At 35.0% G+C, this 113,966-nt stretch overlaps 2 protein-coding genes and 1 long non-coding RNA gene across 6 annotated transcripts; 1 reads left to right on the top strand and 2 right to left on the bottom strand.

Moving 5' to 3' along the window:
* Positions 1 to 3,728: 3,728 nt before the first annotated feature.
* On the bottom strand, positions 3,729 to 14,503 carry LOC138696504 (E3 ubiquitin-protein ligase UHRF1-like). The gene has a single exon (XM_069821550.1). The coding sequence runs from the start codon at positions 14,430 to 14,432 to the stop codon at positions 11,973 to 11,975; it is 2,460 nt and encodes an 819-aa protein (XP_069677651.1). The 5' UTR covers positions 14,433 to 14,503; the 3' UTR covers positions 3,729 to 11,972.
* Positions 14,504 to 14,646: 143 nt separating this feature from the next.
* LOC138696503 (uncharacterized) lies at positions 14,647 to 21,980 on the top strand. Of its 3 annotated transcripts, none has more exons than XR_011331397.1 (3): positions 14,647 to 14,751; positions 17,271 to 17,539; positions 21,096 to 21,980. It is a non-coding gene; the product is annotated as an uncharacterized lncRNA (long non-coding RNA). The 3 variants fall into 3 exon arrangements; XR_011331399.1 differs by lacking the exon at positions 14,647 to 14,751 and adding an exon at positions 14,862 to 15,231; XR_011331398.1 differs by lacking the exon at positions 14,647 to 14,751 and adding an exon at positions 14,865 to 15,092.
* Acn (apoptotic chromatin condensation inducer acinus) lies at positions 21,507 to 62,933 on the bottom strand. 2 transcript variants are annotated; one of them, XR_011331396.1, is made up of 14 exons: positions 62,784 to 62,933; positions 58,314 to 58,735; positions 54,505 to 54,677; positions 45,779 to 47,116; positions 41,115 to 41,220; positions 38,185 to 38,215; positions 37,860 to 37,972; positions 33,796 to 34,027; positions 30,597 to 30,817; positions 27,878 to 28,219; positions 25,749 to 25,908; positions 25,418 to 25,530; positions 22,910 to 23,293; positions 21,507 to 22,354 (listed from the first exon to the last, which is right to left on the bottom strand). XR_011331396.1 is itself a non-coding variant. In XM_069821548.1 (13 exons), the coding sequence occupies exons 2-13, from the start codon at positions 58,713 to 58,715 to the stop codon at positions 23,114 to 23,116; spliced, it is 3,411 nt and encodes a 1,136-aa protein (XP_069677649.1). In that variant the 5' UTR covers positions 58,716 to 58,735; positions 62,784 to 62,933; the 3' UTR covers positions 22,621 to 23,113. The 2 variants fall into 2 exon arrangements, 1 of the variants encoding a protein (XP_069677649.1); XM_069821548.1 differs by lacking the exon at positions 21,507 to 22,354 and having other exon boundaries at positions 22,621 to 23,293.
* Between the last annotated feature and the right edge of the window lie 51,033 nt (positions 62,934 to 113,966).

Genomic DNA, 113,966 nt, shown 5'->3' with positions numbered 1-113,966 from the left:
ATAAACTGTAATGGGAAGAAAAGATCTAGAAGAATTTGATGCTAATGCATTGCGATACTGATGAAGATGACAACTCCCTTTATATACATTCATTCATAGTTATACATTCATTCATAGTTATCTGCGCCCAAAGAGCAGATTCTTCACTGCAAATCCGGCATTCTCCAACTTTCCTCAATCTCTGCATATGATCCATATATCTTAATGTTACCATATCATCTTTTGCCAAATTCTGAACTTTATAAACAGTACACAATATTTATACAGGAATACATACAGAACACTAAGTTATTGTAAACTATTTATTGCAACAGTTCAAAGAGTACATCAACTCCACCTTAACAATGCTAAATATGTTTGAGAAAAATATTAAGAATACTGTGCATACAATAGTTTAACAGCTTCTTTTTTGTATCTTCTAAAGCATAATAATTGGAGCACTGTACACAAATTATAACTGCAAAAGGGAGTAAGTCAGAAAATACCTCTTCTTTAAAGACAAAAGCTATCCAAGTTATTTTAATTTAGTTTTGCTGATAAAGTACCACATTATTGGAAAGAGATTTATAAATAATGATCAGTCTGGTTTTTTAACTTTGTAACAATTGTAGGTTCAGCTCTTAATTCAAAGACACCAGTTCTTCCTGTAACATCTACAACAAATTAGTATTGTGGCAGATTTTGTCTGTAAATACCAGTTCATCAATATTTTCCATATAACTGTATTACCTCAACTAGAGAACTGCCTGTGTAATTTAAATAAAATTTTATAATATCTTTTATTATCACCATTAAATCGAGAAAAATTCGTTCTGGCACCGGGAATCGAACCCGGGACCTCTCAGCTCTGCGCGATGAGAGGTCCCGGGTTCAATTCCTGGTGCCGGAACGAATTTTTCTAGATTTAATGGTGATAATACACACTGACTACTTCATAGTAGTCGTGTTAATATTCAATGAGGATGGCGAGACCTCATATAATGAATATTTGATGTATATTTTTTATAGTTTTAACTCGTGAACAGAAGGAAACTAAATTAATTAAATTATGTAATTCATTTACACAGGTAGAACTGCATTCAGATAAATGCTAACAGTTATGTACCTACAAATAAGTTATCAGCTGTTAGAAGTGGTGTGATTTCAGTATAAAAATATTCTACCTATACAGAGAGGCAAAAGGCCAGACACTGCAAATAAGAAATCTTCCACAGTTCAACACTGATAGAACGATTTACATTTAATACAATTTGAGTCACAATACTTCCTAACTCAATAGCAGTAATAGCTCTGTTGTGTATGAACTTTTTACACCGACGTCACAAATAGTGCAACTTCTAACATTTCCTATATTCTGCTTTAGTAAATTTTAGGAAAATATGAGATTTGATGAAAGTTAAGCTGTCAAATAGCTTTTACATTTCCTAACAATATTGCTGAGGAAATATTTCCAACATTTCAGAACTCGCTACAGATTTATTTTACAGACATAAGATGCAATAACCACATAGACATCATCTTTCGTCCCACGACAGTGTATTTGTGATACTGCCATCACCAATCCAAGTGTCTCCACCTACAAGTAGCATTCCAAAGCTTTGTATCACTTTACCATCTTAGATATAGCTTATAGTGCACCATGTGAAGTTATCAAAATTGCACTATGGGGAAATGGGAGTATTCTACCACATGCTCAATTCAACTCAGCACCAAGATTTGAACCCAGCTTGACATCGAAACTCAATACCCTACTCATATGGCCAACAAACTTCACAGTTATATTTAGAATGGCAACATAACGAGTTAATTTGTTCTGTTATTTCAAGGTCAGCCTGAAGTCTGACTTAACTGTGTACGTAGACTGTCCATCTGAAGATGATTGGCTTGTGGTTTTAATACAAGAGAGTCACTTCAGCTATTAATATTACACTGAATATGTAAGCAGCAAAGAATTTTTTTTTAAATGCCATAGTTATTTCCTTCCACAAATATAAATTTGGTGGAAGTTATGGAGAATTAGTTTCACACTTGCTTCTAGCAAAAAAAAAAAAAAAAAAAAAAAAAAAAAAACCGAGATTTCATCAGATCTAAAGGGCAGGAGAGTACAGAATATGTCAAACAACTACAATGCCAAAGACAAAGTGACATCAAAACAATTTCACTGAAATTTCTTATCACTTCAATTTGTAGTACCATAGATTTAAAACTGTATGAGCAATAACTGACACTAAATTACCCAAAGTAATACTGTATATATTTATAAGCTAGATTTCAGAATATAACCTCATTGCTAGTAACTATGCTGTTCCGATGCAGTCATAATGCTAAAATAAACAATTGGTAGTAGTTTCCTTGCACAAAAAACGGAATATGGTGTATTTTAAGAAAATAAATTCTATAGAAAAGTGTTTTCATAAAGGAATATTTTCCCAGGACCAAAAATACAGCAGGTATTACTATGAGATCATTTGCATGATCCTTCACATTCCATTATTATTTCTTGTAAATATTTTGCTATTACAATTTTCATCGGTTCTAATTTTTAAACTGTTGCACCTGCTTATTATTAATGCACCATGGCCCCAGGTTTTTCTTCTTCTTGATTTCGGCACAGCATGACAATCACCAATGCAGGTTGATTTATTGAAGTTGTATTCTGAAGTCGCTCCCATTTATGGAACACATTATAATGTAGAGCATATATATTTATCATTAAAATAAAGATGAGTATAAAAATATAGATATTGAAATTCCTATTAAATGTTACATTACTGTTTTTTTTTCAACTGAATTTAACTATAATGTTCCAATAATTTTTATTAAATCTTACGTTATTTTTTTAATTGAATTTAAATATAATGTTTCAATAACTTTATTATTTTTATTCAGTTCATTCTACAAATTATTTCCAAACAAATGAAATAGGAATTTTAATATAGGCTATAATCCACTGTTGGTACATGACAATGTATGTCACAAAACACGATAATAAAATACAGGATATGTATATTTCCTGTTATAAATACATTACATGACAGTATGCTACAACATTTGTTATAAACAGCTATTTCCTCCTCTTTTGTTATGTACACTTCCAACCAACCATACAAACGATACCACTCACTAAAAGATGTAACATAAGACTGATGCGTAAGTTCCTAGTGTTTTTGTTTCCTATGAAAATAAGTCCTTCATAAGAAATTTATTTGGAATTTGTCATTGTAATGTCATAGTATTGTATTACTGAATACTTTTTTAATTTTAAACTACGTTTGTGTTAATAATTATTATGGGCTAAACAAAATGGAGTTTCAAGTAGAAAAAAAAAATTTCCAATACAACCTTTTGCTCAAACATTACCGCATAAAGGCAGTGGAGACCATTAGCATAGCACCATTTGTGCCGTTTACAAGGAGAATGCTATCAGAAAAAGTATGGCACAAATATGTTTTCTTGTTTCAAATAGGGCCATTTTGACAAGAACAATAATTCTCCACATTCAGGAAGACAGACTTTGATGAAGACCATTTAAGTGCTTTAATTCAGGATTATCCACATCCATCAAATCGGAAGTTGGCCAATATGATGAAATATGACCAATCAATAATTGTACGACATTTGTATTCCATGGGCAAAGTTAAAAAAATGGGATGTATGGGCAGTGTGCATTATGAGCAAAAGCAACAAAAAATCAATGTGTTATTAAATTTGTGCTTTCTTGCTTGCTCGTCATCATTTTGCTTGTCAACAACACCGATAATTTTTCTCCCAGACCGTTGCTAGTGTTAAACTAATGTGCAGCTGGTGGGAGAAAGGTGTCATCTATTATGAACTGCATTTGAGGAATGTAACAAATCATTGCTGAGATTTATGGCCAACAACTCAGTTGCTAAGAGACCGCAATTCAAGAAGAAACAACAAGGAAGACTGCATCAAACAATTTTGCAGCATGGTAATGCCTGTCTGCATACTGCTGACATTACAAGAGCTCAGTCTGGAGGTTATTCCACGTTCACCCAATTATCTTGATCTTGCTTCATCAGATTTTGATATTTTCTGCTCTCTATCCAACAATTTCAGGAAATCTCCTTTAATAACGAAGCCAATCTTCAAAATTGGCTGATGATTTCAACTCCAAACCACCAGATTTATTCAGACGTGGAATAAAAAATTGCCAGAATGTTGGGAGTAAGTCATAAATAATTCATGAAAATATATTATTGATTCGTTTATGGGAAATAAATAATTCTCGGTAAATTTAAAGATACGATGGAAAGGTATGACGTCAGAAGGTAGTTATAATAGTTATATACCGACATGTTTTTTCATAATACAGATTTGGTTATATAGTATAGAGTTAATGCAATTAAATTAAGTGTATATAATATTTAGTACTCACCATTCTGTTTTATTCAACATTCACTCTGACTATTCAAGTATGGTAGTATAAGCTTTTGAACTTAATTTCTGCTTGTCGTATCTTGGGTACACTTTGGCGATGTCTTGTAAGAAACACATACTCGTACAGTAACTATGCTTAAGTTGTTAGTAAAGAAATGTCATGAAGGCAACAATATATAAGAACGATGTTCTGCGAAATTGAAAATTTACACTCTTCAAACCAAGTATTTTTTGACGATAGTTTGTGAGTTTTAACTTTCAATTAGTTTTCACAATGCACACAATTCTTTGGTTCTTCTGATGGAAGTTACATTCTCTACAAAACTGAACACTTTTTTCTACACTTTCTAGTGACGATATAATATGTATCCACGTTAAAGTCTGTCGTATATTTTCTCGAAAATTGGAGGGGTGGGGAGGGGTGGAGAGAGGGAAAATAATTTTAATTAAGTACTTATATTTCGGTAGTAGTGACATCATACCTTTCCATCGTATCTTTAAAATTACCTAATTCTCTATTTAATTAAAACCACTATGAATTTATGCATCAACCTAATAGATTCAACTAAAATATTAAATAGACAAAGACCTGAACATAACAGTATGAGTTATTAGAAGAAGATAATAAACTAAGGCAATATTTACCTAACAAATTTCTACTTAAAGTTATAATTCTGGATTTGGATAAGTCTCAAAATATCACTCATATTACTATTCTTAAAATAAACAGAAGTCATCCTACAAAACAAAACAAAACAAAACAAAAATAAAGAGGGTATAAAGAATCTCTACTATAGAATATTATTAAGTTTTATACGAATAAATAATCGACAAAATTTAGAATAACAATAACTGGAAAATAAATGTTAATGTAATAGCCTATAAAAGGTAGAAGGAACAATCTTTTGCTGTCAGATCAATGTCACAAAAAAGCAAATGGGAAGAAGGGAGGTAAAATGTGTCACATATGAGTCATGATGATACATGAGAGTAGGAAATCAAAGTTCCGATCACTGCCATCGTGATCTAGATCACGATGGCAGTGGTTCCGATGCTTTTATGACTAGAAGATGGGTGGTGCCAACATCATTTCCTAACTAATTTATTCTTGGAAACCATTTTACTTATTTAACGGGCAGTAAGGCAGTCAAAAGTGTCATTAGAGAAGATACAGCAAGAGAAAAATTCCAGCTATGATAATATCAAGCTGTTTCAATCAGTAATTAACCAGTCATTCATTCAACAGAATGAAATAACTTGGTTCCCTCCATTATATTTAATTTTAACATGCGTGTATAAACAAAATACAAATGAAATGTTTAAGTTCAGCTATTATCAACACTTCCTCTATATTGCTAAACTGAGAGCACATAAGTGAATGGCAACAATTTGAAAGTTCACTGTATAGTACACATTTTATTAAAAAAAACTTGAATTAAATAAAATATTGAGTGGCTCAGTGCCAGACTTGCCCAACCCACAAAATTTTGAAATCTCTGACCTCTACACCAAGTGACTGTAAATTATCATGGCAGTGATGTGCGACATAGTTGCCTAAGCAACAAACAAACAAATATGGCATATGAAGAGTCAGACCTGGAGTCCATTCATAACATGTTTGAAGATAACAGTAATGATGACAAAGATTATCAACCCAATATTTTTGTAATAAGTATATTTTAATGGATGATTTATTTTTAATTGTATTTTTGCAAAGTTTATATAATGTGATGCTTAGGGAAGTTTGTCTCTTACATTTTTTCAAAACCCATAAGAAATGCAGAGGGTTAGGCCCTATTTTGGTGAATATTTTCGTTTATATTTTCAATAATTCAGTTAATATTTTATAATGTAAGCAAGTTTAGCTCCATTTGCACGTGTATGAAACATAATTAAAGGTAGTATTTTACGAAATTAAATATATTAGAATCCCTTGATGAGGTTGGTTAGGCAAGCTTAGTACTAAGTACGAATAATTGTTGTTGTCTGGCTAAAAATTTATAGCTTATGTCACCACATGTACCATTTTACTTTGTCATTTTAGATGACTATGGAGTTCGGAATGGCATGACTTCTAAATCATATCAACAATTTTCTCCCACAGACAATCATCTTACACTCTATAGTGATAGCTGTGGAGGGCAGAATTGTAATATTAAAACAGCTCTCTTCTTATCTTACGCATTGCAAAACCATTCAACCCTTGAAGTGATCAATAAAAAATTTTTCATTCCTGGTCACAGTTTGATATCTGTGACATAGACTTTGGAGTCATCGAGAGGTCTAAACGCTATCACTAAGAAGTATATGTTCCTGAAAAGTGGGAAAAAGTAATAGCTGATGTGAAGAAAAGAAATCCAAAATTCCAGGTCCATCGTATGACTAGCGAACTATTCTATAGTTGAGATACTTTAGCAAATGAAATAACAAACAGAAAGATATAAAAAAATAAACAAAAAGTGGAATGGCTCAAGATTCGATGGTTACAGTTTTGGAAAGATGAACCCAATAAACTTTTCTACAAAACAAACAGTGTGTCTGATTGCATAGATTTTGATGTAGTCGATAGAGCATGGAAAGGGATCCAAGGGTGCCCATCAAGAAACTTTTCTCAGAAATTGAATCTCCTGTATCCCAGAGGTTGGCCAATCACAAAAGAGAAGAAGAGAGATTTAATGTCACTACTCAAATATATCCCTCCAATTTACCATCATTATTACCGAAGTTTGAAAGTGGAAGGAGAAGGTTTCAACAATCCAGACATGAAAGCAACCGAAGGGGATAATGAATAAAGAGTTCCATATTTTTCTTTGTGTTCCAAAGAATTAAAGTTTGTACTTTGTTAATTAGTCCAATAAATCGGTCATCATACCTTTGACCTGCATTGATTGTAATGTCGTATACTTTTGAACCTAACTTGCATATCCGACTTATTTGGGTTTGAAACTTTTTTTATGAGGGCCAAACTTACCTAAACATTGCCTATGCCACACGTATGGGCTTGAAATATAATTTGTTCTAGGGCTAAACTTGTCTATCATTTGTTTTACAGTTAACACATTTCTGGGTTAATGATATTTCTCAACTTACTTTTTTTACATGGGCTAGATACATATTAGATTACGGTAAAAGAGAAATAATTTTCATTTGACATCTGATTATTTTAAAAAATGACGTTCAAATTTAGACTTGAATATCTCTTTTCAGTGTAATTGTGGTCTAGGCAAGTCTGGCACTGAGCCACTCAATTTAGAATTGATTTGGAGGCCGATTATTAAACCCTGGTTGGGACGGTCATCAAGTATCTATTTCAATCAATAGCTAGTCACCCAAGTCATTCTACTGACTGGAATAACTTGGTGCCTATCATTGCAACAAGAAGCATTTATACAAAACGCAGATGAAAGTTTTAATTCAACTATTTTAACACTTTCTCTCTACTGTCAAATTGAAACCACATGATATTCATATGAATGACAATATTTACTGTATATATTATATTTAATTAGATCTGAAGTAACTTGCAGCTAATACTGTAAAAATATTTGTAAGGAAATGCTTCATATACATAGAAGTTCCTAATGTTAGTACTTACTCTTAAATACCTGAATTCTATACATTCCAATATGCAAATACATCAATAAACATAACAGGCTGCAAAGATTACACAAATGCAGTACCAGAATACAATTAATTAATATTCACTCCACATTACAATCATTTTATATATGAATGAAAACATCTCAATCCTTCAATACAGGCAAATAAATGCCTCAGAAAATTGACCACTTACGCATCTATTCCTTTCACTATAAAACCTTGCAATGCAATGTCAAATTGTAGGCTTAATTTTTAACAAATACCAACATACCATCAAAATAAACAAATGCTAATTATTTCACCAGTAGTATCTAGAAAAATGAAACGAAGTGGGAAAGTAAAATGTTAGGAGTGGAAATAACAGCAAACAAAAGACTGTAATAATCTCCACACCTTCTAATATAGCGCACTGGCTCTTTAGCAGTACTTTAAGAAAAACTTCTACAGGATACTTTTTAGTTGTTTCATAAAGAACACAATTTTTGTTAAAGACAGCATCACAATAAAGTCTTCTCTGCCACTTATAATTCACAATCACCTCACCTCATCCATATCATTAAAAAAGCAACAGGAAATATCTGCATCACACAACATTGCCTGTAACAAATTCCTATGCACAAATAATTGGATCCAATCTAGAAACTGCCATTCATGATGGTGTATATTTCCCCTAACGACTTTTATTAAATGCACCCAACTGAAACAAGATTAAAAGAAATGTGATTTTCTAGATACCTACGTTTAAAGAGAATAATAAACCTATTTAGTGTTGGGTTTACTAATAAAATACTGCAGTGTCAGAAATAATAAGGCCAAATGAGACTCCTGTGATGGGAACCTAATGTATAGCCTTTGTGGACTGAAGAAAAAAATGACTGGCGTGTGATTTTTTTAACCGTTAAAAAATATTAATTGTTCACTTCCATGGAATGAAATTTTTGGGAAGGAGGGCACTATGACCTTGATCTATTGTGCTAACCCTTAAACTAAACGACATTTCATACATAATAAACCTATTTAGTGTTGGGTTTACTAATAAAATACTGCAGTGTCAGAAATAATAAGGCCAAATGAGACTCCTGTGATGGGAACCTAATGTATAGCCTTTGTGGACTGAAGAAAAAAATGACTGGCGTGTGATTTTTTTAACCGTTAAAAAATATTAATTGTTCACTTCCATGGAATGAAATTTTTGGGAAGGAGGGCACTATGACCTTGATCTATTGTGCTAACCCTTAAACTAAACGACATTTCATACTAGTTGAGAGGATGCAAAAGCATTTCTTTCCCCTTCTACTTGCCTTGAGTTCGTCAGTAACAGGGTGGTAGCTGTTACCTCTTATACCTGCACCTCCCAAGTTGTACACACAAGAAAATAAAATCTTAAATAAAGTACATAAATGAATATAAAATACAGTGACACAGACGTTTACATGGTTGAGTATATTTTAGTGTCATTCTTAAATATTTTCAAGTAATATATATAGTAAGGAATGTTAGTTTGTATTATAAAGTCGGGGGGGGGGGGGTGACAGTGCAGATTGTCCCGTTATATGTGTCGTAGAGTAGCAACTAGCGGTGGAGAAAACATTTATGTTCTGCTGTCAGTAGCTTTTTAATGTGCTAGTAGATATAAAGAGCAATAAAATGAAATATACACGCTTAGTATAGACTTTAGAAATATAGATTATCACTAAACATTTTCAATAATATAATTTTTCACTAGGTTGAAAGTCAATTAGTCGAACATTAGTAAGATAGACAGTAGCATCTTCCCCTTCACTGATGGTTGAGAGAGTGAGTAGAGGGGAAGGCCTATCAACCAAACTGAAATGAGGATTAAGCATATTCCCAAACCCACACCGGCTGACTACACTAAGGCTTGCTGTGTACCCGGGTTTCGACCAAGCCACTCCACTCACCCCTAGGCCAGCCCCTTCAATGCACCACCAGCCGACATTTGGGGAATATGATGAAATGATGACTAAATGGAGAAACGTCGATGGAATGATGTAGATGTCTCACATGGAGAAATGGCAGAACCCCAAGAAAAAACCCCCAACTGCAACATTATACGTTACAAGTGTCATTATGAATTTTTCATCCCGAACCTGACCAAAACTCCAACCTGGATCGCCTTCATGACAGGATGAAGATCTGACCACTCAGCCACCACAGGGCATTTGTGCAGTACCATTTCTGGTATTTTAAGTTTCCAAAACTGTTAAGATTTTAGGAATCACTGCAGCTAAAGTACTTGGAACTCTTCTAAGGCATTACTAATTAACATTTTCAGTTCTTATATTTAATTTTGACAAATTCTAAATATGTTTCATTACTATATAATTAACATACACATGTTGCATAAGTAGTAAATGAGCTGGGCATTCAATGATTCTGGAACATTATGCAAAAACCTGTACATTCTGCAAATAAAACTCCAATTCTTTCCACTTATTTATGTAAATAAGTAATCCACATTCAGTTTCTAGATACAGAAAGTTTCAGCGAACATTGACTTATAATGTGCATTGGTAGATCAGTGGTAAGACTCCCAAGCTAATGTCTCTGTTTTCCTATGTGACCATTGGCTTCACCAGATGAAAACTTAGGTAGTACATATTAAATAACAGAATTTGGTACTCTTTTCATACAGTAGGTGCTGCATTTTCTTTGACATAACTCATCTTTTGTTGATACATAATTCATAACAAAACCTGTTTTGTGAAACTTATCCATTAAATTACCGTGTTTCTAAACGAAACTGAGCTGGAAATTTAAGTCTAAATTTTCCCCTTGTTTTGCTACACAATTGCTTATTCTTTATGTGTTTTGCATATGTATAGCCTACATATTAATGTAGTGAACCACTGCACAACACAGACAAAATAAACTGCGCTGAATCACAGCTGCCTTACAACTGGTTTGCGCAAGCTTATCAACACCAAGCTGCACATGTGTACCTGCTGGCAGAACAAGAAGCTTGGAGCTATGGCATATGCAATGATCTGTCACCCTACATACACTACATCAACATTCGCTGTGACTCTATGTATCGATTACAATTTTCTGAGTTTATCTGTTTTATTATTTGTCCATTACATCAATGCAATGGCTAGACAGAAGAAGAAGAAAAAAAATCACCATCGTCTGTCTTTCCCAAGCACTGTCTACAAACAGTATTCACTTTAAACTTTATAAAACAAACTATTTATGTTCATTCAAATAAATTAAAACTTTGGACAAAATTTCTCGACACTGATTAAAATCTGTCTACAAACAGTATTCATTTTAAACTTATAAAGCAAACTATTTCCTCAAATAAATTAAAATTTTGGACAAAATTTCTCGAAATTTGTGCAATACAAGGCATAAAGGAGCACATAAATTTGAGAAAAAATTTCATGACAAGACAGAGTATACCCCTGGAAATGTGAATTACTGTTACTGACTGACCAACAATCTTTCATGATATGAACTGAAAATCCGAGAACATGTACCAATTAATTGTTCCTTACTTTAAAACCTGTGCTAAATGTATTATTGTGACAACAAAACGTTATCGCACATATGCTTCAAGTCACTTTCGCATTTCACCAAGTTGTGACAAAACTTTTGGGTCATATGAACTTTAGACACGAAAATGAAAATTGTCATGATCTCATTGGAGAAAAGTATTGGAAGAAACACATTCAAATAAACTAGTACTTGATAGGAATTATGTATCTGATAGAAAATCTATGACTTATAGGAATTTGTTTTAGAAGTATTATATTAAAATAAAATATGGAAATTAACACAAACTATTTTCTGTAACTTGAATTAATTTTTCATAAAAAGAATTAGTTGACAGTTTATACATCATTTTATCAATTGTAAGTCAGTCAGGCCACAGAGAGAACACTTTGTATACAATGGAATGTTATGAGAAGTCAGTTTACAAATACGAACTTGGGTTTGAGACACAGTTATTATCGCCCACTGCCATAACCTGGGAAAAGCTTACACAGAATATTAGCCAGAGTCTGATTCACGGTTACGTTATACTTTTCCCCAAGTACATGTCGACAGCAAGGGCACGTGAAAACTTGTGCTGCAAACGAACGTTTCAGGCACTTTTTACACAAGTTGTGTTTGCAAACGGTGGTAACAGGATCGTGGACGAGCTCCTGGCAGCAGATGCACATGAAAGCTTCTGCAACTTTCTCTATGTACTTCTGCTTACCCTGCTTCAAGTACTGGTTGCACGATTCCCACAGTTTGGCGTTTTCTTCCTGCGATATCAGTGTTCTTAAATCACTGTCGAGCTTGAACTCAACGACTTTGACTCGTTTGTTGCTGGGGCTCAAGCTTGCTGAGTCTTTCAGTATATCCCGGGGTCTCTTCCTCTGTTCACTGCTTTGTTTCTTGGTTTCTTGTTTACTTACTAAGGACTTCCCAGATTTAATTTTTTTTTCATTAGCTTCGAGAAAGCCCTCTGGCACCAGAGGCTTTTCCAGGCCATGAAGTTTAATAAGCTTCTTCCCTTCGGCAGTCCAGGGGGCAGGATTGTCATCATCACGGCGAAGAAGGTACCTCCAAACGATAAATCCCGATTTTCCTTTTTCTGGATAGTATTTCACAACTTTGTAGATTCCATCATACCTGTTTCCAATGTCGGGTGCATATTTAGAATCTTTTGAGAGTTTATAATTCCTAACAACCCTTACAGGCTTACCACCTTTCCAGTTTTTCGCTTCGGCACCTTTAACATTAAGCTCTGCGTTACAGTTTAGTGCTAGGGCCTTGTTGAGGCGTGTCAATGTCTGATCGCAACTTTGATCTGCTGTTCGTTTGTTTCCGGATAAATCACGACCCCCTGAACCTGTGTAAAGGAATTCATCGCCATTGTCCACATCGTCTTCATATCCTCCACTAAGTACAATACTGTATGCCCCGTCCGATTCGCGACCGTGTATGCCCCCTACAGGAGGTCGATGTACTCCTGACTCTGAAACTTGGACCCTATACAACCAATTTGTCCCGACTTCTATTCCAGGAACAGGGCCATAATGATTGGGAGGCACTAAAGTACACTCTTTGGTTCGTCCTACACAAGCCATTCCTTTCCCCCAATCTCTTGTACATTTTGTACTCATACACGGCATTTTTTCCTTCCGCTTACTCTCCTTCAGCTTCTCCCCTGCCTTCACAATTTCATTTTCGTCATTCTTGCAATCAGGGCAATACCAATCGTCTATCTCTGGGATGGATTCCAATGGAGGATCCAGACACCTAATGTGGAATGCCTTATCACACTCATCGCAAAGTATCTGAAGAGCGGGATCGTTCTTGCCACCACAAACGTTACAGTTACATTCTTTACACTTCACATCAGGATCATCACGACAAACAGTACAATTAATAGGACCCTGACGCAAATTAGATACTGCTGTTTCCATCAACTTGTCATCTTCCACAGACCTACATGCAAGAGGCACTACTTTCTCAATTTTCAGCACATTATCACAAAATGCTATCTTACACTCATCTATAAGTATATCTCTTCCTGAATATAAACATGCTGTTATTTCTTTTTCCCTTCTTGACGAACGTATTCTTGTGATAAGAATATCATACCAATGTCCCCATGATTCTGGACTTTCAATATTATAATTCGCCATAACAATATCTCCAACGTTTAATTCACCAAACTTATATTTATATCTCGCTCTAGGGCGTACATTGTCTAAAATCACTTGTAATGGACGATCTTCTTCATAACCTTCAAACAATACTTCATACAATAGGCCTTCATCTTCCAGTGATGTTACAGTTTCATTCTTATAGTTTGCGCTAATTTTCTCTTTATCTTGCTCATTAGTGTATATCTTACTATTCTGTTCCATATCAGTGCCAGTTCTAGATTCTGAAACATCAACTGGAAGACTTTCACATTCTTTGAGGTTGGATGATGGTCTTTCACTAACACCGATATCTTCTGTAATGGTATCAGATGTTATATTCTTTTCTTCACGTGACACAATACCTACGATTTTACCCTCGAACCATGCACCGTCCAAACCTCTTGCATCAACTAAATCTCCTATTTTGTAGTACTTACTGGAACACTGGTGTTTCCTCACATTTCTTATACCAGGCCTTCCGGTTTTACTGCCAGAAGGTTTAGGTTCTGCGACTTCTAACGCCGATGTTGTATTATCTACATCAGGTTTAATCATCAGTTGAATAACATCATTCAACCTGATGTCATAATCGAATAACCTATAACCATCTTCTAGCTGCTTACCGCGATAGAAGAATCTTTGTTTATCTCTCTTCACACCCAATTTTTCTTCGACTACGCCTCTGAATTCCTCTACGCTAGTTAATTTAGACACAGAGAGGGTAATATTTGTTTTCCCGTCAATTGTTCGCACTTTCACATACATTTTTCCACAAATTTCACACAAACCTGTAAACTCAAAACGCCGTCACTGAAAGTCTTCGAACAATACAAAGATTTGGCGCGAAGAGAATGTAATGGCGGCTTACCAACGGAGGAGGAATGTGAAATATCCCACAAATTTTACAGCTACATAAAATTTCCCAGCCTGCAGTACCAACACCAACGAGTTAGATTCTCTTTTTAAAGCCCGGTTCAGACGGTGCGTGTTTCTGTGATGGATTCCAAGGTGGCTGCGCGGATGGGTCGCCTGCGTGGTCACTCACTGGTGGCTCCGTGGATGGCTAGCTTGCTGGATTTCGAGGGTAGGTTCCTTGCTGTTTTTCCTGCGTGCTTCTGTGCTGGTTCAGTGTTACCAAAATAATTGTTTTCCAACTAAATCTTTTTTTTTTTTATGTATTTCTTAGTTTCTAAGGATAGAATAATCAAATATAGAACTTTAGTTGTTTTAAACTTCTTGTTTAATTGCTTTGTTGCAACATTTACTATTGTTAATGTAGAATTTTAGTTGTTTTCCACTTATGGTTAGTTTCTTATTTATCATGAGTGTTATCTAGACTGTTCTGGGACCTTGGGAGCGAGAAAACAACAGTGTGGATTAACCTCGGGAAGGTTGCAGAAGCTACTATTTTAAGGGAAGAGGATGGTATTTTTGATGAAAAATTACTAAATTAAAAAAATATATATATTCTTTAAAATACTCTGTGATATGTGTGGATTGCCATTTTTAAACTTCCTGCATTATGGCTTTTTAAATCACTCGCCCACTTTTATTGTTGTTTCCGGTAAATTAAATTGTCAAAAAATTGTTTTTTTCTTTAAAATACTCTTTGATATGTGTGGAATACATTGCATAACATTTTGTGGGTATTTGTGCCCTTATCGGATGTTGAGACGTCATTTTTAAACTTCCTGCGCTATGGATTTTTAAACCACATGCCCGCTTTTATTGGTTTCCAGTAACTTAATTTTTTTGCTACATTGCCAGACAAAATGAATATAATTATTTATGAACTATTAAAGGTACATGCATGATATTTAGAACACACATTCTTTAGATTATTAGGAAACTTTTCTCTGTAACAGAATTTTGTTAATTGATTTCATTTAAAAAATACGTGCGTTTGTTTGTAAGAAAGGAAATCAGAAAATTGTTATTAAATTTTAATTGTTTATTTTACCAACGTAGGGACTAATATCAAAATTCTGTTACAGGCAGTTTGTAGAACATACTTTTGCAAATACATTGCAAAAACTGTTTGAATCTATCTTTAAAAACGGTTTAGATATATCGGTTTTAGTACAATCCTGCATTGGGTTATTTTTTTTATACTTTTATTTGGTTGAGTTGCCACAGCTATGAGCTCTCTACATACAAAAAATTAATAATTTACACCAGGCTTTAAATGCCATCAATCTGGGCCAGAATCGAACCCGCATACTCGGGTTATACCAACTGCGCTAGAGGCCGACTTCTATAAATGAACTCGTTGGTCAGAATATTGTTGCATTTGTTTTCTGACAATTCTTACCTACTTTGACAAGTACATTTAAGGATAACATTCGCCAAGAGATCAGTTCGATATCTCAAAGAGAACTAAAAGTAATGGGTAATTTCTTAAGATACGAGAAATGTATTGAAAACGAAGACAGTTCCAGCATCTCCTTTAGTGACATGGGTGAGTACATAACTTTTAAAGTGCATTAGAATTTATTAGGCAGTCACTCTAGCTTGCTAAATGTCGGGCTCTTGAATTGCTCAGCTGGCAGAAAGCGATAGTTTATCGGCCAAACAGGACTCCACCAAATTTCTCGTCATGAAGAGGTACTGTATGCAGAATTTAATTTATCACATCTCATCCCAGATAAGCTCCAGAGCTCACCATAGCCTATTTTTATTATTGTATATGATGAATTTTTTTAGTTGGTTATTTAACGACGCTATATCAACTACGAGGTTATTTAGCGTGATAGCAAGATGATATTTTGGCGAGATGAGGCCGAGGATTCGCCGTAGATTACCTGGCATTCACTTTAAGGTTGGGGAAAACCTCAGAAAAAACTCAACCAGGTAATCAGTCCACACCCAAGCGTAACTTCAGACCAGAACGTAAGCGCCTTAACCAACTGAGCCATGCCGGTGGCCAGATTATGAAATGATAGGGAGGTGGAGAGTATTGGTGGAATGAAAAAAAGAAATGGAAGTACCCCGAAAAAAAACCCTCTGCAATGTCTATTCACCACAAATTTCATCCCTACCTTACCAGGATCGAAACTAGGTCACATGGATGGAAGATCAGCATGCTAGTGCCGAGCCAGAGACGCAGTTTCAACTGAGATTTCTGAAGCAACATCGTTAACATGGAAAAACCGAACGTTTGGTTCTGGCAGCATCAAAGGCAGTCCTCGAAACAGCTGACCAGTGTAGATTCAATTCATGTGCTAGAGTTGCCAAATCCACATCATCACATCATAACTCAACATGGAAGTGGCCATCAGAACAATGCATCATCCATCACATGAAAGACTTTGCAGACGAGTATGCAATTTATCACAGAAGGCCCAAATGCAATGTCGTTTGCTAGAGAAAGAAAAAAATCCACATTTCCCCTTGGAGTTGGAAGACAATCTGCTACATTGTCAGTGTTACTGCAAATATGTGATTTGGCTGTTTTTAAGGGCATGCTAATGGAACAACCTATCAGAAATGCCTTGGACTTGGTTAATACCCCAACTGGCTGCAAATGGAGTTTAAGATCAGATATGGTTTAAACATGACAGTATACCAGCTTAGTTCTCACTGTGACTTTCTATATCTTTTCAGGAAGGTGGATGAGTCATCGATCTCTACCATCACCATTAAAATGGTCTCCACAATGTCTTGATTTGAACACACCAAGCAACAGCATGTGTGAAGCTACCAAAGAGATAATGGCTGCAAATCACTATGCAAATAATGATAAACTAAGAGTTGTTGTGAGAGCAGTTTTTGCAACCATAACACCAAGGATGTTATACAAAATGTTGCAAAGGAGCTGGAGATATCCAACTTCGTAGTGACAGTGATGGAGATCACATAGACATATTAGATCAGTAAGTATGTAGAGGTATAGTCATTTATGGCCAACCCTGTACAGGGAGAAATAGTCACCAAAGAATGTATATACTATACTTCTTATCCGTCAATATCTTTGAAAGAAACGGAAATGAGATGTCTAGTTCAAGGCGAAGGAGTATTGTGATGTTTTTTCAATAGATGATGTAGACGCTGATGTCCTTGAGGACAGTGAAGCAATGTGGTTGAAGTAAGGTTGTCGTTTTAACAATGGAAGATTGTGTTGAAATGGCACTTTAAGTTTGAAAACATTAGAGAAGTACAGCAACAATGGCAGAATGAATTGGGAACACAGCCACCAACATGCAGGGTTGCCAGACATCCTGCATTTCTCAGGATTGTCCTGGACAAAGTTATATTTGTCCCAGAATGTTAAAAAAGATTGGTAAAATACAATTCTTTGCTTATTTCTGTAAAATTATTTTTAAAATTCCTAATTCATTTTTTCAAGACTGTCCAACCTATGTTCAATGTCGTCAACATCTCCCATCAGGTTGTAACATGAGCTGCTGCTAGAAAGGCAAAAGGAGGATAGCAATGACAAAGGAAGCTTTTAATAGAAAGAGGCGCATCTTCTGTGGAATGTTATGATTTATTTAACAACGCTCGCAACTGCAGAGGTTATATCAGCGTCGCCGGCCGTGCCGGAATTTTGTCCCGCAGAGTTCTTTTACATGCCAGTAATTCTACTGACATGAGCCTGTCGCATTTAAGCACACTTAAATGCCATCGACCTGGCCCGGGATCAAACCCGCAACCCTGGGCATAGAAGGCCAGCGCTATACCAACTCGCCAACCAGGTCGACTCTTCTATGGACCTCTGGAAAAAGAACTAAGAGAGAGACTAGTGAAGTGCTTCGTGTGGAGTGTAGCATTTTATGAGGCAGAAACATGGACATTACGAAAAAAGTGAAGAGAAGTGACTAGAAGTGTTTGAAATGTGGATATGGAGAAGAATGGAGCATGTGGAATGTACAGACAAAATAAGAAATGAAGCTGTGTTGGAAAGAGTGGGTGAAGAAAGAATGATACTGCAACTGATCAGGAAGAGAAAAGGGAAATGGTTGAGATGAAACTGCCTACTGAAGGATGCATTGGAAGGAAGTGTGAACAGGAGAAAATTCGTGGCAGAAGAAGATATCAGATGATAGATGACATCAATATATTTTATGGATCATATGCGAAGACTAGAGGAAGGCAGAAAATAGGAAAGATTGGAGAAGTTTGGGTTTGCAGTGAAAGACCTGCTCTTGGGCAGAACACGTATTTATACAATATATAAAACATCATTAATGGAATTTAGAGTAATTTCAACAATCCTTTGATTTTCACAGCAACATCTATATATTTAAATTGAACTGTGGTGGAAAATTTCATGAAAACTATACATCCTGTGAGGTTGTGTGATGTCTCTATCGAAAGCTAATAATATTAATATTGCGGGAAAATCTAAATGGTTTGTAGTGAAGTTCATGAAAAGCTTTAAATTAAAAAAAAATATATGTACGTCCTTTGCAGTAAAGCGTATACTGTAGGACATTAATTGCAGTTCATTTCATAGTGTTGTGCAGAGGGCAGTGGTTCACATAATGTACTTTATCTTCATTTGAGTTATTAATGCAGCTTTTTGAGGTTTTTTTGAAGTTCATGAATAGTGTCAGTAATGTGGGGCTATATTTCAAACATCGTGTTTACTTAAAACGTTCACAAATGTAGTTATCGAAGCCTTCTGTACATGCGAGATGTTGACGTCACAACATCATGCTTTTCGAGACCTCGATACCGTAATAATGTTTTGTTCATCTTTCAACTGTCATGTATTTTTTTCGTGCTTCAATACAGTATGTGTGTTTTTTATCTGGCATTACTTAAAAAGTAATGGTGTTGTTACATTGTGAATTTAGTTCTTCTTTATTAGTTCATTATTATGAATGTAGCTGGTCGACCAAGAAAATGTGGTAGAACATTTAGAAATGTAATTGCATTAAGACCTAATAAATGACTATGTAGAAAACGATGTTTGTAACAATGTTTCAAGAAGTGAAATTATGCATGAAGACAGTATTATATATTACGATGTAAAAATTTAAAAAATATGCGCATCTATCGCAGCAAAAACGTTTACCATAGGACATCTTGCAGTTCATTTTGTAGTGTTGTGCAGAGGGCCGTGGTTCACGTAATGTACTTCATCTTCGAGTTATTAATAAAGCTGTGTTAGGTTTTTTGAAGGTTATGAATGATATCAGTAATGTGGGATTTTATGTATAGGAATTTTATTGTGGTTTTCAATCTCTATCAAGCAGCAGTTGCTGCTACAAGCCACTAGTAAAGCTTTAAAATACAGGTTTCTCAAAATGTTAAATTTTGAGTTGTTTCCTTTTTAAACTGGGATGACAAATTGTTACCATAGTAACCATGCTTTTGTATAAAACAAAATATGACGTATTGAATAATGACACTAAAGCAGGAACTAGGGGCTACAGACTAGGGAATAAAGACATTAAAATAATATGTTATGCTGATGATGTGATCCTTTTAGCAGATAACGAAGATAACCTACAGAGATTGCTATATAAATTTCAAATAACAGCAGAACGATTTAACATGGTGATATCAGAAAATAAAACAAAATCATAAACTATCTCAAGGCAGCCGCTCAGATGTAAATTTGCAGTATACGATAAACCCATAGAACAAGTAATGAGTTTCAGTTACTTAGGAACAAAAATAACAAGCAATAAAAATTTGGAAGAAGTAAAAGAACAGAATACTAAAGCAAACATAATATCAGGATATCTAAGAGATGTAATTTGGAAAAATAAATACATGAACATAGAAACTAAGATCAGAATATATAAAACGTTATAAGGCCAGTATTAACATATGCAACTGAAACTCAAGCAGAAACATAAAAAAAACTGCAAAAATGATTACAACAACAGAAATGAGGACATTACTAAGTATTGCTGGCGTTACGTTATACGACAGGCAGATGAACGATGAGATTAGGGAAAAATGTGGAGTGCAGGATGTGACAGAATGGATCAAGACTAGAAGAAAAGGATGGCGGGACCATGGATTAAGGATGACGGAAGACCGACTCCCGAAAATAGCAATGAAAGGAAAGGTGGACACCCCAAGACCTTTGGGACGACCCCCTAAACGGTGGAAGGAAAGTTAGACACCAACATCAGATTAAGAGAGCAAAGTTGGAAAATACAGGATTTATCCTAAAACACGAGGAAGAAGAGAAGAATAATGACACAAGGAAAAAAATACGCTCTCTCAAGACGACATTAAAAAAACTATTGGTGTCATATAAAAATGTTCTCCATGACATAGCTCGCACAACTGTTGCAAAAAGATTCGGTTTCCTTAAAAATATTTGTTTCTAAATACTGTACATAGTTCAATGTGCCTGAAGTTTTTGTCCAAAAATCCCCTCATTCAATTTTGACTGAAATTATGCATTACTTTTGAAAAACCCAATGTATAAAAATAAAGATACAGTGCCACTTTTTTTTTTTTCAGAGGATAAATCGAAAGAGAGCTGAGGAGTTGCTGAAAACGTATTTTCTAACAAGTCTTCATATCAAATTATTTTACAAATAAAAAAAAAAATATGAAAATTATTGCAGCTACTGATTCAACTTTGCATGATAAATGAAGATAATATAGGACTGGAACTAAGGTGTATTTACACTATAAGATTTTTAATTTATTCTTAAAAGATCGACAAAGAAGTATAACAATGTCATTTAGTCACATTAATTTGTACATATTACACACTGTATTTTATCAATCAGTTCATTCTTACACTCAATCTGCTAACTGATTATGATATGTACAAAGCAAACTGTTTTATCCATTTCATCAAATTAACAACAATGTATCTTAGTGTAAATACACCATCAGTCAGGGAACAAAGGAGTAAATAATACATTTATATTAATGTGATATTAATGTATGAATTTAAATTTACTTTTCTCGTATACTACTGCTATTGAGAAGTTGTAACAATATAATTGAAAAACACGTAAAGGATGCAAGCAGGTATATTGATCTTAAAATTTGTACCTAGAATTACTGCACTAAAAGCTGAACATTAACTTCTCTATTTTCATTGTGTTATTTTCTGCATCTGTAGCTACAAAACTGTGGTTGTAAAAGTACAAATAAAATGAGAAGTAGTAACATAGTTGTACTGAATTGTGTTCAAATCTACAGTTCCTCAAATTGATGTACAGTAACAAAATGACAGACTGATTGATTGATTTCTTGTACTTGTTATAAAAATTAAATTGCACACGATGTATTTTCTAATATGCACAAAGCCAACTGTTCATCAGATACATTTGGGTACGGATGTTACTCTTCTTTTCTTCTATGATGATTTGACAGTCTTTCAAGCAAATACTCGAAAATGTCCCCAAATGTTTCAGTTCTTCTCCCATTCGCGTAGATCTCACAATAATTCAGGCAAGCTAACAGCTGTATATAATAATCTAATAATCTTTCTGCTTCATGTTCTACACTTTCCACACACTTTCACAGTCATTTCTGACGAGGACACTAGATGACATTAGCGTTAAGGTGACAGAGTCCTCCACAATCACTACCCCAGTTCATGGATATTACTGACTTTCTTCAGAAAATGTAGAAGCCTTCTCAAATTTCTTGAATTTGTCGTTCCTTGGTAAGACGATCACTCATGTATTTTACCTCCCATGGTTTTGTTTCTTTCGTTCGATCCCCCCAAGCCCTGTGCAGTGGGCTGCCTGTTGTGCTGCCTGACGAGATAAAAATCATCTGTCATCATCAGAATTGAAAAAACTCAACTTTTCTGCTCTGCTGTACCTGGAAAGAAAAGCTTATCTCCTGCAATAAAAACTTGGAGAAGGATTCAAAAGGTCAGAGGAGGGCGGATTGGCCACAAAGGCCAACACACAATATTATTTAAGAATCATGCAATTGCTGTGTGTAAGTCAAGGAAGTAAGCATGCAGATTAGGTGTGTTATTAGGGAAAGAAAGGACTCTTATACCAAGCAATTTTAAAAAGTGAAGAACTAATTTCATCAAGTACCAAGAAGCAATGTGCAACTTTAAAGTAATAACTCTAATACGCGATTTCTAGGTTAACTCAATAACTTATTTTATGAATAAAATATTATAGATCAATCTAATTTAATAAAGTTGCAAACAAATTTAAATACTACCAAAATGGAAGCAATTTAAACAATTTTGAGACAATTTTTTCTTCTTTTTAAATAAAAACTAAAATAAAAAGAGAAAAATGACCAAACAGGTCATGCGAGATAAAAGTAAATTTGATATAAGAACCGACCATTTTGCTAAAACAGCCGAGCATGAGTTGACGTAACCGCCTCCTTGGCAGTTTTAATGCTGAACATGCCAAGGGGAAGGTATCGAGTTGCGAGACAGTCACGGTGGCGGTGGCCGCACCCTCTCTTCACCCTGCTGGATTGCAGGGACTTGCGTCATGCAACTCCACTCAAATTTCCAGTGAAGTGAACTTTTTGTCAAAGACTTATTTCTTCGGACTACCACTGGTAGTTCGTCGTCTTCTTTTATCTCTCTCCCCTGTCCGTCTCTGTTGGCGTTGCTGAGCTCTAACACGTTCACGCTCTCTCTCTGCTTTTCTCATCTCGGCCATTCTACGCTCATGTTCGGCCATGTGCCTACGCCTCATTTCCTCCTTCACAACAATCTGAAACATGACACATAGTTCCACTGGGTTAGAGTTACTCAAATTTAACAGTAACATGATATCCTTACAATTATTTGGTTTCTAATGCTTCCAGATATAGCTAACTAATCTTTGAACAGTGTACAGAAAATGTGGTATAAATTATTTAAACATCCACTGGTTCTCATTGTCTGAAAGTAATTAAATCAAGACTAAAACCAACAAGCCGTTTCTCCCATTATATTAGAGAGTGCATGACTGCCAGAAACATCTGGCCCCCACGTGGTTTCTGACATTGATGGATGGCACAGACAAGCAAAATTCATTCCTGCATTAATATAATGTTACCATGTCACAAGCACGCTAAAGCCATACATGGAAATAAGTATTTCCCTCTCATTCACACTTCATAAAGGCAGTGCAGACGCTGTTCCACAGTACAAAGCATCCCTACTTCCATCTCAGTCACTTTAACTCACCATGATCTGTAACACTCATCCCCATATCCTCACCATAACATTCCTAACTTCGACTTCCCAACATTCATTCTGGCTTGCTTTGCCTTTAGTTTCCCATGGAATCATCCCCCCCATGGTTGTTGATAGCAGACTATTCTTATCAATTCAAGAAATCTAAAATTTACCAAGGTAGTAAATTTTTATTGCTCACAGTTCTGTGCTCATGGCATTGTCCCTGAAAGCCTGTAGGATCTTGCAAATGGTTTCCACTTGGGCATCACCCTAGCTTTTGGCAAAATCTGATGCAATATTGTTGCTTAAGTCATTCTGTCATTTTGCAGCAATTGACAATTCAGCGGGTGCTCACTACACTCCCTTAGTCATAGGCCCGGTTTCTTCAACCTTTGAAAATTATAACAGTGTGTTATTCCATTTTAACTGTAAACTTAACAGTTGAAGCGTTTCTTCAACTACTGTTAGTACTAACATGCTGTTAAAACCTATGTTAATTTAGCTACCCAATTTCATGCAGTTAAATTATTTAACTCTCTGTTAGCATAGAAGTATCCACTATTGCTGGTGCGCTAGATGCTTAACTTTTATATTTTATTTAGAAAATGATATCCACGAATACATAAACAGAGGGGATGATTTCGTCATTTGACAGAACATACGTTCATACAGAGGTATAGGCTATTTTCTGCCAAGCCTCACTTTTCGCTTTCAACTTAGATTCGTTTGTTTATTCTCATTAATTGGTTTATACTGCGAAATAATTTCCAGCAGAAGGCTCCTCTCGAACGAAGAGAAATAGGTCCCATGATTTCTTTTTGTTCCAGTGTTTTCCATTTCACAACAGCAATACCAAAACGCTGCTCCACGCTACTGTGATACAGACGACGGAAAGAAGCAGAAATCAAACCTGAGAGAATAGAAAGACTTCTATCCTCTCTGAATCAAACAACAGAAACAAGCGAGAATCGCAATTGTCAGAGTTCAGAAAACAGAATTGAGCATATACTTGGTTATAGGTTATGGTTAAACTCTAGAATCTCTGGTCCTAACAGATAGTTAACAAACAGAATGTTAAAATGTGAAATGTAAAGTTGAAGAAACGCAATATTTTTAACAGCAAATCATACTTTTAACTTACAGTTAATTAACGCTATGTTAGATGCATTTTAACAAAGGTTGAACAAACTGGGCTATAGGCTGACTACCAGCAACTAATGCTTTCTGCATGTGCATTAATGTCCCCTATACATCTCCACCAAAGGACGTGCTTCATCTGTTTATGTGGTAAAAATTAATGTTCAATATTTTTTTAACACACTGCGTATGGCATAGTACAACTCCTAATACCTTGTGTTCAAAATGTTTAGGCCTATATTATTCATTGTACCCAAACGATCACCTGAAGATGACCAATTAAATGTTTGTGTTTTAAATTAGATCGCCATGAATTGATAGGTTGTTAACCTTCATATATATCTGATAAGTTGATGACCGAAATAACAATAAAATATATTGTAAATATTTATACAACTTATCTGAATGTAAAATAATAAAAATGACCTTAAAAAATCTCTATTCGCTGTTTAATTGACGAAGTTCGTGCCATTCCATTCTATTGGCTACAGCTCCCACTGACGTAAATTTGTGGGTGGTTTCAGTGCGACAAACTTACCTGTTCAGCAGTGAGAGGAAGCCAATAAATGCAGGGAGTTGATTTTGTCTTTCTGAACAAATCATCCAATAGTTTTGCAGGAGCGTCTTCTTCTTTCTTTTTTTGTTTTCGAGCTAGAATAAGAATCACATGTTTCAATACCTTGTATGATTAATCTAAGAGCAGCCAGTCGTGCATGCACACAATATCCCAGGAAAACATCAGTGTCCCACGAAAACTTGTCATAAATCTGTGTTTGTGCATTTGGTCTTACTTTATTAACATTATATAGTAAAACCTTAAATATTAAACAGTGAATGGGGAGTGACTGGACGTAAGTTTAAAGCATTACCAGGTATATCATGTGGCGATGGAGTTCTGCTATGATGAGCTTTTTCTCTCCGAGTTCTTTTCTCTCGATCTTTATTCTTCTCCTCATGTCTTGGTTCTCTTTCATTAGGAGACAACTGTCCTATTTTTCCTAAGTCCCATTCTCTAACACTTGCTGACATCTGAAATGTGAAAGAATAAAGAAAAAAGTGACAGGGGATTCATAGCATCCATATAATTGTGTGCAACGTTTTAATTGTTATATTTAGATCAGTAGTCATCAACTCGATGTCTTGTGATGTCATCTCAGCCTGCTCTGAAGCCTGCTGCGGTCATGTTTCGCTGCCGCGGGCATAACAGAGGCTTGCGATGGTGGCTTCTTTTGCGTGATAATAATTATTTCTCATAATGATCAAATTAAACTTAAAGTAATGTGAATGCCTAATACTGGTATTTATGTGTATGAAATCATTGGTTGATAAGTTAGGGATGAAATGAAAGCTGAATAAAACTAAATACTGTACTGCATTTAGATTTCTATTTTATCTTTTCATTTTGTTATTGCATTAATGGATCATTAGTAAAAATAATATTTCCTGATCTTCTGTAATGCTAATTTTACGGGATTTTTAGCCTCTTTATTGCGTACTAATTGCTCAATATTATGCACTATGATCTGGACATTGCATGAACTAAGGAATTTTGTAGATTGTAGTCAGATGAATTAACTACTTCTGTGGTGAGATTTAATTACTTTCATTAAAGAAAATAATATTCATATATGTATGTGGATCCGAACATGCACAATGCATGGTCTATGCTGATGAAGCCTGAGAAATCTGACTAATGGAAAATGTTAATAAAAATCACACAGACTTTTTCCTGCTTTTCTATATCACCTTCAATTCATTATCACACTATCAGTCTGTCATTTCTAGCTGAAGCTCAGCAGGAGCACCATCTACATCCACAGTAGATGGGTGTATGATAGAAATATGGAAAAATAACATAACAGTACTTGCGGAACAGTTCCAAAAAAAGAACTGTAGGTCGGAACACTTTGTTCCAAAATAACAGAAGGAGTTTCTGACAGACTGTTCTGCATAGGAACTGGAGTACTGTGTAACATACCATCAACCATTTTGTCTGGAACACTTCAGATACTCTCTCAGAGATCATAACAGTTCCGGCCTACGTGTTCTCCTTGGATATACATTAATTCCTTCACAGGTGAGTAAATATGTTGAAAGGAGCGCGAAATTTTTTACTACAATGAATTTGCAGGGCACGTTTCAATATTAAACAATCAATCTGATTGGCCAATCAGCTTCAGTTACATTGTTTGCTATTAATATAGCAACAAGAATGAAAAAAATCAAATTGTAAGATTGTGCCTATTATTATACATTAATATTATTATTATTATTATTATTATTATTGTTATTATTTCAGTCATTGTCTTATTATATCAAATGAAGGAAAAAATTATACAAATTTATACACAGTATTGTATTGTGCTATAAAATTTGTATATGGTAACATATCTGCCTTCTGAAGGATGCACTGGGAGAAATGGTGAATGGAAGATATAACAGATATAAGTCAATGATATTTATTTATAACAAGTGCAGCAAAGTGCACGGGTATGGCTAGTCATAATATAAACTGCATGCAGATTACTAAGTGATCTTTGCTCAATGCAAAGACTTTTATATGTGTAATACGTAACTTAATGTAAAATTTATAACCAAGTAATACACTTATGATTTGGTAGTAACACTAAACACAAATGAATACATCAGATACTACTGAAAAGAATCTATTTAATAGAAAAATAGTCCTGAGCAAATGTTTAAAGAATTTTCAATTTTCCTCAGTGATGGTAACATTGCATTCATGAGATTTCTAGTACAGTCAAGGACAGTAACTTTCTTTTTTGGACGGAAGAATGTGGTAGATGGAACACATACATCTTTCAGACAAGACACTTGTAATTATTTCTATCTTAAAAGATATTATATGAACTTCTACTGTTCTTAAAATGCCCTGTTTCAAGGCAGTAACAAAGAATTTACTACTAAGTGCATATCAATATGATCTATAGAATGTTCATAAGCAGCGTCTGAAATAGTGATGATGATTGCAGCATACCTTTACATTTCTATTTCTTTCGAGTGTCTCCATGGAAGGCATAACATGGTGAGGTCTCTCCTTGATTCGTGCTCGTTCTCTCTCCCGTTCTCTTTCACGCTCCCGCATCTCCTGTTCTCTCTCTTTCTCCCTGACTTGCTCAGCAACCCAACCTTCAACAGTCCGCTCCACCTTCAGTGGCTCAGTCTTTCTTGGAATCTGATCTTCCTCTGTGAGAGCCTGTGCTAAATCCATGTCTTCTTTCTTGCCGAAGTCCACACAAAGTTGTTTTGGGTTAGACACAGGCCAACGCACTCCATGAAGAGCATGTCTTGTCTCTCGAGCCTCAGTTTCTGTTTCGTACTACATAAAAACAAAAATAACAACTCATACTCTCTGAATAATGAAACTGGTAGACTACAATTGCAGTTTGTATTCAATTTATAACCATAAAATAAAGGTCTAGTCTACAATGTTAACAAAACAGGAATGTAATAGGAAGATCATAGCATGACTGCAGACAATGTTTGATCAATACCCCATGTCAAAACTACATACCAACACTGTGATGTCTTGCACACCACAATCCAAACACATGCCTGTTCCATCAACTATTTTTAAATATTTTTCTTGAAAACTGGGAATTAATTAGTTTCATTTAATTTATAGAACATAATTTCATTGAGAACTAGATCGATTTTGTGTGCTAAAATTGTGTTACACCTCTAAAATTACCATATATTTAATTTACGAACAACGGGGTAATAGCTAAATTGATGGAATAGTCTTCTGCTCTCTTGCCGAACATCTGCACTGGAAAACTTAACAAGTAGGGGTGGTACAGTTAAGGCTAAGATTTTATACTATTAAAACACGTACATTTTCTGCGATTATTTGAAGAAGTACACAAAATTTAACTGTCAGCAAAACAATAAAGACATTAGGTATGTATCTTAGGTTCTTGTTTGATTACAGTGTGAAGTTACTAATGGAAAAAGTGTGCTGTACATAATCCTAAATTTCTATTGTAAGAACTTTTTAACATTTTTAATAATGGAAAAAGTGTGCTTCACATAATCTTAATTTTGTATTATAGGCACTCCGTAACATTTAATAACGAAAACATGTGCTGCAAATAATCTTAAATTTGTATTATAAGCGCTTCTTAACATTTAATAACGATAACCACGCCTCTTAGGTCTGCTTGGACCATTACGGCAGCAGCAGTGTGCGGCACGGCAGCATATCACATGTTCTGAAAACATTATCCTATGCCATTGCAGGGGTCTTTACTGTTTATAATACTGGAGACTCTAATCGTGGTTACCACTACCACTATTATCTCTGATGGCGATTTCGGAAAATTTATGTACACACTAGGCCACTCTTTGTTCAGTCTGGACAACTGCTGAATTACCATAGACCAGCGTTTCTCAAAGTATGTTCCAGGGTTCCGTGAGTCCTATATTATTTTACATTTTATTTTATACTTTTTTTACTTGGTTATTTAACAACATTGTACCAACTACTAGGTTATTTTGCATCGATGGGATTGATGATAGGGAAATGGTATTTGCCAAGATGAGGCCAGGGATTCGCCATAGATTATCTGACATTCACCTTACAGTTGGGGAAAACCTAGGAAAAAATCCAACGAGGTAAATAGTCCAAGCGGGAATCGAACCCGCGCCTGAGCACAACTCTGGATTGGTAGGCAAGCGCCTTAGCCGACTGGGCTGCTCCGGTGGCTATTTTATATTTAGTGGTTACTATAAAAATATATAAATGTTACGAAAATATGAATCAATAATAACATGAAACCACTGATGATGATGATGATGATGATGATGATGATGATGATGATAATAATAATAATAATAATAATAATCCAAGAATATGCGTAATAATAATAATAATATGTTTAATGAACATCTAAAACGGAAAATAATACTTATCATTTTAATCACTAGATTCTCTGAGCATGTGTTCACTAAAACAAAATACCGAAAAGACAAAATGCTGAAGTATAGTAGAAATGAGACTACAACTTTCTGCCATAAAACCAGATTGCAAGCTTAAAAAGCAAATACATTCGTCCCACTGAACAAAATTATTGAGATACTAGCTTTGACTTGTCTGTTAATTATTAAAAACGAATAAAATATTACAAGGATTAAGCAGTTACACTTTAGATTAAAAGGGATTTCGCGGTGGAAAAAGTTTGAGAAACACTGCCATAGAGGAAAGAGTTTACAGATGTGTACACGTGACAACCGTAATCGCGATTAGGTTTATAATCTCGAGTAGAGACTGTAGTCTACCACTGGTATTAGTAATTAGTTACAGGAATTGATGAGAGGACATAATTTGTTTTGTGAGGGGATAGCCTATACATTCGCTTGTCCATGGCTAATCTTGCTCCATAGTTGTCGAAAGGAATCCTAAAGTGTCCGATGTGTTGAACGCAGGGTAATAGGCACATGCGGTACACAGGACCTCCCACTCTCCCTCTCTACATCTCGTCCCGCAAAGAAACAGCTCAGGAAGTGAGACATGGGCAGTACGTACTAGTGGTGTTAAGAAGGTTCTGCATTAATATAGGATTTCCAATGCTGTAAGGGTTCACCTCTCAGCACTACAATAAAAAATGACTTCCTGATCAAGATAGGTTTTTATAGTCTGTCATCTGTGGAACAGTATATTTCTCACATAATCATAAACTGTAATTAGTGAAACATACCTGAACATAGCATTTCGACTTGATCTTATCTATCCAGAATCCTCCCTCAACAATAGTGCCAGTGCGAGCTAAGAGCTCCTTCAGTTGGTTAACAGTAAAAGGACGCACTAAGTTAGAAATAAATAAAACATTTGAGGCCTTGTGTCTTGGAGGACTTGGAGAATTCTGCAGAGTCCTTGCATCATCTGACACAATAGATATCTTGCGAGTCACAGCTTTCCCTGAAATCAACACAATCATTTTTATTCACTGTTCTATTACAGCACTTTTGTTGTAATTTCTACACATTTTAATAGTATGAACGTATGTATATAATGGACTTGATATGTGATTAAGATAGCAATGGGTGATATACTGTTGTGTGGAAGGCAACTACCGTATTTATCTTTCTCAAGAAAAACTGCAAACATGGCATGATGAAGAAACTGCCTACTTAAGGATGCTCTGGAAGGAATGGTGAATGGAAAAAAAGTGCGGGGCAGAAGAAGATATCAGATGATGGACGACATTAACATATATGGATCATATGCAGAGATCAAAAGGAAGGCAGAAAATAGGGAAGACTGTAGAATGCTGGGTTTGCAGTGAAAGACCTGCCCTTGGGCAGAAAACTACGAATGAATGATTATATGATATATTATACAAACGTGGACAAATTATTAGCAAAATTTACGATTTTTTTGACATATTTTTACAAAATTTGACTTTTCAATTTAGACTACTGTTGACATTTTTATGATTATAGTACTCAGAAATATGTAAAAATGTCAACTGTAGTCTAAATTTGAAAGTCAAATTTTGCAAAATTATACCATAAAAATGATCAATTTTGCTAATAATTTGTCCATGTTTATAATAACTGGCATGCATTTGTGTATTATTTCACTTTAAAAAATGAGAGTTTCTCCCAGGTTTCTTGTATTTTCATCAACATTACAAATTTAATTCCATTAGTATTTTCAATTTCTTCCTACTCTTTTATTCATTTCATATTACTTCATAACATAAAAAAATGTTTTTAGGGTAATGTGTACAAGCTTCGTAGATGTTCAGTAGATAACCAGATAGTTTAATGCTTTTCTGTAAAAAGTGTTCATAACTGTGTTCCAGTGCCAGACAGATGTTCAATGGGCGATACCTAATGGCAGGTGTATCTTCCTGGTACTGGGCGAAAGACATCTTGCAGCAACACTCACTAGCATCCAAGGGAGAGTCATAATGATGTCAGTTGAGGCCACTCAAATTGCATCCTGCTAATGTTTGGAGTCAATTACCTGGTGACAACTCGAGACCTATCTGAGTCATCTCACTGTACTATCTCCAGGGCTAAAAGTCATCTATATGATATTCACTCCACAGGGGTTGAATGCATACAAATGGAAAATCTATATGCAGGACTTAGTTTGCCCTATGTGCACATGTGTAAGCACATGCATGCACACACACATACGAAAGTAAAGATATCCCTTTTATATCCATGAAGGTGCTTGGGATCCTGGAGATAAAGCTCCATGTTTACATGACCTTGACACTAGAATGCATGGTGTGGTAGGCACCATGCTCTAACCATATTTTTTCCCTAGGAATGACCTGATACTCAATTTTACAGAGGCTGAGTGATCCTAGGGCTGTTCTGGAAGTTTCAGCAATGAGAAAAATCCTGTCATACCACCCAGTACATAACCAGTTGCTCCACCAACTCTACCAGTAGCTATACACACATGTATGAAGTATAGAACTTTAATAAGTTTGACAGTTTTTTTTTTCGTTATCAGTAATAATACAGTATAATTTTGCGTGAATACAACTTCAATTTAGAGATTATGTTTATCCAGATGTTCTGAAATATTATATCCAATTCAATAAACTTTACGTCCACCGAGTTAGCTCTGTGGTAGCATGTCTGCCTCCAGACTAGCCGGCCCGGGTTCGATCCCTGGCAGGGTCAGAAATTTTCATGTAAAATTTCTACCTTGGAACTAGGAGAGATGGTGGTGCACAACTTCTAATCACTAGATTGTGGACCAATATGCCTGGGTTAAATCCCAAATCTCTCCGTAGTGCATATGTCACTGTTGATAGTGATTTAGCCGACAAATGGGGATGTTAAGCCTGGCTATTGGTGCTATTCCACAGGAGCAGGCTACGTGCCGGCACCAGGTTTCCTCTTCTTCCTTCCTCATCAACACCACCACTCATTCCATACACTACATTTAAACATACACTCACCCTAGAACAAGACATAACACTTCACATATACACATCATGTTCAGCGTAGCCTGCTGAAGTGGTGTGCAACTAGAAAATGGGTCACAGTCCTGCCATCTATCCGCAATATGCGGAACCCGAATTATGTAAAGTGAAGTGGGTAGGCATTGGATACATACATTCATTAAACTTTAAAATAGTATGTTGTGTGACACATAAGCAGTTGTAAACACAATAAAATTAAGAAAAGAAGAGAGGAGGAAAATGGCGTTGCACAATAATTTAGTGTTTACATGGGAGATCAGAACAGCATCAGTCACCATACTATCATGGTGTTAACTCCTTGTCAACAGCAGATTGAAATTCTAACACTGCGATATTTCTACATCTTCAAACTCTGGAACAAATTTTTGAAAATGTTGTAGTTCTACTTTAAATGATTATTTTTGAAACCTCAAGAAAGGCACCTTCCTAACATAACTACGTGATGATTCTTTTTTTATGATGAAAATACACAGTTTTTTTTTTTTCCAACATTTAGGTCTGTCATTGCTCCGGATGCACCGCAGCCTTAGGCCTATTGTGCTACCTATGTTTTATAATTTAATACCGATTCATCAGCCTTGTTACCTTGATTAAGATATACAGTCCAGATATAGAACTTGGTTCAAAATCTTTTGGCTCTAGAGAATCTTTCCCAAAGATAAGGTACCTTCTGCAAGCCAATGCACTGCAGGAGCAAATAATGTGCTGGGCTGTTTCAGTCTCCTTCCCACAGAATCTACCGTCTAGGTTACCTTGAAGTATGCCCATTAAATTAAGATGCTTTTTCACAGGTGCATGACTCATGAGAACAGCTGTAACTGTTCTCAGCTGAAATCTATTACATTGTAGTAATATTTCAGCTCTTTTGTTGCATGGTCTAACAATAAATTGTTTCCCATGCTTGATACCTGGTGTCTTAATCCAGGGACGAATGAAGTTACTTTACCTCGATGGTCATCTGTGACAGCTACACTTATTTTATGTGGCTCTGAAACTGTCATTGGTGCGACAGATTTTTTATCTGTTTCTTGATTATCTCTTTCCTTATTCCTTGACTTTTCCCTCTTGTCACTTTCATCTCTTTCTGGTTCATCTGATTCTCTTTCTCTTCTTTCTTCTTCTTCCTGAGATAACTGCACTTCACTAACTGGAACTGGTTTTGCTCCTGGAATCAGATTCTGTAACAAAAATAAATTCAACTTCAATAATATACAAACAAAACACAATGAAATGAACAATACAATTCAGATCACTAGGGCTAGATTTCTATGACCTAATAATTCTGGAAATATGTATGCAATTATACCCTAAAATTCCAAAATATAGCATAAAAACTTGGAAGTATGACGCAAAACAAATTAAATATTGTCCAAAATTACTTAGAAAATCTTTTTTATTCAACATTCAATAAAACTGTTCTTGTGAATATTAATTAGTCAAAGATTCATTGCCACTAAATTCAATAACTCACTTTCTAGTTACAGACAAACATATCGAGGTCTACCTCAGGGCACTGTCCTCAGCACAACTTTATTCAATATTTATATAAATGACTTACCCTCCCTATTAGAGGAATCAAACATGAAAACAGCACTATTTGCAGATGATATAGTTTTGTGGACTTCCGGATCTTACAGACATAGAGACAAAATTCAAATTTCTGCTCTTAAAGCTCTAAATCAACTACATGAATGGAATACATAAAATTTGATGACACTCAATTTAAGCAAAAGTAACTACCAAATATTTTCACTCGGTACAAGAGGGTGGAAGTGCATTATATAGCGAAATTTATAAACTTGTACTTGCTATTTGGGAAAAGGAAATTGTACCAGAACAATGGAAGGAATCCATAATTGTACCTATTTTTAAAAAGGGGGACAAAACCAACTGTGGTAACTTTCGAGGAATATCACTTTTGTTGACGTCGTACAAAATTTTGTCCAATATTCTTTTGAGGAGATTAACTCCGTACGTAGATGAAATTATTGGGGATCATCAGTGCGGTTTTCGGCGTAATAGATCGACTATTGATCAGATTTTTTGTATTCGGCAGATAATGGAGAAAAAATGGGAGTATAAGGGTACAGTACATCAGTTATTCATAGATTTCAAAAAGGCATATGACTCGGTTAAGAGGGAAGTATTATACGATATTCTTATTGAATTTGGTATTCCCAAGAAACTAGTTCGATTAATTAAAATGTGTCTCAGTGAAACATACAGCAGAGTCCGTATAGGCCATTTTCTATCTGATGCTTTTCCAATTCACTGCGGGCTAAAGCAGGGAGATGCACTATCACCTTTACTTTTTAACTTCGCTTTAGAATATGCCATTAGGAAAGTTCAGGATAACAGGCAGGGTTTGGAATTGAACGGGCTACATCAGCTTCTTGTCTATGCAGATGACGTGAATATGTTAGGAGAAAATACACAAACGGTTAGGGAAAACACGGAAATTTTACTTGAAGCAAGTAAAGCGATCGGTTTGGAAGTAAATCCCGAAAAGACAAAGTATATGATTATGTCTCGTGACGGGAATATTGTACGAAATGGAAATATAAATATTGGAGATTTATCCTTCGAAGAGGTGGAAAAATTCAAATATCTTGGAGCAACAGTAACAAATATAAATGACACTCGGGAGGAAATTAAACGCAGAATAAATATGGGAAATGCGTGTTATTATTCGGTTGAGAAGCTCTTATCATCCAGTCTGCTGTCCAAAAATCTGAAAGTTAGAATTTATAAAACAGTTATATTACCGGTTCTTCTATATGGCTGTGAAACTTGGACTCTCACTCTGAGAGAGGAACATAGGTTCAGGGTGTTTGAGAATAAGGTGCTTAGGAAAATATTTGGGGCTAAGCGGGATGAAGTTACAGGAGAATGGAGAAAGTTACACAACACAGAACTGCACGCATTGTATTATTCACCTGACATAATTAGGAACATTAAATCCAGACGTTTGAGATGGGCAGGGCATGTAGCACGTATGGGCGAATCCAGAAATGCATATAGAGTGTTAGTTGGGAGACCGGAGGGAAAAAGACCTTTAGGGAGGCCGAGACGTAGATGGGAGGATAATATTAAAATGGATTTGAGGGAGGTGGGGTATGATGATAGAGACTGGATTAATCTTGCACAGGATAGGGACCGCTGGCGGGCTTATGTGAGGGCGGCAATGAACCTTCGGGTTCCTTAAAAGCCATTTGTAAGTAAGTAAAAAAGAAAGAGAATTCAATATCCAATACAATGGCCAACACCTTCCTAGGACTTATGAATCCAAATATCTTGGAGTTATTTTCGATAGTAAGTTAACATGGAGCAACCATTTGAAATAGATTTCTGAAAAAGCTCGTAAAAGATTCTCCCTTCTAAAAAGACTAGCAGGAAAGAAATGGGGATGCTCTAGGAATACTCTGAACACTACATACAAAATGTTTATACAGCCAGTGCTGACATACTGCGGAGAAATTTTAATTACTTCATCTTTCATAAACGACATAGAATATGTTCAAAACCAAGCTCTCAGACTCATTACTGGTGGAATCAAAACAACTCCAATAGATTCTATGAGATTCCTCACTAATATTAACAGCATCAAAATGACAATAGAAGAAAAAGCACTGATTCAATATGAAAAACTTATCAGATTACCAGGAAACAATTGGCATTCATACAGTCCTCCCTGTAGATTGAAAACTCAAAAAAGTTTCATATCCATTGTTCAAGAATTAAAACAGAAAATCAATATCCCGAATTTAAAAGAAAACTTACAAATTAAACCAAACCCTTTAACTCTATTAAATATAGAATATAATCTAAATTTAACAGAAGAAATACTGAAATCAGAAGTAAACACTGAAATACTGAAACAATTGTCTTTAGAGACAATTAATATTAGGTACCCTCCACAAAACTGGCTTCATTTATACACCGACGGATCCTTGATCTCAGAGAACAAGGTGCCGGTGCAGGTGTTATGTGCTGTCTCTCCTCACTTTATAGATCTCTTGGATATGGAACAACAAGTTTTGATGGTGAAATCATTGCAATAAGTGAATGTCTCAGGAATCTTCTATGCCACATCAATAAATTTAGGAATGTAGTTATATTGTCAGACTCCAAAGCACCTATTCTATCAATTGTCTCTAAACACACACCTTCATCTCAAACAGCAGAAATAACTAAAATGCTCTCTCAATTAATATCACTCAATAAAAGAATTGTATTCCAATGGATACCATCCCACTGTGGAATCCTGGGAAATGAGAATGCGGATGCTTTAGCAAAGAAGGGCAGCACTGCTACTTACAGACCTGTTACTAAATCTACGTATTACTCTGTGAAAAGATTTATTAAATCTACATACTTAGACTTCAACAAACAAAATTTGACAACACAATCTCAAGGGAAAAAATGGAACTCTCTGCATCAAAATCCACAGTTAATTCCCGATTTACCACGAAAATCGTCTGTGTCTGCATTTAGATTGGCAACAGGCCATGATTGTTTGGCTAAACACCTGCATAGAATTGGAATATATCAGTCCCCTAACTGCCCATTGTGCAACTCAAACCAAGAAATGGATTCGGAACACCTCAAAATCTGTGCCTCAGTGGCTGGTCATGATAATATCTTTGAAAAATATTGGAGTGCAAGAGGTCAAATGACTTTATTGTCAAACGCCTGGCATTAGAAAACAACAACAACAACATATTAACTCCTTTAATGTAGACTTCGTGTGAATAGTATGGTTGTGAACCTTTCTTAGAATTTCCAAAAAGTATCAATATTTACTTTCTGTAAAGGATTCGATGACACTATCATCTAACAAGATTCTTAGGAAACTCAGATGCACTGTCTGGAGATGGACTGCTAGCTGATTTCCCGAACAGCAACCACAAGTGGAATCAGTATGCATGGCGTTAGTTAAAAAAATACACTTTGCATATACTGAATAATCCCCCCCCCCCCCCCCTGTAGTGATGGAAAACTAAGCCATACCTTCAAGGAGTCTGTCGAGATGGACAGCACAGGCTTTTTGCCTGGTCTGTTTGTTTTGCTTGCTCCCCATCTTCGCCTTCTTGTCACACTCTGAGACTGTTCCAGGCTCGAACCTAGAATTGTCACAAAGAAATTTTCTTGTCATATTTTATTTATAGACTTGTATCATTATTGTAAACACAACAATAAAATTGAGAGAAAGAAGGAAACAAGAAAATGTTGGTGCACAGTAATTTAGTGTTTAAGATGGACAATAAATTATTTCATCTACTTTCATATGATCAAAGTGTTACTTCATATTAAATAAATTTCAAATTGATTTTACCTGATTGTTCTGTGGATTTTCTAACATTTTCCTGAAACATAAGAGAAGACATTTTAAATACATTGAGTAAAGTACTTCTAAAATGACTGTTATTCCTCTCTAAACATTTCAGCACATATTGATTAATGTCAATAAATCTACTACACATTTTTATTTATATGGTACCAGATAAGAGAGGTAATTTAAGCGTCAAAATTATGAACTCTAACTATTGTTACAATTCTCGTAATTGAGACATTTTTATTAATGAGATATAAAGGTATTACTTAAAACATTTTTGAAGTGTAATAGGAATTAAAAATAATTTAGTGATGCTGAGATGACACAAATCTTCTAATTACATGTTTTATGCATCTTATAACAATTCAATTTTTTAAATTTATGTTGCAAATGATATTATCTTTTATGGTTTATTTTCGTGAATTATTATTTGTAAGACATACATACATACATATCTTATTACACATCCAAAGAAGAAAATGGAACTTGTGTTTTCTGGATTGCACAAGAAATATATTTTAATAATCCCAAAAGTAAGTTATTTGATTTCATTCATAAATTTTACAGCTTACATAAATGTATGTCATTCATTTTGCACAAATATGAAACAGTAAAACACTTCACTTCATTTATAGATATTACGGTTTAAGTACATAATTCTGCACAAATTATATTTACAGAAATGTGTACACAGTCAAATCTCGATACAACAATTTCCTGAGGCCTAATCCCCATTTCAGTTTGGTTGATAGTCCTTTCCCCTGTACTCACACTCTCTACCATCAATGAAGGGGAAGATGTTACTGTCCATCTCACTAATGTTTGACTAATTGACTTTCAACACAGTGACAAATTTTATTACTGAAAGTGTTTATCAGTATCTAAGTGTTTATATTTCATTTTATTGCTGTTTATATCAACTGGTACATTAAAAAGCTACTGACAGCAGAAGATAAATGTTTTCTACACAGCTAGTTGCTACTCTACAGCATACACCAGGGGACAATCTGCACTGTATCACTCCCCCCTGACTTCATAATAAAAACTAACATTCCTTAATTTAATTATTACTTGAAAATATTGTAAGAATAACATTAAAATATACTCAAACATGTAAAACATCTGTGTCACTGTATTTTATATTCACTAATGTACTTTATTTAATATTTTATTTTCTTGTGTGTACTGCTTGGGAGGGGGGGGCAGCTATAAGAGGTAACAGCTACTAGTCTGTCATTGACGGAAGGGGAAAGAAATGCCTTTGCATCCTCTCAACTGGTATGAAATTTTGTTTAGGAAAATAAAATTGTATTGCTATATCAAGGTCTTAATTGTATTGAGGGGTTATGAAATGTTGCCCATATTTATGTTCTGAAAGAGAATACAGCAAAAATAAGTATAAAAAAATAAACATACTATAAAATAATATTTACTCACCATTTGATGACCTTACTTGACATACAATAGTACATTATGCAACGAGCCTATAATGGTAGTAATTAAGACGCGAGTATGTTTATGAAACGAGCGCAAGCAAGTTTCATAATTTTCTTATGAGCATCTTAATTACCATTATAGACAAGTTTCATACGACTTTTTATGCTCGACCATATTTCTAACTTGAAATTATTCATAAGTATTCATGTTATTCTTATCTGACTGGGGAGCGGAACTGACCTAGTGCAATATCTCGTAAATTGTGAGATGTGCGCAGACGCGAAAGTATTGATTTTTTCCGAGGAACAAATGTCATTGACCTTGATATAATCTAGAGAGTAAAATGAACATTAATCTTGATATAACCTTGAAATTGATTTAGACATTGAAAAACGAGATGACAGATTGAATTTATTTGAATATTATTTACAATTAACGCTAATTATTATAGTAACAGAACATAACCTTCTGCGACAGTATTGGATTTCCAGCCTCCATGACGTTTTGCTAGTTGTCTTTCGATTGCATATCCGAGAATAATCTATACTTGCGCTTTCATATTGCTACAATGGTGTTTTATGATTGGTGGAACACCTGAACTTTAATGAATAGGTGTACTTTAATGAGGTCCATTAAAGGGCTGCTACCAGGTGCGTAAATTCATTTACATTCAGGCATTTTTTTTTTTAATTAGTAATTGTACTCTTGTCTTCTGGTTTGAAAATTTCAGCAATAAATGTGTTTCTTATGGTTTCGAGAACAATCAGATGGTCTCCTCTTGTAGTATACTAAACATTAAATCACTTTAAGGCAGCAATTTCAACGTCTTTTGCTGCTGCAAGTTTTGAACACTTATGTTCAGGATTAATTTTAGCTCATGAGTTTCTTTATGAATGCTGCAAGTGTTGACTGTGCAAACCCATACCTTTTAGCCACTTCAATCTCCTTCAATCCTCTATCTGAATCAATAAATGGAGATAATTTAATCTCCAAACTGATTTGTTTTCATATTACACCTGCTGCCATCATTTACAAGTAACACTCGAATGTGGAAAGCTCCAGACAGTCAGGAAGACAATAGTAAGAACCATGAAGACAAATCCTGTTAAGAGTCATGTGCCCTTGAAGCAGGTAGAGTTCTATTGTTATAAAATGAGTGTAGGAATAATTTAAAATATAATAATACAGTGAAAATACCATACCAATTGTACGAGTATTCAGACTTTTCTTTAGAATTAATCTCAGGAGAAGACCTCCTGCCACGTGTCCTTTAAGTCCTCAGAAAATGATATAAATTTCTCTCGGGAATACTAATGAATGCTTCTGTACTTTGATTATACACATCATTTTATGAGTATTGATTTCAACGTTATTATTGGAAGGGACAAGAGACTATCAAGCCGAAGTCAAATGAAAATATTTTAATTACTATAAACAATACTTCACACTGTGACTAATGTGGCTATGGAAATAGTGCCACACATTAAACATACCTTATCATCTTTGATATGTGAATGGGAATCATCTGTAGAGGACTCAACATTTTTTGAAGATCCCTCGTCTCTCTTTTCACCTGAATGAGAGTCACTTCGTCTTGAACTGCAAGCATAATATTACATATAATACAAATCTTTGCTGGTTGCCATTCACAAGAAATAGGAACATGTGTACCTCGATACTTGAAAGAGTAAGCTGGTGACAACAGGTAGAGAGATTTCATATTTTACTCTGAAATTTGCACAGGCAGAACAAAGGTGATTCTGTCCATTCTTTGTTAAAAAAAGTGAAGCGCCAATTAAAAAGTGGACTTATGTATAGCAGTAGAAACATTTATTTCTGTGATGAGAGCTGCGAGGAAGAGTGGAAACCATTTCATGTAAATGAGATGTGTTACGAAGATTTCTATGAAATGAAACAGCTGCAGAAGGACATAGGCCCAATTAATATGGGAATTATAAAGATATAAAAGTAATGAAGGATCACACAATTCACTTTTCCAAAAACTGTCAGATTTGAGTGCTAATTTTCAGGAAGCAATCGTCACCAAAAAGAAGAAGAAAACTTCTATCAATGATGTAATGTCAACTCCTGTATTTTCTGCAAAGCCAGGAATCTCTGACAGGGGAAAAAAAAAAAAAAAAAAAAAAAAAAAAAAAAAAAAAAAAAGAAAAAAAAAAGAAAAGAAAAGAAGCGATTTTAAAAACTTGATTAATAAGAAATACCTAATACTATAGAGAATTTTATATAAATTTGTAAATTGCAAGTAAATTGTTTATTTCAGTAGTAACATACTAAAAGTCATTTTAGGCAAGTAGAATTATGTGTGACCATGTGTTGTGGGTCCCTATCACCACAGCGTGGCGCGTCCTCAGGTTGTGGATAGAGGAGATGGCCTCCAGATATGGAGGGTAGCTGCGAATATATTGAATAAGCAGTCGTGGACAGCTGATAAGGGGTGGTCCTCCAGCTTGGGAGTTGGGCGAAGGATTAACAACCCATCACCATAGAAAACAGCTTGTTATGAATCCATGTATTATATTACCGGTTGTTCTGTATGGCTGTGAGACTTGGACTCTCACTTTGAGAGGGGAACAGAGATTAAGGATGTTTGAAAATAAGGTTCTTAGGAAAATATTTGGGGCTAAGAGGGATGAAGTTACAGGAGAATGGAGAAAGTTACACAACGCAGAACTGCACACGTATTCTTCACCTGACATAATTAGGAACATTAAATCCAGATGTTTGAGATGGGCAGGGCACGTATGGGTGAATCCAGAAATGCATATAGTGTGTTAGTTGGGAGACCGGAGGGGAAAAGACCTTTGGGGAGACCAAGATGCAGGTGGAAGGATAATATTAAAATGGATTTGAGGGAGGTGGGATATGATATTAGAGACTGGATTAATCTTGCACAGGATAGGGACCGATGGTGGGCTTATGTGAGGGTAGCAATGAACTTGCGGGTTCCTTAAAAGCCATTTGTAAGTAAGTAAGAATTATGTGTGAATTCTGTTCCTATAGTAGTCAGACTAATTGTTTTATACAGAAATAATATAAGGTAGGCTACTTTTCAGTGTTTGAGAGAATGATGGAAATGGTGTGTTATGCAGATATCACCTAAATTACTGAGTTATGGAATTAAGATTTATGAAAAGTTATTTCTGAAATAAAAGATTTAGTATACACTGACAAGTTTTAAACATTTTTGTACACAGTAATTTTGTATTTATAGAAATAAAATAACTCCTTATTTATATCCGTACCATGTTAACACAATTTATTTTTAGACAAAACTTGAAGAGAATCAATTTTATTTACTGACAACAAATCACATCTCAACACAATGCTTACGTCTGTGAGAAATTTCGCAGCAAAAGGGTCAGAAGCCTGAAAGACGTTTAGACTATAAGAAGGTGTAGAGGAAGCCACAACTATCAATTAAGCTATTCGTGTTTATTAACATATATCTGGGTGTCCAATCTAACAACTTATCCTAAGATGATAATGGGAAATACTTAATAACATTACAGCAGTTCAAAACATTTAAAAGATTCTCCTGAAAAATCACTAATTTAAAGTAGCGACAGTTACCACAAATAAGCGATTTATGTTTTATTTCAGAAATTAGAAATTTACATTACTATAAAATACTGATACTTGCTAAATCTACGTTACTTTCCATGCATTTTACAACATTATTAGGTCATTTTTGGGCCATCTTCATCATTCTAAAGTCATTTTATAGGCCATTTTTTATTAATTTTAGGTCATCAACAAACCCAAATTCGAAATGAGGTAGTGGAACAAGTAGACAACTTCAAATATTTGGGATGTACTATAAGTAGAAACATGATCTGCTATCAGAAAATCAAAAGGAGGATAGCAATGGCAAAAGAAGCTTTTTAAGGAACAACTTCTGCAGAACTCTGGAAGAAAATGTGAAGTGCTTTGTGTGTAGTGTAGCATTTTATAGGGAAAAATCATGGACATTACAATGAAGTGAAGAGAAATGACTAAAAGCATTTGAAATGTGGATATGGAGAGGAATGAAGCATATGAAATGGACAGACGGAATATGAAATGAAGTTGTGCTAGAAAGAGTGGGTGAAGAAAGAATAAAGGTATGGTCATATGTCACTACTTTTGCTGCACAACTTTTGTACTGCAGCTGCAAGAGTTGCGTGTTGTTTTGACACATAAACCAAAAGTAGTGCACTGCACGCTACTTTTCATGCTATGCAATCCAAGCGCTGCAAAAGTTGCAACTGGAGGTTGCGAGTCTGTTCACACACAAGGCGCTACTTTTGCAGCCGCAGTCCGGCTGCAGCTTTCCATCTCTGTGTTGATTCTTCAATATACATTTTGTGGTTATGTTCGAATTAGAGTTTCAGATTATGAAACTCATGCTATAGCTTACTTATCTATTATTTGCTTTTCTGTCCTAACTAGTATTCAGAAATTGGCATTATTTTTATTATAAAGCTATTAAAAAACGCTTTTATACTTAAATGATAACCAACAGCATACTCTCGTAATCAATGTTGGCAACCCTCCTATTTGAAACGTTACGGAAAATTAAAAAAATGAATTATATCGTCAGCAAATATACTCTGAGTGAGTTGTACATTTAGTAAGTTACAAATCATTATTTTTCATCACATCAAACATTAAAATATATCCAAACAATAAAAGTATCATTGGCAAATTTGGGTGGCAACACTGATCACAACTGCTGCAAAAGTTTCAACAAAACCGATATCAAAAATGTTGCTGCTGCAATTCTGAGAAGCTTAAAAATTGCGGGCAGCTGGTTCGACAGCTGCTACTTTTTGGGTTGCACCGTTGTTAACACGTCACAGTTGTGCAGTATTTTGTACTGCAGTGCTGCAGAAGTAGCGATGTGTGACCATACCTTAATACTGAAACTGAACAGGAAGAAAAAAATGACTGGGTCACTGACTAAGAAAAACTGCCTACTGAAGGATACATTGGAAGGAATGGTGAATAGGAGAAAAGTTCAGGGCAGAAGAAGACATCATTAAGATATATGGATCATATGTGGAGACTAAGAGGAAGGCAGAAAATATGGAATACTGGAGAATGCTGGGTTTGCTGTGTAGGACCTGCCCTTGGGCAGAAAACTATGAATGAAGGAACGTCTGGGCCCTGGTCATAACCATTATTGCAAACCTTAGATATTCAAAGATGTATGCACGAATTTTCCACATGCTTGCAAATCAAAAAAGTGCACCTCCATGAGGTTGAAGGGGAGAATTTGTTATTGAATATCGTTACTGGTGAAGAAACATGGGTGCACAGCTTTGAGCACGATCCCAAGAGGAAATCAATGGAATGGCACCACACAACATTGCTGAGAACATGATTCTTGTGGATTTCTTCGAGCAGAGCTGGAATAAACTCTGACTGCTACATCAAAACACTGCAGAAGCTTTGGTATCAAATTCATGGAATTTGTAAGACAGCAAATTTTACTGCACCAGCATATCTGCCCTTATTCAACAGTGGAAAAAGGATGGTGACTACAATGAGAAATGATTTGTCTTAAAGAGTGTTATGTCTCATCCAGTGTAAGTTTAATTGGTTTTTATTGTAAATAAATACGTATACGTGTGTGTGTGTGTGGGGAAGGGAGTGGTGAAGAGAGGCATCACTTTGTAATTAATTTCCCCAACAAAAGCATTTTCGGAGGTATTGTGTATATTATTTTATTTATCACTTTATCTCAGTTACGACAAAAAATTTAAAAGCTCGAGAGACATTTTTGAGTAAATTGCCATTTCATATTATTTTTCCAAATAAAGACCAATTCATTTTCTTAATAAAAAACGATTAGGGAATATGGTTCATATGCAATTTTACCAATTAAACTGACTTATTAAACTGAACATGAACAAAATCTATCAAATTTTTTGGTATCAAAAATGCTGAATATGTATATTTCTGCAAAAATCCCAAAACTGACTGTTTGCAGCATGGCAATTATCTTCTCTTTGCACCTTGTATAAAAAAAATTAAAGATAATTAAGGACACAAAGGGATGTTAAAGCTTGTACCAAGCTACATTTGGTACTACTGTGTAACACTGGTTGCATCTTACAGACTAAATAATTGTGCAATATTCAGTATATATACTTACAAAGACCTCCTAAGGGAAATTTTTTCTCTCCGATGCTGAGGGCTGCGTGATCTCCTATTAGAATGTCGACTTCCCTGCTTATCAGGACTACTACTTCTGTTGCCCTCTCTTTTCCTATGCTTGTCTGAACGTTCACTCTCCTGCCTGCTGTGGCGGTTGGAATCCCTGTCACTCCTACGATGTGACTGCTTTCCTGGACTAGTGCTGTAGCTACGACTACTGTTCGATTCTCTACTCTGCCTGCGTTTCTTGATATCTTCTCTCGATCTCTCTTCTGAAGAGTCCCGAGATGGAGACCTTTCTTCTACGAAAACACGTTTTACTATTTGTTTGTTTGATTTTTCATTAGAAGACTCCCTTACACTCTGATTGACCTGCGAACTTAAACCTTTAGAGCTAACACCCGACACATCTTGAGAGGCAGAATTCTCCTCTGATGAATCTTGTGTCTGTCCCTCCTCTAAAAAATTAATAACCTTTGTCCTGTTTGGAGAACTATTATCCACTCTCTCTGCATCAGGTGACTCTTCCTTTTGTACTTCTCGGGTCTCTTCTGACCCATCTTCACAGGAACTTGCTGATTTTCTTCTTACTGCAGATGTATTCAATTCTACTGACGTTTCTTTTTTCACATCACCTTCTTCAGGTGAGGTAATGACTGTCTTTTTAGCTTCCTCAAGGTCATCACCTGCTTTCTCTTTGTCATTTTCCACCATTTCTTCTTGGGCGCCCCTTTCATTTTCCTCTTCTTTTGGAGTGACTTCCACTTCTGAAATCTGTGCTATCATCTCTGTTCCTGACTGTTCTTCAGATGATATTTGCTGATTATCTTTTTCCTCTGAAACAACTTCCTTTACCTCCCCTGGCTGCATCTCGCACTTCTTTCTTTCTTCCTCAGTCTCTTCTTTCTTTTCTTCTGACGATTCCTTGGCTGTGCACTGCTCTTCAGATGACTCATCCTTCACTTGTGCTTGTTCCTCTGTCTCATCTTGCTTACCATTAGTGTCCTGATCATTTTGTTTTTCTTCAGACGGCACTGATTCAGGTGCTTCTCTCTCTCTAGATTCTTCCTGCACTGCTGTCTCCTCTACAGGTGAGGCCTGTGCACTGGACCTGCCTTCACAGGGACTCTGATGCGGTGCACTCTCTTCCAGTTCGCACTCTTTAACAGGTGACCTGGACTTTTCTTCATTTGGCGACTCACAGCTTCTTTTAGGTTCATCTATAGGATCTTCGCCTTTTTGCACTTCTGACACATCTAACTTTTTCTCTTCTTCAGGTTCTTCACATTCTTGGAGGTCAGCTTTGTCTTTGTGACTACTTGTTGATCTGCTCAACCTGCAAGTCCAACAATCAGTAAGTTAGAGCACACAAACACTATGTTGGCAGAAAGGATACACTACTATGGGGTAAAATCTAGCACTGTGTTGCCAGCAAGGATACACCATGTTGGGTTTAAGTATAGAATCCGGGTAACAACTTATGCTGTTTCTTGCACCAACCTGCGGCTGTGCATGATGGATGTGTGTATGTGCTCTCCTATTTTTGTTTTGTACAGGTTAGGTATGGTTTTCTCAAGCTAGTTTTAATTTATTTACGTGATTTTGGTCTGCCTCAGGCAAGTTTTAATTTCTTTAAGTTATTTCCATTTCCTTAGGTTGATTTTAATTTTAATCTCTGGCTGCAAAAGGGCATTTGTCGAATTTGTTGAATACAGGGGGGACAGCCATTAATCCTTCCCATTGAAGGCTTTAAGGAACCAACCTGGACAAATACCCAATGTCCCATCCCTACCTTCCCATGGTGCAGCTGTTAGTAAGCATAATTTTACAAGCTGAACTTAAGGGAGGGGCTACTCATCAATTAGCACTGGTCAGCTTGATGAGTTAATGACCGAATTTGGTATAATTTTCCTCTATCCAATACCTAATTCCCTCTTTACCCTTTCCTATCCAGTCCTCTGACTGAACTCTTAACTTTCTTCGATCCCAATGGTATTAGAGCATTCGAGGCCTAGGGGTTTATTTCACTTTCCTTCCTACCCTTTCTACTTTTCTGTTCCTAGTGCTGACCTGCTATGGCACTAAAATCGTCCTCCAGTGGCTTAAGGAGGGAAAGCTGGTGATCAAGAAGATCTCCCAACTAGGCCTAGTAGACCCGTCGACCAACAGCAGGTGTGATCCTCCAGACATTCTGGGGGTTGTGTGTGGATGAAGTAGCCGCCAAAACGTTAAAATATGGTGTTCACTTAAATCTGCTACAATTTGCTATTTAACCATTCCAATATGAAATCAGTACCATTAAGGTAAAATTATCCAGAAGTAAAATAGTCCCCAATCGGATCTCTGGGCAGGTACTACTTCAATGGTACATAATGTCAAGAAATGGATTTGGAACACCTCAAAATCGTGCTTCAGTGACTGACCATGACAATATCTTTGAAAAATATTGGAGTGCAAGAGATCAAATGATTTTATTGTCAAACGCTTGGCATTAGAAAACAACAACAACAATTTCAATCTCTGGCACTACTCACTTCTGATTACTTTCAGTTTCATTCTCCAATTCTACTTGCTCCCTGCTTCATTTGGTCTCTTCTGTCTGCATCGTATCAATCGTTCAAGATGTTACTCTGATTCTAAACTTTACCAATATTTATTATAGTATACCCATTCTACAAAGTTAAGGGTCCTGTCACTGGGAAATAGATAAATAGATACAGTAAATAAAAATAATGAAGTAAAATCCACAGCTTGCATTAGATTCTATTAGTAGCAAAACACAGTCCAATATCCATAAAAAGGACACTTTTAGATATAATGCCATCAAAAGGGTGGCATTAAAACAGTTGCAAGGGTCAACATGACATGCTTATTAAAGTCTGGTTTGAGTCCGCAGTGTCTTATATTGTAAACAAGCATAAAAATTAATACAATACCCTCAAGTCTGTAATCTAGATGAAAAATCTATAACAAATATTAGTAAATAAAAACTAGAACAAAAACCACGGGTAATATTAGAATAAAAGAACCAAATAAACCTTAACATCTTAAAACCAATAAAGCATCTGTATGGGCTATAGAATAAAAGGTCAAAATCTTACCTTAATTTATATACATACTATGCATAAACAAAGTCTCTCTGCAGTGATGCAAGTGGGGTATTTTGCCTAACAACTGGTATTAAGTTAGCAAGTTGGTACCACATTTCACTGGGGTTATTAGCACAGCCTTCAAACAGAAGGTTGAAGGTGACGATGGATAGGTTCCAGTTTAGTGTGAAATTATCTTCGTGACAAGTGGTTATTACTGGTGGTGACAATGGTGTCTACTGGAGAATGAGTGTTTTTAGTGGAACACATTTTCCACAAAGGTCATAAATTTACAAAAGTATAAAATTGAAATTTCAGGAACTTTTTCCTAATCCAATATGTCCAAACCAGCATATTATTTGGAATATAATAAAGAAATTTAGAGAAACTGGTTCAGTCGACAATGCTGCAAGAAGTGGTAAGTCCACAATTTTAGCTGAGAAAAAACTTGACGAAATTTCGGATGTGATACTGCATAATCCTACAAAATCCGTAAGAAATTATATCAAGACAAGTATGTCTTTGTGGAAAGAATGTAGGCCTGAGACTATAACGACAATACTTAACTTACACCTATATAAATTTACATTGGTTCATCAATTTTATTATAAAGAGTGTAATCATAAAAAGAGGCTACTATACTGCCAGTGGTTTCAGAAATTCATTGATCGACAAGTCATGATTCTTTAAACAATATTTTTCACTGATGAGACATGGTTTCATCTCTCTGTCTACATCGATCCTCAAAATTCACATATTTGGTTATCAGAGAATTAATTAATCAAGAAAATTCAGTTAAAAGTGTTTGGAAGAAAAGCACTTCCAGCATCTGTTGTGGCTGGTGAGTTTATATTACTTGTTAACTTATTAATCAGTTAATTTTAATTATCCGCAAGTCTGATACCAATAATTTCTAAACTGAAATTGTTTAGAATGGTCGTAGGAGTGTACAATCTATTAATTACTTAATTTTAATTATTCTCAAAATCTGATACCAATAATTTCTAAATTGCAATTATTCAGAGAATGGCCCAAGAAAAGTAGGCTACAATTTTGTTTGAAAGCAAGAGTCTGTGCTGCCAACTTACTGTAACAACAGTTGTCTGCTGCTCGCTTGCTGTGATCAGCTTCACTGCGAACAGTCTTTGTATATATAGATATACATATGAAGACTTTAAGTAAATAAGGATCTAAGTACCATATTGTTTTAAATTGTGTTTTTACTGGAATAACAACAAGACCTAACATTCTAAATGTGCTAAATGCCAATTTTTCAAATTTTATTTTATTTAATCTAAGGGAGCCATATGAGAATATCATACTAAATTGTCCTTGTCTTAGCTCAACTGTGACTCATGCATGCATTTCGCAGTGTATTTTTCATCAACATCTCAGAAAGTTGTTTTTGGCACTTAGCACATTTAGAATGTTAGGTCCTAAACTATGGAGGTTGCGAACAAAATGGTTATTTTTATCGAAAACAAAAAAATGATGTTACTATTTTTATTCTAACTCAGTCATTTCCACGAGAAACAGTATGGTAAAATCAGTATTTTCAATCAAAACCGGTTAATTCCATATCATACTAACGCCAATATTTTTGTTCCCTTTTTGTACCAAAAACGGATATTTCCAACACTTTTTATGTGTTGCAATTACCAATCCATTCAAAATCAGCCGTTTCCACTTCTATGTGCAAGAGTGATAACTTATATGAATGCGACATCTCTTGAAATCATTTCTCTTTGTTAATACTTACATTAGGGAAATCCTCATTTTTATATATCCTTGTTTTTTGAATCTAAGTTAAACGAATTCAGGACATCAAGCGTATGCCACTGTTACTGGAAATTTAAATTGCAAAGTAAAAGGAATGCAAAATTACAACTTTGAGTCATACAAAGAAAAGTTTTGGAGCCCTTAAAAAAAAGAGGAAAGAAGCCTAATGCTATAATTCTTAATGAGATGCCTTTACAGCACAAAATAAGCACTATGAGGAAAATCCAAGAATGATTTTCTATAAGAGTATAATAATCAGAGAAGGTGAAATTCAAGAAGAACATATTGTTACTGGTACCACTGTCGATTCAGACTTCGAATTTGATTGTCTGGAGCAAGATATAGGCCTCCATGTCTAGGGAGAAACAATATCCATATTTTTGTTTTTAAGTACTGTAGTGTGGATTCATATTCTTTAGCTAAGTTTACTGCTAATTCAAATGATTGTAAAAGTATTATAATATATTCATTTCTCCATTATACAGTAGAATAAAAGGGAAGCCACCGGCATAGCTCAGCTGGCTAAGGCACTCGCCAGGTGATCTGAGTTGCGCTTGGGCGTGGGTTCGACTCCCACAGGGCTGATTACCTGGTTGGGTTTTTCCCCAACCGTAAGACGAATGACAGATAATCGATGGCAAATCCTCGGCCTCATGTCACTAGCTCAAATCTCATTGATGCTAAATAACCTAGTAGTTGATACAGCATCGTTAAATAACCAAGTCAAAATAAATAAATAAGTAAATATATAAAAGTGAAGAATGTCTAGGGAAATAAGCTATATTTTTATTTTCATGCAATGTGCATTCACAGAGTTGAGCTAAATGTATTATTAATTAAAATTATTGTAAAAGTGTTATGGTATGGCTAATTATGTATTAAGTCACCATTTTCCCACAATATTTTCCTGTTATAGTGTAAAGGGACTCACAATATGCTAGTCACAAAAAAATTTTCAAAATTTCGTTCAAATATATACTAGTTGTTTCTTTTTAAAAGTAGTTTCCAATGATACCTTCAGTGATCTATTTTCTCATTTGAAATTTCGAAGTTGATTACAGGTACCCCTACTTCCGATTTGTTACAGGAAATGGTAACTACCACCAGTCGATTCTTTACATAGGTTTTGGTGATCAATTTTTTTATGAACAACCAGTATCATATAGTTTTCGAGAAAAAAGCCTGATACGGGTGGTCTGAAACATCCGGTATATGTACAGAGTGAGTTATAATTATGTACTATAAATTAATGCAGAGTATTCTATACATCAAAACAAACATATTTTGTCATATAAACGTGTAGCTGATACTGCATTGTTATCAAGATATGGCAACATTGCGTTATTTCAAAGCTAGTTACCAATTACTCATGGCTAAAATTGGAACTAACAGTTGGTGTTGTTTTGTGGTACTTGTACCTGGTGAATGGTCCACGGAATATTTGGGAGTGTAAGCCTATGTGCTCTGGTCCCCTATTGCTGGAAGATTGCCTAGCTGATGCTTACTGGATAATATAGTAGTTATTACCATGTAATGTTATATTTGTTACTCCATGGTACAGTTAATGTAGGTGAAGTGTATGTTTTATTGTTATAAATGTCAAATAGTTTTTTTTAACAAAAGCGAACATTTCTCTCATATTTCCAATCAAAACAGACATTTCCATCTCTAACAAAACCGGACATTTCCAAAAGATTTTTGTTTATAAAATGCACATAAAATAAAATCATAATTATTGACACCATTAGAACAGACGTAACATGTACAACACACAAAATTATCATTCACTTTGGGGATAAGTAAAGACTCGATACAGTTTTTTCTACTTCCTGGGGGGGGGGAGAAACTATTTTGAAAATGACGTTTTTGTTCGCAATCTCCACAATTTATGTAGGCTATCTAGTCCTATAATATAAATAATGATCAAGTCCAGACTTGTTCCTTTATCATTTTATTAGGTATTTACAAATAGAGGGATGTTTGTGTACCAATAACTAGAAAGTATATTATAACTAGGGGGCGGATATTGATGAAAAGTTACTTTATTATTTTTCACATTAGGACGATGTCTATTAATATAGAAATCATTTCTATGTAAATATCAACGTAAAAAAATAATTTCTTATATTGCATTTTTTGACGTTTTTGAACTAATAGGTTATTTTTATATACTTTATGCTCGACCATGCCGAAATGTAGTAATTATACACCTGGTAGCAGACCTTTAATGCATGTCATTAAAGTACACCTATTCATTAAAGGTCAGGTCTTTCAGCCAATGACGACTCAGGTTACAACTGTTCAGCCAATGACAGGTCAGCTTTCTACCGTTATAAAACCGCAAGTATCGATTATTCTCGGATATGCAATCGAAAGAGAATTAGCGAAAAGTCACGGAGGCTGGAAATCCAATACTGTCGCAGAAGGTTATGTTCTGTTACTATAATAATTAGCGTTAATTGTAAATAATATTCAAATAAATTCAATTTGTCATCTCGTTTTTCAATGTCTAATTTTATTTCAATGTTATCTCTGTAGGTTCTTATGGCCTAGCAAGGTCAATGTGGACATCTGTTCCTCGGAAAAAATCAATACTTTCGCGTCTGCGCACATCTCACAACATACAGAACATTGCTCCAGGTCAGATACAATAAAATTAATAATATCAAGTTAGAAATATGGTCGAGCATAAAAAGTCGTATGAAACTCGCCTATAATGGTAATTAAGAAGCTCGTATGAAAATTATGAAACTCGCTTGCGCTCGTTTCATAAATATCCATACTCACTTCTTAATTACCTTCATTATAGGCTCGTTGCATAATGTACTATTTCGGCATTTATTGGCCATTTTTAATGCTTTGAAGAACTTTTAGATCATTTGGAATGCATTTTACTCTCTTCTTTACCGATAGGTCTGTTAAATCATTTTATAACCAAATAGGTCAGTAGTAATTATTGCCTACTGGATAAGTGAATAACAGTGAAGTTTGAGTTTTGTAGTTTGGAATAGACTCTAAATACTCATTCCACTGAAGGCTTCACTTCACACAACGGAAGTAATATAAAATGCTTGACAAAGCTTAGTGTAAGTGAGGGCTTTGACCAGTACTGTTCTTTTGTCGGTACGAGGGTGTCTTTAGAATTTATGTTTGGAAGGGGGGAAACTTTCACCATGTCCTGGACAGAATGTGGTTCGGAAGGGATGTCTACTGTAGTAGACAGTATTTTTAACACAAAGATTGCAAGAATGCACGCTGCACTCACAAATTGTTTTGTCATTCACACTCCCTCATCTGGAAGATCTGGTAACAAAAGAAAAGCGCGGAAGGATGAGGAGAGAGAGAATGAAGACACTGACATGAATCACCCCTGATTGAAACACACTGTAAACCCTCATTAATATCTATAGTTTTCTCTTAAAACCTTAATTTTGTTGCATGTTCTTTTCCTTTATCTTAGCCAAATTCCAGGAAGTTGCCTCCTCTCTCCAAGATTTGCAGGGCAGTCATTGAAACAAGGTGACTAATTTTTAAGAAGTTGTGGTGCGAGTACGGTAAATAATATTTAAATGCCATTTTCTTTTAATTTTGTCATTTTTTCATTAGTTTAAAGGCATTCTAATGATCATTTTAAGTAGATTTTTAGGTCATCAACATCTGCCCCTTAATTATAACTCATTTTCACAAAGTTTGAACATGGCACTTAGAATTATTATTTACTTCAAGTCTGTACATCTGCAATTATACCATTAAACAAAGATAATGTATAAAGCTGCTACACATTTTGCTGAAACAAGGAAATGTAAACAGAAAATAAAGGACGTTAATATGAATTATAACTAAAACATCTCAATACCTTTTACGTCTGCGTGGACTTGGGTCAGTAGAACTTTCTGATGGCCTTACAATACATAATTTGATTCTCTGTATTTCACCACCACCACTACTACCACTATCATTGGAACTCTTCACCTGCCACACAGAACTCTTCCCATCCTTTTCTTTGTGCCTTGATTCAGAAGCATCCACCTGAAATGCATGAATAGTAGTGTGAGTAAATTACATTCAGCCTTCAAAAGTTATAAAAATGGCAGTTTGTTACTTGAAATGCTTTGAGTCAAACAGAGAACAAAAAAAAAAAATACGAGATACTGGAATCCTAAGGTAAAATAGAAATATCCCTCCTGCGAATAATGTAGATGAACAGAATAACTACACAAATTCAATGAACTATAAATAATCAAAGTACCTTGTCTAATCCCTGTTCACTATAAAAATATGTGTGTTGTGAAGATGAAACATATTTCCTTATTACGCGTTTTACTTCTTGATCATGCTGTGAATGTTATTCATTCAAAAGACACACATAAATGCAATCATTTACCATGTACTCAAATCAAAACAAAAACCATAGTTTTCTGAATAGCATATTAAAAGCATTTTCTGTAATATCAAAAAGCAATTTTTTATCCGACTTCATTTATTAAGTTGTATGCTTTAAATAGATATAGGCTATTAAACTAAATTCGCATAAAATAGCTCTTTGTAAATTTGCAATGACGTCTAATATTATTTTTCTATTCACATAAAAAAGTAATAATTAAAGTGGTATGTGGTATGCATAGTGGCTTATGAGATCCTTGCACTAATTTATGGTAAGTAAGCAACAGTATTGTCAAAGCAATCTATTAGAAGTTGAAAAACTATGTATTTTCACCGAGGGTGATAATTTCCACAGCGCATAAAATCTGTTTACTCTCATGTACTATACGTTATTTTATCCATTACTGGTATCTAAATTTAATTTTAAATTGTACGTTTTTTCTTTGTAATGTGTTGTTTGTGAAGACATTGTAAATGAATGAATGTATGGATTTTATGGTTGCTAATGTGTTGGTTGTCATGAACAAAGTTTTTAATTCACAGCAGTGAACTCTAAATAAAGCCATTGGTTGCTAAGGACAATAAAATAAAGGCCAGTTTAGATACCAGTCATGAATAAAAGTATTTTATAACTACTTACGACTTACATTATAACAAAGAGTGACGACAAATTCTTCTGTTTTCTACCTGCTTTCATAATTAATTGCAGTAATGGATATTTTTTCGAACTGATCTACAGAAAAACTGTTTTCAAGTAAGATTAAATCCTTTTATTTTTCTCACGAGTCAAAGTCAGGATAGGAGAGGAAATGTCAGTGGGAAGTGAAATAGGAAGAGGAGTATGACACGGATGCCCTTTATCACCTACCCTGCCAACATCTACTTGGAGGATTTAGTGAAGAACTATTTTCAGAATATGGGAGGGTTAATAGTAGAAGAAAGAAGAATAAAATGCATAAGATTTGCTTATGATCTGGTGTTGTTAGCAGAAGAGGAAATGATACTAAGGTGTATACTGCTGAAGCTAAAGGACAGTTGTGAGCAGTATGGGATGAAGATAAATGCAAACGAGACGAAGATCATGGTTATCGAAAAAATAAAGAAGGTAAACATGCGAATACGAAATGAGACAGCAGAACAAGTGTACCGTTTCAAATAATTAAGGTGTGACAGGAGCTGCTACCAGGAAGTCTAAAAGAAGACGGCAATAGCAAAGGAAGCTTTTAACAGAAAAAAAAACACCTGCTGCAGACCTCTGGAAAAAAGAACTAAGGAAGAGATTAGTGAAGTGGTTTGTATGGAGTGTGGCAATGTATGGGGCAGAAACATGAGCATTTCGACGAAGTGAAGAGAAATGACTGTAAAGATCTGAAATATAAAATATGAAGAAGAATGGAGCATGTGAAGAAAGAATATTGCTGAAACTGATCAGGAAGAGAAAAAGGAACCGGCTACGTCTCTGGCTAAGAAGTAACTGCCTATTGAAGGATGCACTGGAAGGAATGGTCAACAGGAAAAAAATTCTCGAAGCAGAAAAAGAAATCAGATAATAGGCAACTTTAAGGAATATGGATAGTATGTGGAGACTATGAGGAAGGTAGAAAAGAGGGAAAATTGGAGAATGCTGGGTTTGCAGTGAAAGACCTGCCCTTGAGCAGAAAACTATGGAGACAATTTTGTGTATACATTGTAAGAGAGAAAGTGTCAAACCTAAGCTACTAGTATGCTTAGAACCACAAGGCTGCACACTGGGTTTTCCTGGCCTTTTGTGTATTGTTAAGCACGGCAAAGGACACAATTCTGCTGATACTTTACATTGTCAATCTCAGTTAATCAGTTGTTTGAACCGTACTGAGAAATACATATTTTTAACCATGGATAGATGCAGAGTAGCAACTCACTCTCCTTGCTGAACCATATCTACTGAAGAAAAAGCTGTACTATTTGTGTATACACAAGTTTTGGGAGCATTTTCCGGAGACTACACAACCACCGAAACAGCATGTTTGCAATTATTTAATACGTGACAGAAAAAGGTTCCATTCTCACTAAGATTGTGAACCCAGAACTGATATACTTTAAATGACAAATAACGACTACATTATTGGGATATGAAATTCCCAAAACATTATTACTGGAGTTCTGAAGTAACTCATCAGCAGTTACATGAGTGCCCACTACATGAAATTAAAGTTGGGATGTGGTGTGTAATAACAACAAAAAGAATAAAATGTACTAATTTTTTACAATGAAACAACTGTTTCTGATTGCTACATTAATTTACAATCTTCAAACCAGTAACATGAAAAGACATGTGATTATTTCTTCATGCAGAAAAACACAACATGGTGAACAAATTGCAAGAAGTGTTTGGTGATCAGGTGATAGAAATTTGGCTTCCATGCCCCCAAGTTTGAAACCTTGCGATTTCTATTTGTGGAGGATGCTGAAAGACAAAGAGTAGGTACATCAACAATTTTTGCACAGAAGAATTGAAAGAAACCATTTGAATGGGTTATTTATGAAAGGGCCTAAGTCGCTAATTTTGTGAAAATGAGTTTGTAATGTAATACTGCTCTTTGGGTGTAGATACATTGATTTAGATATGAAGAGGACTAAGTTTCACATTCTAATGCTTAGTAGAATTTATGATACAATTTTTTTTTTTCAGCCTTAATTTAAAATTTCGGCTTGTAAGCAGTTTTTCTTAAATTGTTAACAATTTAGTATTCAAGACTTAGGCCCTTTCATAAATAACTCATTCATCTGTTACGGTCTTCATAATATCACACAATAAGAACTGGACCTAGTGTTAAGGGAAAAGGCCAGAATATATTTAGGTAGAGGGAGTGTTCGAGATTTGAAATCTTGTACAAATCAAGAAGTGAGATCTAGTAACTTATGTGAGCTGTGCAAGAGAAAAAAATGGCCGATCAGAAAGACAGTTTTGCATGTGAGAAACGAGGAATGGTGGTCGTTAATATTACACGAATCTACTGACATGGTAGTTCAGCTCAGGCTAAAACCTTATCTTTTTCCACCATAACCATTGCTAATATAGCCACAGTGCATAATAAGGTCACATGGCAAGTAATGCCTCCTCTAATGTAGACCACAAATATCCTCATATTTCCATTTCAGTACACCATGTAGGCCTAACTCATTCTGCATATGATAAGCATCAATGTTGTTCCATATAAGAAAATCTCAAGATCTGCTGATTTAATGAAAAGGTGTACCAAACAAAAATGACCACGAAAGAATTAAAGTATGAACACTCACTTTGTCTTCATCACCTTCCCAGAAAGATCGATCTTCCTTCCAATCGTCGTCGCCTGGTGACTCTGCTTCTATTTTTGATGCACCAGAACCCTCTGCCCCTTGCTTTTTGCTGGATCTTCTAACACGACTCATAGTCTTGGAATTTTCTTCAGAGTCCTTTTCCTTGGCATCTGTATCTAGGTTTGACTCTTCCTTACTTGCTTTCCCTCTCTCGTCTTCTGTATCCTCATGGCCACCCTTAACAGAAACTTCATTCTCTTCTGCTGATTCTTCGTGATCAGAAGGTGACGACGACCGTTTTCTCCGTCTGGAGTGTCTTCGGGATCGCCTAATCGCTTTCTCTAGCTTCTTATCTGGTGAAGTCTTTTCTTTATCTTTTGTCCTATCACCTTTTCTCCTCATTATCGAATGCCAGATTAATACTGCAAAACCAACACAAAGAGCAAGGGAAAACTGCTATATCACATTTTAACTATGATTCAAAATACATACAGTTCTATAGGTAAGTAATGTAAACTAGGTAATTGCCGGTAAAATTACAGTGTTCTGGGATTAACATTCCATGGGAAACTCCAAAGAGAACAGTCATACTGTTATAAAATATGAATACCGTTACTTAAAAGATGATGATGCATGAAAACGTTAGGCAATTCTTGCAGTCCCAAACATTATATTCTATGTCTATTACCTATTGTAGAGGACTCAAAGAGGACATTTCGAACAATATATGCATCCATTACCTAGTACCACCTATATTAACTGTTACTCTGAAATGTTTTCCATCTTCTGTGATTATTTTCCTTATGAGATTCGGTTCTTCTTTTTTATTTGTTTATTCTGTAATAAGTCTTTGAAAAAACTGGGTCATGGGTCAAGGTACCGTTTCTGTCAACTTCATTACTGTTATTATCAGGGTTTGAAGAAAAGCACTCTTCTGTTTGTTTGTGACGAGTGAAAAAAATTCTAATCTTTTTTTAAATTGCACTTCTATAGTTCGACCACGCTGAATAGTACAATTTCTACCTGACTGGTGAGTCAACATAACATTTTTAAAGCCCTGGTTACTATTAGGTTCGTTCCAACAACAGTAAGTAAATGTTCGTAACTATCATGAGCATGCGGACTACAGAAAAAGGTGTTCCAACACACTTCAAACCAGTTCAGAATTGGAAACATGTACTTCACATAAGAGAATTTAATAAACAAGGGTAGTCTACTTATTAATGTTCAACTATAGGCTACCAAAATTAAATATAAATTTAATTTTAAAAACGGTTTAACAACTGTCACATAAATTTTCATTCGACATGTTATGATCTGAAGGTAACTCAGCTGAGTCAAAAACGTTAAGCCATTTAATAAAATTATATAGTTAAGTTATTTTGTCTTTCACTTAAGATAAGCATAGACCTATTGTATTCAATTAATTTTATACCAAAATTAAGTTTCTACAAAAACAGACAAAAATATTTGAAATGGATACCTGTAGATTATAAAGAAATGAAAATGCAGACTTTTCGGCAAAGAAAGGAACCACAATTCAACAAGGACTTCATTCTGAGATTTCGTATTATTCAGCAAAATTAACAGCAAGAAAAAGTTATAAACGAATAAGTTAAAATTAATAAAAAAGTTAGTGAAAATTAAGTCTTCGCTCGAAATGTTAAATAATATAAATTTGATTCTTAATTCAGTGGCTATCTTCTCTGACTGTTTGTTACCACACCTTTTCAAAATTGGAATTTATACATAATCAAAATGTGTTCTCAACATAAAATCAGTTAAACTATGAACTTGCAGCACATAATAAACTGTAAGGCTATCGACATTTCAGAGAGAAGTGTTAACATAGCACATGTTTAGTGACATTAACAAACAAATGGAGAAAATCCAATGTTTTGAGCATCTCATTGGTAATTTGCCATAATACGTTCTCACACATGCCGCTTTTGTACTCACAATGGGATAAGCGAATGTGTGGGGTTTACATTACTCTTTCCTAAGAAATTACAATATAATTTTGTATCCTTTATTCCTTTTATCTTTATCCCCCTCATTCTCTCTACCTTTTCTCTCTCTCTTTCTTTGTCTAATGCATATCTTTCATGTTAATTTACCTTATGTGCAGCCACCTGGATTTGATTCAAGAATCTTTCAATTTATAGTCAGATGCTTTACCACTATGCTATGAAGTGATTTGGAAGATTCTCCTTAAAATATTTCACTTAATATTATTTGTTGTTTATAAATACACATCAAATAGATCACGCTAGGTTAAAGGCCATTTCATAGATCTAAGGTTAGTAGAAATTTCTTCGTATTAGCTATGTCTCAGTGTAATTCGGAATGTGATTTTCTATTTGTTGCGGGGGGGCATACGCCCGACAAAGCCCCCCCTCTTCGGGCTGTCGCCCCTAACTAGTGCATAAAAAATATAGAAAAGCATTAAAACTAATGAAATACACAAGGGCAACTAGTGGTATATGCAGTGAGGTTAAGTTAGTGGAGGAGAATTAATCTGTGATAGGTAAAATTTAAATTTATAAATCAAATTACTAATTTATTGATTTAATAAATAAACGTATGTTATAGATAATAAAATTATTATTGTCACATCTTACATTATTTAAGCCACTAATGAAAACTATCATTTAAATATTCCCTATAAATGCAATTCGTGAACATTATAACACCAAGTGAACTATTTAGGGAATTTGTGAACGATAAGTTGTGTATATCCAGTGTACGAAGTCACTGTTAAAAGCGAAGGGTCCACACCTGTGGAGTAACGGTCAGCGCGTCTGGCTGCGAAACCAGGTGGCCCGGGTTCGATTCCCAGTCGGGGCAAGTTACCTGATTGAGGTTTTTTCCGGGGTTTTCCCTCAACCCAATACGAGCAAATGCTGGGTAACTTTCGGTGCTGGATCCCGGACTCATTTCACCGGCATTATCACCTTCATATCATTCAGACGCTAAATAACCTAGATGTTGATACAGCGTCGTAAAATAACCCAATAAAAAAAAAAAAGCAAAGGAATATCGCACACACTTGCAAAAACACGTTGGAAAATTCAGACAGCGAACGCATATAAGGTGAGTACAAAACCGGTACATAGCTCAACGGCGTATTATGGTTAATTACCATTTCGTTAATTAATTCATATTCAATGAAAAAATGTTACATTTCTCTAAACCTTTGAGAGAAGTAAAACCATGGCTTAGTTTCAAAGTTAAGGTACGAATAATATCTTCTTAAATATCCATCTCTGAATTAAATTATTTCCAATTATAGAGAAACACGTTCCCGAAATGTCAACATATTACACACTACCGGTATCCCCAGACCACCACAATGTATTAGGCTATGAACAGATGAAAACACGCATGACTTGTTACTGTACATTTAATTCAACTTTTAAGTAGGAAAACCTCGTATTAAATAAAATACCTGAAGCCAACAAAAGAGATTATAAGTTCTTTAAGAAACACATTCAGAATGGCATGGCAAAGTTATGTCCTTGCAAATAGTAGCTATGACACATTACGAAAAATGAAATAAAATTTACAGCATAAAATGTGAAAAGGGTCGTTTAAGCAAACCTCGAGTGCTTCGCGCCAATTCATATAAGCCTACACAGAAATCAACGGTTACATTAAAGATTGACCCAATTTGTTGTAACGTAACTTACATTGTTGACATTATAAAGTAGCAAATATAAATTTATTTTAAAGCGACTTCCCTTTGCTCATTTATCTTTGATTAGTAATTTTATCTTGAGATTCCGTAGAAGGGAAGAGTAGTATCCGCGTTCTGAAAGTTATCCGAAGAGTGTTTGTAATCTGCATGAATCTGTGGCTACTACAGGACTAGCAGCGAAAATATCACTATAATGAGGTTAATTTCCATAAAAAATGCATCATATTTCCAAAAACCAGGTTAGGTTGTTTATTAACTATGGGGCTGAGAGAAATCTTAACAATAAAAGTAAAAATATTTAAATATATATAATCATTTCCATAACCTATAAATTATTCAATCCGAAAGTCCTAAAATTGAAAACACTGCACCATATAGGGCCTATAGCAAGGTTTTTATCTATCTTTTCCATTATTTAATGTTTTGAAAGCCGAGATTAAGATATGAAAGGCAAAAATTGATATTATTCACTGCCATCACTGCATTCCATAAGGGGTTCACTCCAAGCCTATATGCATTTCTATCTTCACATGAAATTAGTCTTACGAATAAAGATTAAAATGTGTTATTAAATCAAATATTAAAGTCTAATAATACACAGCTTTCACTAGACATACTTAATTATTAGAAAATCAGTGTTTATATTTTTCATGTATACACTATTCAATATAAATTTTAAACTATATTCTCTGTTTCATACTACAATTTAAATTAACGCCAAATAGGCTTCAGGAATAACAAAAATATATATAAGAAAAAATTAAACATTTTACCTTATATCTAACAAATATAGATCTCACTTTATTAAATAAGTGTATTTTACAAAGATGCACAAGACGACATATTTCCACTTTTTCAACGCGTTCCCAAATATTATAGAAATATTAGATATTCCTTCACCCTTGATTGACAATGTATAGCAACGATAGTGACTAGTGGTGAATATGGTAATTACAAAATATAGTAATCTCTGGTTTTAATCTGGAACTGAAACCAAAAATTTATAAACCATTGTACAGCATTCTTATTTCTCTGACGCGAAAATCGAGAGTGACATACATAAAGAATATAAAAACAATTATTTGAATAATTTATAGTTCCAATATTTGAGGCCGAATTCAAGGTCTTCACAGCATTCCCAAAGATTTTAGAAACGACCTTCATTACACCCAAAGACGTTGTAGTTATATATCTAGACACAATTGGCGCTGATGTCGTGTACAAATTTGAAACATCGCGCAAGTTCGCGCGACCCCATGTTTGGGAAGCACAAATCATTGTTTCGCAACGAGTTAGAAAGAAAATTTTGTTATGAAGTATAATGAACCAGGGCTATAGAAGCCCTGATAATGAACACTCAAGTGCAATGTAGTACCACAGTCTAGTATATACAGTCGCCAAGCTCAATGCGTAGTAAATATGCAAACATTAGATAGTTGCTCACCACTAGGATCGCTAATATCGCCTCATTACAAACAATGCAAAATAGTACCGTCACAGTCTATAGTTTCTAGCAGTGGCGGCTCCTGCATATTTCTCAAGAGGAGGAAAGAAGTTAACAGCTCAAAATGACACCTTCTTGAATTAAACATGCTACAAATTAGCCTACATGCATACATGTAAGACCAGGTAGTGTTAGGGTTGGCCTTCCCTTTTATATAGCAATAATCTGTTTTTGTAAATTGAGTTTCCTAAATTGTCCAAAATATAATATGTTTTCACTTCCATTCATTGTTGAATAATTGCGCAAATTAACAATTACAAGGAAATTCACAACCTCGCAGCATTTTTCATGCACACTACAGCATCACACGTGTTGGAAGAGACCAGCTACTAACACGTAATCGGAACCGTTTTACGGAAATGGGAATGGAAAACAATCTGTTAGGAGAGCGAGAAAACTGCACCCAACCACGTGGTCTGTCTTGCCACATGTACATTTTACAAGTTTAGTATCACATGCTTTTCAAGAATATCAGTTCTTGTAAAGTCATATTACCATTATTGTTCAAAGCTGCCGGTGGCCGATTAATTTTTTTATGTTAAAAATAATGTAGTTTGCAGTACCTTCAATTTTAAATATATTTGTACAAAACTGACAACTTGGCTGTTGTCCTGTCTAGTAGACAATGAATGGAAATGAATTTCAGAGGCCAAAAAGATATGCGATACTAACTTAGAACTACTTCCTCTTTGTTTTATATAAATCCAACTTCAACTTTCAGATATCCTCTTAAGTTTCAAATCATGAATATACCTTATATAAAGTGCAATGAATAATATATTTTGATTCATAATTAAAAAAAAAAGTTTATATGGTGTCTTTCATAGCTTTGCGTTAAAACTGTTTTTATTGTGTCTCCTCCTAGATGACTAGTCTGGTTCAATGCAGCATCGTTAGATGGCAGCGGTAGCGAGCTTGCTGCAAGACCAGTCGGTTTCTATTTCCCGCCCATGCGCTGATTCAGAGGAGGATCTCCTCCCTATCCGTTCATTTACTTGCTTTAAAACTCTGCTTCTTTCTCTGGCCGCTAGCGCGCTGTTGTCTATGTGTGTTAACTGCAGTAAAGGAGGAATGGATTGGCTTTCCTCTACAAAAACAATCTCGCAAATTTCTCACAGTTTTCTAGCAGCACATGATTGCGCGTCGTTTAAAACTCGATCAGCCGAGGTTTTCTTATAGCTGTGAACTTAAAAATTATCGAATCTTCCTCGAATTTCAAGGCATATATTGCATTTGGTATTTACTTTGAAAAGAAGAAAAATGTGAGGAGGACGTTCCTCCCTTCCCTCCCCCGAGGAACCGCCACTGGTTTCTAGCACCCTCAAAACTCAAGCTTCGTGACTGTATATAGTAGACTGTGGTGATACGCACAATGGATAGACGATTCCTTTTTTTTTTCTTATTACAATCATAGACTTGTAAATAACCGCTAGACCGCTCACTGGCGCTAGTGTTATGCTCCCAAATTGAACAGCCGACGAGCGGTCATTTGTTTGGTAAAGCTCGTGTGGTGCTTTTAATTACAGCATTGCACACGGATGTAAAGATAAAGAAGGAAGGAATGTTATATTTCACTGGTTAGTTAATTCATAATTTCTACGACGAATTATTCTCCATATTATGTTACAGAAGACGAACTATTGTACTTGCCATGTGACTTTTCATGCTTCAGGTTTCCTCTGAGTAAAGATTAACCGAAAGTGGATAGATGCAAACCGCAGAGATAACATCTACTCTACATTGAATCATTCAATGTGTTCAACTCATTTCGAAGATAGTAGTTACCTTTCAAACTACGTTATTACATATTGTTATTGTCCTTCATACACTCCATATCATTCATTTCCTTGAAACAGCTGTTGTTTCAGTGCATACATGAACAATTATTCACCGAATTTAAATATACCGAAACTGGATAAATTATAAAATGGTATTTTTTTTTAATGTAAATGATTGAAAGTAATTCTTGTGTTAGTTACGGATTAATGAAACTTTTTCTTCTGCTGTTGATGTTGTTGCTACTGCTACTACTGCTGCTGCTGATAATAATAATAATAATAATAATAATAATAATAATACTAATAATAATAATAACAATAATAATACCCTAACGCTTTTTGACTTCATACAGCAGTTTAACCTACAGACTGATTTAAAAAGTTGACTTAGTAATTTTTTTATTAACCGTGTTTATGAATATTCACATCCAGAGTTCCTATGGAAATGATGCAAGTCTGACAGCCAGGATGACCGGGTATACTTATTTAGGCGGGATTCTCCCAGTTTTCCTGTTGAATCCCGATTAAAGCGAGTCGGGATTGACAAAAATCCCGATTTTACAGATATTAGTTTAAAACATATTTAAATTATTTCTATTTCCCATTATCCGATATTTTTATTTATATATTAACTCACATGGTAACATTGCAAACATAGAGGTAACCGCGGATATTTAGTAAGTCTATAAAGTAGTCCAGTTGATTGCCGTAAGGCAACTAAACTCGCAAAATGATACTTCTAGTTCTACCTCATTATTCATTAATTCGTTTCGGTCTCTAGTCACTGCTGTCGCAATTAGTAAACATTGTGTATTTTAAGCAGTGGCGTTCGGTGACTTGAAATCTAGGGGGTAGCATATTTTCGGTGACAGTACTTTTATACTGTAAATTTTCATAAAATTGCTCAAGCACTACAACTATGCTAAGTGGTTGTCGAGTACCATGCAGTTTGATTAGTAAATATCTTAATTACTTTACTTTAACAAAATACTTTAACAAAATTAGACTTAGGCCTATATGACTCACCTATTTGAAGAGAAAATCCATTCTCCTATCCTTCCTGGATGCAAATTTGTCAATAACTCTTTGGGTTGAAATCAGGTATTTGCATAATAAGGTCTCGTTCCACAGAAAGCATGGCAAGAGCTGAAAGTCTTTCCTGCGTCATTGTGTTGCGCTGAAATGTTTTTATTCTCTTCAGAGTAGAGAAACTCCGTTCTGCCTCGGATGTGGTCATGGGAATAGCGAGTTTTACACTTTCACTAAATGCTTCATTTAAGTTATTCTCATTTATGAAGTCAAACATGGACAATGCACCCGTAATTTTCCTAAACTCTTCTCTTTCGTATATAGCAGTCAATTCGGTACGGAGTTTCTTTATATCCAAAAAGTTATAATTAGTGTATGCTGTTTGTAGATGATTTTCAGGAAAAGCAGTACTATATTATGAAAATCTATCAGGTAGAAATAGCATAGCTGCTGAAAGATGACCTTTGAATTCAAAACGGCTTTTAGCTTGTTGTACTATGATATCACAAATTTCTTTCACCTCCTGATTTTTTGTTTTCGAGTTATCTTCAATCCTCCTTTTTTCACTGTACTCTCCTGCACAAAAGAAACTTCCACACTATCCCGGATGCTAGAAACTACATGCTCAAATGCTTGGATTTGTTTATGGAGATATGATGGCTCGCAAATTCTTTTCTGAACCTGATCGAAAAGAATTTCAATATGAGGCATTATTCGATGGAAAAATGACAGCCAGAATACAAAATTTCCATTCCTGAGAATCTCTTCGAAACCACAGGCTTGTGAAATGGTAGAAGGGTTTGATATTGTATTTTCATCCTGAATTGCCCTCATACAGTCAATAAGATCATCTCGGTATTCATATACGGTATTCACACTCCTTGATTGAAAGTTCCATCTAGTTGGAACAGATCTTGGTAGTCGTTTTTTCACTACTTCATCTAAAACTGCTGTGCGCTGTGGAGAAGATGAGAAAAATGTACAGAGGCCCTGAAGGTTAGCAAAAAATATTTTCACATTGCGATTCGCTGATGCGGCATTTTGCATGATCAGATTAAGCTATTGCGCATAGCAATTAACATAAGCTGCGTCTGGATAAGTTTGTTTGACCAATGCTTGAACACCACGTAATGAGCCACCCATGACTGAAGCACCATCATATGTTTGAGCGATCAGTTTCCTGAGACAAGCTCCTAAATGACGATCAAGCTCGTGTGTTATGCTTTTAGCCAAAAATGGTGCATCATGACCAGTAGGAACAATGAAATCCCAGAATCTCTCAACAGGCTTGTTGTTGTGGATATATCTGTAAATAACCACCATCTGAAATTTGTTGGAGACATCTGTTGTTTCATCTGGAATAATAGCTAGAAAGTCCGCAGCTTTTATCTGCCGTGAAATCTCTTCGTGACAGACTTCTAGCATAAGCACCAAAAGCTCGTTTTGAATGGTTTTTGACGTCCCCTTGAAAACTGTTGAATTTTCTAGATGGAGCTTTAGAGAGTTGTCTAACTCAGCACTGAAATTTATGAGACCACGAAATACGCCTGGATTAGAAGACGAATCCGTTTCATCGTGACCTCTCAGTGCTAATTCAAAGGAACCACAAAATCTAATACAATTTGATGATGATGTTTAGCACGTATCTGTTATTGGTTACTTTCTGGTTGTGAAGTTCAATGTTTCTTCTATAGGCACCGTCCAACTGAGCAGCAATATTTACTTTTCCCATGAGGGTTAAACTAAGGACTTTTTTTACGTGGGTTGACGATGACTCATGTTTCTTAACCCTTTCATTTAAATGATGCACATCAATCATTCCTGTTTTATTCCAAACTTCTTCGCCACCAAATAACACACACGGAAAACAAAATAGAGCTTTCTTGACATCACAGCTGCACAACCAGTCATGTTTTTCGAACATATTAGCATTAAAAATTCTGTTGAAAGTCCTACCTTTCGTAGAAATTGTTTGCGAAAGCTTAATAACAGGTGTTGGTCTACCAAGGCTTTTTATTTCTATTTTCACCTCTAATGACCTAGATGAAAATTGTTGTGAGTGTAAACTACTAATGGAATTCATTTCTGTACACTAGCAATTACTTAGGCCTACTCTCTTATAATTAACACTTTTAACAAGACAAGAGAAACTCACACAACACCCGAAGCATAAAACGTGGTATAGCGTACCGTATAGCAATACGATCAAGGAGGCAGTGATTTCAAGGCGCGAAGCGATTGTGTATACACGTCATAATCTGTCTGCTAGCGAAAGCCACGCCTCCAGAGTCTCTCCCCGCACCTGCCCCTGTAGCACAAGAAGTCCATTAGCAGACAGAGTTAACAAGGCTAGTGCAGACGTACATACAAGTCCTCTACAGATAATAGGGGTATTTCTTATTATGTTTAAAAGAGTATGTAGGCATATTGGTAAGTCATCACTGATTATTATACGCATTATTTACTTATAAAATTTCTGGGGGTAGTGCTAACTTGCTACTCCCTTCTAGAGCCGCCACTGATTTTAAGTGCGTTGAGTGGCAAGAAAGACAGCGTTTTGATATATTTTACACTAATAGGCCTAACAGATACATACAATACAATTGCTGCATTTTATAGTCTAGTGAACTATGTTTAAACATGGATTCATCGTCAGATACTGACTCTGTTGCGGTACCGGTTCCGAAAAAAAAAAAAGTTGCAAAATTAATTTAATAGCAAGTGGTTAAAACATATTCGTGGTTAATAAAAGAAACAAATTATTACAATGCTCACTGTACTGTGTGTCCTTCGTATTTCAGTGTTTCTCACGAAGCCGAATAGGCCTATTAGCCTATAGTAAAAAGCACGCAAACACTACTTTACAGAAAACTGCTATAAATCTTATGATAGTTATGATAAAGTGTTGATAAGTCTAATGTCTTAAATTAGCTTCTGATGTCCCGATTATCTCGCAAAAAACATAGCAACTGTGCTGGCAGCAGAAACACGGTATTAAAGGTATCGCAAAGGCAGTATTGTTCCTTTAAACAAAAACATTTATCTTTCGGATACGCAATAAAGCACGTGTTAAAATAGCGGTTTCGTAATCCCGCGCGTTTTCGTCCAAACAAATGGCGACTTTCCGCTGCTTCAATTTGGGAACATATTTCTCGCCTCTCCACTACGCCGTGGTAGGGGCTCGATTACAACTGCTTGATATTGTCCCTGGTGTTGAAGAAACTGGTTCTCCTCTCGTTCTCCTTCTAAATCTGTGTTTGAAGAAAATTGAAAGACCGTCCACCATTAGCATAAGCGCCCAAAACAAAGTGGGCGTGGCGATAAGTAAGGTGAAGCTGTCGAAAGGTGGTTTCTTCTATCATGAGTAGGGACCGGATTTTTATCAGTGGCGTAGCTTGAAATTTTGAGCAGGGGAAGCTAACTCAAGTTGTCTTTCATGCAATATGAGAAAAACGTATTACAAAAATATAGTCTTGAAATAAATAGTAGTCAATGTCAAGTCAGCAGTCAAAGATTGGTTGGAATCTCGTAACACCAATAAGGCATGACCTCAAATGGTACATAGTAAAATATGATTTCACGGTTTACACATATCTCTAACAAAATAGACACGTATACGTATAACATTCGCTCACTCCCTGTCATACTTAGATAAATCACAATATTAACGGTCAATAGAATGATACAGTATTAGTATTATTACGTAAGTAAGCGTCTGTATTTTGAGCAGTGGCGGCTCATACATATTTAATGCATAGTGCCAAAATCAGTGGTATATCCAGGATACCCTAAGGGGGAGGGTAACTCTTTTTCCTACTATAAGCAATAATAATAATAATAATAATAATAATAATAATAATAATAATAATAATAATAATAATAATAATAATTAGAGACGAGAATTCCATGCAAATGCATGTTTTTATAGGAACATAGGACATACGTAGCTCATACTTAGTACTTATCCATTTCATTACTTTCCGGTTCCAAATATGTGTACTTTTCCCGTACATATTTGCATGTTTTCCACTTTTTAGGGATAAAAACATGCATAATGCATATTTAGGTAATTTTTAGCTTAATAACGCATATAATATACATTAAATTCAGTTTAAATGCATGTTTTAATGGTTTTGGTGGACACCTTAGTTTCTCGATTTTATGTCCCATATTTTAGCTTCAGAAATCAGGATTGAAAAAAAAAAAAAAAAAAAAGAAAGAAAAAACTAAATAACAGAAAAATTAAATAGAATGTTAAGATTTTCTCAATAAGGTGTTAGAGGACATTTCCCTGGACGGAAGTCCACTTTTACAACACTTTACCGACGACCCTCTATACACTGCGTGTCATAAATTTATTACGATGGATATTTTGAGAATAGTAAGTAGAGAGGAAATATAGAGGGTTCAAGGAAATTGCCGAAAAATAATTTAGGTCAAAAGCATCCTCTTTCAGGGAGGTTGTAAATTCTCTTTCTTTTCTAGTACTAGTAGCAATTTAGATTCTTCTAAAATTGGAATCACCGTAAAACTGTGTTTGCAGTGTGTGAATGTCGTAAGTTGTTAATGTGCTTGTTTATTCTGTTTGCGCGTGTTAATGTGGTTCTAATATGTTTCCAATTTAAAGATTCCAAAAGTGTACTCTTTGCACAGTGGATTACTGTAAAGGAAAAGATTTTATTAGGTCAGATGAGGATGTCGTATTTTGCGACTTTTGGAGTAAAGAGTAAAGCAATGCTGTTCTGTTTCCGAATATTTTATATGACAATTGTTCTTTGTAAAAAATTACAAAACTTGTTCAAAATAATTATTAAATTACGATGTCCGTTTTTAAATCGTATCTAGGTAACTATAAGGTCTATTATAATTTCAGATGAAATGTACTAAAAAATTTCAAGTCGACCAGCATGTCGCATCTGTTTCACATATTGCAAGAATGCAACAAAAGAAATAATCTTCAAAGAATTTCATAGATCCCTCAGTTATGCCCGTGGGAAAGTGGATGTAGCGGCGAAAAACAAATTGGACAGGGTCCTAAATGCTAACCCGGACTGCGGATTCTTTTGTTCAGTGAAGAAGGTTATTTGTGGCGAAAACTTGAATGAAGAATTTGACCTGACACTGTCACAAATATGTTCATTCAAGTTTAAACCCGTAACTTCTTGCATTATAGAGACAAGTGCAGGAACCTCACAGAAACCAATTTAAAAATGTTATTAGGTTTTTAACTGTGCAAAAAAAGTGAAGTGAAATAAGACATTTTGAAACAAAAATAAAAATGCATATTTTAATGTATTTTTCGCTTGATCATGCATATTTCATAGTTTGATAGTACATGAATGCATGCATATTTTGGGATTTTATAGTGCATAAAATTCTCGTCTCTAATAATGATAATAATAATAATAATAATAATAATAATAATAATAATAATAATCACTCACCAAAATTTATACAACTGGAGCACTTGAGCACTTTTGTTGACCAGGTTAATATGCGCGATAGATGAAACCCATTCGCCGATTCTTCTGACTTGAAAATAAATCCATCATTTTTTTGTTGAAGTTGTCTATTTTGCAAACAAAACTCTTCAGATTCATCGTGCCTTCTTAGTGCTAAATCTAGTGCCCCACAAAATCGTATACAATTTATTATTAAATTTAACACATATCTGTTTTTATCAACTTGCTCATTGTGTTTTGCAATCGCGAATTTAACTCATTTTCAGTGTTCGCTTTACCCAGCATAGACAAACTGAAGACGTTATTCATATTAACCTTTGACTTATGATGTGTTTTTATTTTACCCCATAAGTGTACTAAATCTGTCACACCCACTTTGGCCAGCTAAGTTCACCTCCGAACAGAACACACGGGAAAAAGAACGCATTTTTCACATCACATCCACAAACCAGTTGTTTTTTAAATAAATATCTGGGTTGAATTTGCGAGATCTGTTAACTTTAGCACTTTGCTGCTTTCGATGAATATTTAAGTGCGGTGTTGGTCTGCCTAATTCTTTAACACGAAGTTTGTTTTCATATGTTAATGTTGAAAACGGAGATTTCAATAAAGCGCCAACCGAATTAATTTTTTTACAGTACACAACACGATAACACGACCACTATTACGATGACAACCTCACGACTTAACACGTTCACACTACACTTGGTACTGTTGGTAGAAATAATAAAGTGAAAACTTTCTCAAGCCAAGTTTTCAAGAAACCGGGAGAGATATTATTATCTTATTGTTGCAGTCTTCGCTAAGAAACTTGTTCCGACGAAGCGGAAGGATAGACAGAGCGCGAGGTAGTAAGGGATCGGCATAGTAAATGGGGATGTATACAGTTTTACAAGCATTGCAAAAGCCAGCGGCAATTTGTGCCTGGCACATTTTAGATCATGCTTTTAGATGCTGAAATGGACGAGCGAACATGAAGATTGCGCGCGCATCCCATTATATTTCTTATGGGATGTAGTGCCTGGCACAGATCCATCCTCCAAACACTGGTTACAACGTGTTTCGCTGCAAAGATCATATTGACGGTAGAGTTTGTGTAAGCGTAACTTGTTTCTCTCAGGTTTTGCGCGGAAAATATGAATTCTCCTTTTCCTTCTGTATTCTGGTAGTGCCATGGCACAACGGCACTACCTCTAAAGCCGCCCCTGATTTTGAGTGTGTCCTTCATACACAGCAAGGGAGTCGGTCATTTGTTTTTTAGATCACACTTTTGTTCGTAAGTCAGTCTTGATAATAGAATTGTCCTAAAAATTCAAGTAAATTGGTGTCAGAAACTGTTATTTCACTCATTATTTATTATATCAACCACAATGCACACTAACACTCCAACTGAACACAGCTCACGAAAAGGGATAACTCGGAAACTACTTATTTTCAATGTCAAAGCTAGCTTCCTGCGGGCCTTGCGACCAGGGTAGTTTAGTTAGAAAGGGATGAAAAAGCTGCGGGATGGGTTACACAGAAGAATGAGTGTAAGAAACCAGTCTGCTTAGAAGCTGGTGTGTGCAGGCTTCTTGTTTACTGCTGCATCACAAATCATTCTGACCTGCCGCATCACAATATTTAACGCCTAAATATAAATTCTATTAAAATTAATAAATAATTATGTCCATAGACTGCAGGTTTATTATGCAATTATTATTAACTGGGGAAGCTGAGCTTTTTAGCTTACATTGACGCTACGCCACTGATTTTTATGTAATTATATATTATATTCCTTTCCACCTAACCGTACATACATAACAAATCTTTGCGAATCTTGTAATTACCGTTAATATAATCAAATTTGATACTACATATTTTTACATATTTACCTCACATTACATATTATGGCTTGATATTACATAAATCTACATATATAGGGTGTTTATTAGTTTTTACTTCTCTAAAAGGAAAAAAAAACTTCTGTTTGGAAAGTTTACAATTTGGAATACACAGATTTAAAAAGCCTTTTTACCTACCCAAGAAAAGATATATTTCGGCACGAAACATAACGCATTTAGTTCCAGGCAAACAAAAGTTTGTAAATGCCTATTGTTTGAGGTTTTAGTGGGTATTTTGTTTCTTACAGGGAGCAGCTAAAATGCCTGTGTCCCACATATCTTATTTTCTCCTAATCCAGTAAAGCGAAACAGTGCTTGCAGTACTATTGTGTCATTCATTTCACTCAGTTCTCTAGTTTTAGTACTTACAGTATAAAGTGCAAGTGAGTTTATCTACTGCTTTTAACTAACTAAAAAGGCCCCTGTATCTTCAATCATAACGACAAAAATAAAATCATGGATTGCGATGGACGAAGGTTTCACTACAGATAGAAAAATTGCAATGTGTCAAGTATGCGGTAATAAAGTCGGGTGTTCTATGAAATCACAACTGGAGAGTGTTACCTATCCTATACCTGCCACATATTGATATTAAATATTTTCATGATTTTACATATTTTGGTACATATTCAGTTTATTTTTCTAACATAAATATGTACATATTTCAACCTTGATATTACATAAAAATCCGGTCCCTAATTATCAGTTCTTCAGATGGTTCGAAGTTCAGCTGCAACGTGTAAAAAATTGGTAGGCTATATGAATGAACGTCATCCTGCTCTAAATTTCTGGAAGGAAATTAAGAATTTAGATCCAAAATTAACTGTTCCTGAGAAGATTTCTTCGGTTTTTACTTCACTGAAACTTTTCTCTGCCATTGATGTTCCAGTGAAAGAAATATCAACACATGCAGCAATGGTACATGGAGAAAATTTGTCTTCAACTTCTGCCTTATCCTTCTGGCAGAAACATTCCGCCAAGATGCCTAGCATAAGTCGTCGCTTATCTGACGAAGTGACGTAAGCGCCAAAACCAAAAATTTGGAGATACTTCGCCAGCACACTTCGTTGGACCATATCTATATTCTGACGAACTGTCGTACATCCATTTCTAATGGTTACTTGGCAGTGAACATCGTGTTATCGTCGTAAACGCCATTGCTCTTTCATTCTTTTTCAGACGAACTGGCGTATCAGACTTGCAAGTCGCTTACGTCTCTTCGTTAGGTATTACCATTTTTAAAATTGGTCGTTACGTCTATGTGTGCAGTGTATTGCTAGGCTCCCTATAATCCATAGATTGCCACGTGATGCCAAAAATGAACATTTATTTATAAATTCGAGCAAACTAACTATTTCAACATTATTAAGCTATCTAGAGTATGAAATTGGCACAAAAATAAACAGATTGAATGGACTACAGTTAGAGAAGTCAGAGTGACCAAAGACGACCCTAACTGCGTTTTTGTAAAAACCAGTCATTTGGACGAACATTATGAGCAGCTATCTCTGAAATCACGGAATATTTCTGAAATTTTGAAGCTTCCTCTGCCTCTTCTTAATGTCACCTCTCCAAAGATTTCGGTTGAGAAGTACAACGATTTGCAGCAGCTATGCAAAGGGTCAACACCAGTAATAAGAGATGTTGTTTATAAAACGTTCTACAAGGAACTCCCACATTAATTCTAGGGTGCAATTATTATTAACCCATGAACATTTTCAATACTTGTTTGTGTTTCTTAAAATTGTTTGTAAACAAATAAATACATTGAATAATTTCAAGGGAAAAATTGTTCTGGGGCCGGGTATCGATCCCGGGACCTCTGTTGAACGTACCAGCGCTCTGCCAACTGAGCTACCCGGGAACTCCACCCGATACCGTCTCAACTTTTCCCTTTATATCCACATAACTCGCGTGGGTTGACGAAACGCCAGAGACCCACATCGAGTGCACACAATCTCTGTGTGACTTGGAATTGTGGTTTTCTGTTAACGTACACAGTAACGTATATATTATGCAAATCTAATCTTTCAGGTAAAGCTCCCTGTAAAGCCGACTTGAATAATTTCAAGGGAAAAATTGTTCCGGGGCTGGGTATCGATCCCGGGACCTCTGTTGAACGTACCAGCGCTCTGCCAACTGAGCTACCCGGGAACCCCACCCGACACCGTCTCAACTTTTCCCTTTATATCCACATCGAGTGCACACAATCTCTGTGATTGTGTGCACCCGATGTGGGTCTCTGGCGTTTCGTTAGCCCACGCGAGTTATGTGGATATAAAGGGAAAAGTTGAGACGGTGTCGGGTGGAGTTCCCGGATAGCTCAGTTGACAGAGCGCTGGTACGTTCAACAGAGGTCCCGGGATTGATACCCGGCCCCGGAACAATTTTTTCCTTGAAATTATTCAAATCGGCTTTACAGGGAGCTTTACCTGAAAGATTAGTTTTGCAAATAAATACATTATTCATTAATTTTATGTAATTTAAGAAAATTCTTGATTTTGCTTTATTAAAATAAGTTTATAATCCTCTTTATTTCCTAGACTTTCAAATAATTATAATGTATAATAAAAATAAAAAATAAATAAAATTAGTCAAAAAATAAATAAAGAATAATACAACTCAAAGAATAGCATAAATTAGTATTATACGATCAGTCATGTGTATGGCGTAAGTGCCTTCCTATTATGAGTGAAATCTTTCGAACAGACGTATTTCCAATTAAGGCCTTCTTGGCCTATAAGGTATCAAAGTTTTAGAGTTTGCCATTAGTCCTTATTAAGAGAAACAATAAACGAACTGAATCAATGTATTATCTTTGACGTGTCAATTTATTACTTTGAGTTGTAGGTCCGCATATAAATACACTTTTCTTTCAACTGCTCTCCTGTAAAATTACACATTTGTCGCTTACGCCACTTCGTCTTTTTAGCGACGAAGTAAGCTGGCAATGAAGGCAATTATGGTTCCTCCATCTTCTGCTTCAGTTGAGAGAAGTTTTTCAACTCTCAATTGGATTTTGAACTCTAAAGGTCATATCTGACAGAAGAAAATCTACAGTCTCACTTACAACTTCAATTAAACAAAATCAACTCCAAGAGGATGTTATTCATCTGGAGAATGTGAGTGACAGTGACAAGGATGATTAGATTTTCATTCATTTCATGACTAGATTGCTTAAGGTAAGCCTTCACTACATCGTATCGCACTCCTCGTACGAATCGCACGCAACGGGTATTTTAAGTGTAGTGCGTTCACTGTAACGGCTTCACCCACGGTCGACCGTGCTTCACCTCATCGCCTCATCGGATTCCCCTATCAGCTGTTTAAAACATGACGTCGTACGATATTGACATTACTGAAAGCAGAGGAGTTGAGGTTAGGTCTATTAATTACGTCTGTTGGCGAATAAGAATTTGTAATTGCTTCATGCGTCTTAATTAAAGAGGAAGAAACGAAAGAAATGTTGGTTACATAATATATTTGCAAGAAACGACTTGATGGGAACGCCTCAAATTATATAATTTTATTCTTCGCAATTTTCTACACGCGAAATAAGTTTTCCATCTGCCATTTTGGCGCGACACTGAACATGGCACAACATAATAGTAACAGTTGATCAATTAAAATTAATTTATTAAAGAAGGCCATGATCGCACGCATCGGAAAAGTTGCCCATCCGAGAAACGTGGACAGATTTGCCGAGAGGCGATGCGTCCGATACGATGTAGTGAACGCTTATCTTTACAGTGTACTCGTATTATTTTATAAACATCATACCTATCCTGCAAACTAACATTCAGGGGCGGCTTTTATTAAGGGGCACATATAATTTAATTGCATTATGAAATAATAACTTAAAGAGTTTCACATTTTCATTGCTACTGTTTTTAGAATCTGTAGTAGTCTACGAAACCCAAGTTTTCTGAACAGGTAATAAAATGGGCTCTCTCTTCTCGTGCCCAGCGATGGACGAGGAAGGGATGGGGTTGTGAGGTGTAGGTGCCTCAGACTGTGTGCTTTGGGCACTGTATTTGCCGTGCCCACCAAGCCTCTTCAGTTTAGGAACAGTCCAATTAGCTGCGTGCCATTTTTAGGGGTGTTGATACTTGCTGTATAGCAGACGACATTTTACAGCTAAACTTGACATGAAAAGCGTTAAAATGTAAGTTTACTAATTTAGAAGCTCGACTCATTGTATAAATGACGTGTGTATGTGTATATATTCATTTGTCACATTTATGTTGTTAATGATCCCTGTAAACGTTTATGCTTCCATCGTATCCAAAAAAGAAAGTTTACATTACAATACATGAAGTTGGCAGTTCTCAAAAAGCTTTGTCACTGACAATAGAGAATCTTGGCGGGCGTTTTGCCGCCTTCAGTGCACACTACAGTTTTCAACTGAGTTTCCCCAATTCTAGTGCTGCGGTAGTAAGAAGGAAGCAGTTGCGTGATCTGTGAGTACGAACGAGTGAGAATCGGCAGATTTCTGTGAATTACATTTAGAATTCCATTTAACTTTCCTCTGGGCGTAGCAGTGCTCTCAATAGAGAGAAAGATGGTACATTCTATTCCGAACTTCAACAATAGAGTTATAGAGGTTTTTGCTCGCAGAAAGAACCGAAAAATGGAGCTCACCTACAAAAATTAGAAAGGTTAGTGCACATAAATTGGTTTTATATGTTTTTAATTTTCAGAGTTCATCATTAAGGTTGTGCCCCACTTGACAGAATGGCCTTCGGCCGCCACTGCTAACATTATACTAAAAGCCAGGTTATGAACCGACGAAACAGGAAGTAGTTGGATGGGCGAGAGGAAAGTGCGGGTTAGAGGGGTAGCCTGTGCAGTGATGACACGTTGAGTGTGGGGGATGGAGGGGAGAACGAGAACGGAGCTTTTCATTGGACCTCGCGTGAAAATGTCGTCTGCTAACGAAAATCTGGCAACGGAATCACGGAGACAGTGTAGCCAGTTCATTTGCAGTACCACGTGCATTACGAGTCGCATTTCGTACCAGCGTCATTAGCTCGTGCTTTCTTAAAAACAGTAATTTTAATTACTAATATTGTAGATAGTGTTATCGAGAACTATATACAGTAGTTATTTTAAACATATCGGTGACAAACGCTGAATACGCTTTGAATCTCGCCCCACTATGTGGCAACAGAGCTCAGAAAGAGAGCAACAGAACTTTGCTTCCGGTTTAGTCGGTTCATAACCTGGCTTTTAGTATAGTGAGAAGAAAAATCCGTTTGTTGATATACATGACATAAACAATACTTGATTTAAGTTTATTGGTATAAAATACATTATTACGTATTATTTATGATAAAATAAATTTAAAATAAAGCATAATAAAACATAATTTGAAAAAAGATAAAGTATAATTTATATAAAAAAGCATAATATGGGTTGCTCTAATTATGAGTTATGACTTTACGACCTCTCTTGGTCTTTAGGGAATGTGAATAACTCCAGACTCGGAGAGATTTCAGTTTGTTGTTACTACAGTTTACATCACTACATATATTTATTTTAAATAATTGATTAGATGGCGATCTTACTCGTGTTAATTGTGTAAGCATGTGCGGCTTACAGCTGTTTCGGTGCTTCTTCACACCATCCTCAGAGCCTACTAGATCTCGGTGTCATTTCGAACTTCCCTGCCTGTTGTGTGGGTGCGTTAGATTATTGACAAGTGTTGAAATGTGGTGTCAATTAATAGTGTGTGTGTTCTGAAATTTGTCTGTGTGTTGAGAATTTGACCTGGGTGTGTTTTAGTGTGTCTGTATATTTCATATTGTTCTAATGTGTTGAGTTTTTGGTTTTTGGGTTGTATGTGTAGGATTTCCATGTCTGTATTTATGTTATTGTATGTGTGGTTGGCATTAGTTATGTGTTCGGCATATGCAGATGTATTGTGTCGTCTGGTTATTGCTTTAATGTGTTCTTTGTATCGAGTTTGGAATGATCTGCCTGTCTGTCCAATGTAGAAACTGTCGCAACTATTGCATGTGAGTTTGTGTACGCCTGTGTGGTTGTATTTATTTGTTTGTGTTGTTTGCGTGTTTTCTGTTCTTTATGCTATGTTGTATTTCTGTTTTCTGAATGAGGATGCGATCTTGTGTGTGTTTTTGTTTTCGTATGTTAGTGTGATGTATTTCTTGTGTTCTTGTGTTTGTGTTGTGTTTTTGTGTTTGTTGAGTTTTTGTTTTGTCTTCCTTATGATGTTGTCTATTATGTTTGGGTTGTAACCATTTTCTTGTGCTATGTACAGCTGTCAAAAAAAAAAGTGGCCGCACTCGTGAACAGCGAATATTTTCAAAGTCCACTTCGGGTCGCGGCGATGTTACACGATGCATGTGCTTGTACAAGCAGTTCCGGAACTATGAAAGTGTTCCATATCTGCTCCTCGCAGACCAGCGGTAGAGTGCTTGTTTAATGATTCAAAGGTTCTGGGTTCGGGCCTTCTTCAAGTTTTCATTTTATTTTTTAATCGTTCTTTAGCGATGTAAATGATACTCAAATTATCATTTATATCCAGTTATCGTTCTTGATGGATATCACGTTATTTATATTTTTGTTATCGTTCTTTAGAGATATGAATAAAATTCAAGTCATCATTTGTATTCTGTTATCGTTTTATAATTCAAGTCATCATTTGTATTCTGTTATTGTTTTATAACGATATGAATAATAATGATTACTATTGTAGCTACAGTATCTCCAATGAGGGTTAGCCCTATTTTACATATGTATGTTAGGGCTATAGTTTTATACACAAAAAAGATAAGCATAAAGAGAAATGGAAAAGAAAATTAAATTAGCTTACGCGATGTAAACAAAACATAAACAATCCGTAAATTAGGCATTGCGATTGCAAAACAAATATCAGTTATCAATTTGAAACATACAAAAACATTAACAACACACATACGTAACACTTCTATAACACAAATATGCAGCTTTCCGTACCATACATCATAAATTAATACACAATAGTCACACAGACACAATCAAACTATAATTACGACATTGCGACGACATCAAGCATACCATAACTGACTCACATACATAACAAATCAAGCATCCGTTGCAACACATACACTTCAACATAGTAACCACACTTTTAAAAGTTACAAATTTGGCTCCAAGAAGAATAAATAGGACACTGTTACTAATTACTATTCTTCTACAATTTCTTAAATACATCTGTAATAAATCTGTGAAATTCCGATATGAATAATATTCACGTTTTTTATATTGTTATCGTTCTTTAGCGATATAAATAATATTCAAGTTATCATTTATATTGTTTTCCTTCATTAGCATTATAAAATAATATTCAAGTTATTTATATTGTTATTGTTCTTTCGCAATATAAATAATCTGTATTTTATGTAAGTAATTATTATAGCACAAATAAACATCTTTCTTCGTAAAATAGGTTATTTTATTTAGATAATTAAATACGTATTATATAATACCTTATATTAATTAAACAAACCTATATTTATCATTTATATTGTGTTATCGTTCTTTAGTGATACTGTATAAATAATATTCAAGTTATTTATTTGTAATCTTTCTTTAGCGATATAAATAACATAAATTTAATATTAGGTTTGGAAAAATCCAGTTGCATAATACTGTTATTAGTTTTTCTTTTTGTATTATTACATTATACTATCTTGAACCACAATAAAATGAAAAGGAGTAACGAGGAATTGAACCTGAGACGTTGACATCTAAATTCCGACGTTCGTCTGCTGAGCTACGAGGGCAAAAGTGTGGAAACATTTTCGGAAAAATTGGCCCAATCACACTCTAAGATTTTCTGATGATTCGTAGAAGCTAGTCCAGGATGCGAGGAGCAAAGGCTAATTGAGATTTCCCGATCTCTGATAGGGTCAAACATTCTGATAGAATTAATATTTAACCCTTGCCGTGACTTTCGGTGAAGTCCGGAGGGCCCAATTAGTCAAATCCACTCTCCTCATCTCCACGCTTGGGCCCCCTGGAATTTAATAAGATGCGAAAGAGATAGTGGTGTGCGGAAAGCAACGGGATGTTACCGCATTTAGGCCTATCCTTCCCAAGAAAAACTGCAAACATGAACAAAGGAAGCTTTAAATAGAAGAAGAAGGATCTTCTGCGGACCTCTGGAAAAAGAACTAAGGAAGAGACTAGTGAAGTGCTTTGTGTGGAGTGTGGCATTGTATGGGGAAGGAACATGGACATTACGACGAAATGAAGAGAAACGAATTGAAGCATTTGAAATGTGGATGTGGAGAAGAACGGTGCGTGTGAAGTGGACAGATAGAATAAGAAATAAAATTGTGTTTGAAAAAGTGAGTGAAGAAAGAATGATGCTGAAACTGATTAGAAAGATAAAAAGTAATTGGTTGGGTCTCTGGTTGAAAAGACTAATAGACGACATTAGGATATGTGGATCATATGCGAAGACTAAGAGGAAGGCAGAAAATAGGAAAGATTGGAGATTGCTGAGTTTGCAATGAAAGACCTGCCCATGGACAGAACACTTATGTATGTTCAGAATGCCTGGAATATCGTGTCTAAAAACAGTCGCTATTTGCAAAGACTAGTCAATTCCATGCCCACTCGATTGCAAGATGATCGAGATAAGAGGAAGATAGACTAAATATTGAATTGTGACTTTTTGTTTTGTTTTTTGAACGCTTAATTGTTTGAATGTTTTAAGGCCGACGCCAGTAAATTTGTTTTGTTTATGCCACGAAAGATATTTTTATTGAGAATAAAATCTTTTTTCTTTCCATTTGCAGCCACAATATCATAATGATAAAGTCATGGCATAATATATTAATGAACCTGATGTTAATTACTAATATAATCGTAAAAGATAAAGGAGCCATTATGTATAGTTTGTCTCTCTCAAAAACAGAACAAAAAAGAACATAAAAAGCACGTGGTTGTAGTCGAACGCAGGACCTCATGAATAAGAGGCCTGAACGCTACCATTATGCTATCGATAACACACAGAATACTTCAATTATAACTGTAGATATCAGGCAACGTGGTCCAACAACATGTAACATCGCCTGTCTCCGAATTGTAGCGAAGATACCCGAAGCGAACTTTGATACAGGAGAGCGGCCACTTTTTCTTATGACAGCTGTACATATTTGATTGTGTTCACTTAATTATTTATATTAAAGTGTTAAAAGTAGTGTACGAAAGATTCAACTTTTATTTTATTCAGAGATATTATTAAAAGTTATTAATTCATACCCTTTTCATAAGAATGTGCTGGCATTAGCAATATTGGTCTGTGGTAGCAATTCCATGACATATTGCTACAATTTATTTGTTAATTGAAATTCAAATTTCTTCATCATACCTGTGTATTCATTTGTTCACACGTACGTCATATTAGCAATAAATTTATTTTATTGGTTATTTAACGACGCTGTATCAACTACGAGGTTATTTAGCGTCGATGATATTGGTGAAAACGAGATCGTATTTGGCGAGATGAGGCCGAGGATTCGCCATAGATTACTTGGCGGTTGGGAAAACCTTGAAAAAAACCCAACCAGGTAATCAGCCCGAGCGGGAATCGAATCCGTGGCCGAGCGCAACTTCAGACCGGCAGGCAAGCGCCTTAACCACCGGTGGGTTATTAGCAATAAAAGTTTACACATTTATCGTATAAGTAGGATAAGTTAAAAGTAGGCCAACATGTGGAAACTGGAAATCTATTGCAAATTACGGTAAACTTACCATGAAAAAACCATAATACCCCTATTGTGGTTCAAAATAATAAAAAATTCCGGTACTTAAGGAAATAAAAAAGTGAACTTCAAAATATATTTAGTGCATCTCGTATGGGTTAAATCTCCTTTTTTATTATCAAGTTTACATCAGCTGTCTAGTTTACCCCAATTTATGGTATGGAAAATAGTTAATTTATGAGAAAATAGTGTAGAGTACGGCACCGAATAAGATTTGCAATAAAGAAATATTTTCCTCCCCCCTGGCTAAGACTGAAACGAAACTGAATTTGCCATCCAGGTTCGAAAAATTATATATCTCACATCACAGTCTAATACATATAAAGTTTATTAAGTTTATTCCCAATTTCTCGAACTTTCTGGTGGGTTGCTAAAATAAAATTAATAAGAACCATAAACAGTTACTGTATGGCATAAAACATCAAATAAACTATACCGTATAATTTTTCTGCTGTGTTATCATATGTATGTACTCTACACAAATTTAACTTACCTGCCGCTTGAGCGCTATTGTCGCATCAGTTGTCGAGTGTTGGCAAAAAAGTGTCGGAGTTGCGCTTCTGTATATACAGGATGTTTCCGGGCTGGTGTTACAAACTTTCAGGGATGATGGGGAAGGGCACATGTATCAATTTGAGATAAGGAACCGTGGTCCGGAAATGACCGAGTCGAAAGTTATGAGCAAAAATAGTTGTGTGGAAATAGAATTGTAATTTCGGAACACGTGCCCTCCTTCCCTTAACCTTTGGAACAGTCGTGGAAAGACGGTATGGGCCGGATATCTCCTACGTGGGTACTTGGCCCGATACAATCTGTGAGCTTGTCTACTGTTCCCATTGGCTCATCTGTATTCGAAAATCAGGTCTGCATATTCCGCTCTCGTGAACTCCTCCATTTCACTAGGACTGATCGACTGGACACTGCAACTTGTACACATACACTGCTGTCTACAGACATGCATATCAGGACCGACTATGTCCGTTACACATTACGCTATCTGCGTTGCTTTAGTGTAGTTTCCTGTCCCCACCCCTGAAACAGCGCACTGAACGGAATACTGTAGGTAGACAACGTAAGATGAATACAGTATATGTAAGATGTACAGATAAATACACATGAATAAGGTGTATAGAGGAATAAAATTATTCCATTTACACAACTATTTTTGCTTGTAACTTTCGACTCGGTAATTTCCGGACCAGGGTTCCTTATCTCAAATTGATACATGTGCCCTTCCCCATCATCCCTGAAAGTTTGTAACACTAGCCCGGAAACACTCTGTATTAGACTGTGGTATAATTACAAAAATAGCAGCAAGCAGCGAGAATTATATAGATAAAAATTTTTAAAACAGCTTGGTTATGAAATGGTACAAAACTTGCACCTACATTTACTGTAGGTGGTTCTGGTCTTCGAATATAAAATGCTCGATGGTTCTGGTGATGTCAATATCTGTAATAAACCGTGCGTTTTTTTTTAAGCGCTTCATGCCTTGCTGCAGCAAAAGAGGGTCGAAAAAAAACGCAATTCGGCCCGGTGACTGGAAAATGTTGGACAGTTAATATTGGCTACAATTACAGGAGAAATAAATTTAAAATTAAAAGAACTGAACATGTTAAATATTTTTGACTTGCGTGATAATGATATGAAATTAGTATTACTAGACGCTTCTAACAATAACAAACGTTGCAAAAGACCAAACAACATATTCCGCCATAATGGATCGTGCAGCAAACTCGTAAAGCATTGTTTGGTTTTGCTGGAGCGAAGGTAAAGCAAATGTAACAAAAGAACGGTGCTGTAGCGCTTCACGTTTCGCCAACTCACGGAAAGTGTATCATGAGCTGCTATACCAGAGCCGCCAGAGCCTTGGGTCGGCAACACTGTAAATAACTGTCAAACGGAGCCCTACAATACAGAAGTTCGTGTTTATGCATTGTAAACTACTGTGCTTCCAAGCTAAATCTGCTGCCGGAAGGAATGTGAATCACGTTCCCTCTTCCTCTCGCCTTTGCAACCTATGAGTAAATACTAAGCTGATAAAGAGGTGTATGCTGTTCGTGCCAGCGAATTGTATGAGATAGTAGTGAATACGCGTGTATAGGTGATGCTGAAAGTGTTGTACCCCTATAAATACTGTGTTGTACCCGTATAAAGTGCAGTAATCGTTAATTTTGATAGGCTATTTTATCCAATTTCAGATTGTCTTCACGTACAATGGCTACTCAATACTGTATAATTAATTATGGCAATGAAGTATGCCTCAATTAATATTACTACCTAATATTAATATTATACACCGTATTTCTTATACACATTATATACATTACCTCACTCATTGCATTATCATGACTTCACTCACAGACGAAACTGTAGGTTGTATACTAACAACGAGCTACTAGCGCTCGTCTCTTGCATTTTGTCCCGCAGGAGTTCTTTTACATGCCAGTAAATCTACTGACATGAGCATGTCGCATTTAAACACATTTAAATGCTATCGACATCGAACGGGATCGAACCCGCACCTCGAGCATAGAAGGCCAGTGCTATTCCAAGTACGATTTCATAATTGTTAATGCCACTAAAATCTGTCTTTGTTTCGATGTCGCTTAGCTCCTAAACGAGACATGAGAGAACATGGGTTCTTTTACGAAAAATGATCCTCATTGCGAGATCTATCGATTTCCAGAGTTTGTTGCAGAGGTCCTGAATCACCCTGTACGTAGTCTTAATTATGAATTAATTCTGAGTAAATTTGTGATTAATAATAATAATAATAATAATAATAATAATAATAATAATTTATTTATTTTATTTATTTTATTTATTATTTATTATTAATATTTGTGTGCTGAACAACAGCCAGAGGCCAATTATAGTTCAGCACAATACACAAACAGAAGATACAAAGGTGCAAAACAAAAATAAATAATATCATAAATAACAAAAACATACATGAATACAATTGTGTACAAACAGTAAAAACTAATAATCAAAACGAAACTAAACCTTAAAAGGATCTAAATTGTGCCCATGCAAATTGGCATATTTTATGCATCTACAGACTGGAGAAAGTGATTTTGAATTTCGGTTATAAAAAATTTTTTGAAATCTTAAACCTTTTGTAGGAATACGAAGGCTGATATTGTTTATGATAGACTCACAATCAATATCACCCTTGATAACTTTGCAAAAAAATTGATAATCAAGATTTAGACGTCTAGCATAAAGGCTACAACAGTTAAAATATTTACAGGTAATATCATAGTTAAAGTCAGTGGAATTGGGTATATATCGAAAAGCACATAAGGAAATAAATTTTCTTTGAATATTTTCCAATTTAACTGAATCGGTTGAAGTAATGGAATTCCAGGCTACAGATGCATATTCAAGTTTAGAGCGAACCAAAGTAAAGTATAGAATTAATAGTGACTCAGGAGTAGAAAAAGAATAAGTTATAGACCTTATTAAACCAAGCATTCTTATTGAATGATTATAAATATATTGAACATGATCGTGAAAGTATAATTTAGAATCGAGTAGTACACCAAGATCTTTTATAGAATTTTTCCTAATAATACAGGCGTTATTAAGAGAATAATTAAATTTTATGGAAGTAGTTTTTCGAGAGTACGAAATGACAAAAGTTTTTGTTTCATTAATTTTCATTCCATTGATGTCAGACCAAAGTTCAATGGAGTTAATATCATTTTGAAGAGTTTGGCAATCGGCAGAACTATTTATTGAGCGAAAGATTTTGAGATCATCAGCAAATAACAGGTAGTTTGAACTTATTCTTTTACATATGTCATCAATAAATAATAAAAATAATAGAGGGCCCAATGTAGATCCTTGGGGAACTCCACATAAACAATTAAATGGGTCCGAGAGAGAATCACCAAGACGAACACAACATTGTCTATTAGTTAAATAGTTTTCAAACCAGCTCACGTAGTTAGAAGAGAGACCAAAGTTTTTTAATTTATTTATCAGAATATTGTGAGGTACAACATCAAACGCTTTGCTAAAGTCGATATAAATTGAGTCAATTTGACCTTGGGTTTCAACAACAGGCATAACAAGATTAAGGTAGGATACTAAGTTTGTAGTTGTTGATTTACCTTTAGTAAAACCGTGTTGTGCTGAATTAATTTTATTCTTAACATAAAATGAAACATGTTTGTGGATTATTTTTTCAAAAATTTTTGAGAAATTGTTTAATATTGAAATAGGTCTATAATTGGAAACAACATTTTTTTTACCATTCTTAAAGATAGGAATAACGGATGCTTCTTTCCAAAGCATAGGGTATGTACCGGTTAATAAACTTAAATTAAATATAAAGGTTAAAACGGGTATTAGAATATTAGAACATCCCTTAATAATAAAATTAGGAATGCCATCAGTGCCCTTTGATTTATTAGGTTTAAGCTTTTTTATGGCTAATGAAACGTCTTCAACTGTAATTTTAGGTAAGGATAAGAAGTCAGTAGAATTATACTCCAACAAACAGAGATTAGAATTAGGCTGTTTTTGAATCGATTTGAATTGATTAGCAAATGCATTAGCAATTTCTTGCTGATCAGTAATGTGAATCCCATTTATTAATAATTCGGTGGGATAATTATTGGATTTACGAAAAAATTCTACGTATTTCCAAAATTTCTTAGGTTCATTCTTCAAATTTTCATCAATGGATTGTAACCATTTAAATTTGTCAGATTTAATCATAGCTTTAACTTGTTTTCTGTAATTGGAAAAAATTTGATAATGGTGATCAGTTTTGAATTTCTTAAAATTTCTATGTGCTTTGTTCTTTTTCCTAATAAGTATACGCAAGGTATTTGAAAACCATTTAGGATAGTGCGATTTTTTTACGAAAGTGACAGGAACAGCAAGAGAAATAGCTTTGTTCATAATCTGGGATAACGCATTAGCAGCAACGTTAACATCAGTAGTTTGATATATGGAATTCCAATCATGATTGTATAGAGTGGAATAGAGTTTCAAGTAATCACCTTGAGAATAATTTATGAAGGTACTAGATTGGCAGTGATCAGGTAGCGACAAATACACTTCAAGATTAATGGAGATAGATGGATGATAAGAATCCTCCAAAACTAGAGAATGATTGGCTAGTTTTACTGTACTATTAATAATATTAGTAAAGACAAGATCAAGTAGATTTTTATTTGAGACAGTAAAATTAATTTGGTTTAATCCCAGAAGGCAAGACGAGGAATATAAATCACTGGACTTGATTTTAGAGTAGTAATGAATATCATTAAGATTAAAACCAGTTGACCAATCCATACCAGGACAATTGAAATCACCAATAATTACTATTCTAAAATTATGAGTATCAAGGTTTTTTTCAAGAAAATTGAGGTAAGATTTTAAGTGATTATGACCGAAATCAGGTGGGAAGTAATGATTTCCAATTAATAAATTAATACCATCAGCCATTTTAATTTCAATCCAAACACATTCATTAATAATTTCTAAATCATATCGCCGACAGGTAAAAGGTAACTGGTTGTTAATCGCTGTTAGGACACCCCCACCTCTTTTTTTATTGGTGTCCTCATACGTTCTGTCAGCTCGAAACACAGTATAATTGTTAGGGAATAAGTTTGTATTTAATACTGATTCAGATAACCATGTTTCAGTAAGACAGATAATGATATCATTATTACTTACTACATTTTGAAAAATTTCATCAATTTTTGTATTAAGACCACGAACATTTTGGTAAAATATCTCAAGATGATTATTAGAACTGTGCATTGAGAGTTAGAGAATAATATTAAGAGGCATTAACCCTAGAATCAACTGAAGTACCTGGTGGAGCAAAATGCTGCTCAGGTTTAAGTTTACCAAAAAAGGGTGCAATGAGGCATCCCGCAGGCCAAACATCAGAATTATTAATTAACTCGAAATCCCTCTCATCAACTGAGATATGAAAAGAGGAATACGACTGGTATTTTGTTTTCAATTTAGTTATTTCGAGAGACCTTAATTTACGTTGATGAAAGAGTGAATCCTTAATATTATTCTCGTTTACATTAGGACTAAATCTAGAAACAAAAAGAGATTTGGTTCTGATTCTCTCTGGAGCCATTTCTAAGTTGCTATTAGTTAGAGTGCCAACTTTAGGATCTCGTTTCTTAAATTTTTTGCGAGTGACAGTTTGAAAACCATCGGAGTCTACGTTATTTGATAACGCAACAGTGCTATCGTCTGTGCGTACGACAGCAGAGATTACCTCATAATAATAATAATAATAATAATAATAATAATAATAATAATAACAACAATGTGACGCGCCTCTTGTCCCCCGTTAACTTCTGAGGTCCAGGAATCTTTAGTATGAATTTTGAGTTGTCTTGTTGGTTCGTAACAATAAAATTAATTACTATTCACAATAAAACAAGATTTAGTGGACAATAATTAACAATTAAATATAATTATAATTAGACAATAAACTAAGAATGAAAATATTTATGCATATTAGGTCCTTCTTCCTACTATAAGTTACACCGCATTTAACAATCCGGTGTGCATCTAGCATACTTGTCCCTGCTTGCACAACTTATGGCAATGGCCCAGAGCGAAGCACTCAGACAAAGTTCCATGTTCTATGATATTGACTGAAAGTACGTATCTTACCATCATGACCATAACTACCCCACGTACAAATACTATACCACAACTCGTCACCAATATCCTAACCCATGCAGAAACACTCATTCAGCAGCACGGTACCAACACAAACCGCACTTCCTTTCTGATAATGATGACAATGAAATGATATGAACATCCAGCACGTATCCGTCTGGAGTTCTAACGTACAACTCCGGAGATGAAACGGCCACACAAATACAGGTAGTTGAATGCTGAACTTTACCCCGTTGGTCCTACATAAAGCCGGCATATCCCGCTCTGTATGATGTAGCAACTCTCTCTCTCTAGACGTACACCAACTGCACTCATCATAACGACGTAGCTCTCCATTTGGACCTACAGCAACTGCATCTATCACGGTATGGCTCTCTCGGCAATCATACCAGAGAAAACATGACAAGAAAATGGCTTTTCGTTTTAAGGAGGGTCTTTTGACATTAGTGACACTCCACGTTCAGGAAGACCTTTGGGGTTTGTCAGGGGCAAGCCCCTACAGTCTCGGCTGCGCGAAACGAGGAAACCGGGGCAAATTGAACGTTGCGCTTGCCGCCATATTGTTGGAGAGCGGACAAATAATAGCAGTGCGTAAATCACGCAATTTAACGCTGTGATGATCTAAAATTGACATATTATGGCCATTTTCGACGTTTAACGTAAAATTAGGACGAAATAAACATATTCAAAGTTTCATTGATACGTGTTAGAACATTAAAGAAAAGAAAATACGTATGCAGCAATTTATAGAAAACATACTGATACATCCATAAATAGGCCTACACAATACACATTATAGATTGTATAATTTTACGATAATCAGCAAATTGTTAGGTTTCAGAGAATCTAAAATTATATTAACATATTAACTCTTAGATCACAAGACATAAATATATGCACCTTGATTACACAAGTTCTTGTTATAATCAAATTCCTAAGTGAAATAAATATGCTATAATCAGTATAGACTTGTTACGTTTTTAGAGAATCAAAAATAAATCATATTACCGGTACTTTTAGACCACAGGACATAGGTAATCTGGCAAAATATAATGTGCGAAGGTAGCCAAATTACATTGAATTCATTCTTCAATTAATAAAGGGAATGTTATCAATTATAAATAGTATCGGTACCTAATACATTGCAAACAATAGGTAACGTGAAGACCTAAAAACTAAACAATCACTTTATGCAAGATAAAAAAACCACATACTTTTTATGTGTGGATTTTTTACATATTGTATTTTTATTTTAAATAAATAAAATAGATATATTATCATTGCTTGCGGAGTGATGGTACATAATTTTTATGCACATATGCAATATCAATAAGATGCCATTCCTTGCTTTTGTTAATAAAATATATCAGGCAAAATGTAAATGATTTATTATAGGTGAACTCAGAATCATAAATTCACAAAGGAGGCTTAGCTATTATAGCTATTTATTTATTTATTATCTGTATATTTATTTATCCATATATGGATCTTGAATGAAAGTTTATTATCTTGCAGATAAATTCATTTACATAATAAAAACAAAAAGTTATCTTTCCACTAATGTTTTAACATCTGATTTGTAAGTCTAAACAATTCACTCAGTGGGATTTCTCTACAGTCTGATATACCTGTACTAACAATTAAGTATTCTTTATTGTCGTAAACTACTGATTGATTTTTAATGATATTGATATTGTAACAACAGAGATAATATTATATCGTACCTTTTGCAAATAGCTTGGAAAATTAAACAGGGATGGTATTATCGCCGCGCTCTCATGGTTAACATTCGGCAGGTCTTTGAGCGGCCTCATGCGTTCGGCAGGTCTTTGAAATTTAATTGTATTATTGTTTTCAATTTCTTGTGTCGCCGCTCCAATTACTCGCCTCAATTTCAATAATGCAACCAATCAGCTGCTTCAATTATTATTAAATGACACTTACTTGTCTAATCCAAGTAGACTAAACCCGAGGTTGCAATGTCTTGTGCTGAGGACGAACATTAATGTATATGATTAAAAATTATTATTAAAGAGTTATTATTAAGAGTTAAGAAAGCCAACGTACTCGTATATGAAATAATAATAATAATAATAATAATAATAATAATAATAATAATAATAATAATAGCCATTTAACAATATAACAAACTAGTGCTTATTCTTATCGAGAAAGTAGACGTGACAACGTGAAGCTTAGAGTGAAACCTACAGAGCAATTTTTTTAAACCACACCGCACGTTATTGTATGATGCCGACATGTTAAGCATGAGTCCGCGGCGATAATATATCATCTTTCAAAATTATATTGCCATTACTTTCACACTATTCACTAAAAACACCCGAGACAAAACAAAGGACAAGTATGACAATCGTGTTTACCGCTCTATTTCTACCAGTAGCATGGCGGCGTAAAAATGCGCAGACTGGTTTCAATTTTGGACAGCACACCAGCGCTCTGTGTGAGTCTAGTATACTATTATAACGTCTTTGGTCAGGGGCGGCTTTAGAGGTAGTGCCATTGTGCCATGGCACTAACAGAATACAGAAGGAAAAGGAGAATTAATATTTTCCGCTCAAAACCAGTAGCGGCTCGTCGTAAAGAAAATAGGTGAAGTGCTGTTCACATACACAAATGCATGAACAGTTTTACCAACATAATGAGAAGGCCTACTATTCGTAAACTGCATATAATTTTACTAGTTCTAGAACACATGCAAACAGGAAAATTAATTTATTTCAGGAATCGCCCAATTTCTTGCATACAAAGTCAATCCTCCTATCTTTTAATCCTACATCGTAGTGTATATTGTATGTTTAATCACTATAGTGCAATTATGCAAATATTTAGGTACCAGTACATAGAAAATATTAATAAATGAGTGCGAAATATGTATCCCGAAAATGACACGGTTTGTAATATATTGAAAATGCCGTTTTGCTGACATAAATATGAGGATGGAAAAGATGTTTTAAATTCTGGACGTCCTACAATCCCATTTGTTCTTTGTTCTAAAAAGTGCTAAAAATAGAGAAGTTGTATGAAATAACTTAAATTATTCCGATGAAAGAAGCTTTTCTCTTTGATAAGATTGAAAATTTCATTTGGAATGCCACATAACAGGAGAGACTTTCATCATTAGCCCCATAGCTTTGCATAGAGATATACTGTCCACCCTCAGTTAAACTCAGACATTTTATTAAGACATCATCAACAGGTTTGCTGCTTTAATACACTTTATACACTTATCACTAATATACTCTAAATACATTAAATCATAAGTTAATAAGTACTAAACTACTTGTGTACATTTACGCGCTCGTTAAACGTTCAAGTACAAGAGCTGGAACAAACCTGTCAAACTCATGAGAAGAAATAATACACGCGGCGAAAACAACTTTTAAACTTTACAAATGTATGTGGCGTGCATTCCTGATAAAATGACATATAGCCAGCTAATTTACCGTCGCGCGGCTGGCTGCTTAGACACAAGGAATGAGGATACTTTTGTCGAGTCAGGTAATAGGCCTACATACTGTAAAATTTCACAGCCCTTCAACAATAGCCCCCGGCCGTGGAGACCAACCCTTCTCTACCGTTAGATCTGCAAACTGGTTACTCCACCTACAACAAGTCTGACAGTTCTCCGTAACTGAAAGACTCAGAAACGCACTTCACTCATACAATCTTTCTTTAGTGCGTGACGTCACGTTACCATGGAAACCAAGTGCTGTATGAGAATGGGAGCCCAAATATTTTCACCTCTACAGTATCATAGGTTTCAATAGACACTGCTCGGCGCTCGTAACAGTTGACATTATTCTATTCAGCGGACGGTTGCAGGTACTATTTATATAACAAAACACTGTTAATAACGACTGAAAATATTTTTTTTATTTTAGAAATACGGAACCGGTAATAACTAGAATTAATTATTAATACGAGATAAAATTGTGTTTTACACGCAAATAGGTGAAATGGTACTTCACCTACTTCACCTGAATAGCCGCCCCTGCTCAAAACCTGAGAGAAACAAGTTACGCTTATACAATCTCTACCGTCAATATGATCTTTGCAGCGAAACACGTTGTAACCAGTGTTTGGAGGATCGATCTGTGCCAGGCACTACATCCCATAAGAAATATAATGGGATGCGCGCGCAATCTTCATGTTCGCTCGTCCTTTTCAGCATCTAAAGCATGATCTAAAATGTGCCAGGCACAATTTGCCGCTGGCTTTTGCAATGCTTGTAAAACTGTATACATCGCCATTTTCTACGCCGATCCCTTACTATACCTCCCGCTCTGTCTCTCCTTCCGCTTTGTCGGAACAAGTTTCTTAGAGCGAAGACTGCAACAATAAGATAATAAAATCTCTCCCGGTTTCTTGAAAACTTGGCTTGAGAAAGTTTTCACTTTATTATTTCTACAAGAGTACCAATTGTAGTGTGAACGTGTTAAGTCGTGAGGTTGTCATCGTAATAGTGGTCGTGTTATCGTGTTGTGTACTGTTAAAAAATGAACTCGGTTGGCGCTTTATTGAAATCTCCGTTTTCAACATTAACATATGAAAACAAACTTCGTGTTAAAGAATTAGGCAGACCTATACCGCATTTAAATATTCATCAAAAGCAGCAAAGTGCTAAAGTTAACAGATCTCGCAAATTCAACCCAGATATTTATTTAATAAACAACTGGTTGTGTGGATGTGATGTGAAAAATGCGTTCTTCTGTTTCCCGTGTGTACTGTTCGGAGGTGAACTTAGCTGGTCAAAGGTGGGTATGACAGATTTAGTACATTTATGAGGTAAAATAAAAACACATCTTAAGTCAAAGGTTAATATGAATAACGTCTTCAGTTTGTTTATGCTGGGTAAAGCGAACACTGAAAATCAGTTAAATTCACACTACAGACTCGCGATTGCAAAACACAATGAGCAAGTTGATAAAAACAGATACGTGTTAAATTTAATAATAAATTGCATACGATTTTGTGGGGCACTAGATTTAGCACTAAGAGGGCACGATGAATCTGAGGATTTTTGTTTGCAAAATAGACAACTTCAACAACAAAAAATGATGGATTTATTTTCAAGTCAGAAGAATCGGCGAATGGGTTTTATCTATCGCGCATATTAACCTGGTCAACAAAAGTGCTTAAGTGCTCCAATTGCATAAATTTTGGTGAGTGATTAATAATAATAATAATAATAATAATAATAATAATAATAATATTATTATTATTATTATTATTATTATTATTATTATTATTATTAGAGACGAGAATTTCATGCACTATAAAATCCCAAAATATGCATGCATTCATGCACTATCAAACAATGAAATATGCATGATCAAGCGAAAAATACATTAAAATATGCACTTTTATTTTTGTTTCAAATGTCTTATTTCACTTCACTTTTTTTGCACAGTTAAAAACCTAACAACATTTTTAAATTGGTTTCTGTGAGGTTCCTGCACTTGTCAGTCAATATGTTTTTGTAGGCAGAGACTGACCTCTCTATATTGCAAGAAGTTAAGGGTTTAAACTTGAATGAACATATTTGTGACAGTGTCAGGTCAAATTCTTCATTCAAGTTTTCGCCACAAATAACCTTCACTGAACAAAAGAATCCGATATTCCGGCTTAGCATTTATGACCCTGTCCAATTTGTTTTTCGCCGCTACATCCACTTTCCCACGGGCATAACTGAGGGATCTATGAAATTCTTTGCAGATTCTTTCTTTTGTTCCATTCTTACAATATGTGAAACAGATGCGACATGCTGGGCGACTTGAAATTTTTTAGTGCATTTCATCTGAAATTATAATAGACCTTACAGTTACCTAGATACGATTTAAAAACGGACATCCTAATTTAATAATTATTTTAAACAAGTTTTGTATTTTTTTTTTTACAAAGAGCAATTGTCATATAAAATGTTCGGAAACAGAACAGCATTGCTTAACTCTTTACTCCAACAGTCGCAAAATACGACATCCTCATCTGACCTAATAAAATCTTTTCCTTTACAGTAATCCACTTTTGGAATCTTTAAATTGGAAACATATTAGAACCACATTAACACGCGCAAACAGAATAAAGAAGCACATTAACAACTTACGATATTCACACACAGCAAACACAGTTTAACGATGATTCTAATTTTAGAAGAATCTAAATTGCTCCTAGCACTAGAAAATGAAGAGAATTTACAACCTCCCTGAAAGAGGATGCTTTTGACCTAAATTATTTGTCGGCAATTTCCTTGAACCCTCTATATTTCCTTTCTACTTACTGTTCTCAAAATATCCAACGTAATAAATTTATGACACGCAGTGTATAGAGGGTCGTCGGTAAAGTGTTGTAAAAGTGGACTTCCGTCCAGGGAAAGGTCCTCTAACACCTTACTGTGAAAATCTTAACATTTTATTTAATTTTTCTGTTATTTAGTTTTTTTCTTTTTCTTCTTCAATCCTGATTCCTGAAGCTAAAATGTGGGACATAAAATCGAGAAACTGAGGTGTCCACACAAAACCATTAAAACATGCATTTAAACTGAATGTAATGTATATTATATGCAATATTGAGCTAAAAATTACCTAAATATGCATTATGCATGTTTTTATCCCTAAAAAGTCGAAAACATGCAAATATGTACGGGAAAAGTACACATATTTGGAACCGGAAAGTAATGAAATGGATAAGTACTAAGTTTGAGCTATGTCCTATGTTCCTATAAAAACATGCATTTTGCATGGAATTCTTTTCTCTAATTATTATTATTATTATTATTATTATTATTATTATTATTATTATTATTATTATTATTATTATTATTGCTTATTTCTTGTCTTTGGTTTAGACCATAGGCGATCCAGGGAGGAAATAGTAGGAAAAAGAGTTATCCTCCCCCTCAGGGTATCCTGGATCTACCACTGATTTTGGCACTAGGCATTAAATATGTATGAGCCGCCACTGGGTTTGATGAAGACCGTTTAAACACATTAATCCACAATGATCCACGTCAGTGTACCCGAGAATTGGCAAATGTGATGAACTGTGACCATTTCACCATCACTGCCGACATTTATTGCCACCAATTGAGACGTCTTGCACACGAAATCCAAGAAAAACGACCAACAAGACTGCGTGAAGTAATACTATTCCATGATAATGCCCTTCCGCACTCTGCTAACCTGACACAAAACACTATCCAGAAGTGGGTTGCGAAGTCATTCTGCACCCACCTTATTCACCTAATCTTGCGCCGTCAGATTTTCACCTTTTCTGCTCTCTGTTGAAAAACCTTCAAGGAACTTCCTTTCCGGATGAAAATGGCTTGATGGGTTCTTTAACTCAATCTGTTCACATCGTTCAGTGGCTTGAAATGAATGTTTTTAAATTAAATTTACACGAAAACTGTCCATGTTATGGAAATATGCCAGAGGAATAAATTATGTTTATTAGATTTTCTACCGATATGAACAAAAAAATACGATTCTACTCGCAATAGTTACTGAATAAGAGGGTGTTAAACATTTGAGAAGAACATTTTTTTCTGAGAAAACTATGACATTTCCACCAATATGATATTAAAGTTTCTTGTTACATACAACATGAGCTATTCACCCTGAAAATCTGCATGATTATTTCACTTCCACCCTGTATACAAAAACAGATACATTTGCATATTTATGAGGTGTTATCAGCAGACACATTTTAAAAATATACACAGATTTTGACATTCCGGAAAAATAAGGACTTGTGGGGTTTCAGAAGTAACCCAAAGATATACATTAGTACTCGCAGTATTTGTTTCTATGTTTACCTTATCTTACGCTTAATTTGGAGAGCCTACAGTTGGAAAATTTCAAGCAGCCGATGAACTCTGGAGACTTACCTCCAGGGCGAAAGTCTTAAATTTTTGTTTCCTACATGGTGGAATTTGCCTTTGGATTTAGGTTTTACAGACTTATCTTCGTATGTATGTGATCCTTAAGATCATTCAAAGGTCACTTTAAACTTTAAAGCATTATAAATATTATAACATGACGAGCCTCATGGGCTAGTAGTCAGATCTTCCGACTACAGTTCATGAGGTCCTGGGTTCGATTCCTAGTTACAACATAGGAATTTTTCCTTAAAGGGAAATGTTCCTGTGTTCGTCCATGGTCTGGAAATTACGTTAGGCTTAGGTTTAAGACCTCTCCTGGCACTTCATAATCATCCTATCATAATGTTATTGGAGCAAAGTAACTCCGCCTTCCAGCCGCCCCAACTTCAGAAGTGGGTTACAATAAGCCATTGCCAGGAGAAATCAGAAATGTCAAATGACAACCTGGGGCCTGTTTCTCAAAAATACTAGTTTAGTACGGTAGTTCACCAGTTATTAGTTACCAGAGTGTATTCCACCAGCTCTAGTAGATTCTGTTTCTCAAACTATTTTACCAGTCTAGTAACTTGTGACAATTTTTCACTAGTCACATGATCTGTTTCACTAGTTAGCTGATTGAGTTCATTTGTTTATAGTCATTGGTAGGTATTGTTATTTGAGGTTAGAAAGCTAAGTTGTTTGTTTTGGTTTCGATTTCTCTTTTCGGTTGAAATTCCATCAATTGATAGCAAATTAACTATACTCAATATGATTAATGAATCAAAGGATATATTATTCGGTGCTTTTTCAAGCATATTAACAAAAAATGATAAAGTACACGAATGGACAAAAAATGTTACCATGCGTGAGGCTAGGGAACTGATCCTCAGAAAAACGATTATGCATAAGTTAGGAACACTTACTGGCCCAACGTTAAGAAAGAAACTTTGATAAGTACAATTCAAGTTCACAGTTAGTATCATAATATGAACATATTACGTATATAGTTAGTGGGTCTGCTGCCAACATGAATGCCACTTATGACTTGATGAAAAATAAGCTACTTTTTTTTTTAATTTTAAATTTGATATATTCATGAATTATTGTCGTTTTACATTTAAATTGTAGCCTAAAGTTGACAATGTCAGAAGAACTGGCAGTGGAGGAGGAAAGCCAGCGAACATTACTGCAGTTGATGAATTGGTATTAGATTATTAGGAAAGAATTCTGCAAGTGTTGCTGGTCTAGGACAGAAATACCAGATGGCATTGAAAAATAATCAACATCCCGATTTGTATAGTAATTTGTATTTTAAGCTTTGCTAATAATGTATGACTTCTATTTGTTTGTTTTCTTATGGCAGGTCCCATTATATTTAACAACTCTTCAAGCTTTTCAGCACTTTACCTAAACCGTTCGTTATATTTAAACAATGCCCCCTGAAAGGAATAATAATTGTTCTTTCTCGATATAGTTTTAGCTCTTCTCACAATAACTTCATCACTTCAATCGGAATCATTAAACCACATGTATTAAAAAATAACTACAATATTTTTAATTGATGAACTAGTGGACTTACTCGTCCACTAGTTCATCAATTAATTATATTCAAGTGTTAAAAGTGGTGTACGCAAGATTCAAAATAGATACAATATTTTGTTTTGATTATCTGAGAAAGGTTGTCACTGGTAACTAATAATATAGAAATCACCAGTCTTTAGCGTCTTGTAGGAATATTCCTGTTGAATACTAGTATAATCAACTAGATTAGCATTTTGAGAAACAGAATCATTTATGAACTGGTAAAATCGACCAATATTACTAGTTTGTGAACTGGTAACTACTACTTTACCCTTGTAGTTTCTAGAAACACAAACTTGTAAAATAAACTAATAATACTACTGTACAGACTAGTATTACTTGTCCATAAGTTTTGAGAAACAGGCCCCAGGGGCCTGTTTCTCAAAAATACTAGTTTAGTAGTTCACCAGTTACTAGTTACCAGAGTATATTTCACCAGCTCTAGTAGATTCTGTTTCTCAAACTATTTTACCAGTCTAGTAACTTGTGACAATTTTTCACTAGTCACATGATCTCTTTCACTAGTCAGCTGATTGAGCTCATTTGTTTATAGCCATTGGTAGGTATTGTTATTTGAGGTTAGAAGGCTAAGTTGTTTGTGTTTTGGTTCTTATTTCTCTCTTCCCTTGAAATTCCATCAATTGAAAGCAAATTAACTATACTCAATATGATTAATGAATCAAAGGATATATCATTCGGTGCTTTTTCAAGCATAACAACAAAAAATGATAAAGTAAACGAATGGACAAAAAAATTTGTAATAAGTTATGTGAGGCTATGGAACTGATACCTCAGAAGAAAGATTATGCATACGTTAGAGACACTTACTGGCCCAACATTAAGAAAGCGACTTTGACGAGTACCAATTCAAGTTCACAGTATCATAATATGAACACATTATGTAGCTAGTGGGTCTACTGGCGACATGAATTCCACTTATGATTTGAAAAATTCGCTAATTTCTTTTTTTTTTTTTTTCAGTTTTACGTTTGATCTATTCATAAATTAGTGTCGTTTTGTATTTAATTTGTAGGCTTAAGTTGACAATGTCAGAAGTACTGGCAGTGGAGGAGGAAAGCCAGCAAAAATTACTGCAGTTGATGAATTGGTATCAGATTATTAGGAAAAAAATTCTGCATGTGTTGTTGGTCTAGGGCAGAAAAACCAGATGGCATTGGACAATAATCAACATCCCGATTTGTAGAGCAATTTGTATTTGAAGCTTTGCTGATAATGCATGACTTCCATTTGTTTGTCTTGTTATGGCAGGTCCCACTATACTTAACAACTCTCCAAGCTTTTCAGCACTTTATTTAAACCGTTCATTATATTTAAACAATGCTCCCGTAAAGGAATAATAATTGTTCCTTCTCGATATAGTTTTAGCTCTTCTCACAACAACTTCTTTACTACTTCAATCGGAATCACTAAACCACATATATTAAAAAAATAACTTACTTAGGTACTATATTTTGTTTTGATTATCTGAGAAAGGTTGTCACTGGTAACTGATAATATAGAAGTCACCAGTCTTTAGAGTCCTGTAGGAATATTCCTGTTGAATACTAGTATAATCAACTAGATTAGCATTTTTGAGAAACAGAATCTCGTATGAACTGGTGAAATCGACCAATATTACTAGTCTGTGAACTGGTAACTACTACTTTACTCTTGTAGTTTCTAGAAACACAGACTTGTAAAACAAACTATTATTACTACTGTACAGACTAGTATTACTAGTCCGTGAGTTTTGAGAAACAGGCCCCTGGTGGTATTGGATTAAAATATAACATAATATTCTAGTTACACAAAAAACAAAACCATTACTGCTGTGTAGGGAAAACATTGAGGTATGATTTTTACAAAACACTGCGAAATATCCGCCGTTCTCTCGTTCAAGAGACACCATTCTTTCTGAGACATCTTGCACAGCATTTTACAATGTCCTGGAGTATTAGCAATTTTTTGCGATAAAATCTTTCAGTTGCTGTAGGATTGTTGGGTATGCCGATAAATTTTTTTTTTTTTTAAGGTAACCCCGTGACCAAAAGTCGGTCGGATTGAGATATGGAGATCATAGAGGCCATATTGTTTACTGATGACTTGATTGCCTAAGATTCGTGTAATTGTTTTGCAGAGGTGCAGATGTGGGGTGATGCACCATCTTGCATGATGATGTTTGCCAGGTCCTCTGTGTAGGAGTGACAAAGTTCTGTAGCATACTTTTATCTTGTATTAGTGCGTACCAATGTGATCATTAGTTTTTTTAATCAACAAAATGGTAACTAATGAAATTAAAAAAAGTAACAAATGAAAACTCCAATAGTTTGCCCAACACATTAATACTTTTCTACCTCAGTTATTATTACAATATGTCTAAACTTGAAGTGATTTTAGAATGATTTCATATATAAATGAATCAGGGATTGCAAAAACAGCACATGTCACTATTTGTGGCGAAATTAGTTTATTCGAGTTTCATGGACTGTTGATTTAGGACTATCATTCCATGCAGAAACCACATATGTCAGTATAGCCATCTCACATTTGGAGACCTGTGAAATCCTGGAAGCGCGCAGAAACAACCCATGTCAAAGACATGTGCCAACACATTGGTTCCGATTCCAGACAGCAGGCATCTACGACACAAGGATACAAAAACTGAATGCCAAATGTCTCAATTCTGGTGGTTGATACTTTGAAAAATAACTCGATAATTGCTATACGTTGCAATAAAACTTTACATTAAATTTTTTTCTCTTTCTGTAAACGACACCAGGCAAACTTCATTTTCTTTACGGCCCTCGTAATTGTATTCAAGTGGCCAAAATTTGTGTAAGCACTTCTTTTGACATTATTAAAATGATGGAAGAAAAAAGATTAATTTTTTATCTGCCCCCATGAGAATGTTTGCTTGTAAGTACAAAGGAGAATACCATATTTACCTTCTTCTTCGGCATATCCAGACAAAATCGTGCCAATTCAAAGAGAGAAGCTTGTCGATATATGAAAACTAATGCGTTACATACCACATGAATATCAAGAATTTTACAATAATATTCTTCAGTGGCCTATTGTGGAAAAATAAGTTCATTTATATGCTGAACTGATTGATGTATTAAGTACACAGTAGGCCTATGCATATATTATATCCCTAATTTGACAAATAAACTTTAGTTGAACTGAAATTATTATATTACAATTTTGATTCCTTGCAGAAACAGCACATGTAAAGTAAATATATATTGATTTATTTCATTAACAATTCATTAGATTCCAATAAATTTGGTATAAAACGACACATCTATTAGGCTTCTGTCTGAAGAAGTTAGTACTATAACCAATGACGTGGTCTATTATCGCCGCGCTCTCATGGTTAACATGTCGGCATCATACAATAACGTGTGATGTGCTTTTAAAACATAATTTTGCCGTCCGATTGTTGCTCTCTAGGTTTCACTCTAAGCGTCACATTGTCATTTCTATTTCCTGGATAAGAATAAGCACTAGTTTGTTATATTGTTAAATGGCTATTATAATAATAATAATAATAATAATAATAATAATAATAATTATTATTATTATTATTATTATTATTATTTCATATACGAGTACGTTGACATTCTTAACTCTTAATAATAACTCTTTAATAATAATTTTTTATCACATACCTTAATATTCGTCCTCAGCACAAGACACTGCAACCTCAGCTTTAGTCCACGTGGATTAGAAAAGTAGGTGTCATTTAATAATGGAAGCAGCTTATTGGTTGCAATATTGAAATTGAGGCGAGTGATTGGAGCAGCGACATGAGAAATTGAAAACAATAATACAATTAAATTTCAAAGACCTGCCAAATGTTATGCACGAGGCCGCTCAAAGACCTGCCGAATGTTAACCATGACAGCGCGACGATAATACCACCAGTAATACCATTTTTTGTGTCTACTGAAAAATTTAGTTTTCATGACATGTGCTGTTTTCTGCAATCCCCGATTCAAATATATTTTTATGCAAAAAATATTCTTGTGAAGAATAATTATAATATGGACGTATTTTCAATGTTTTCCTAAAGGCAAAACGAAAGTATTTAGATATTAAATATGGAAACTGTATAGGTTTTTTAGAACTGAGGACTGTGCCATTCAGACTCACATTCTAATGGAAGTGGGGAAATAACAACAACAAATAAAAGCATGAAATGAAACCACTGAAAATTTTATTTACAAAAGCTTATTCAAAAGATGCTGTTGTGCTGATGTAGTCAGTGAAGAATGAACCTTAATATACTGATTTCTCGTTTGCAGCTTCATTCCTTAATCCTAGTTACGGCAATTAACAAATTATTAACTTTTTCTTTAAAATACTGTCAGTTTAAGAATACATGTTCACGATTTTTAAACTTTTTATTTAGGCCTTCATATAAAGGAGCAAATTCTGTTTAGACAGAACGCCCAAAAATGTTCATTTCTCGATAAAATCTTACAAAGTCTGCTTACACAAAGTATATATTATATAGTGAATAAAAAGACACTTGGCAAAACTAATGGACATGTCTGTGAATACTACATTACTTCTCACCATTCTAATTTAAGAAATCTAGCCTATATATAAACTACCCTAATTCTGAAAGCATACACTTCACTCCAGCTAACACATGGGATGCATACCGAAATTAAGTTCATCCATCTACATTACATCTCTCCAGTTCAGTATGGGGCAGGTACTCCTACATTTATGCAACAATATTATTTCAAAAATTAATTCAGTGGATAAAATTACATAAATAACTACTATAATCAAGAGAATAACTGAAATGTTGCTGTAAGGTATTGCAATAATTGTTTCTGTTACTCTAATTTGGTGCACCATTACCTAAAATATTAGAGAATCGGCGTTCTATGGTGGAGATCCAAGTTAAAATGTCTACAAATCCAAGAAAAACTTGAAATCCGTGTTGGAGCATATTTTCTTGGAGTATTCCCATTTCACCTGCTATAATAGCACGGTTTTCTTTTTGTAATTCAGCATAATTATTATTCCTTATTCAATGTTAATGAGATTTTATTGCATGATACCATCTTGTTCAGGAGACCAATTTCATGGGATCCTTAGGGAGAACGTTCTGAAGAGCATGTACTTACATCAGTGCTGTAGTTGGGGCGGTACACCGTCTAAAATAAAAACTCACTGTTACCGTACTGGAAAAAAATTAGACTCGAAAATATTTAATTATGTATAAATAGTCTAATATATTTTGAAATGTAGGATATTAACTATTTGAAAAACATTTTGATTTTGTTATCTGGCATAAAATAGCTGCTGGCATCTCATATCCTTTGCTTAAATGCTTGCCTATTCGTTGTTTCATCGAAAACCATGGTCTGACACTTCAGTAGTTGTGATTTGTTAATTTCAAGCTTGCATACCGTCGTGGTATCTCTATAAGTAATTAACACTAACTTTATGGCATGGTGCCTCAAGAAATCTACTACATTGATTCGCTAAATTTCAAAAGTTGCATAGATGCCTTCGCATAACACTAATTTTATGATGTGGCACCTCAAGAATTCTGCTGCACTGATTCGTAATGCTAGCAGATTGCTAGAGGAGTGAATTTTCATGCTTTCATGAATGTTGAGTCCAGTTACATATAATAGATTCTATTCCAATTTCAACTAAAGAATATGAATGAGCATTAGCCTACTGTAGTGAGCGATATCTACACTAAGAAAAGGAGTATGCCTGCTCTTCCAGTAAAAGGATTCCTAGACTTTTATTGGTAAAACGTATTGGGCCACCAGTGTCAGTGTTTCATTTCTTGCCTTATGTGTAATTATTAAAAGTAAAGTAAATCCGTGGTGCTACAGCCCTGAAGGGCCAAGACCGACCAACCGTCTGCTGGCCTCACATCTACATGCCGAAGCAGAGGTGGACGATCATTGTGGCTGCGATCTGGAAGGAGGTCTGCAGAGCCGACTGCATGATGAAGAAATAACTTTAGAAAAGAAGTGTAGTACGAGTCCATACAGAGTCTTGTCTGACCAAGGACATTTCAACAGTAATTACACCCTAAAATTTGTTTCCAACTACAGCACTGACTTACATGAATTTCTGGAATTAGCACCGAAGCCTGTATATTCTGGTATAGTACAATACAAGCATAAGCAAATTGATTATTTTATATGTTATTTGCTAACTCTTCCAGTTATGGTCATTCAGATGATCATGGACTCTGCTAAAGGATTTAAGAGAGAGTACATGTAAGGCGGAATTCATATATCTTCCAACAATAGCGTAATAAGCTAGAATTTTGAATAGAGATTGAATTTTAACATAGGAGAGAAATTATTATCAATTAATGTTACCTGGATTCCTATTTTCGAGGCAGGATTCTTTCACATGCACAGTTTTACTTCCCTTGCAAAGAAAGGCAAACTATGGTACGGTAAGGATTTTTATAGCCTTAAAAAATTCATCGTCATCAGCCTGTTTTGAACCCATGAACATAAGCATGGTTATTACTAGATCACTTTGTGATTTTATTATATAAAATATATTACTTTTTGCTTCAAATAACATTCTTAAGTACCAGGATATCATTTTATTTTTACTAACATTTCTAATATTAACCTGGCTATACCTTTGGATTAACAGTTGAGAACCCGAAACATCGTTTGCTACCCCCTTCCACGAGTTGAGTTCGATGATACTGCTTAAAATACAAACAAATCACTTTACTAGGTATAGGAAGGAAGAAAAGTAGTTCATCCATTTATGTAAACTAGAAAATATCGCGATTTTGAGCTTGATAATTTCCATTAGGTTTTTGTTTAATCAAAATACAGTACTTTATTAACAATAAGTGTTTTTACTGAGCTATCCATTTGGATGTATTCATTATGCAGTGTATATTATACTGTCTACAGCACATTAGCGTACAATATAGAGAGTGAATGTAAGTTAAAAAATAATCATAATATGGATATTTAAACACATTTTTGAAAATGGTGCCCATTCATTTCGATACAGGCTTCAGTTCTTTTGTGCATATTATCGTCCTATAGACTATTGTACCTAATTCCAATTAGGCCTACCAGTTTCGTCCTTCGTACTAGTAACTCATGTTGAAATAATTCTATACCTACCAGTACTCTATAAAAAAGTACCTTATGTACTGTAAATTCAATCTTCACTTCTGCCCGACCCGAAAAGATAAAATTACTCAGACATGCTATCTACTGTCCGTCCAAGTGGTTTTGTTGCAGGGTCATAGAAAGGGGGGAAATTACATGACAGTAAATTACTTAACGAAGCCTCTTTATTTAAGTTATTTTAAACAGTTGTGTAATATTACGTAATTCCTAACAGAAATTAATGTTTTCAGAAAAGAGCTAAGACTGCCCAGCCACTAGCCTTTACAGAGGGGCGAGCAAAAGCGGGTGGGGGAAATCGAGATGCGACGTAAGCAAACGGACGACAGTACCTGTGCGAAAATATGATTCAATATTGAAAGCTCTTTCGTCACTGGAAAACGCGAACATATTTCTGGAATGTACTATACTCACTAACTCAGTACTGTTGACCATAAGGCGACTTTGACTGCATACACGGCCTTGGTTCTGTGTGGTGGAAGGTTGGAAGTTTACTAGTAGAGGGGGTGGGAGTGAAGTACTTTCAAAAAGTCAGGTACAATAAAAATTGAAGTAAAAATAAAATGATATCCCTGTATAATTAATGTACATCACTGAAAGATCCTGTACATTACTAAACTGAAATGCAATTCATTATAATATTTGTGTACCAAAAGTTGAACCGGTGAGTGAAACTCACTTTACCATTTGTCCTGGACCACTCTCGCACATTCATACATATAGATCTTGTCTCTCTTTCTCTCTAAAAATGAGTGAAATAGTACAATAACAAGATGAAATAGAAATATTGATAAATAACTTACGTAACAAATTATTCTTTACCATTCACACAGTACACTACTCTCCTCTCTTTGTCTCACTCAACTTACACAGAAATCAATTCATGTTGAGCATTGTAATGCTATTTATAATCAGTACTCGAAATGGAAATTTAAAAGTTCCTTTACAATTTTTTAAGTAAAGTTACACTACAGTTTCTACCGAAAGTTTAAGGCCACCCATTCAAAATAGATGTTTCACTCCTGGCCTTGTACTTATGTGAAACCCCCTGTGACAAATGAAGTTTTTTTTACAGTAAACCTAATCTCTCTATCTTTCAAATAATTTTTCTGTTATGAAAACTTATTGAAAAATTACATTTTTGCAGGAAAAAAGTTAATTACTCCAGAATGGATATACTTATATCAACGAATTTTGGAATAGAGTTAGATATCTTCTGTCATTCTTCCACATTACAATAATCTGCCACTTTATGTCCATATTCACTGAATTTCGAACCATTTTCACTTTTTTTTTCAAGCAACAAATCTAATCTTTCCACATTTGCAACAAACTCAACATCTGTATACTAAAAAAATGGAGGGAATAAGCTGATTGGAAAGTTTTTACCAACTCCAAATGTTATGATGTAAATGCCAGTGGTGGTCATTGGTCAATTTGCCACGAATTTGAAACTTCAGACAGTTTTAAAAACTGTTAATTTTTCTTAAATAAAACAAAAGAAAAAATCTGCATTACAATGCGTGAACGAGCTGTCACAAATTTTTAAAATAGAAAGTTTTAGTTGCACAAGAAATATTTAAAATCTGTCTAACTCTATCCCAAAATTCACTGATCTAAGTATACTCATTCTGGAGTAATTAATTTTTTTTCCTACAAAAAATGTAATTTTTCACTAAGTTTTCATAACAGAAAAATTGTTATATAATCCACAGTTTGAAAGATAGAGAGATTGGGTTTAAAGTGAAAACTTTATTTTTCACAGGCAAAGTTAAGAATGAAACATCACGTTTGAAGGGCTGTCCTTAAACGTTTGGTAGAGCCTGTAGGTATAATTAAAAAAAAAAAAACGCATATATATATGTCACGGAGAATGAATTAAATTGGAGTAATACCGCCAATGGCTGGTCTTTTATGTCAATATCCAACTACACTAGAAAATAACGTTAATTCGGGGTCATTAACAATAATGTTGTACTTGGGCGTTGTTGGTAATAAATAACTTATTTCTTTGACAATTCAGTAGATTCACATACGTCCTTGGTCAATTTATGATTTATATTCTATTCCACATGCCATGTAACTTATTTCATCTAGTAAGAAGTTCACAGACTTCCATTATGGGAGTGTAATATTACAGGAGCACCGAATCTTGTGTAAATATCAATTAGGTTGATAGTTACTTCTTATATCTTTGCAATTGAATATCAATCAGATCGACCTATGTATGGGAATTATCTGAATGCAGAATAGATTTAATGATCCTCTTTTTCAAACAACTTGACTTCTTCTGGCATTGCATAAAGAAGTCAATAATGACAGCTTCCAGGATGATGTTGCAAATTTGTTTATAGCTCGGATATCTTAATTCTCTTTCTTTCTTTCTCAGTAACTACTGAATTTGTTGTATGAAGAATATAAAATAATTCGTTATAACACATAATAGAGTACATTTTCAGTGGTGTTTCTTTTAGGTTTTATAAGTCTTTGTCTTTCATTGCCCAATTATGACTTGGCATTATAGTCACTGTTTGGTCGATGTGTGATAATGCTTTGTTTTCATATAAAATTCACAAAAATTCCCAAAGGTCATTGACGTAAATCCCCTGCCACTGACGTAATTGGCCAATAGTAATGGGAAATGACGTTAATGTCCGGGCAATAATATCAATGCTCAATAAATAACACTAACCGTAACATACAAAAAGACACACAGATCTAATAAAATATAATTTTATAAATGTTGGCCTATCTTACAATATCGGAAAATATAGTGCAGTGCGTTCCTTAAAATGATACAGACTGAAGCCATACACGAATCAAAACTCCAATAATGATTCACAATCAAGTTGGAGATGTTGATTTTAATTTTTACCTACTAGCCTATCATACCGGTACTCTATTTTCAAATAAAGAAAAAAATGTTGGTACGGTACATTGGTAAAGAGGCCTACCGGCCCATTTCGAGCACTGTTTTAAATCAACCAGTTTAAGCTATTGAGTATCTTAGTGAGAAATTATCAAAACTGCATATAACAAGGAGTACCTGTATAAAAAATAAAAATTACATGTAGATCTCTTACTTTTCATAACCCAAGTGCAAACGTGCTTGTGCCCTGAAATTTCTATGGTGTATCTTGTAGGTACAGAGTGTATCATACCAAATGTCACAGGGAGCTGGAGATCGCTGACGCTTGTGGACTCTTTGCCACACTATATAGAATGCCGTTTTCAAGATATAGGCTCAAGTTGGTAGAAATTTTTTTGAGAGTCCCACTATCTTCACAGAGCTGTTATGTGCTGAAGTCGAAGCCCACCCATTTTAAGTTTTTGTTTAGGTCCCTAGTATCTCTGTATACGTCACGGCGACAATGCTGTTTAAACCAACATTGCTGCAGCGACTTACTTCATGACATGTCAATATTGAGAGGCATAATGCCAAAATGATGAATAATCAAATGTGTATTATTGAATGTGAAATGTTTCTTTGACGTTTTACACCCACCCTGTTATTTTGTAATACAAGGTGAGTAAGAAGTATGAATTTTATGAAGAAACTTTGTGTACAAAATTTATAGAAGATGAAAAAATGAATATTTTGGACATGTTTTAAAAAACTAGACTTTAAAGGTGTCTTTTTTTAATGACACCATATACTTTTTTTGTTTTTTTTTTTTCCATTTTTGAAATCTTCAGATCTCAAAATATACAAAATTATATTATTTTTTTTTTACAATTCATAGGTTATAATTTTGTAAAAATTTCCTCAAATTTATGATTCCAATGTATGTGTAGCCTACATAACAAAGAGAAATACTTCAGTATAATATAAATTTATCACAGGAGAGAATAAATAAATAAAATAATAATGGATAAAAGCTAATATATAGTTGAATAACAATATTCTAGTTCTTTCATGTGATTAATTATGGCAGATATTACAGAGAGAGAATGATTTGAAATACTGATGTTGATCGGCTATGGTGATATGAAGAGGAACCAAAAAGGGGTTAGCCAGTCATAATGCTGGCACGAAGTGACACCTCGTGTCTACTCATACAAGTACAGTCTAGTATATACAGTCACGAAGCTTGAGTTGTTGAGGGTACTAGGAACAATAGACTGTAACGGTACTATTTCGCATTGTCTGTGATGAGGCGATAGTAGCAATCCTAGTGGTTAGCAACTATTTATGGATGCATATTCCCTACGTATTGAGCTTCGTGATTGTATATACTACAGTAAGGTCCGAAAGTCTTGTCACTCCCCCCCTCCTTATTTCTATGTTGATGTGCATCCATTTTGAACATGTCATAGCAGATGTGTGACAATGGTTGCTACTTTATATTCCAGCTTGTTTAGTGATCCAGAACATCAGTATGGGACCATCATTGTCGCTGCACAAAATTATGCGTTGCCATGTCCTGTGTGAAATTTTCTGCAGCAAAGGTGGTGTGATTTCCCTAACAGTTTGCTTCAAATCTTCAATAGTCTGGTACTGATGTTTCGAGACATGATGCTTAATTAAGAAGCTGTGGATTCTCAATGCAGTAAATCTCCTAAAAAAATGCCGGACAAAAAATGATTGATTTGAAATTTTATCGAGAAAATACAAAGTTATCAGAGTACTTACTTACTGGCTTTTAAGGAGCCCGGAGGTTCATTAACGTCCTCACATAAGGCCGCCATTGGTCCCTATCCTGAGCAAGATTAATCCAGTCTCTATCATCATATTCCACCTCCCTCAAATCCATTTTAATATTATCTTCCCATCTACGCCTCGGTCTCCCCAAAGATCTTTTTCCCTTTGGCCTCCCAACTAACACTCTATATGCATTTCTGGATTCGCCCATACCTGCTACATGCCCTGCCCATCTCAAACGTCTGGATTTAATGTTCCTAATTATGTCAGGTGAGGAATACAATGCGTGCAGTTCTGTGTTGTGTAACTTTCTCCATTCTCCTGTAACTTCATCCCTCTTAGCCCCAAATATTTTTCTAAGCACCTAATTCTCAAACACCCTTAACCTATGTTCCTCTCTCAAAGTGAGAGTCCAAGTTTCACAACTATAAAGAACAACCAGTAATATAATTGTTTTATAAATTCTAACTTTCAGATTTTTTCAAAGTTATCAGAGTAGATATGGAAAAGAAAATTCAGACTGGGGGATTGGTGACAAACTCTACCAGCTACAGAGTTTCTAATAGAATTAAACTCTGTGCATGATGCAGTTGGGTTATCAAACGTCTAAGATCTTCAGCTTCCTGCTCTGAGAGCCAAAAATGAACAATCGGCTGTTAAGGCTGAGTGCATCAAGGCCACATCCCTACTGCAAAATATTTAAGAAACAAACTGATAAATTACTTCTAGAATAAATTTAGGAGCGTGGTGAAAATGTAATACTTTGGTTTCCATATAGGAAAGGGAATGAACAGGTTTAATTCATAGCTCTAAAGAACACGAGCTATATATTTAAATTAACGAATGAATAAACTTACGAAAGGATGTACCAACGAGTGAATGAATAATTGAATTGATGAATGAAGGTAAATGAGAATGTAGAGGATAGTAGGTGTTCAGTAACAGTAACTTTACAGAATAAATCCTGAAGATAGAAAGAACAGAATCGACTTTCTTTCTAGAATATTGCAACATCACAGTAAATTCAGTAGCACTTGCTAACATATGAAAACACTACTGCATAGGGCGGTTAGGTAATAAATGCCAACTTCAGACCTGTTTCACAAGGTGACTGCCCGTACTCACTGCTGTACTCAGGCCTTACGGTGAAGCACGCGCCCATATTTTGGTAACAGCTTCCATTAGACCTTCTCAAATTGATTTATCAATAACTATAATTCAAGTATTAAAATATTCTTAGATCGTAAATGTAACAGAAATATTATGCAAAATTATTTGTTGTAACTGAAAACTTTAATTTAAAGCCTGTATAAAATGTGAATTTATAAATGCGTTTAAAAGATAATAAGATAAAAATTATGGTGTAAAATAATTATTATTTCTGGAAAATCTAAGAGCAAAGAAACAAAATGGTAAAGGACTTTCTCATTCATATTTTGCCCAGGATTCGTCCCTTAAAAGGATTATCATTGAACACCTTCCACTCTATAATGAACGAACACACAAATAAGTACACAAACGAAATAAAAACAAAGCTAAAAATGAAAGAAATGTAGAAGAAAAACAGAGTGATTTTGAACTTATTTCATAAAAATCGTATCGTATAAAGATGACACAGAAACATTTCATAATACTAGGCGAATATGTTCTCTCTTTTATTTGAACCAAAATATTATACGACATCTGGAAAAATTCATTCTTCATATTATGGACCAAGATTATACAATCAGCCTATAAAAATAAATCCAGAATTAAATAACCCTAATAATAATATTTTCAGTAAGAGAACTAAATATTTTAATTCTTTAAATTGATATGATTTATTAGGTATTTAACTTTTTTGTATGGATATACTGTATTTTCATTCCTTCAACTAGTGTTTTCTCTTCAGTTTCTATTTAAAATAACTTTAATTACATCACTTAACTTCTACTATTATAATATTATTATATAACTGGAACTGCTCCAAGCACTTTTGTGTGCAAACTCTGTATTTTAAATATGTATTATGTAATTTGCAATTTCAATTCCAGTAAATTCAAATTAAAATATCATCCCAAATTTAGTTCATGTGAGGCCTTTTAATAGTATTAACTGAAGTTAAACTATCAGTATTTTGGGAAGAATTACAAATGCTATATCATGAATTCGGAACATCTATTAAATGCGCTAATATAAAATAATAAAAAAAGTACTGCAAAGTAAAATAAAAATTATGAAGTTGAGCATTTACTATGGAAGACATGAATAAGGCAGACATATAAATACAGTATATACAAGGAAATAAAAACCAAATGTAGAAAAGAGAAAATAGGAAGAGAGAAAGAAAGGGAGTATACATAGAGAAGGGAAAAGAAATAAATGAAAAACGCAAACCTAAGGAAAGCATGTGGTATTTGAGTATAGACTCAGTCAAATATAAATCACAACACTCCGTATATATCTGCGAAGATAGATAAAATCTCATCCTTCCTCAATCTCTTCACGAGTAAGTGAGAAGTTAACATCAGATGTGGTCGTCTTTGGCTGATTGGATCTCAAAACTGTCCTGGATGTTATGGCAAAGAATATAATTTTTCTTTATCGGGGAATA

The sequence above is a fragment of the Periplaneta americana genome, chromosome 3 (assembly GCF_040183065.1).
Source record: "Periplaneta americana isolate PAMFEO1 chromosome 3, P.americana_PAMFEO1_priV1, whole genome shotgun sequence".
Taxonomy (NCBI): domain Eukaryota; kingdom Metazoa; phylum Arthropoda; class Insecta; order Blattodea; family Blattidae; genus Periplaneta; species Periplaneta americana.
Note: the sequence above shows the minus strand (reverse complement) of the source record. Positions and strands in the feature narration are given on the sequence as shown.

Bases quoted from the DNA above. Each gene is read 5' to 3' on its own strand.
- LOC138696504 (XM_069821550.1), bottom strand. From the start codon at position 14,432: ATGTATGTGAAAGTGCGAACAATTGACGGGAAAACAAATATTACCCTC.
- Acn (XM_069821548.1), bottom strand. From the start codon at position 58,715: ATGAGGAGAAAAGGTGATAGGACAAAAGATAAAGAAAAGACTTCACCA. The intron at 38,216-41,114 runs GTATGTTTAATG...CTTATGTTTCAG, and splicing joins CACATATCAAAGATGATAAG to GAAAATGTTAGAAAATCCAC. The intron at 28,220-30,596 runs GTATGTTTCACT...GTTTTTATGTAG, and splicing joins AGTCGAAATGCTATGTTCAG to TACGAAACAGAAACTGAGGC.